A 144,179-nucleotide genomic window follows, 5' to 3' on the forward strand; every position below is an offset into this window, starting at 1 on the left:
AACCATGGAGGCTTGCTGAGGTGTTTCTGATCTTCCTAAAACAACAAAGTCTACTTTGGGGTTTCTGCTTGGCATGGGAGTGTTAAGAACTCCGCCCTCAGCCTCATGCTTGTATGGGTGCTGTGCTACTTAAGCCGTTTACCAGAATTACAGGCCTTACAGATACCAGCTGTCTTTTTCCCCTTAAAACTGGACCAACTTCAGTGAACTTGGTGACTCATCAGGCCAACCTTGGTAACTGGGAAACTGGTAAAAGGAATTATGTGATTTTGAGGCTAGGTCAGGAAATGCCACACAGTTCACATCTGTCTTTGGGAAACCAGACAGTTTCAGTTGGCAGCCAGCACAAGTACCCGGTCTCGTGAGAGTCCCGTCCTGGCCATCTCGTGCCCCTGAGCGTTCAGGTCATTGCAGATGCCACCAGCAGCATCTTGAACATCACGAGGCAACAGGAACATGCACCGTGGTGGGGTCCTGCTCCCAGATTCCTGACCCACAAAACTGGACAATAAAATAGTCTTTCAGCAGCGATGTCCCAACCATGGCGCTGCTGTCTCCAGAGTTCCTCACCAGACTACCAGCGTGCAGAGCTGTCCCCCCCACCAAGCAAAGAAAAGCTGTGCCCACACAGTGACAGAACACAGATGAAGGGCTCCTGCGGAGACGCCAGATGCTCCTCCATAAACTGAAGCCAATAGGACGACAAAGTCCTTGCCATCTTCCCCTTAAGATTCCTTACCGCTGCTGTCCCGTCCCAGGTTTGTCTGTTAACCATATTGATGCCCGTTTTGAGAAAAGCATGGGATAATCACACTCAGATTATTACATTGGCTAAATATAGAGGGACTAGTGTTTTAAGATTTATTTATTTATTATGTATACAGTGTTCTGCCTGCATGTCAGAAGAGGGTACCAGATCTCATTACAGATGGGTGTGAGCCATCATGTGATTGCTGGGGTTTGAACTCAGGACCTCTGGAAGAGCAGTCAGTGCTCTTAACCTCTAAGCCATTTCTCCAGCCTACCGACTGGGTTTCTACAGGTTTTGTAAGTTATGCACCATGATTAGAGCATTCAGAATGTTTTGAGTCACTGAATTCTCTCTAATGAAGCAACTGTTTACTACACAGGGTTTTTATCTTTTAAACATTGTGTTTTTGTTGACACACAGTTCACTTGTGGAAAAAGCATTGGGCACAAAGTGAAGCATTGTGATGAACTTCCATTCTTGCCCAGGGAAAGAGTGACCTAACAAATAGGTCATTTGTACGGAAAGTAATGAATGTTCCAGAAAGTAATGAATGGAAGGAAGCAAAGAAAAGGGGGACAGGCTTCTGGAGATGGAGGGCAGATGTTGGGTGTGGGGGCAGGGCAACTTGCCAACTCAAATTCTGATCAGAGTGACACATGGACAAAGAACTCGGAGGAGAGTGAGGGAGACAGCAAAGCCAGAAACAAGGAAAGAGGTCTGGGGAAGAGAAAATAGCTGCTGTGTGTGTGGCCAATGAGCTATGAATTAAGCCCAGCACAAATCTGTAAACTTACTTGAACCATTCAAGCTTTCTCTTCTTTTGTACAATTTAAAGCACGTGGTTACAAAGTTCTCTGGCGTGAACTTTGGACACAACAGTGTTGTGATGTGCTGTCAAAGGGGCTAGACATGCCTGGGAAAGCAAGGAATCCAGGCCCTCGCTGCATGCTGCATGTGTCTGGAGAAAAGCAATGACCTAGAGAGGGACAAGTGATGGGGTGTCTCTCCAGAGCCTTTGAGGGACAAGTTCGGGGTGGGCCGGGGGCAGGGGTGGGGGGGTTGTCATGCAGGGACATTGCAGAACCCATGACTTTTCCTAAGCGTAGCAGCCTGTTGTGTGTCAGAAGGTCTTGGGTGCCAGACCAACATGATTTGACTTGCGCATTGTGAGTAGATCACTCTGGCAGCTGCTCCACAGTATGTTAGGGGTAAGTGTACAAATGGAGGGCGCTAAAGAGGCTGTGGGGTGGTCCAGGTGAGTCCAGGATGGGGTGACAGAGGAAGCACCAGGGAATCTTGTGTTGGATGTATTTTGATGGAAGTATTTGCATGACTTCCTGATGCCCTGGATAAAACATCTGGGAGAATACTCATGAATATCTTGCATATCACCATAGAACCTTCACCTGGCGTTGGATGGAGAAAATGACAGAGCCCCACATTGGAGCACCGGACTGAGCTCCCAAGGTCCTGATGAGGAGCAAAAGGAGGGAGATCATGAGCAAGGAAGTCAGAACCGTGAGGGGTGCGTTCACCCATTGAGACTGTGGTACAGAACTAACGGGAGACCACCAAGTCCAGTTGGAATGGGACTGATGGAACAGGTGACCAAACCGGACTCTCTGAATGTGGCTGACGATGGAGGAGGACTGAGAAACCAAGGACAACGGCGATGGGCTTGGACTCTACAGCATGGACGGGCTCTGTGGGAGCCTTGTCAGTTTGGTTGCTCACCTTCCTGGACTTAGGGGGAGTTGGGAGGACCTTGGACTTAACATAGTGAAGGGAACCCTGATGGCTCTTTGGCCTGGAGAGGGAGGGAGTGGGGGTATGGGTGGAAGGGAGGAGAAGGAAGGGGGAGGAGATGGAACTCTTTAATAAAAAATGAGGAAAAAATTATATCATCTACAAATAAAAAAAAAGTTTGTTGTTTAAAACCCACAAAAAAAAAAAAAAAAAGGGTGGGAGAAATCAAGAGTCAAAGACAACTGCAAGGTGTGGCCTGAAAAGCATCACGGTCTGAGTTGGAGAAGCCACTGGAGGCAGAGAATGGAGCTGCAGCTTTCAGCCAGTCTGCAGAAACCAGAACCGCAGAGACAGGCAGGTCGAGACGGAAGAGTGGTGGACAGAAGACTCATGGGTCAGTGGACCTTTTTAGGAAATGGGGATTATGCTGAATTATGATTATATTGAAGCCCTAGAGACAATTAGGGTCTTGGGGAGATGCAGAAGACGAAAGTTTACTTTGTAGATTTTCAAAAGGCAGTAGATGAAGACAGCCTTCAGAGAAGTCTAGTGTTTCCTATGTTTAAGTGTATTAATGACAGCACCCAATTAAGCATCTAATTGTGTTGAAAATGCAATTGCATATTTACCAATGTTTTTGCTCATCACGAAGTTTCTTTTGTGCTCTTGCAATCAGTTCAGATACGGTTGAGTCTCGTGATGTGAACTGTCTGCCATGTCCTCCTGAGTGCTGTGGAGGCTCGAAGTTTGCGGTGATTGATTTGTTTACACCTCTTCCCAAGGCACAGCCAGATCGAAAGGTGAGTGGCATTCAGAAGGCAAAATACCATTACAGATGTTTCCTGCTGTTTGCGCCTAGTATCTGGAAATTGAAGCCTACCAGAACATAAAAGACAGCTCGCCTGCTTCTAGTAAGTCTTGAAGGGCACCTACTTTTCTTCTACCATCGGGAGCCTTATGCGTGTTACTTAATTCAGTGAAAATAGATAAATATTATTCTCAGGCATTTTTGGTGAAGTGAAGGAAAATTGTTACCTAAATTGGCTGATGAATCTTACTGAAGATTTTAGGGTCAAAGCCTGGGTCTTGGCAGCCCCAGCAAGCTAAACTTGGCCATCCACAAATTACAGAAGTGAATAACAGCAAAAAGCAGAGAAAAGGGGTTTGTTCAGTGTGGACTCATTGGGAAGAGGAAGAACAAATAAAGAGCGACTCCTTCAAGTCCATGTTGGGGTCCTGTCACAAGGTTAAGTTTTAAATAGAAGGCAAGAGTATATATAATAAGCAGTCCATTTATAAATACAGTGTTTATATTGTATTATAAAATATATTGCATTTATATATTATATGGTATTATAAAATATAGTATTTATAACTAAAATTCCAGCGTGGTTCTGAGCCTTCCTTGTCAATACCTCTCCTCCATGGTGGTCTACAAGCTGATCTACATGGTGGTCTACAGTCTGAGACATCTTCCTGGGAGACAAGTTCCCTCTCGGGCTAACACCAGGGCTTCAGCCTTCCCCTCCCACTGGCAAGAGATTCCTGGGGGAAGTTACAATTCCATGTTTCAATGTGGAAGACATTTGACCAAGTTTTTCTAGTAACACAACAAAGAAACTTGACTGGAAAGTCAAGACCCTTTCCAGAGGACACTGGTGGCCACATCGGAGAGGCCGGGTGCGGCCAAGCGGGAACAGGGCTGTTAGAGTCTCAGCTGCTAACACCTAATACCGCTGGTTGGCAGATGCTTGCCATCTCCTAAGCAAATCCTGTCCAGAGGAAAGTGTTGCCTTTGGACACTCCAAGGGATTTACCTACTAATCACAAAGCTGGTAAGTCGGGTGTGCAGGAGAGATATAGATGGCTATTGAGAGAGCTGAAGATGGCCTGAGATAACTTGGCTCTGGTGTTGCAACATTCTAAACCCTCCACAATCATTAAGTTGTAATTAGTTAATCAGCCTTGTAGAAGGATCACCTTGGAGGTACAGCTTTTTCCTGGAAACTTAGGTTCACATGAGCTGGGTGTGGCTAGCCTTATAGGCTATATAGCCTTATAGTCAGAGTTGACCACATTGGGAAAAGGAACAAATACAGAGACCCAGTGACACCCCTGCCCCAGGCCCTCTCCAGGGTCCTGATATGAGGTTTAAATAGAAGACCAGAAGTTTGCATAACTATGCAGACCTGGCTGAGGTGTGGTTCTGCCTGTTGTTGACTTATCATTGTCTAGGCTCCAGCCCCTCACGGAAGGTGTGGGGAAGGCAGTCTGACTCGTTCTCAGAACCGTGTGAAGCATCTTTGGGAGACAGGCTCTCCTCTGGCGCCAATCTTCAGTCAAAACTACCACGTTTCAAATGTAACTTGTGAAAATTCAACAAATGCCTAGGGAAATTCCAAGTTTTAGGACACTTGTTCAGTAGTCTGTTAGCCAATGAGAGGGGTTTAAACATTCCTTTATGATATCTTCATTCCTGAGCCAGATGTGGTGGCACATACCTTTGATCCCAGCACAAGGGAGGCAGAGGCAGGTAGATCTCTGTTAGAGTCTAGCTTGATCTACAAAATGAGTTCTAGGAGAGCCAAGGCTGTTACGTAGAGAAACCTGGTCTCAAAACAAAAACAAAGAAACAAACAAAAATCAACAAAAGAAAAAAATTTAAAAAAAAAACACTTCATTCCAAGCCAGGTATGGTGGCTCATGCCAGAAATCCCAGTACTTGGAGGCAGAGGCAGGTTGATCTCTGTGAGCTTGAGGCCAGCCTGGTCTATATAGTGAGTGCCAGATCAGCCAGGGATTCTCTGTGAGACACTATCTCGAACAAACAAACAAACCAAAAAACAAGCAGAACCAAACAACTTCATTCATATTCCTGAACTCAAGGAATCTTCTGAGCAGTACTGGAATTCTCTATAAAGGGACGAGAGGCACAGACGATGGCTTTGAACCTGCCATACCTGTCACCAGAAAACTCTTTATTGTTCACTCATACTCAATGATTATCTTATTGTAGGATGGATTTTTTTTTTCCTCAACATGCTGAAGGATTGTCTTGGTTTTTCATATTGAGATAAAGAGCCTAATCCTTTTTGAGTCCTTTGTTTTCTTAGCCTAGTTTGGTTGCTATTGCTGTAATAAAGACCTTAACCAAAAGCAACCTGGGGAGGGGGGGGGAATTCATTTTAGCTTACAGTTGTAGTCCACCATGAAAGGAAGTCAGGGTTTGTACCACCCATGGTGTCCTGGGCCCTCTCATGTCAATCATTAAATCAAGAAAATGCCATATAGACTTGCGTACAGGCCATTTTGATGGAGGTAACTCCTCAATTGAGATTTCATTTTCCCAGGTGTTCCTAGGTTTGTGTCAAGCAGACAGAACAAAACAAAACACCTCCAAAACAAACAAACAAAAAAACCACAAGCAGATAGCCCAACTAGCAAAATTTTGTTTTATTGTATAATGACTATAAAAAATTAGGTTGTTCTCTTTGCCCTTAGTATTCTGAACCTGCCAAGGGAGTGTGTTCAGATGAATCTTCTTTTCCTCAGGAGGCACTCAGTGGATCCCCACAGTCTGACAATTTGTGTCTTTCAGTTCTGGGAAATTTCCCTGAATTATTTCCATTCATGGCGTCTCCAACGCGTTCTCTTTGTTCTCTCTGTTCTTTTGTCTGCGATGGATCATCTAGTTTTCTCATTTCCTGCCTCCCATCACCTTGTCATCGATTCTATTTTCTGGATGGTTTCTTCAGCTCTATGTTACAATTTCCTGTGGAACATTTCATCCCAGCGTTCAGATGTGCAGTTTCTAAGAACTCTCTGTATTCTCTGAAGGTTCAAAGCCCCTTTGTATTTACATAAGCGCAAAGCCCGTGATGTCTTTCTGCAGAATCCAAGAACGACTTCGGCAGCCTCGCCTTTGCCCCTCTCCCCATCAGCCGTCTCAGGATCCTGCTTGTTTCTGCCTGTCACCTGCAGTGTCTGGAGACCACTGGCTATCTACCCTTACTTCTAAACAGTTCTAAGACGCTCCACTTTGTGGCTGCATCTGGCTATGCATCTTGCAGGGTCCTGTTCTGTGAATCTAGAGTTTCCTAAAGTCTGTCTAGGGCTGAGTTAGTGATGGGCATCAGAAAGAAGCACCTCACATTTCCTGCTACAGAAATGTACAGAATCTCTGTTTTCTTGTCTCTAGACAGAAAAGAGAGTTGGTAGGGCCAGTCGCTGCTCATCTATCGTAGCCAGCTCCACCGACACCAGTTGCTACGGGGATTAGAGGATGGTATTCACATTCTTGTGCCGCAGAACAAAGGAAGACAGACACATAGCAGCTATTAAAGAGAGAGTTGAAGACAGAGTGCGTGTCCCAGGCTGTACACAGGCCCCACTCACTCTCCACCCGCTCTGTCGTCCACTTTTGTAACCTCACCCCTACCCTAGTCCCCGCAGGTGCCTCCAGCTCAGACTCCTGAGCCCTCTAGGGCTTCTGCTGGTAGGTGTAATTGGTCTTGTCACCCTCTGATCTAGGGAGTCAGCTAAATGTGGTCACCAGCTGTGCTTTTATAAAATAAAAGCTTTTAGTTGTTTTAAAATTAATTTTTAAACATTAACTTTACAACCAAAACAATAGGTTTCATTATAACATTGCCATACTTGTATGTCATTGTACTTTGTTCACATTTCATACTTAGAGAGTAAAACGTTTTGTTATTTATAAGACCCCTTTAGAAATTTTAGAAAAACTTCAAGAGGAGCTGTGTGAAGGAAAATGGATATTTGGATCACTTTGCCTACACGCATATCTACACACACATCCCCGGGAATGCATTAATGGTGCAGATAGAAGACTGTGAGCTAGAAAGGATGTGACCCACACAGTATGCCAGAGAGCCTTTAGAAACGCAAATTTAAGCAACAGTCTTTTATTTTTAATTTCTAACTTTTTTCATGAGTTCCTTGTAAATATAGTCTTAGAAAAACTTCAAGAAGAATGTTCCTTTCCAGTTTACTGTATTTGCATAAAAATAAAGTTGAAATTGTCTGCTGCCATAGAATCGCTTTTTATATTCCAAGAATAAAGGAATAGATAGTGTGCATCTTCTCGTGTGCTGCTCTTTTATTCAGAGCTTGGGCTTTAGCAGAGGCAGAGTTAGGACGTTCATCTGGATGCATGAATGTGTTCCATGTTCTATAGTCTTCGTACTGTTTTCTCTTTGCAATTCCTCTATTTGATTTTAAGTGGTTCGGAAAACAAAACAAAACAAAACAACAAAAAACTGAATCAGAGCTGAAGTAATCTCTCTATTCAAAGCACATGCCATCAGCCTGTGATTGTAGGTTTTGTTCATTTGAGCCCAGGTCTGTCTGGACACAAAGCTGCTCAAATATCTGCTGTCAGCACCCGAATTGAGGCTGCGTATTTGAGGTCAGGCCTGTGTGGATGGGTGCCGAGGTAGGCACTGTTTCTCCCCTCAATGCTGCTGCCACCCCGGCATTTTTGATTGCCTTGATAATTACCGCTTTTTTTAACATGAGGCCCAGGGTTGGGTTACCGGAGTCCAGAGTTGAAGTAGGTGGGGTCGGGGATTGCTCTTATGGTTTGTCTTTCTTTTCCAATTCCAGTGCCAAATTACATACCTGGACTGTTCAATCCTTTCATGAAAGCTCTGAGTCAGCAATTATTTTTATTCCCATTTCACAGGCAGCAAAGCTTTCCTCAAATTCTCCTCTTTCTGACTCCAAAATACACTCTCCTGTTCTGTTTGGGGATTCTGGAATGCAGAATTATCCAAGAAGTGTTAAGGAGCACCCGCAGGTTGGCATAGGGTAGAAATAGCCTGAGCCTGAGTTTTGGCTTCAGATTCAACCCTTTAAAGTGTCGCTGGCTATGTTAACATTATAAATTATACACCCACTGTGGACACTGGCCATTCTTGTCACCTGCAGAATGGGAACATAACGAGGAAGAAAACATGTAGAGCAGCTTTAGCTGGCTTCGAATCTGTTAAAGAGAATGTGTACTAGTTTCCCTTTCCTCGTTCTCCCGCCCCCCGGAAGTGACAGAGATGGCTTGAGACTTGAAGTTGCTTTGGGGAAAGGGGGGAGATGGAAGAAAACAGAGCCTAGGATGGGAGACTGGGAGCAAACTCACTCTGTGTGTGTGTCTGTGGGGGTGGTGAGATGTACGGCCTGGCCCCATCTGAATTCCTTGTTCATTGCCTAGAAAGGGCACAGGATGCACTCACCTGAGGTCTACTGTAAGCAGTGCCATGCACGAGTTCTCAGACCCAGCCCCTGGAAGTCCCATTATCTAGTCTTGAGAAGGGCTCTCATGAAGACTGAATAAGACTGAGGCCGCTCTCCACATGTCCTCAAGAGTGCACAGTGGGAGAGAGACCCCACAAGGACAGTGGAGGCACAATGGAGCTGTAAGCTAAGAATTTTCAGGGCCGAGAAACCATAGCAAGGTGCCAGAACCATCTGGAGCCTTCCTTAGAAGGGTCTTGGTCCAGTCAGAATACGCCCACTAAGGCCTAATGCTGTAGCTTGTATAGCACCGGGAAGAAGTGGGGGTGCACAAAGATTGGGGTTCTGGCTGACTCCCCCGAGCACCGTGTCTTCTCATCACCTGTCTGTCAGCTTTGGAGAAAACTTACCTGCAGAGAAAGCTGTAGCAAAGATGCAATGAGCGGCGCTTTCAGCATGGCCTGCCACGTGTAACCTCTGAGGAAATCTATCTTGTCTACTTTTCTGTGCCAGACTGTGGCAGACCAGCAGTTTAAAGCCTCAAAGGCATTCCTCCAATAGAATGAGGGCTTTGCTCCTCCGCAGCTAGTCAAGGCAAGGACAGTACTGAGTGGAACGCGGATTGGGTTTCCAGTCCTGAGGGATGGAGTTTGAGAAGCCCACATTACCCCTCAGGGCTTCATGTTTGAATCTCTCCTCTCTGATTCCCTGCCGATCTTTCTTCGTAGGCCTTTTCGTTTCAGGATAGCCTGCGCTGTAATTGGAGTGACCCAGCCTCACAGCCAGGACCTCACAGGATCACGGGCTTGGAGAAACCGCAGTGATGAGATCTGGACATAATGAAATGTACAAGCTGGGGCTGGCATCAGACGTTCCCAAGAGATCACTGAATCCTGCTCCTCAGATTTGGAAAGGTGCCAATCATACACACACACACAGAGTCAGTGAAGGTGTTTTTTTTTTTTGTTGTTATTGTTTTGGTTTGGTTTTTCGAGACAAGGTTTCCCTGTAGTTTCTAGAGCCTGTCCTGGAACTAGCTCTTGTAGACCAGGCTGGCCTCGAACTCAGAGATCCACCTGCCTCTGCCTCCCGAGTGCTGGGATTAAAGGCGTGCGCCACCACCGCCCGGCAGTGAAGGTGTTTTTGAGTAGCCATGGTACATAAAGAATATTTTCCTCCATAGAGTGCTTTACTTGCTTTAGATTAAAAAGTGAACTAAGGAGTAAGGGGAGAGAAAGGAAGGAAAGTGAGGGAGGAAAAAAAAAGCAAAGAAAAACAGTAAGAAAAATAGATTCTTACTGGCAGCTATTACTCATAATGGGCACTAGATGTCCCCACTGCCATGTTTTGACCTAAAAACCTTGGTCTTTAGTTCTTTCCAAGACTGTTAGAAGCCAGTTTTTAAAGTTGAAGACCAAACGGGAACACAATTCTCGGCTGCTCTGGGCTTCATTTGATCGGACACCCAACTCTAAGCTAATATCCAGCTGGCATTTTGCCTGGACGCGTGGGTGTGAAGCAGGGCCATCCAGGGCAGTGTTGACCGATGACTGGGGCGCAGCAAGGGAAAATGCAGGGGACTCCCAATAGCCGCCTCCCAAGAGAACAGGATTTCGCGTGCTACATATTGAGTTGGGCTGGGTTCCTGCTCACTAGGGCTAAGGCCTTTTGTTTTAAATTTGCAAATGAATTCAAAGAGAAATGGTAGGAGAGAGTGGGCCAAGGAATCAGTTCCTAAGTGTTGTTAGAAAAGGAAAATAAGTTCGTTTCCAGCCTGGCGGTGGTGGCGCACGCCTTTAATCCCAGCACTTGGGAGGCAGAGGCAGGCGGATCTCTGAGTTCGAGGCCAGCCTGGTCTACAAGAGCTAGTTCCAGGACAGGCTCCAAAGCTACAGAGAAACTGTCTCAAAAAACAAAACAGACAAAAAAAAAAGTAGTTAATTTCCTACAAAACCCCAGCTTCTTACCAGAATCCATAAGGCTGGGCTCACCTGGACCAAGGTCTTGTAGCACTTATGGCCTTCCCTGCTCCAGCCTTGCCTCCCTGCCTTCATTCAGGTACTCCCTCCCAACACCTGGCTGGCCCCTTTCAGATTTTAGGTTAAATGTTTCTTCTTCAGAATCTCTTCATGAATTCCTAGTCAAGTATGTTTCCCATTCTTCCATGTCCCCGCCCCAGCGGTGTCAATTCTGGGCCTTACCAGCCTTCCAGATATGCTATGTCTGCTATGTACTGCCTGCCTATTGGCTCCAACACTAGCTTGTACATACGTGTAAGGCAGAAGGACCAGCTCCATTCCATACCTGTGCATATGTGTCTTGTACCATGTTAGACCAGAGGAGGGACCAGAGAGAACTTCAGCAGGTTCAAAACGGTAATAAAAATAATGGTAGGCAGATTCCTATGAGCAAGGAAGCCACCTCTAGTAGTCTCATAAATAACTGTCCGTTAACTAATAAATAATCCAAAGCTTGCAGCCATATTAAAAATGGAGCATATTAATAAATGCAAATTCTTTATACTCCTTAACCTGTAAGAGTGAAATATGTCCTCTGCCTGGAATCTGGTATTTTCAGCCCAGGCAGGCCTTCTTATCAGGGACTGACTGGAAGCAAGTCGCTGAGTATTTGGGACAAGGTGAACTGAAAACCTGCTCACACTGGCACTGGCTGAATGAGGTAGGGAAGGAAAGCATAAACCTGAGCTCTGCTGCTGGTTCCATTGAGAGCCACGTGCTGGTGCAGGACCGAGCTTTGCCCAAGGTGGTTCCAAGCGGAGCTGTTAACTTTTGTATTTTGTGTACTAGACACGGGCACCTTAGCAAGCACTTTCCAGGTATATTGTGGTTTCTTCTCACGAGGACACTGAGTCACCCACTGTTATTGCCTCCAGGTACAGATAAGGAAGCTAGGGCAGAGCCAACACGCAGCGAGATAAAACTGAAACCCCAACTTTGCTGTCGTCCGAGGCCACTGCCACCTCTCCGGAAGCCTTTGGACTGACTGTACCTGTGCTCAACTGGGACAGTTGACTGAGTGGCGAAGACGTGAAGAGCCCCCTCAGTGATCCTCTACAGAACAAAGTTTGAGGCCCACTGGTTCTGGGAAGAGAGGCCTGGATCTCATGGACTCTCCTCAGCCTTAGCAAGGTGTCTGAGCTCCAGGTTGTAGTCAGGGAGACTCTTACCGATGTGTGAGTTATCAACTTCTTGCCTCAAGATGTAGAAAGAAGTATGGATATGGATATACTGTGCAGGACTGGAATCTAAAGGATCTCTCTAGAATCGTCCCACAAGGGACTGGAGGTGTGCTCTTGAGGCAGAGAACTTAACTCGCACGTGAAGGCCTGGAGTCAACCCACAAGATAAACAAAGTTCTACTGCCTAGGATCTCTCCCACTGACATCAAAGGTTTGGGTTATGATTGCTGCATTGGATGTCCCTCAAAGACAAATGTATTAAAGGCACAGGGCCCAGGGTGTGTCTATTAGGAGGAAGGCTTAGGAGATGGGGCCCAGTTAAGCCCCTTAGTTCACTGGGGGAATGCCCCTCGGAGGGACCCAGACTCTTTACTCAGCTCATACTCTGAGTTACTTATGTCCACTGTGATGTACCCTCTCCTCAGAGGTCCAAATCGATGGGGCCACTGGGTCGTAGACTAGAGCCTCCAAGGCAGTAAGCAAAAATAAACCTCATCTCTATGTAAATTATTTGCTTCTTTTTTCGTGTGTGTGTGTCTGGTTTTGTTTTGAGATACGGTCACACCATGTAACCTAGGCCCTTTTAAACTTGCCATCCTCCTGCCTCAGCTTCTAGAGCATTGAATTACAGATGGGAGCTATCATACCCAACCTATCAGAAGACTTTTGTTGCTGTTGTCCATTTGTTTGCTTGAGATAGGTTCTGACATGCTTTCCCAGGCTGTCTGTCCTCGAATGGACTACAAGGCACAGTCCAGCTTTGAGTTTGTGACTGTCCTCCTGCTTTGGCTTCCTCAGTGTGGGGATTATGCACAGGCATTTGACCATTCTGAGTCTCAGTTCCCCCAAATATAAGAGGGATAGAGATGTACACAGAAATCTGTGACTGTCCCAACTCTGTAATGAGTAGTATGAGAAAAAAAGGGGGAGGCGAAGGATGTGGTTAAGCAAGGATGCTTCTTCGTCAGTCTCACACTAATGGCTGTCTGCTATTGGTAAACAGCTGTAATTATTACGTACTGACTAGTTAATGCTGCCAGCACCTTCAGACACGTAGGAGTTATTATGTCTATTTTGTGTATGAGGAGACTCTCCTGGCCGGTCAGAGAGACTGAATGGTCACTGCAGCCCCCTGGCTACTTCTCCTCCTGTGAGGCCAGCTCAGTGCCAGGACACATCTATGGCACTCCATTTTCTTGGACAATGAATTGTTTTCAACTTTTCCCCTGTCCCAAGTCACTTGAGGCTATGTGTTCTGCCCTTCTTCCAACTCTGCTCCAGATGTTGAACTGCTGCCCTGAGGTTCAGTCCATTGTCCAGCACATGAATTTACCCAGTGACTCTGCCCTTCGTGCTTGGCCTTCAGAGTGCAGCAAGATCACCAGGGGAATTGATTTTAAAGCTTCCAAAACAAAGGGTGTTCCTGGGACTGACAGTTCGGCTTGCTGTTGAATTTAAGCGTGACCAGCCAGTTATGGAGGCACATGCCTGTAATCCCAGCTACTTGAACCGAAGCTGATGCAGAGGGATTGTGAATTTGAAGCCAGCAAGGGCCACAAGACTTTGTGTCAAAACAAACAACAAACCCCCAAACAAACGAACCAAAAGCATTCCACGGCAGCCTGACAAGGTAAGATGCCAATCTGGCAGCAAGGTTGGGGTCAAACTTTAGGCCTTTATGTATGTATGAGGCTCTCTCCCCTGCATACTCCTAGGTCTGGCCCCAGCATCTTCTATGTCTTGGGAGATTCATCCATATCACCTACAACTTTGAACTGTAGTCTTTACTGCCCAGTAGCTATGAGACTTTCTAGGGGGTGGCACTTGATTGACTATTCAGAATTCCAAAGTAAAATGCCTGTGGGGGAGGAGGGCGTGGTGGCAGATTTAAGAGCAGAGTGGGATCTAGGGAGGATCTAGTAAGACCAGTACCCCAGCATCGACTTGAGAAGTCGAAGGGGGCTCTCTCACACAAATATGCTCCCCTGCTGTCGGAGGCTCCACGTCTCAGCACTCATGACCCTGGCGTGGTGCATTTTTCTCTGTGGCTTTCGGCCAGCTGATTCCTAAGATGCACACGCACGCACGCACGCACCCAGCTTGGTGTGTTCCTTTCTGTGCAGTGGTGATAACCGTCAGCATGCATGCCTGAGGTAGCTTGTGCTTAATGAGACTAAAGAGATGAGAGAGCCAGTAGCTGCTTTCTCAGGAGGCCTGCTTATCTTCAGTTTAGTTAGTCTTTAACCAGGCTCTCACGATGGCCTCTGCTCTAAAGCGAAGACCTGTTTATTTCCCAACAAGTCCTGTTTGATGACTCCAAGTGAGTCTATTTGCAGATTCCAAAGATTGTTGCTAAGACTTCATTAGGCTTCAGGAATGGCCAGAAGACAGAGATACCTATCTGCCTTTGGCCGTGCACTTTTTCTTGTCTAAAACCAAACATTTATAGTGTGATAAAATACCACCAGTATATAGGTATCAGCTAGATTAAGATACCACTAAACCTCTAATGCAAGGTAAAGGTAGCCATAGAATTATTGTGCTATTGTTTAATAATGCCTCACTCTTGCTGGTCTACAATGTCTCCACTTAGAAAATGTGGGAAGCCAGGCCACTCTCAGAGGTAGCTGTGCATGAAGCTAGGTTTTCAGAGAGCTGGTGTTGTCTGCCATAGACAAAGCTCACTTATAAATGATCTGTCTCGGTTGTCCCTTGAAATGCATCCACCATGGCGAACTGCTGGATAATGACCAACCTGTGGCATCTGTTTTACTGACTACCACTGGCATCTGTCTTACTGACTGCCACCTTCCTTGAGGACACAGCTAGTCCTCCCTATAGCTCTAGCTCTGGGGTTGGCACCCCTTTTCCTGTAAACCCAGCTTGCAGGGAAATCTTACTGTAAATGTGCTCATACACTCATGTAAAAGTGAAACCAGCTAAAGAGTTTGTGTGCTACCTTCCCTGCGATTAATTTCTAGGGACAGTACAAACATAACTCAACCTCTGTAGGATGCTATAAGCCCGAGGGGGGGCATGTGAGTGTGTGTGCATGTGTACATAAATGTGCGTGTTTAGACATGACGTTATACATATGTGATGAATCTCTGTTCCCAGCTGAATACTAGGTACTTCTCAAATTTTAAAGATACATCTAAATTTTCACAAGATATATGCATAGTTTGAATAGTTCCTCCTACCCTGTTGTCCCTTTGCCCCATGGCCAAATATCTTCTCAAATTGACCTTGGCTTATCTTGACTCAGTATCCTTCGGTAAATCCTGCTTGTCTAATTACTTGACTTGCCTTCATGCCCTTTAAAGACCCAAACATACACTATCTGCTTTGGAACACCCATTATTCTGTTGTGGTTCGAGGCTCTAAATTAACCCAAGCAGGCACAAGAGGTTACAAGATTGAATGCAGAGTAGCAGAACAGCACAAAAGAAGGGAAAAGGTGGAGGGGGCTGATCAGTCAGGGCCTCAGAACAGACACGGAGCTAAACTGTGACCCCAAAGAATGCCAGTTGCAACAAGCATTAAAGCACAAAAGTCATAACCATTTGTTGCCAAGCTACAGTTCCAGTTTTCACCAATCAGAATTCAAAGATTAGGGGCTTTCCTTAAGTGTTCATCATTGTCAATCAACATACAATGCAAACTTTTCAGTCGATCCAGTCAGATTCATGTGTTCTTTCTGTTGTGTTCTTTCATGGCGTTTCTAGGGAACTCAAGCTGCCTAACAACCATTTCTATGGTTTAGGGAGAAGGTTGGTCAGCCATTGGAACGTTCTCAGCTCCCCTAGGGTTTGGAAAACTTAATTTCACCCTGTAGGTAGTAGAATGGAGTCTGAAGTCAAAAGGACAGTACTTAGGACAAGGTTTTTTTTTGTCTGTTTTCATCATCCCACCTTCCTGCACATGCCATGAAGGGGAAGGCAGGAGTAGGTCAGAGATCCAGCTGGTGCTTAGTGTGGCTTAGAGGTTTGCATGATAAGAAGGGCTTTAACAAAGGCAAAGGATCAGAGCAAGGAAGCAGAAGGAGTCAAGGCCAGCTGGAGAATGGTGCTTCCTGGAGAAAGCAGGAAGCAGTTCAGACTGAATGAAATGAAGAGTGGGTGTTGCCCATCGAGGAGGGATGGGCACAGAATGGGGGACCTCATGGGAGAGGGTTGAGTGGAATGCCAGGAAGGAAAGGTGAGGTGTTGTAGAGGGGAGCAGAGTGAGGGTGTCTGTTAAAGTTAAGACGAGGCCAAAGATGTCTTGTTTTCAGAAGATAAGAGGATTGCTGTGTGTTTCAACAATCCCCAGACAGGGGAAAGGATGAAAGTGGAAACTGCCTAGTTAGATCATTGTCTCTGTGGGGGAGAGAGCAACACTGCTCTCAGTGGGGGCAGAGGTGAGGGGTGGGGGTGAGGGAGGCTCATGCAGATGGCTGTTTATTATTGTGATAGAGACAGCATGTGAAAGATCAGAGGACTGGAACTGTGGCGGGCGGGTTGGGGTGTCTGGTGATGTAGGAACTTGGAAGTGCTCTTTGATTGCTTCTGCTTCCTCAAAAGATGTGAAGAAGTAAGAAAGATGAGGAGATGCTGAAGCAGTCCTTCAGAGCAGGGAGAATCAGAATGGAAGAAGGAGTGAGGTTGCCAGGGAGCCCCAGGCCACTGAGTTTCACTATCAGGAACTTAAAGTGAGTCCCCACGAACACTGGGACAATTTCCTTACGTCTGAAAACACAGACTCCGGGAATTACATAGCTTTTTTTTCTGTTTATAGTACTTGCACATAGCATTTATAAAACTGGGACTAATCTCTGTGCTGAGTAATAAAACAAATACGAAAAGTCCAAAAATGGACTATTTTATATCCTTTAAATATTATTTTTCAAACTAGATATTGACCACAGGAAATTCTCACGATAAAAATGAAATGGGAAAAAAATCCATTATAATCCCCTTTCCAAAGCCCCCAAAGCACCTTTCAGTGGAACCATTCAGAACTCATAGCCGGGGCTCCATGTCTTTCCTCATCCACCATTGCTTCTGTCTCCTTATGTTCATCTTGTCACACTACACCAAACAGAATGATTGCTAAATAATACTTTAGCGGCACTTCTAAACCTCGTTCCGGTAGGTTTTCTGTCATGTGAGCTTTTGATAGCTTCCTTTTGCTTTGTTTCATCTTCTGGGTCACAGATGACATGTCTCTGCCTCCAGGGAACATTTTCTGACCAGTTCTTGTCTAGAATCAAATTGGTAACAAGCAATATACCAAATTGATTCTGGTAACCAAAAAGTTTGGGGCTTGAAACAGGCCTCAGGAAATGTCATTGGGGGCTTCATCATGTATCTACCAGTTAACCCAATATTCTTTTTTATAAAATACATCATCTTGCTTACTCTTTTGTCAGTGACATATATGTATAATGTATCTCGATCATCTACACCCCAAATTTCCCCTGCTCTCCCCAGTCACTCCCAACACATTTCTCTGTTGTCGTGTACTTTCCTTTGTTCAGATTGAATTTAGTTCAGTATTTCCATATCTGCTGAATTCTTCTTTCATATCTTGTATGACCTTCCTTATTTCATCCAGCTGTTTGTGTCCTCAATCAGAAGCTTATTTTCTTCTTTGATTTCTTTAAACATACTTATAATCCTCCTTTTTGCATTCTTTATCAGGGATTTTGTCTAGCTCACTCTCTAGATGCTATTTTGTAGGATTAGTAATTTTCAGAGGAGTCTTTGTTTTCTGTGTCTCCTGGTACAGTACTGCATTGGTGTTTGTACGCATGTTGATATTTCTGGGCCAGTCTACCTGGCCTCATATTCTTGATGGAGGCTCCTTTGAGAAGGGAATTCTTCTTCTCTTTTCACAACTACAGCAACATCAGCTTTTCCTTTCATATGCAACATTAATAGGAAGAAATGAAGCCCCCCCACCCCAATATCTCAGAGTTTAGTTTTGTTAGTTTGAGTTCCTGGAGTGTGGGCATGTGCCTATTTGAGGATTAATAATTATTACTGTAGGAAGCCAAATTTCTGATTGACATAAATTGCGTCACCCATCACCTATAAAGTCCATGTGTGTGTTGGGTCCTCAAACCCAACCTAGGAATTACAGGAAGATGCAAACTGGTGGGAAAGATAAGTAGCAAGTATCTGGAAGGAATTTCTTTATTATGAATCTGAATAGCATCTGCTCCTAGCCTTTCCGAGTATTTGAGATAACTATACATTCATGTAAGCGATTATTTGCTGAACACATGTCTTCTGCATTCTACTGTACACTTATCTACAGATTTCATTATTTGTTTGTTTATCTTAGTGACGGGGCATGCACTTGTCGTGGAAAGATTGTGACAATCAGAAGACACTTCCAGGTTCATTCTCTTCATTCATTACTTGGGTCCTGAGGATCAAACGTAAGTCATCAGGGTTGGCAGGAAGTTTCTTTACCCCCTGTGCCATCTCGATGTCTCTGATCACTTACTTTGAGAGGGATCATGTCTACTCCTTCCAGGTTGTTTTTGTATCCAGCACCCAGCACAGTTTAAGTGTAGAGCAGACGTCCAATAAACGTTTGTTCAATAACTGTGACACCGAAAAATATAACAGTGGGATGTGAGGCAGTACATGTGTGTGTTTCAGTCTTGCGTTACTACACCCAACAGTCCAAGACTATTTGACAAATAAAAAATGGGAGTTTATTTCTCACAGTCCCAGAAGTACGGGGTGTCTGGTGAGGGTTCATCCCTTTTATAAGGTAAAGCCTTGAATGGTTCTTACTGTGGAGCAGACTGATGTGTTCTTATATGACAGATGCGACAGAAGGACAAAAGCGGCCTAATCTAATTCACACCGTCTCTTTTATAAGGGCTGAGTCCTTATGATTTAATTGTATACCTTAAGTACCTACTTCTTCTTTGTTTTGTTTCGTTGATACAGGACCTTACTCTGTAGCTCTAGCTAGCCTGATACTCAATATGTAGCCCAGGCTGGCCTTAAAGTCAGTGTTATCCTCCTGCTTCAGTCTCTTAAGTGCTTGGATTGCAGGTGTGCAACACAACGCCTGGCTTAAGACCCTATCTCTTATTATTACCACCAGGGAGTTAAGTTTCAACATAAATTTGGGAGAGGACACATTTAAATCATAACGTTGGGTGCAAAGGGAACCCCAAAGTGTCAGTCTTGGTTCAGCTCAAGCTAGACTATAGACCACTGCTGGAGAGGTAAAAGTTCATAGACAATATTCCTTAGGAACCCATGAAATGGGTTTCTGTCTTCCAGAAAGCCCTTCCCATGGCTATGCCTGTGGTTACGGATGAAAGTGATGCTAACCTCTAGCCAATTTCAGTCTCTACGCACGCATACCTGTTAACATTTCTAAGTCTACACTAGCCTCCTGGCCTTTCTCACTGCCTCTTCTACCCTCCCCTCCCATGCTGCTCCAGATCACAGGCATCCCTTCCCCCATCTATTCATGCTCCTTATATCCTGTGTCTTCCACCCCCCACTTCTCTAGTCTTGGCCATGTCCAGTTTGCTGCTTTTCCTCTCTGTTCTAGACTTGTCCAGATGCCTCTGACTGCTCTCTCTCTCTCTCTCTCTCTCTCTCTCTCTCTCTCTCTCTCACCATGGAGTGGCCAGTTCAGTGATTTCTTTGATGCACCCTTACTTACCCATAGGAATAGGATTTGCATTTTTATTTAAAAAATGAAACCTCTTAGCTAGGCACAGGGGTAGTGCTTGCAATCCCAGTGTTTAGGAAGCCAAGGGAGGGGGACCGACAGTTCAAAGATAGCCTGAGCTGCACAGGAAGGCCCCACCTCAAAACTAAAACCTATTTAAAAATAAACTCTTTTTTTTTCCTCCCTAGTCTTCCTCTAAAGAACACAGATCTGGCTGGAAAGGTAAGAAATGCAGCTAGTATTTCTGGGAGGTGGAATTAAAGGTGCAGTGTTAACTGAAAAGCTGTATGTATCTTCCAGTGTTACACAGACCCTCTAATGTCTTCTAACTGAACAGTTTCTCTAGGAAATGTATTGGGTAGGGTTTTCCACTTAGAACAACCGTCTTGCTGTGTGAAGTCAAGAGAGTCCCCAAAGCACATAAGGCCCGAAAGGGTGGCTGGATGAATTCCTTGATGCCACAAGGGGACTTCTGTAGACGTTGATTGCCCGTGACATTAATAGGAGGCCAGAGAAGAAAGAACAGCAGGGCTGGGGCCCAATTGAACATGCCTACTGCAGCAGGAGCTGCATCAGCTGCCTTTGAAGTTACCTTTTCCTTTGCTTCTCTTGCTGTTTAGCTTAATGGCCCCCAGTTTCCACCGTGCTAAAACTTTGATTTATTGACTTATTTTGTTTCGCTAACACTCTCTAGTGTTTGTCTGTGAACTCAGGGCTGATCTACTGAGCTCTCTCTCACCGACTGAAACTCCTAAAGTAGGTGTCTAAAGTCCTGTCAAGGTGTTGAGTCACATGCACAAGCCGAAGAAATAACCTCAATCAAAACATATAGTACAATAACTTCAGGCTCATACAACAGAATGTGAACTCCAAAGCCCCTTAGGGGCCTGAATGGGGACTCATGCGGCAGCAGAACATCTCTAGCTACTAGGACTTTGAGTCTCTCCTAAGTGAACCTGATGGTTGAGGGTCTTGAAATAAAACCAGGATTTAAAATGGAAGCAAGGCCAGGTAGAACACTGGAACTCAGGAGGTGGAGGCAGGGGGTTGAGTTCAAGGCCTGCCTGAACCGCAGCGTGAGTTCAAGGTAATCCTGAACAAACCAGTGTCCTGGTATGGTTTCTATTGCTGTGATGAACACCATCATCAAAAGCAACTTGGGGAGGCAAGTGTTTATTTGACTCATAGGCTACAGTCTATTATTAGGGCCAGGAATTCAGGAAAGAAACTTTATAGTTGTGGGTTTTTTTGTTTGTTTATTTTTTGTTTACTTTGTGGGGACCTGCTACCCAGCTCCCAAAAATACATGGACACTTGTTTTTATTTATGCATATTCTTGGCTTAACTTGCCTTGTTTCTAGCTGGCTTTTCTAACTTAAATTATCCCTGTACTCTTTAATTTTGGCTCGTTTCTGGGCTTCTCCTACTTAGTCTCTCTGCATGACAGTCCTGCCTGTTTATATCTACTGCCTAGCTATTGGCCATTCAGCTCTTTAGTAGACCAATCAGCTGTTTTAGGTAGCCAAAGTAACACAGCTTTACAAATTCAACATAAAAGAATGCAGCACATCTTTGCATCATTAAACAAATATTCTATATCATAAACCAATGTACATCTTAAAATAACATTCCACAGCAAAACTTGGAGGCAGGAACTGGGAGAGGCCCTTCTTCCTAGCTTGCACTTCCTGGCTTGCTCATTTGGATTTCTTATACATCCCAGGACCATGTGACCAGGGATGACATCATCTCCAGTGGGCGGGGCCGTCACCAATCATCAATCAAGAAAACACCCCATAGACGTGTCTACGGGTCACTCTGATGGGAGCATCTACTCAGTTGAGGCTCCCCTTTCCCAAATGACCCTACCTTGTGTCAAGCTGACAAAAAACTAACTAGGACACGAAGTTGTTAGGTCTCAAACCCTGGACAAATGGCTAACTGAGGTACCTATTTAATATATATATCAAAGCAGACCTGGCTGCCAGGTTCTCCCAGCATCCCCTCGTCCCTATCTGTGACACGGTCCTTCTTGAATTACCGGGTGCCAGCGAGAACGGATTACGAAACACACAACGAAACCCACTAGATAGAAAGACATATGTGCAGACCTGAGGAAGTTGGTGCAGGGAGAGAGCGTGGAGCAGGTGTGTCCAGCTTTAAAGGCTGCCTAAGGCATGCGCACAGGGGCTTAGGCATGCATATAAGGACTTATGTAGCTGCATCATATGTAGGTGATGCGATCATGCTGCAGTAGGTCAGGTAGGGCTTGAGGACCCTGGGTGGCTGTGTAAATTGCCTGAACGCTTGTTGGCCCATGCGCTGGAACCCGGAAGTGCCAGCCAAAGCGCTGGGTGATGGTAATCCTAACACTACTGACTGACATACCCTACCCTTTACCCTAAACTTCTCCAGTCCAGGTTACTGGGCTTTCCTGCCCTATATAATCCAATAAATTATAGCCATTTTGGAAACATTAGCCTCTTGGCCCAGGTTACACCTCTTGGTCAAAGGCTCCTCTCCTCTCTCCCCTCCCCCTTCTTTCCACATGGCCCAGCTCAGGGTCATATTCTTTCTGGACTCTCCCAGATGACTCTGCCTCTGGCTGTGTTCTCCTTTTTATCTATAAAAACCCTTCTCCTCTACCATACGTAGTAGCATTCATGTCCTTCCTTTTTTCCCCATTAATCAATGAGACCATTTCTCAAAACACAAAGTAAAAGGACGGCTGAGGATTTAGCTCAGTGTATGAGCTCTTGTTAGCCTGCGTGAGGTCTTGGATCCCTAGTACTGAAAGGAAGAGAAGGAGGGAAGAAAAGACAGTGTAGGAAGGGTCAGACTGAAACTGTAAGTTACTGTGCCTGGTGGCCTGTCACCCAAGAGCACACTGTCCGTCCCCGATTGCTGAGTGCTGGGTGCTTCTCAGCCTGTCTTCTCATGCCTTTATCACCTCTTCACTTTGCTCTCTTACTAGCTGGACCAGCAGCTTTGGCCTTGCCCTTTAGAACCTTGGACATTCATATGTATGGTCCAGTGGCCAGTGGGCACATTTCTCATTTTGATGGCTGGTGAGATAATCTCTATGAAGCCCACTGCAGGCCTTCCTCTTAGGGTGACTCTGTAAGCTGTGAGAATGTGGAGGGAAGCCCTTTAGATAGCAGAAGCCCAAGATAGTGTCCACTACCCATCTCAGCAGTCAGAGGCAAGGCAAAGAACGCAACTCACTTTTAAGTTGATTTCTAATCCCACCCTTTCCAGCATGGGCCACACATCCAGGGAGCTTTCCCCTGTTTGAGTATTTGGCTTAAGTCTTAACTCACTGAGATTTCTTTAGCTTTAAAGCTCTTTTGCAATCCCACCTCTTCCCATTATAGATAAAACCTTCCAAAACAGAAAGCACTGGATGCTTTGCAATGGGCTCAGCAAGGCAAGCGGTGCAGAACTGTGCCCTGCACTGGAGCGAGCCGCAGTGGAAGCAGGCATGAAGGTTACTACGGCTAGGTGAAGCCAAAGCCAACAGGGCGAGCAATGCAAGGATTTAGAAAGCAAACTTTCTGTAGTCTGTTCTTTTTCAGCAGGTAAAACACCATAGCTCAGTGTTTAATTGTCAAATAATCTTCTTCCATGTACCAGCAGCTGTTACGATATCAACTTTAAAAGAATTGTCAGAGTGCACAGCAACTGGAACCCTGGAGGCAGAGGGCTTTGTGGAAACTTGAGCTGGAGGCTGCTGCCTCCTGAGTGCCTTAGCTTGGTCCCCGTGTTCCTCCCTATCCCTGAGATCTCCCTGGCACTGCACTCCAAACACAGAGGCTGACTTTGGGATCAGTCTGGGGCAAATCTTTCTCTTCAGTGCTCTGACTTCTTTGTCTGAACCTTCACCTCCCCAGGGGTTAGTCTACCTGATTTCCTGGTAATTTACAGTCGCTAAGCTAATCTATGTTTAGCTAGTGCAGCAGCCAGGGGCTTCTTAGCTCTCCCTGGGTTTTGCTGCAACTTGTCTGTCACCTATTGTCCCACTGGAGACTGTGAGCACCAGCAGAAAGACAAACTGTGTACCCTCAGTCATCACCAGGACTCCTCCACAGGGCCTGGCAAGGGGTGTAATACAATAAACACATGTGGCAGCAATTCAGGAGCCCAGCAGGAGGAGTTCCCTTTGCTTTCCTGTCCCTGGATGGGGGGGTCTACATCCTGCAAAAGCTTCAAAATCCTGGGAAGGACTTCACTTGGCTCATGATGAGTCTGAGAGCCATCCAGACAAAGATCAACCTTTTAAAGGTCATTGTCTCTCTTTGGGTATATGGCAAAGCCAATCTATTCTCCCCAAATTAATCTGTGCTAAAACCTCTGCTTATACCTCTGAGACCAGGAGATTCTTAATGTAGCGATTAAAAACTCCCCTAATAATAATCCAATAATACCAAGTGGTCAGCTCTTATCATACACATACGAGTATCACTAAACAGCCAGAGCAGGTTGCATTTGTTTATCCAGGCATATACAAACAATAACAACGAAAGAAAAAGAGGTCATTATTTTGAAAGAAAGCAAGGGGGGATACATGGGAGAAGTTGAAGGGAGAAAAGGATGTAATTACATTTTAACTTAAACAACACAAATAATTGAGGCTTAAAAATCAAGGGGAGAAAAACAAGCGAGTTTCAATACCATAACGTCCTTGAGAACTTTAAGCGGAGAGGGTTATGAATGTTCTTGCATTGCTACTTTGGTAAAAGCAAAACAAAACTCAAGTGTGTGTTGTGTGCAAAAAATTCCATCTTTTTCTACCTGTGTGAACTGCTCCCTCTCTGAGGTGTAGGGCCAGGACAGTTTTCTATACTTTTCTTAGGTGTAAAGGAGTCTCTGCCGATCTGACGAACGTTAGTCTAATTCACGAAGGACAAATCCCGGCGGCGAAACAAGGAGAGCCGTCCCAGACCAGGGCAGCAGGTGCGGCAGGCGCTGAAGGTGCGCGCGCAGGTGCAAGCACCGCCCTGGGCGGGGCTAGCGGTGGTGAGGAGCGGGGCGAGGTACAGTGTAGGGCGGGCGCCGTAGAGAAAAGGGGAGGAAAAGGTGAGTGAGAAAGGGAAGAAGGAGGAGCTGGAGCAGGAGGCCGGTGAAGAGGTGGAGTAGGAGTGCTGAGAGCGGGGGTGGGGGGAGATGCAGGGAGGAAGGTGTGTGGGAGGAGCTGAGGGGGAGGAGCGACCCGGCGCGGGGTGGAGTCTGCAAACTTTCAGTTCGAGGGCATTGTGGGAAGTAGCCATGGTCTGAGGCTGGCGCCTCACCTGTCAGCCAGTCTGGCTGCTACGCTCTCCCCTGGCTGTCGCATCCTGGGCGATCTCGGCTGTCGCAACCCGGGCGGCTGCGGCCACCATGGTGAGTACAGGCTGTGCATCTTGGTGGAGCTGGCCGGTGCCGTGCGCGCTCCGGGTGACACCTGCGGCTCCAGGGCCGGACGTGCGGCAGGGAGGGGGCACGCGTCGAGCCTGACTCCGGGTACCTTGGAGTCACACGCGCATCTGGCCCGGCTGCTCCGGACAGTGCCGGTCTCCCCCGTCTGCGAGTTCCACGGACACCGGGCACCGCCGCTTCATTCATTTCATTCTCCTTTGCTAATCGCTTGGTCCGAGCCAGGCGCTGGGGATGTCGCAGGGGACTAGGTGCTTACGTTCTTAAGAGAGGATGCGGAGGGAAGGAGACTGATGGAATGGCGAAATAAAGATAACTTCGCAGAGTGAGAAGCCTCAAGTAACCGGGCTGAGAGGCAACTTTTGAATCGGTGGCCCTTTTTGAGGAGGTGGCATTTGAACTCTCCGAGACTAGAGGACCCTTTTAGGGTGTTGCAGTTGGAGGGTTTAGCAAAGATGAAGAAGAGAAACGAAACCCCGGTTTGTGGCTGGAGAGGTGGGCGGGGTCCCATGGAGCACATCTTCATAAGCGGTTTGGGTTTTGTTTCGCTCGAGTTTTGACAAGAAAACCGACTTTACCCTTTCAATGCTTCATGAATCCTCTGACTGATGGCGTAGGACGGGTGTGTGTGTGTGTGTGTGTGTGTGTGTGTGTGTGTGTGTAGATGAAAGCCAGGAGACCTGCGACACTCAGAAGTAGATGTCCAGCTGTCTGGATGGAAGCAGTACCTGGGGTTCGCGCTGGCTTTCTGCTGGTACAGTTACTGGGAGAGTAGCTTGTCCCACTTCTCCAGATGCTGAACACTTTTCAAATTCTCAGAGGAGTGACCTCCTGCAGGCGCCCTCTTCCCTCACCGCAGGGAGCCGCACTGGGTGAATTCGGAAAGGAGGAGGTGCCTTGGGTACCCGGACAGGGAGCCCAGAGGATGTCAATGAGGTTCTCGTCCTGCTTGTTTTTGTTTGTTGAGGGTTCCTGGTAAATACAGGGTGGTGCGAAGAGGCAGCTGTAAATAATGGAGCAGTTCTCTTGGCTTGCTCAAGTTTCCCAAGGAACAAGGAGACAGTGTGCCCAGGCAGCCAGCTCAATTTGCCTAATGGAGGTGGGATTGGGGCCCCCCCAAGTTTCTATGGAACCCAAAGCTGCTTACTTCGATAGGCAGGAGCAGGGAGCAGGATCTGAGGGAAGGACCCCCGTGTTCTAGGCAGCATCTGGTCAGAGTTTGTTTTTCTTGCCCAGTTACAAATGACCTTCAGAAGTCTGGGACGTTTCTCCAGCCTTCCCCCAGTCCCAGTTGCTGTGCCCTGCCAACCCTCATTCCCCCCTGCCCCCCCTCCATTCACACCCTGGTGGTAAATACTGTCACTAGTTCCTCTAGTAAGCTGTCTCCTCCCCACCATGACTCAGGCCACTCTTGCCAACTCCAAACCAGGTGGTCACACCTTGTCCTCTACCTGCAACTGTGTGAGCTTCCTCTTTATGGGTGTGCTCATTTGTTTGGTGGGATAGTAACTGCTCCTAAATGATATATATGGCAGGCGTTCTTTGTGGCCTGGATATCCAGAGGGGTCCCAAGGTTTTCTTAGAGGCCTGCAAGATCAAACCCAGCCTCATAAGGATTGGTAAGATGTTGTTGTGCCTTTTTAAATTCACATTATTTAAGACTGTAGTGAAGTTTACCTGAGTCCAAGTGATCTGAAATATTTAACAATACAACAAATCAATTGCAGTAGTTGACAGGGGAGTCCAACTGTCTTCTGCTGGGTCAGATTAGAAGGATTTTCCAAACTCTAATATGATGCCGCTCTTTTCACTAATTTCCTTTCTTCTTTTCTCACCCCTCTCTTTATTATTTTTAATTGAATTAGTAAACATCTGAAGTTATTTTTTTTCTGTTTTCTTTCTTTTTTTTCTGTTTTGTTTTCTAATGCAGTAACTATCCATGAATATAACCTATGGAAACAAAAAGACCTCTGGTGTTCTCATTGTCTTGGAGATGCCCTAGGACCATGAACAAGCACACACACAATGCTTTAAGAAACCCCACTCCTGTAGGTATGTGCTCAGCAGCATTTCGCGCCTCCTGCTCTGCTGTCAGGGGCGAGAGAAGAAAAGTGGCTGTTCTACTGCTCACCAGCCCTAGCACACACCCCTTGCTGCTGACAGCAGTGACTCCTAGATCCTATCTCCTGCTGCCTCCTCTAGGTGATACTTTCTTCTAGAAAGTGGTCCGTTCCACTCTGGGCTTCATAGCATGTGTGCAGGGCCTGATTAGTGTCTGTGTGTATCTTCATCAAGCCGTTTGAAGCAACTTGCCTTTGTGTTAGAAATCCCCACTTTGGAAAATAGTGCTAAGTCTATTATGCTTAGGAACACCCCCATAGTTCCTCTGTATTTTTAAGATATTATAATAGGAATTTACTATTGAATACTGGCCGACGAAGGAGGATTTTTAGTTATTGTTGCCTTATTTTTCCTTACAATAGCATGGGGGCAGTTAGAGAGGCAGTTGAGAGGCTTTGCGGAATCCTTTAGTAAGAAAATGGAAGTGGGCCTTGATTATAAAAGTCCTTCTCAAAAGTTCATCTAACTCTGAAAGCTACCAAAGAACATCATAGAGGAATCACCCCTATTGAAGAAACCCAAAAGGAGGTGCCTTTGGAAATGTGAATAATTCTGTTGTAAACCTAGTTCTGGTAATGTTTTGTGCAATATGGAGTGAGATAGATTTATATTAACCAATTCAGAAGTTTCCATGTTTGTAATTTCTTTTCAACTTTTTAAGGCAAGGTTTCACTATTTAATCTTGAGTAACTTGGAATTTGGTATGTTGACCACAGGGCTGGTTTCATAATTGCAGTGATTTTCCCGCCTCTGCCTTCTGAGTTCTGGAATTCCAGGAGTGTGCCACAACGCCTAACTTGTGTTTGTGATTTTAAATACGAGAGAGAACTTGCTGACTGAATTGTGAAGCCATTTCTCTGTCAGACTGGTATTCATTTGAAACAGTGCAAGTGGACCCCTCTCCCAAATCTGATTATTAAAAGACAAAGCAAGCAAGCAAGCAAACAAACAAAAACAAAACAAAACAACAAAAAAAACCCTTACCCCTGTTGGTACAGGTACAAAGACGGAGAAATCAGTCTCCAATCTGTAGGTCTACCCCCCCTCCCACTCTTGCTCCTTGGTGTAGCAATGTTACTGTTTGAGACTTAGGTAAATTGAAATAATTTATAAATTTATAAATTATTATATATATATATATTATATATAATTTATAAATTATAAATTTATAAATAATGAGATGAGATATTTTGGCAGTCTTAAATTCCAGCTCAAGGGAACAGAATCCATCAAAGTAATGAGTTCTTTCCTCCCTGAGGCTTAGTGTGGGCTATTGGCCAGCAGTTAGAGTGGGTGGGGTGGGGGCCTTGGGAGGAGCAGGGAAAATGACCTTTGGTGGGTTCCGGTTGTTCTAAGTTCTCACTTATGGCAAATTCCTCCCATATGTTTCCCAACACTACCACTGAGGTTAGTACTGACCCCTGCCGATGATGCTGACTACTCCTTAGGTCCCATCACTTCTTTTTCCCTTCTGTGCTGAATATTACCATCTGCTTGCAGATTTTGCATGGAGTTTTACTAGTAGAACTGTCCAGAAACATTTGGTACAGTGTGTATTTGCCCCCTTGGGTGGTCAGTGCCTGTTCCTCGGGTTTCTATGAATTATGCCATTATGAGCTAGGGTATAGTAGCAAAAACTACCTCCCTTCTACACACACACACACACACACACACACACTCACAGTCAGATTCCTTTGAGTCCCTAGAGACTCACACTTCTTGAGGTCCTCATGAATCACTTCCTCTGTTTTATCTTCTGGTCACAATAACCAGAGCTTTTACCAGGGATCAGAACTGTACTCTGGTTGCTTTCCACCTTGGTCTGGTCCTTCTTCTAGAGATCAGAACTCTACTCTGGTTGCTTTCCACCTTGTCTGGTCCTTCTTCTAGAGATCAGAACTCTACTCTGGTTGCTTTCCACCTTGGTCTGGTCCTTCTTCTAGAGATCAGAACTCTACTCTGGTTGCTTTCCACCTTGGTCTGGTCCTTCTTCTAGAGATCAGAACTCTACTCTGGTTGCTTTCCACCTTGTCTGGTCCTTCTTCCAGAGATCAGAACTCTACTCTGGTTGCTTTCCACCTTGTCTGGTCCTTCTTCCAGAGATCAGAGCTCTACTCTGGTTGCTCTCCACCTTGGTCTGGTCCTTGTCTCCCCCATAGCATTTTCCTTTCTGTATATCTCATTTTCCTCTGATAATTCTTCCTTATGGAATTCGCCTTCCTTCACGAAACATCCTAGACATTACCCAGAAATCTCTTTTCAAGCTCTAAGATCCTGTGACTTGAGAGAAAGGAGCTTGTAGATGACAAGAAGTGCCCTAGAGTCATGCGAGTGATCTACCCACCTCTCTGGAGAGGCGTATTTAATATACACCTTCTAGTAGCTTGATCAGCTAGGAACCCGAGCAGTGCATGGGAAATGCGCAGATGGTCCCTGCTGGGAATGGAGCGCCTTAGGAAGCTGGCCTGCAAAAAATTGCCCTAAAGCACCCAGTGTGGAAGCTTTCTGACAGGTAGAGCTGGCTTCCAGAATTTCTCTTTCTAAATAGTTGCTAAAACCTGCCTGGGGGAGAAAGATGGTCATTCATTAGTCATTCGGTGTACTCAGGCATGGACTTAAAGTACATTCCGGCCAGAAGAGGGGCATAAGGAAGCCTATATGTTAATGACTTTCCTGGATCTTCTCACGCACGGTTTCTGCAGTGAAAATGACTGGTTTGTGTCAAGGTTCAGTAGACTCGTAAAGGCTATGGGAGAATTCCAAACTGAATATATAAAAGAGGAACCAAGACTGATTTGCAAACTGAGGTGCCTGGTTCCTTTGTGTGCTTATTTACAGAACAGTGGTTCTCAACCTTCCTAATGCTGTGATCGGTGACCCTCCACCCATAAAATTATCCCATTGCTGCTTCCTAACTGTAATTTTGCTGTTGTTATGAATGGCAATGTAAACATCTGATATGTAAGCCCTATGAAAGGGTCATTTGACCCATAGGTTGAGTACCATTATTATAGAAATGAATACCAAGGGCTAACCAACCATGAATCATCCTTGGCACATCGCTTAAATTTGGAACAAAGTGTTTATATTAAAACATACGCATAAGCTGGGCAGTGGTGGCACATGCCTTTAATTCCAGCAGAGGCAGGTGGAACTTCGTGAGTTTGAGGCCAGCCTGGTCTATAAGACCTAGTTCCAGGACAGGCTCCAAACAAACAAACAAACAAACAAAACAAACGCATGAATGAAAATGAGGATATAAGCATTACTAGGTTTGGTTAGGAGAAGGCAGAGGGAGGCATCTGGAGGGGTCCAGAGCAGGGAGAGAATGAAGTACAGTAGACATGACCAGCAGACTGAACCAGGCCCTGAGAGGAGAGAGACTGAGGGAGAGTGGGGAGAGTAAAACAGGGGAAGAGAGGAGTGAAGAGAGGGGACCAAGAGAGGAGAAGAAATTGAGAGAAGAACCAAAGTAACACATGGCATAAATCACTGATTCTATAGGAACCAGAAGCTGGGGGAAGGGAAAGGAAGCTCAGAGGCTGGAGAGGTTTAGGGCAGGGGTGAGGCAAGATGGGCTGAGAGGAGCCAGGAATAACAGGACTCTGTAACTTGCAATGCTGGAAGAGCCTGGCAGCCAGCATCCACTTTGATATTTTAATAGGCACCTCAGTTATTCATTTATCCTACCATAACACCACAGCCAGACTTGCTAGTTGGAGTTTCTGTCCTGCCCAGTTCCCACATCCAGCAAGTCCCAAAGAAAATCACACAGAGGTCTCCATAAGATTATAAACTGATTGGCCCATTAGCTCAGGCTTCTTGCTAACTCTTATAAGTTATATTATGCCATTATTCTTATCTATGTCAGCCACGTGGCTCTGTACCTTTTTCAGTGGGGTAGGTCACATCCTGCTTCTTCCATGGTCTGGGCAGGACTCCTGAGGGAGCTTCCTGCTTCCCAGAATTCTCCTGTTCTCCTTGATCCACCTCTACTTCCTGTCTGGTTGTCCCACCTATACATCCTGCCTGGCTAATGGCCAATCAGCATTTATTTAGAACATGATTGACAGAATACAGACAATTCTTCCGCACCATCCTACATGTCCTTGGGACCCAACAATACATATTTAGGTTCAAGATACAAAATCCACACTGACTTATAAAGTAACAAGACAAAGATTGCTTGTGGCTAGCTACTTCAGGCTAGATTTCCAGGTATCACACGGCTATTGGCTTTTCCTATTGTTTTTTAGATAGGAATATATGAGAGCCAGTGTTGTAAGGCAGTGTTCTAGGGTAGCACGCTTTCTTGGAAAGGCTGGTTGGTAATATTCTAGGTTTTGCAAACCCTAAAGTCACTATCACTCAGCTTTTCTTTTGCCAACTAAGGTAGTTGATAAATGTTGTATACAGTAATAAGCTTGGAGGGAGAGTGGTTTTTGACTTGTATTCATTTTATACCTGCGTGTGTGCACATGTGTACGTTTGCCTGCCTGGCAAGCTCCTGTGTGCAGATGTGGAGGTTAGAGGTTGACCCCAGGTATCTTCCTGTATACCTCTCCTCTTTCTGTTTTGAGACAGTCTCTCACTGAATCTGGAACTTGCCATTTCCACTAGACTGGCTCACCAGTGAGCTCCTGGGAGCATTGAGGTTACAGGTACATGCTGTAGTACTTATCATTTACATGGATGCTGGGGATCTGAGTTCAGGTCCTCGTGCTTATATAACAAGCACTTTACGCACTAAGCCGTCACATCAGCCCCTGGATCCATTCTAAAACAACTTTTTTTTTTTTTTTTTTTTTTTTTTGCTAATACACTCATTTGGATATTGGATAAAATTGCATTGGCTATCAGCTCTATGATAGAGTACACTAGCTACCTAATGTATGGTACCCAGCACAGACCAAAAAACACACAAGGTTTCTTCTTCAAAACATTTTGGGGATTTGAAGACAATGATGGTAGAGAATTACACCTAGTGCCATGCTCTCCAGAACACAGGGCCTTATGCAGTGACCCTAAGTTCACAGATATCATCCCAGATCGAGGCTTCAGAGACTGACTTGAATAGACCAGAAACTCCCTGGCCTTATGGAGTTTAGGCTCTTGGTGTGGTGGTCACTAAGTTCTGCCAAGACTTGACTCAATCATGCAGAAGAGTAATCTATCAGTGTGCTGGGCAGTGAGAGCGTTCTGTAGCTGATCTTGACGTTGCATAGATGGGACATTCTGATGTTTCTGAGATATGCGGTGTGCATGAAGACCCAGCTGTGGTGCTTGAAAGGGAATAGCAATGACTTTGGTGGCTGTTCCCTTCTTGGCTTGAAGGGATCAGGCCATTCCTCCCCCTGTCTTAGCTACCTCTTGACTGTTTCTTGAGCTAGTTATGATTGCATAATGGCATCAGAAGTCATTTCCACTTTGTGGCATTGGGTTTCAGACTGGTGGGTCTCTGCTGAAGCATTGGCATGTCACATCCCTCTGGTGAGCCCTGGTGTGAGATGCCAGGGTTTTACCAGCTCTGCCTTATTTGTTCTGTTGATTGGAAATGGCATAATTAGTTGGCTTGGATACCCTCACATGTGTAAAGAGACTGTAAGGTATGATTATGCATCTCTCATCCCAGCACTCAGGAGGCAGAGTCAGGTGGACCTCTGGGAGTTCGAGGCTAGCCAAAGCTACATAGTGAGACCTAATCTTATAAAATAGAATAAAATAAAAAGGAGACAGATACAGCTAGAGTGGAACTGAAAAGTTCTAGCAGGATATACAAGAAGATGTTTGTTTCTGACAATTGACTCTAGGTGTCTGATGGTTAAAAAAAAGAGCAAAACAAAACAAAATTTTTGAACCTATCTCTTGCATTTTCTCAAAATTTACCATCTTGTTAACTTCTTAGGTTAGCACACGGTACAATAAGTTTTATCGTAGCATCTCCAAACATGTATGTCGGTATATCATGTTGCTATTCATTCTGTTGGGCTCAGCAGCTCCCCTTCTTCCTTCAGTTGGCCTTACTGCTCTCTCACTATGTGGATTCCATCACACTCCCTATTCCCTTCTTCTTAAGATTTCTTCTTCCACTCTGATGATCCCCTTTAGTTTTGTGACAGATAAGCATACATATCTAAATACACACATAATGTTAAATTTAAGTTTTAAATAAGAGTTTAAAGTAATGTTATATTTTCAGAAAAATACTGTAATTTTTTTTCCCTTTCATGGGTCCGGGCATGGAATTGAGATATAAGCAGAAGAGGCTACATAAAATGCATGTGCACACTCATATGTATACATATGTGTATGTATATGCACATGTACACATACATGTTTGTGGACACATACTTCCTATCTGTTATCTATGCATTTGTTGATCTGTTTTGGCTTCTTGGCCAGACTTGCAGGACTCTTGCCTTCTATGTAAGAAGAGAGAGAGAGAGAGAGAGAGAGAGAGAGAGAGAGAGAGAGAGAGAGAGAGAGAGAGAGAGAGCGCACTCAGAGGAGGAGAGGGAAAGTGAATCTTATGCCTTGTTCCATCTTCCTGACTCTGAAGAGACTTTTGGTAATAAGACATATGATATTTCTCATCTTTTCTTAGGAATGACAGAGATGTTTGTCACATCTTCTGGTACTGGCCTCTGTGTTCAGAAGACACCAAACATGCTTAAAGTTTAAGATAGTGTGGTGGTATAAGTTCACAGTCCCAGCACTGGGGAGGATGAGGCAGGAGGATTGCTTGTTAGAAACCAGCCTGAGCTACACAGGGAGACCACACCTTGAAAACAAAACAAAACGAAACAAATAAATTGTTCCAAGGAAAAGTCAAAAAGAAGCTATTGGGCTAGGAAGATGGCTCAGCAGGCAACAGAGTTAGCCATGCGAGTTTGAAGACCTAAGTTTTCATTCACAGAACATACATAAAAAGTCAGGGCAGGGTGGGAGAGCTGTTCCTGTCTCCCACCAGCTGCAACAGCCCTATACCTCTTCTGGGCAATACGAGAGAGCCAGTTCTATTGGCAGAGGAGTTGTGAGCATGGGAGAGCTGTCCCCATTATTCATCTTTTACCTAGTGGCAGAGGAGGGGAAGAGATGTCTGTCTGCCCTTCCCACCCCAATCAATGCAGGAGGCAGGTAGAAGAGCTGGTCCTGAGGCCACAAGAGCCAGAGAACTGTCCCTGCCCTTAACAGCTGCAGCACTCAGGATAATGGCCCCTACTCCACGCCTGAACAACAAAGTAGAGCAGGCCCTGAAGGTGTAGGTGTAACCCACCCTGAGGACATGAAAGCAGAGAACTGGCCTAGTCCCTTGCTCCTCTCTGAGAGGGCTAAACTTGACAGGGCAATGTAGGAGAGAGGTCACCATGGTGGTGAGGAAAAGGGAGAGCTGGCCAGTTGACCAACCCTGCAACTACCCAGTCCCAGAACCAGGCTTATGTGTTGGCCCACCCCAATACCCACCCCATCTGTCATCTGCTGGAGCATGTGAAGGGACTGGTCCTGCAGATCCAAAGCTGTAGGATCTCCATGACACAGGGCAGCAGCAGGATAACCAAGAGGGGTTCCAGTGAGGACCCAGCATCCATAGTGTAGTAGAAACCAGAGGCCTTGAACCAGACCACTGACCCTCTGCAGTGAACACTTGCAAGATGTGTGGATAAAAGAGTTTACTGCATGACCCAGTGTGTCCTGATACACTTTCATAGTGGGATTGATTTTTTTCTTCTCTTTTTTCTTTTTTCCTTCCTTTTTTCCTCTTAAATTGTATTTTATTTTATTTTGTGGGGGAGGTTACAAGGGGGAGGAAGGGCAGATATGAAGAGCCAGGGAAATGACCGGATGGAGATGCATGATGTTGAAGACACAAAGAATAAATAAAAAGAAAGCTTTAAAAAATGCCAGTGCATCACCAATGCAGTCTGTAATTGCAGTGCTCAGGTAGAGACAGGAGAATCCCCAGGAGCTCACAGGCCAATTAGCCTGACATACAACAGAAAACCAGCAGAGACCTGGGTGTCCTCTGACTTCCACTTGCTTCATTGCGCGCGCGCGCGCGCACACACACCCACACACACACACACACACACACACACACACACGAGTGAGGTCACAGATTCAGATTTTTCTCTGAATTACCTTCCTTCAGCTTTCATGTCTGCTGTTTAGCCTGCCCACCTAATTTCCTCTTGCTTTTTGCCTCCACAATCAGCACGGCAAATTTTATTTTGCAGGTGACGCTATGAGAGGTAAATGAAATGATTATCTTTTGTTTTGTTTTGTTTTTTGTTTTTGTTTTTTGAGACAGGGTTTCTCTGTAGCTTTGGAGCCTGTCCTGGAACTAGCTCTTGTAGACCAGGCTGACCTCGAACTCACAGAGATCCGCCTGCCTGGGATTAAAGGCATGCACCACCACCGCCTGGCAAAATGAATATGTTATTAAAGAGTGTCAGGATTCCGTCTGGTGACAAAGCTGCAGTCAGAAAAGCGGTTTCTGTGTGTACACACTTGGCTGTGTGTTCCCTGTGGAACTGACCCTTTGGGCATCTTTTGCGGCCCCATGACACTCCTGCTTGCTCACTTCTAAAGGAAGGTGTGGACACCATGTGGTAGAGAGGGGGACAGGTAGGCAGCCCTGTCCCTCCCTGTGTTTTTTGGTTGCTCTGCTCAAGATTGCCTGAGCATTTGGTGAGATTATCCAGTTCAGTTTGTATAGCGCCTGGCACCAGGGACATATTCCAAAAGTTCAGATAGGGTTGTTGTGAAGAGAAATAGGAAAATATTTGAATGGCTTATAAGAAACTTAGTTGAATAAATAAAGAAAATGTTATCGGCTGCAAAAATGGAGTGGGGTGGAAAGGCGTTATAAGAATATCCCATTTAAAAAAAGAGTAATTCAGAACTCTGTAGATAGAACTGTTTTCTTTCTTTAGTCTCTGTCCTTCTGTCCCTCTGTTCCTTCCCTTCCTCTTCCTTCTCTCTGCCTCCATTCCTATGCTGGGAATTGAATTTAGGGTTTTATACCTGGTAGCCAAGTGCCTTACCCCTGAGCTATGTCCCCAGCTCTCTTTTTACTTTATATGTTGAGACACTGCTCCCTATGTTGCCCAGACAGGCCTTGAACCTTTGATCTGACCGCCTCTGCCTTTTGAGTTATTGGAGTTACTTGTCCTGGCTCAGTTTCTTTACCATGCTGTCACATCCTCAGATCCAAGTGCAGTTTGTGTAAACGCCGACTTTCAAAACCCATTTGATCTCTTGGTTTCAGTACTTTAAGAATGCAGCCACGCATGGTGGCTAATTCCTCTAATCCAATCATTTGAGAGATCAAGGCTGGAGGATTGCCATGCATTCCAGGCCAGCCTGGCTAGGATGTGGAGAGAGACCGTGTCTCTAAACACAAAACATATAATGTTGTCCACATTGAAAAGTCTTTGTAAAAGATAGGGCGAACAGGTACAGTCTGGGATATTGATAATGAGGTGACAGCTTGAATTTTGTGGGTGCTAAACTTTGAGTGGAGGGACGGCTATGCCACTGCCCACCTCATTACATAATTTGTTTGCAACTGAAGAGTCTCTGTCAAGGCATACATTTGTTGATGCCAAGCAGGGTGAAGTAGGAATAAAATTATTATTTTTTCTTTCTTTGTGCCCTGGCCATGCTGCATGAGTGCTCTCCTGAGCCACTTTCTCAGCCCTGGAGATCAAAGCTCTTACATGAACATTGGACATTACTGTGTAGGGTGGTGAGTTTAGCCTATTAAGCATGGTCTTCAGAACAAAGTTTAAAATTTTCATATTAAGAATGATTAAATAAGGAATTAAATAAAAAAATCAATTGGGGGCTAGAGAGATGGTGCAGTTTTTGCAGAGAGCCTGAGTTCAGTTCCAAGTTCCCACACTGGGTAGCTCACAAGCACCGGTAACTCTAGTTCTGTGGGGGATTTTACACATCTGGCCTCTGCAGAAGAGCATCCACATGCACACACCATCTCCCCAACACACACACACACACACACACACACACACACACACACACACACAACTAAAAAAAATGTATCTTTACAAGAAGGAAAGGGCAAATAAGCATTGCTAAGAAATAAAAAAGGGTCTCAAATTATTGGATTTTGTTTTTTGCTTTTTTTTTTCAATTCCAGTTGGTCTAAAAATTGCCCAGAACTTCTGACATGTATGTAGAGTGTCTGCTTGCTCTTTTCTTGAGTGATTTGAAATAGGACAAGCTACAAAGAAGTCTGGCTTTTCGTTGACCTCCAGGGAAAGTCTGATCAGGGCACTAGACATACTCAGGCTTGCGCCCTTTGTCCAGGAGATGTGAGGAGTGGAGAGTGACTGTTCACCACGTGCCAGGGGATTTCCCACTTGTCCGTGTTCCGTTCTCAACTGCTACTGTTGCTAGGATGAGCTCACACGTCTAAAGTCATCTCTAGTTTACCAGAAGCTCATCATGGTGCTCAGGAGAAATTACTCATGCGCTAGGCTAGATGAGTCCAGAGGTGTGAAATTAACCCTAAAGTATGAAGCTCTGTTTAATCATTACCAAGGTTTAGGGAGGAGATGGGAAGTTCAGGCTTTGGGCTGATCCCTGAAGGAGTGGTGATCCTGCCTTCACTTTTTCAGAAAAGAATAAATGCGTGTTAGAGGGTGTCTGCTGTGTGGGTGAATAGGGACACAAAGTGAATAGAATATAAAGAAGAGGAATGCTTATGAAGGAAATGTAAATCCAGAAGAATCCGTATAAGAAGTCGGACATGTACCATGAGCATCTCCAATCCCAGCTCTTTGAAAGGACTGATGAAAGGTGGAGACAAAGAAGCTCACAAGGCAGTTATCTTGGCATGGCAGCAGGAAACAACAAGGAAACCTTACTTCACACCAAGTAGAAGGTGAGAGCCAACACCCAAGGTTGTTGTCTGACCTTGGCATACATGCCGTAACATGCATGCTTACATCACATAAACATACATACATACATACATACCTAATATAATGTGTATAATGTGTGTGAAGCCCTCAGTTCCATCTCTTGTGTTGCAAAACTGCTATCAAGAAAAAGAAACTGAGCCTTCTAAGTATCCATGAATGGAGCAACTTGGGTGCCATCCTAAACTGTGGGTATCTTAAATAATATAAAATAAAGGTATGGTCAGGGTCTTAAAAGTTGTTACAGGTTTGGACTGGTGAGAAATGTATTTCAGACATCAAGGGGCACAGCTGAGCTGGGCAGTAAGCTGTTTTCTAGCATGGTATGTCTTGGGGCCTGCAAGGAAGTTGTGGTGGCTTCCTTGTTGGTGTGGCTAGTCAAAGAATTGTGTTTGGTAAACACTGCTTTCTTTCCCTGAAAAGAACTCCCAAATCTGTAAATGTTTAGGCCTGAAAAAAGTGCAGCCATTTGGATGTTGAGTGAGAGTAGAATTTCAGAAGATCTGACACACGCACACACACACACACACACACACACACACACACACACACACATTTAAATCTGGGAGTCCTCATTTTGTAGGTATGGGATATAATCAATGTGGTAATCCTTGTTGGGTCGAGTACTAAATAGAGTCCTCACCTACAGTGCCACTGCTTTTGATGGTAGAAATTATACAGAGAGTTATATATAGATGAATAACTGTTGATTTGAGGCTCCAAAGGTGTGGTGTTTGCTTTCTGTTTAACTAGGTACGTTGGACAACCACACCTGTAACTCAGACCAATTTGAATTTATCTTTGCCTACAGCCAATTTGAAAGAAAATTCAGGCAAGAAATACTTACTGTGAGGCTTTATGTCAGTCAGTGCAGGCCTATTGAATTCCAAACCATTGAACCTATTAAGCATAATAATAAAATAAAGTGAGATGTTTTGAAGCATCATGGGTCCAATATGAAAACTTCAATTCTTGGGCCTTATATATACATTTGCAAAAGACAGTTGCAAGATGTCACTTTAGGTCTGGGATAAAAACCTTTAGACCTTGAAGTAATGGTACCCCATTACTTCAGGTAGTATGATGTATTTGTAAATTAATATCACAAGTGCATTGTAAATCATGAGAGAAAGCAAATGATGACACAATTAGATTAGCAAGCATCACACAAATAAAACTTAAACTGTTGCAATTTCCTCTGCCATAAATTAGTTCCAGGGTCAAAACATTGATCTTTTAAAGACAATACTAAATCTAGTCAAAGTTACATTAAGACTTAATCCCCCAATGTTTTTCTTTCAATTTTCTGAATTTATTTATTTATTTATTTACCCTCTGTGTGTCTATTTTTATCCTCAGGCTTGGCAGAAAGTGTCTCTACTCAGTAAACCATTTTTCTAGCTTCTGAGTTATTTTTATAACTAGTGAAAATACTTGTATATTATTAATAAGAATTGAGAGACCAGAATAGACCAACTCTGCAGTAATCATTGTGCTTGTAGCGAATATTTGTAATATGAGTGTTTCTATCAAACAGTTACTAACTTAAGAGTTATGTCCTGTTCTAGAGCCCTGGATATAGAAGCAAAAAAATTTAGGACTTTGAGCAAAAGTGACCCAAACCAGGGAGAGAGAACTCAAAGTTCTTTTTTTGTTAACTGTGGAAAACTGACGTATTTTTAACACCCATGGGTGATTGATAAATGACAGCTTTACTTCCAACTACTAAAATTAATTTCTTGGGTGCCAATGACTTTATGGTTTACCCTGCAACTATGCATCGCTAAAATTAGGTTAGTTTGCTGAATTTGAAAGTGGTTATTCAGAGTGTTTGGCAGGGGAGAGAAGTGAGAAAATACTTTCTATGGATGATGGAAGGAATGATCCTTCCCAGCAAAAGGAACCTGATGACATCTGTGGCTTTCTCCCAGAAAACACTTCATGAAATTTGAGTATTTACTGGGTCTGATGAGGGCAGAACAAGACTCTGAAAGGAATCAAATATTGGAATTTGGGTGTGAGGCCTGCTGCACTATCAAGCAATTGGTCCTGGGTTGGCTTTAATGAAATCAAAATAGTCTGAAAATACAGTGGTAGCACACGCCTTCAATCCCAGCATCTGGGAGGTAGAAGTAGATGGATCTTTGTGAGTTCAAGGCCAGCCTGTTCTACAAAGCGAGTTCCAGAACAGCCAGGACTATTACACCAAGAAACCCTGTCTCAAAAAACAAAACAAAACAAAGCAAAACAAAAAAAAAAAAGAAAAGAAAATACTTCCCCATGATGAAAGCTTATGCAAATGATCATTAGTTAATATCACCTTCAAGGAGCCGTAGTTCTCAGGGTTTTGTAAGCTAACCATGAAAAGGCACAATAAGATGAAGTGGTGTACCCGTGTAATACCAGTGCTCAGGAGGTAGGAGGATCACTAATTCTAGGCCAACCTGGGTTGTACAGTGAAACTTTATCTCAATGGGAGAAAAAAAAACCTACTATAATTTCAGGGTTATTTCTCTACAGCAATGGCTATAATTATCTGAAATCTCACATGTATTTCCAGGAAGTCTACAAACACCCCATTTCTTTCAGAGTGCCCTTAATTGTTGGGCATATTTTATAAACCTAAAAGAGTTCAATCTTGGCTCAATAACTCGCCCTTGGGTGGGGGACACTTCTTAAATGCCACCATAGTTTTGCCTTCTCTGTGATACGAGGCCTAGTATGTGGCTCTACCAATTATAACACAGAAGAAAGTACCCAGCATTATACCAGCTACGTGATGGGTCACTTCCTGGTGTAAACTGTCATGTGGAATATGACGTCCCCATTAGTTGTTCCACATGTTTGAGTCTCTGTCGGGAGGAGTCAGAACATTTGAGGGGAGAAATTAGAGTCAGGGTAGCAATAATGGGAGACGATTTCTAACTCATTGGTTGCATCTATCTCCACTCTAGGTGAACAGCTAAATTTCATGATCTGTGAGGACACCTGTGGTGGTTTGAATAAGAATGCTTCCACCATAGGCTCATATATTTGAATGTTTAGTTACTAGAGAGTGGAGCTATTTGAAAGGATTTTAAGGATTAGGAGGCGTGGCCTTGTTAGAGCAGGTGTGCCCTTGTTGAAGGAAGTGTGTCACTGGGGGTGGGCTTTGAGGTTTCCAAAGCACCCATGTCAGGTCCAGTTTCTCTCTCTCTCTTTCTCTCTCTCTCTCTCTCTCTCTCTCTCTCTCTCTCTCTCTCTCTCTCTGCCTGCTGATTAGGGTGTAGCTACTTCTTCAGCGCCATGCCTGCATGCTGCCGTGCCCTCTGCCACCATGTTATCTGCCATGATGGACTGCCATCATAATGGACTAAGCCTCTGAAAATGAAAGCAAGCTCCTAGTTACATGCTTTTTTTGTGTAAGATTACCATGGTCGTGGTGTCTTTTCACAGCGGTAGAGCACTGACTAAGACATCACCTTTCCTCCTGGAGGTGTGTTCATGGATGCTTCCAGCTAAGTCTCCTTTTCTAGCCATAGACACATCTGTCTTCAGGTAGGCTTCAGTAGACTCCTGTGCAGGGCTGCTTGACTGTCATCCCAGCCCTGTCTTCCTGTACTGTGTGGTGGTTTGAATAGGTATAGTGATGTTTTACCATCAGTTTAGTGGCTGCACCTGAGTCTACTGATATTTTAACTATTTTCTGTGGCCCTGCAGCCCAACCGTTAGTGCTCCACTGTTCAGTCTGTGGCCTTTACTTGCTCTGCCACTGCTGCCAAATGTAGTATTTAACTAAGTCTCTATCATTCTATTTACCATGAAAGACTTGGGAATCAGATGTAGTGAAAACCAGCTAGATTAGAGAGGCCAAAAAGCAACCATCTGACCTTCCCTTTTGGCCAGAGAGCCAGTAAGAGAGTATCTCTCCAGCTACCCTGTTGTAGGAGGCCACTTGTTTGTTCCCAGCTACTCAGCCCCAAAATAACCACACAAAACTATATTATTTAAATCACTGCTTGTCCAATAGTTTAAGCATATTTCTAGCTCACTCTTACATCTTAATTTAACTCATTTGTATTCATCTGTATATTGCTATGAGGCTGCGGCTTACCCGGTAAAGTTCTTGTGTCTTTCCTCTTTGGTGGGGCTACATGGCTTCTCTCTGACTCCACCTTCTTTCTCCCAGCATTCAATTTAGTTTTCCCCATCTACCTCTATTCTGCGCTGTGCAGTCCCAAAACTGTTCTTTATTAATCAATGGTATTCACATCATACAACGGGGAATCACTACCCCAAACCAAAAAGACTGCAAATTCTAAGTCTCTCACTATTTCTTCCTGTGTATCTCTTTATCCATCTTCCTGGCTTCCCAATACTCTCTATGGCTAAATCCTATCAACTAATTGCTGACTCCACTCCCTGATCCAAGGGTCATTTTATTAACACATCCCAGGTTTCACAGTGTGATCAAATATCCTGCAACAGTATGGCCCCATAGACTCATGTGTTTGAATGTATGACCCATAGGAGGCATGGCCTTGTTGGAGGAAGCGTGTCACTGTGGAGACAGGCTTTGAGGTCAAGCCACACACAATGGGTCAGTCTTCTTCAGTGGCCTTCAAGATGTAGAACTCTCTGCTCCTTCTCCAACACCATGTCTCCTTCTTGCCATGATGATAATGGAGTAAACCTCAGAAACTGTAAGTCATCCCCAATTAAATGTTTTCCTTTATAAGAGTTGTCATGGTGTCTCCTCACAGCAATAGAAACCCTAACAAAGACACACTATGATTATACCATGGTCCTGTTGATTGGACTATTTCTTGTACAGAAGGTTAATCTCATTACCAGCTTTTTAAAGTTTAGTTGTGAAGTTATGTGAGATTGCCTGTAGTCTTTTGTGACTAGTCTGTGGTACGCTGAGTCTGGGGTTCTATATCTTTATGACCGTCAAACCAAGGCTCGTGTTGGTGACCAGCAGCCCCTTTCACAGCATACAGATGTGAAGACAGCACTAGACTGCTGGCAGGTAATTAGGATGTGGAAAGCCCTCAGGTTACAGGTATGTAGCACGGGAATGTGCCTCTTTCTAACCTTCATTTAGACATGATATGGGACTCTACCCACAACCGTCTGACTGTCCCTTGCAGTATTGGTTGTGGTGCTTATAATGATGGAGGCTACCAATGACTCTTCTCTAAGCAATTATTTTATTTGTTTGTTTGTCTTTATTTTTGTTTTTGTTTTTTTGAGACAGGGTTTCTCAGTGTAGCCCTGACTGTTCTGGAACTCAGTTTGTAAACCAGGCTGGACTCAAAACTCACAAAGATCTTCCTCTGCGTCTGCCTCTCGAGTGCTAGGATTAGAGACATGCACCATCATCGCCTATACTCTGAGATATATATATATATATATATATATATATATATATATATATATATATTATATACACATACACAGAGATCACCTGTCTCTGCCTCCTGAGTGCTGGAACTAAAGGCGTGTGCCACCACCACCACCCTGTTCTAAACAGTGTTTTATATTCATGGACTGGAACCTTGCTTTACTCAAAAAGGATCTCTCCATTCTACTGATTTATTTTTGAGAAATGTGCAAAGTAGTTTTTGTTGGTCTTCAAGTGCACAGGGTTGGATGGAGCACCCATCCACTCTCTGTCATAGAAGCTTGTCATCAAGTGTGCTACATTGCGTTCCTTGCATTCTTCATGAAACCAGTGTGCCCAAGGGTAACAAGGTTCATTCTGATAGCGTTTTGCTGCCTGGAATACAGAGTAATTCATAATGCAGAAGAGTGATTCATAGGCTTGAGTTGTTGCCTGTGGAGTTGAAAGTATTTAGATTTTATAGAAAGTCAGAACTCAACCAACTTCAAGTTTCTTTTAGGGTTCACTTGTTGGGTTAGTTTTACAGATCTAAGCATGCATTCATTATAGAATAGTGCACAGCCCTCAGGAATCTATAGACAGTTCTTAAAGTTAGAAGATGAACTGTTAGTTTGGGAATTCACATTCCAGAGAACCACAACCTCAGTCTGCCTGGAATGATCTCAGTCCTTATGCTTTTCTTGGACTGTTTCCAAAGTCAACCACTGGTGGCTTCTGGAATTAGCACCCCCCAGCTCTTTGTCTCCCAGTGGATGTGTTGCCCAGTCTGTCAGAGTCTGGTCTAAAACACAACAAGCAAGGACTAGTGGCTGTGTCCTCAACATTATAGCAAAACAATATAAGAATTTTCATTTATTCTTAAATGAAATGTTTATTAAAATATTATAAATAATATATAAATAATAATAAATAAATAATATATAAATAAATTTTTTAATAAATGTTTATTAAAAAATGATTAGATTTTTACCTTTACTATCAACCTGAACTCTCCTGTACAGCCTCAGGAGAGTACACACACACAGAGACACACACACACACACACACACACACACACACACGATAGTTTGTGTTTGTCAGGGCAGCATCAGGCATCCTGCTTTGTCATTCTCCATCTGATTCCCTTGGAACAGCGTCTCTCACAGAGCCTGGAACTAGACTGCTAGGCAGCAAGCCCCAGCAATCCTCCTATCTGTGCCCCCCATACTTCAATTATAGATAAACCTGCAGTCAGCTCAGCCCTGCCTTTTTATGTGTATGCTGGGGATTTGAACTCAGGTCTTCACACTTGTGCACCAAGCACAACACTCTTATCTATTGAGCTATCATCCCTACCCCTTTTGATAATCTTTTAATTTGATATAAAACCTTTTTTTAAATTAAAGATAGCTGAGAGTCACTACTTTGCGAGAGGAGACTGTCTGGTAAACAGTGTGTGTTCCCTTGAACGTCTAAACTTATCTCGTACACAGAGCCCCGCGAGAGGGTTTACATTCTAAACTTTGAAGTACATTTGTTTTCCAAGCTTGGTGATGTGCAAGGAGGGAGCAGACCAGCCTGGACACTTTATTTCACTGTTAAGCTATGCACACTGTGAAGTGGATAGGGCAGAGCAGAATGAAAAGCAGAGAACAGGCACCATCTATGATTGACAAGGAAAACAAAGTACAGGGCATGGCGCCCAGCGATGCCTGCTGTGCACTAGAACCTCTTCCTAGCAATTTTTCTCCACATTGCTAAGTGACCTGACTCCTCAGTGTCAGATAAGATCAAGATCTCTCTTACTTGGAGAGGCCAGGCCACTTCCATTTCTTAAAGCCTGTGGTATGTGGAAAAATGAAGTGTCCAGATAAGGCTGTACACATTGTAGAACCTTACGCTTAGCAAGTTGAGACACGAGTCGTGTACAAAACACTGTGAAATTTCCTTTTGCTTTTTTGCACAAATTTTAACTCGATTTATTGAAACATATACATCCGCTGTGCATGCCAGGAACTTGAGCTGGTGATTTCATGCCCACTTACAGATGTGCAGGTGTAAAGAGTATCTCTGGGTTTCAGCACACTGGGACTTTTTTATGAGAGCCAGGACAATGCTTTGGTTCTGAACTCTGGACCTTTGTGCTCCGAGGACCGCTGCCTCTTCCTTCTTACAGTTTTTTGTCTAGAGCAACTACTTCTCAGTCTGTGAATTTGTGTGCCGCCCCATATGTTGATGCTCCTACTGTCTGTATTTTGTGGTCTATAGAGGATATGCCGGATTGTATCACACTGGATTTAGCTCTGTCCTCAAAGTATCTACAGTTGATAAAGTATTCAGAATTGGGGAATCTTCTACCCTTCTGCCTGGCTGCAGTTTTACTGTTTATAGTTGGATAATCTTCTCTCTCAGCTTTAGGTACTGTTGTGGGGCATCCAGCAGAGAAGACTGCTTGGACAATAGAATGTCATTATTAGCCAGCTGGTGACTGCACTGGGATCCTGGACACCCAGTGCAACACTTAGCCTTCCTCAGGGTAGTTTTCAGCACACACACACACACACACACACACACACACACACACACACACACACAAAACATGTTCTGGGTTGACATACTTCATTTAGCAAGAACAGTTAGCCAGAAATGGAACTGCAGAAGCCAAAAAACCAAGGTTAGTACACTTAGAGACTTTCCCAGAACTAAAGATTTGGATGGATTAGGCCTTTGTTTTCATTTTGGCCTGTGGTACATGCAGAGTTTTCTGGCCCAAATGGTACATCCATCATGGGGTCCGTTGTGCTAAGATCTGGGGGCTAGAGATAGAGTTATCTCATTTTTTGTTTCCGCACCAGTGAACCAAAACGTGTAAAGCCTCCCGCTTTAAGGAGGCTTACACTCGTACATATAAATGGGACGTGTTTGGTCAGCTTAACCATAATCCTGCTCATCTGGAGTACATGGTTTCTGAGGGATGTGTAGCACACGACTGATGATTGCTGACCTGGGGATCCTGCTCCTTGCCCCACTCTTTCTGAAGCTCTGTATAGAGAGCATTGCCTCATGCGAGGTGGTGGGAAGGGACTGTGAGGTCATCTCAGGTTTGGTCCTCCGGAGATGTCCGTGAGCTTGTGTAACTCCATAGAAACGATTCTTGATAAACTCTGAACCGTGATGCCTCGCTGTTGTCCGAGGCTGTATGGTATTGTATTGACTCAATCAAATGGGGCAGAAAATAAGAATGTATCACCACGTTAAGGACATCATGCTGAGAACTGCACCATCATATACTCCACCTTTCCACGTCTCATGTCCAAGAGGTCATAAGACAAAAGCCCAAGTCTACATCCCAAATAACTAACTGTTGACACCAAGAATGTCCCCAAATCTACAGTTGCATTTAGATGGAGTGTTAAACTTTCCCGATTCTATTCTCTGTTGAAAAGCAAAGGGCTTAAGTAGCTATTTCTCTGAAAACCATTTATAAAGAACTATAAATTTATAAACTCATAAAACATGTCCCGCATCACCAGTCATTAGGGAAATGCAGGTGCAGCCACCTTCAGAGGGGGTACCATAGGCACTAAGAGGGGTCATCGCATCTAAGCCGAAAATAAGAAATATCGATTAGAGTATGAAGAACTTTAGACTCCTGATGCGCTGTGCGCAGGCTGGTAGAATAGTAAAGCTACTTATGAGGAACGGTGTAGAAGGTCCTTAGAAGTCAAATACAGAATTACCTGCGATGTAGCGTTCCATTTCTGGGTATATGCTCTGACGAATTCAGAGGAGGTCCTGGTAGAGGTAGATCCGTACCTGTATTCACAGCATCATTATTTACCGTAACCAAAAGGTAGGATAGAAGCAACTCAGTTGTAAGAAAAAAGTGGAACATGCATAGCTATGAGGGAGCGGTATTCAACCTTCAAAGGAAGGGCATCCTGATAAATGCTTTAGCATGGGTACCTTGAGATTGCACTAACAGAAACAAACCAGCAACGAAGGACCAGCAGTTTATAATTCTACCTATCTGAGATACATAGAGTAGTCAGCTGGAAAAAGGATGCTGGTTGCCTGGGGCGAGGTGAAGCCAGAGGACTTGTGCATGACTGTTCAATATATGAAATGAATGTGATAATGGAATCACACATCTTTGCTTTTAAGCGAAGAGACAGACTGTGTTTATTGTATAGGAAAGGGAGTAATACTTGCTGTTGCAGGTCAGAGTTTCAGGTTAGCCTGGGCTACATACTGTAGCCCATATCAAAACAAACACAAAATCAAAACAGACTTGCATGAAACATTAAAGAAGCCACACAGCCTTCCAGCAGGCATTGCTGCCAAGATAAAAAGAAACCAGACAGGTTTCAACTGAGAAGGGGTCACTGTCGCCAAAGCTCTCTAACACCTCCTGGAATTTGACAGCAAATACAAAGAGCATGCTGTGGATAAGCACTGGTCACACTCCACGTTCTGCTTCTTTTTAATCTAAACAGCGTGCTATTTTATATCATCTTAGCTGTATAAAACTAGATCCTCCCTTGTAGTAGTTTTTGTTTGGTGACTTGTTCTCTATAGCACAGGCTGACCTAGAATTTGCTATGTAGAGGATGACCTTGAACCCCTGGTCCTCCTGCCTTCCACCTCCTGAGGGCTGGATTGTTGTGTGTACAGCCACAGCCAATTTCCTGGTCCCCCTGCCTCTATCTCTTGTGAGCCAGGATTACAAATGTATCAGAATGCCCCTCTCTTAAGGCTTAGTGATGTTCCCTCCAAGCTATGTGCATACCACATTTTACTTGTTCACTCAGCAGTCAATCAACAACTGAGCTGTCTTTCGGCTACTGTAAGTAATGTTGTTATGAGTATGGGTGTTTAATTGTCCCTGCCGGGCCCTTCCCTGAATTCTTTGGGACACATGCCCAGAAATGGAAAGCAACATATTAGGTGATTATGTATTTGGTTTCTGAGGAACTTCTATACTGTTTCTCACAAGTGGCTTTACCATTCTCCATGTCTGCACACAGTGCACAAGATTTCTAAGTCATTCACTTCATTTGTTAGCAGCGCATTTAAAAAGGTATAGAAATGCATAAAGAGGAAAATAAAGCCACCTGAAATATGCTTGCGAGAACCATTCCAAATGTTACTTGTAATGTTTTTAAATGTTCTAAAAATAAACACAATCAATATCTGATGTTAATGGAGCCCCACAGAGAAACTTTCCCATGCTAATTATTCACACAGGGGCTGGAGAGATGGTTCAGTGGTTAAGAGCATTTGCTGCTCTGCCGGACCCACTTAGTTAAGGTAGCTCAGGCTCTAGGGGATCCAAAACCATCTTCTGGCCTCTTGGTGTACCCCTAAAAACTTAGCATACATTCATATAGACACACACATATAAACAAAAATACAGGTGAAAAACCTTAGTCCTATCTACACATGCATACACACTTATGTATATAAGAACTTATACCCATATGAAGGCATCTTCTCGTAGTGTAAAAAGTATAGGGTAAATCATGCTTTGGGGGTGCACGCCTACAGTCCTAGCACTCAGAAGACCAGGAGCTGGGTGTTGGGGGTGCACATTTATAATCCCAGCCCTCAGGAGGTGGAAGGCAGGAGGACCAGGGGTTCAAGGTCATCCTCTACATAGCAAATTCTAGGTCAGCCTGTGCTATAGAGAACAAGTCACCAAACAAAAACTACTACAGGGGAGGATCTAGATTTTATACAGCTAAGATGATATAAAATAGCACGCTGTTTAGATTAAAAAGAAGCAGAACGTGGAGTGTGACCAGTGCTTATCCACAGCATGCTCTTTGTATTTGCTGTCAAATTCTAGGAGGTGTTAGGGCCCAGAGCTTTTTGAGGCAGTGACCCCTTCTCAGTTGAAACCTGTCTGGTTTCTTTTTATCTTGGCAGCAATGCCTGCTGGAAGGCTGTGTGGCTTCTTTAATGTTTCATGCAAGTCTGTTTTGATTTTGTGCTTGTTTTGAGATGGGCCTCAGTATGTAGCCCAAGCTGGCCTGAAACTTACATAAGTATCCAAATCTAGTCTTTTAAATTCTGTACCCCCTGACAGAGTTGTGGAGTTATTTTTTTCTTTATTAATGTTATTTTTTTTCTTTGAGAATTTCACACAGGTCTACAATGTATCTATCCACTCTCCATTTCTCATCTTAGCTGTCCTCCCTCCCTCCCTCCCTCCCTCCCTCCCTCCCTCCCTCCCTCCCTCCCTCCCTCCCTCCTTTCCTTACTTTTCATTTTTTAATTCCAATTCCAATGTGTACAGTTAGTGCTGTGTATGGGTACAATCTGCTGGTGGACACACCACTGAGTAAAAATGACTATCTCTTGCCGGGCGGTGGTGGCACACGTCTTTAATCCCAGCACTCGGGAGGCAGAGGCAGGCGGATCTCTGTGAGTTCGAGACCAGCCTGGTCTACAAGAGCTAGTTCTAGGACAGCCTCCAAAGCTACAGAGAAACCCTGTCTCGAAAAACCAAAAAAAAAAAAAAAAAATGACTATCTCTTCTCTGTACAGCCTTTGATACTCTAGTTACGGTTAGCCAGAAATTCACTATGTAGCCCTGGCTGGCTTTGTAACAATCTTCCTCCCTTAGGCTCACGAGTGCTGGGATTAAGAGTGTGAGCCACTGTGCCAGGCTCTAATTTTCTAGAGTTTACAGTTTGGATATTCATTCTGCCAGGCTTTCTTTATTTCTCTGTAATTTGGTAAAATCTTTGCTTGGTAAGAGTGCCAACTCTTTTGAATGGCTTTTGATGCTTTCCTAGGCCAACTGGCATTGGAAACGGAGGCTTCTCACATGCTCAGAGCACTGCAGGCACAAAGTATTCAAATTCAACATCAGCGTCACTATAATTTGCAAAATTCCGAGGAAGATAAATAAATTATATATACTACACAGCTAAAATAAAAGCAAAGCCAAACCCCAGCTCCCACAAACTTGAAATTTATCATTGAAAACCAAACAGTTGGAGACCTTTGAGAAATGCCAGCTACTTTCAAAATTCATTTTAAAAATACAAGATGTTAGGTTTTATTCCGAACCACAATGAAGCATTAACGTGTATTGTTAGCATCATTTAGTATGATGTTGGATAAACATGTAGATTTACTGACAGGTTATTTATCCAGAAGGATTAAGTTGGAGACTAAATGTTTTTGTTTTACCATCAGCAGGGCAGCATTGGATGCTATAAACTTAAGTATAAAAATATGAATCTTCAGAAGTACTGAAGCCACACAGTGGTGGCACCTGTAATCCCAGCACTCAGGAGGCAGAGGAAGGAAGTCGGATGTCTGTGAGTTCAAGCCCAGTCTGGCCTACAAAAAGTGAGTTCTGGGACAGCCAGTACTGTGCTTGTTTTGAAAAACAAAACAAAACAAAACAAAACAAAAAGTACTGAAAAGAAGGTTCTTTAGTTAAGATACTTGCCTCTCAAGCAAGAGAAAGAAAGCCTGGATCTCTACAGTCCTTGTAAATGTGGGTGGTCTTATGCATGGAGGTCAACCTACATTTTGAGACTTTGAAGACGAGATAACAAAGCTCCAACACTAATGACTAGGGAGACATGTGATGTCCTGTCATGTGAGCTTTGACTGGAAGATCCTGCCTCAGTGCATAAATGGTGGCAGAGTGATCAAAGAGATTCTCAGCTCCAGCCCCTGATCTCCATGTGTGTGTGCACCCACACACATGTACACGTGATCCTCAGCACCAGTCCCTGGTCTCCGTATGCATGTTCACCCACACACATGCACACCTGAGCCTCAGTGCCAGCCCCAGGTGTCCATGTACACACACACACACACACACACACACACACACACACACACACACACGATCCTCAGCGTCAGCCCCAGGTTTCCATATGCATGTTCACCCACACACATGCACACATGCGCCTCAGCGCCAGCCCAGATGTCCATGTGCGTGTTCACCCACATACATGCACTGATGATCGTCAGTATCAGCCTCCAGGTTTCCATGTGCGTGTGCACACAAACATATACATACACGCACAATCCTACCATACTTTACTCGTGAATTCTGTCTTGCCAGCTCATCTCATGGGCGTGTAGTATGTGTATGAACTTTATGCCTGCTTTCAGCTGCTAGTTATGGTCAGTTCTCCTTTATTGTACAGTTGCCTGCACCGGGCAGTACCGCTTGGAAATTAAGACTTTTCAATAGTATAGGCAACTGTGATGGACATTTGAGTCCAGTTTGCAGATCTTGACTTTACTCCTTCTCTGAAAACTCCCCTTCCTTCCGCTTCATCCAGAAACTCCCACTCTCACCCATGCTCCCATAGCGATGACCCAAGCAGGGCTTCTCACCTGATGTTCTCCTGAGAAGTGAATTAGCAGTTCTTCCTGCTTGTTTGCAGCCCAGGTCTGCAGCCTCCGATTTGGAGGGCTTAGGGTGCTACAGAGTCACTGTGCACAGCTGTTCTGTCGTGATGGAGTTAGGGAGGGATCGGAATGTAAAAGTGGGATCATGGGTTTAGCTATCTTCTCCTCCCCCCCAGCATACTGGGGATGAACCCAAGACATTATGCATGCTAGTCAACCACTCCACTTGAGCTATATCCCTCAGAGTAGCCAATCTAAACTGGGAGATTCACTGTGTCTTTCTTCACCAGTTCTCATATTAACACCCCCCACCCCGTTACTCCCTTCCCCAATAGGCCCAATGATCACTGGTCAACCTGTGGGAAACTGGTGTGGCGTGGATGGTCCAAAATTCTGTTTTTCTTAACTTGAATGAAGCATCCCATCATCTCCCCTTGCTGCTGGACATTCCATTTTCAATGCTCAGGGAAGCTGCTCATTATCACGTTCCCTTTGTACTTGATGCTTCCACCTTTGTGGTTGCTCTGGCTCCTTGGTCTCCTCAGGTTTCCCACAGTGATTTCTAAATTTGGGCATACGAGTGCCTTCCCAAAGGTGATGGGCTGCCATCTTGGGATTCTGAGTGACAGATTTTGAGCACACCATTGTAGTATTGTCAGAATTTCACAATAGCCTGGAATGGAGTATAACAAAGGTTTATTTATTTGGGAATAAACTCACAATAAGCGTAGCGACCTGCTGTCCGCTCTGTGCTCTGGGAAATGGGAACCGGGAACCGAGTCCAACAGAAAAAAAGGGCGGCACATGCTTTTTGTCTGCACTTATACTACATGAGCCCACTCCCAAAGTGGGCCAGTATCTTAAAGGCTATTGGCTGCAGGCGTTCCCACAGCACACCATGCTGACCACCATTCTAGGCGCCACGCTGTGAGAATTAAACCGTTAGCATGAGATGAAACCCAATGAGGAGACACTGAATGGACAGTGGACTCTTAGCATCCGATTCTGTACGCTGTTTCGGTTTGTTGCGCTTCGCTTGCCTTGGACATAAACATCCGTCGGCTGTGTTTGATTTTAGATTGAGCTTCGATTTTCTAAAGAATAGCGTTAGGAACAAAGAGTGACATGGTTGGTTATGGAAGATCTTGGCGTTGGTGTAGGTCAGTGGTTCTCAACCTGTGGGTCACAACCCCCCTCGAGGGTCAAACGGCCTTTTCACAGGGGTCACATATCATCAGATAGCCTGCATATGAGACACTTACATTATCATTCATAGCAGTAGCAGAATTACAGTTATGAAGTAGCAATGAAATAATTTTATCGTGGGGGTCCCCACCATGTCAGGAGCTATATTAAAGAGTCGCAGCATTGAAAACCACCGGTGCAGGTTGTCTTTATTGAGTATCAGTGATTTGTAAGAAAAAATGTTTTTCTTATTGACTGGGGTTGATATAATTACTTGCATCTGGCAACAACACAAGGGGTCACAGAACAAGGTTGGTCTGTGCTATATGCAGCCATTATGAACATTTCTAATGACGAACATGTTCTAATTTAATCACCGGTAAGTAGACTGTAGTAACAGGGATGTCTTCTTATTTTGGCTCCTAAATATAATTGCTTATATAGCTAGAGATGTAGATTTATTTCAGTTTCACATGCAAAAATGTTTGGCTATCCAGAGAATATTCCTGTACCGTACTTACTCTAGCATGATGTTTCTTTTTGTTGTTATTGTTTGATACAGTGTCTCACTATGTAGCACTGGCTGTCCCAGAACTCTGATTGTTCTTACTTAGCCTTCTACTCATCTTTGACTCAATAGCTTCATCTTTTAGGTCTTTGGTGAGAAATTATTGCTTCCGCTGTAGTCCAGACTGGCCTTGAACTGGCCGGCCTCCTGGGTTGGCCTTCTTATTAGCTGAGATTATAGACCAGTACCCCAGGCCGAATTTTCACTTACTATGGCCCTCCTGCTTCTGCCCTTTTGGTGGTAGCGCTACTGATGTGCTCCATGGAGCCTGGATCAGAACTGTTAATGGTGGGATGGAATAGACATTTCAGAAGAATCGGATGCAATGATGCACACTCATGATTCTAGTCCTGTGGATGGATGTAGAGGCCACCTGGCCAGGGTACCTGAGAGACTGTAACAAAGCAGAACAGATGCTCCTACCGGAAATAATGAGTGAGCTGTTGACAATTAATTTCACACTGTGGGTGAACATGTCTGAGAGGAGATGAAGGGCAATTTCTACATAAAATCAGCCTTTGCTGCATTTGAAATTTGTGTGGTTTTTAACGCTGAAACGCTGTTATTTCTTTCGTGCAATGCCACGTACCACCTATTAGTAGAAATTGCAATTATAGTCATGATTTTTAAAAAGATGAAATTCATTACTAGAAAATTTAAAAGGCAAAGACTTTTGATGACTTTTTAAATTTTTATTTATTCTTTTATTTTTAAGACAGCGCTCTGTGTAGCCCTAGCTGCCCTGAAACTGACTCTGTAAACCAACCAGGCTGACCTTGAATTCACAGAGATCTGCCCTCCTCTGGCTACCCAAATGCTGGAATTAAAAGTGTGTGCCACCACTATCCAGCTGCTGTTGATAATTTTTGCAGTGTACATTATTAGAAAACACATTTATTAGTGGTGGCAGTGCATACCTGTGATACCAGCACTCAGGAGGTAGAGGCAGACGGACTTCTGTGTTCAACGACAACCTGGTCTACAACATGAGTTCTAGGACAGCCAGACCTACTCTGAGAAACCATCTAAATAAAGCAAAAAAGAGAAAACAAAAACAAAAATAAATAAAAAACAATCAAACAAAAGAAAACCAAAACCCCAAAGGACATGTATTGGAAAATTGTGTGTGTGTCTGTGTGTGTGTGTGTGTGTGTGTGTGTGTGAACCAATGTGTTTTTGGGGGGTTACTTCTAGGAGTGTGGGTAAAGGGGTGGAAATGACTCATAAAGCAGCTTTACTAAAAACCCACACCAGAACACATGACAGCTCACAAAAGCTAGAAGCCTGAAGCACAATGCACAATCTCAGCTGGCAAATAATACTAATTTTCCCACGCAGTTGAAAGAACTAGTTGAGACCCTTCATTTAAGCACTTTTGTTTAGGTGTTTTCTTGGAAAAGAGTGAGATGTCCACAATCTAATACAGTTTTTTTGTTTTGTTTTGTTTTGTTTTTGTGGGCAGATTGCTCCAGCAAGGTGGGTAAGAAGAAACAGAAGTTCAACTCTTGCCTTTGCGAGGTGGTGTCTGGCAGTGAGCCCCACCTAGACCCTCCATCTAGCTACTTAATTAACTTTTCTTTCCCTTCTGTGTACCTCAGTTCTCACATCTATAAAACATGGACTTCAGAGTGAATGATTTTAGAGGTGTTCGTTTTCTATTCTAAACCTTGCCGGAAGACAATCTTCATATCCTAAAGGATTTTGAGATGTGACGTGGTCAGAGCTCTAAGCCTGTCACCATGACTGTTCTTTCCCGTTGGTTTGTCTTTGGCTCTCCTTTCTTCCCGACTCAGAAAATTAGTCCCCATGCACGAGACTCTTTTTTTTAACTCTCTAGTTTCTTTCTTTATTTACTATGTATATTACATTCTGCCTCCATGTCTGCCTGCCCACCAAAGGAGGGCACCAGATCTCATTACAGATGGCTGTGAACCACCATGCGGTTGCTGGGAATTGAACTCAGGACCTCTGAAAGAGCAGCCAGTGCCCTTAACCACTGAGCCATCTCTCCAGCCCATGCACAAGACTCTTGATACTTACTCTTGGCTGTTCTCTGCCTCTCTTACTCGTGACCAACCAACCAAGTCCCTTTGTTCTACTCCTCACATAGCTTAGAATCCCCACAGTACTCTGCCTGCTGAGAGAAACCATCCTCACTGGCTTCTGCTCCTCCATTTTTAAAAACTTCTTCATTGCCTAAAGTTCAAACCCCTTTCTGACAAGACCCTTTTGGAATCTGCCCATCTTCTCTCCTGCCTGCCATGTACTCTGCCCCATCCTTTGCAGGTGCATGCACTCTCTGTCTCTCCCTGTCTCTTTGTATGCTGTTTCCTCCGCTCATTCTCACGTGGCCTTTCTACCTACCTCCTTTCCACTTGACCAATCTTTTCCTCTCTCAAGTCTTAGATTGACCGTCATTTACTTCTTGATATCCCAGGCTGTGTTTGATATCATCCCCTTCTCACCTAAGTGAAGATTGCAGGACTGTATTACCAGGCCTGGCTGTCATTTACTTCCTTATAAGTTGGCTCAGTTTTCAGACATGGTCACCTTCTCTTCCAATAGCCCCTTGCACTGCTGCCTTGACATACCGTGCTTGGATGTGATTCAGAACATAGAAATGTTTACCTCTTCCCATTAGAATCTTGTCCAGCCTGTTTTTAGTAGTATTCTTATCTCATGGTTTAGTACCCAGGGTATAGCAGACATTCAGTAAATACTTGCTGAATAAATACATGAACGAAAGAAAGACAGAAAGATGATAAAAACTGAAAACACTGGGGTTTTTTTGTAAGAAAAGAAGCCCACTTTCTTTTATTGTTTTCTCCCAACCTCACTTCCATTAGTGTATTATCAGGGTTCTCTAAAGTCACAGAATTTATGGAATGAATCTCTCTCTCTTTATACACATACACACATATATATTCATATATATATATATGTATATGTAGTCCAACAATGGCTGGTTATGAATTGAAAGTCCAAGAATCTAGTAGCTGCTCAGTCCCAAGAGACTTAGTGTCCCAGCTGGTCTGCTGGGATCCTGGAGAAGAAATGGTTGTGCTGACAAGGTGAGGGGAAGCAGGGGAAGAACAGACCCTTTCTTCCTCCATTGTCCTTATATAGGCTTCCAGGGGAAGGTGTGGCCCACACTCAGCTTTCCAGCCTCAAGATCTAGATCAAAGGCGATCCCTCTATTTCTGGGCTATAGTTCATCCCAGATATAATCAAGTTGACAACCAAGAATAACTGTCACAGTTAGTGACAAGGACATCCCTACTGAGAAAGCCTGTTTTGACATCTTAGAATCGCAAAGGAAATGACGACTTCTCAATAACTTTACAGGACTTTGGTAGAGAGGTTTGTGATTTTTTTTCTATTTCAAGCTCCTCATTTGTATGAGAAGAAATAAGGACTATATTAGATGACTTCATATCTTTTTCTGCTAGCAAAAATTTGGTTGTTCGAACTGGAGAGATGACTCAGTGGTTATGGCTGCTCTTCCAAAGGTCCTGAGTTCAATTCCCAGGTACCATATGACAGTTTACAACCATCTATTATTGGGTCTCATGCCCTGTTCTCGCATGCAGGTATACATACAGATAGAGTATTCATCTGTATGTATGAATACATTTAAAAATTGGATAGTCAAGAAATTTTGCATAGTTTCTCCTCTCAACTCTGTCTCTTCTGAGTTGTGTGCAGTGACCGAGACTTGGGATGCTCCGGTGCTCGTGTCAATGTGTCCTCATTTGAAGCTCTCTGCTAATCCCTATAGGCATAGGTCATTTGGCCTCCCCTGCTTGCTTCCACAGTCAACTTAGAAATCTCAGGTATTGAACAGGGTAGGAGGCTTGAGAGCTGCCTTCATGGTATAAAGATGACCATACTTGCTGACTTTAAAGTGGACTAGGCCAGTCTCATTGGTGGTGCCAGTCCGTGTATTTTTGCTTGTGCCTTAGAGAACACTGCATAGATGTTTAGAAAGCGAGCTCTAGGGGTGAAGGTTAGTTTTCGAGTTTTATAGCTAGTTAACTTGAAATAACGTTAACACGCTCAACTTGGTGGGTCCAGATTTCTTCTCAATCAGATTGAGTAATAATACCCATGTCTTTCAGTTTTCAGTCATATTAAATAAGATAATGCATGTGAAATGCTTAACATATACCCTCGACATGTCAATTGTCAAATAGCGTATGTAGGTCTCTGGTGTTAACAAAAGACTTACTTGGCTATAGTTGTTTGCATATATAAGAAATGAAGAAGAGTAATAGTTTTACTATTTGGACAAGAAATAGTGGTCTAAGGCACTACTGAGTGCAAAGAGCCTTGGGCTCAGAGTACATATCGTTCTAACTTTACTGCTTATTCTCTACCATCTAGGGTATGATCGTAAGTTCTCTGGCCCTTAATTTCTTTACTTTTCTTCTTTCCTGATATATATATATATATATATATATATATATATATACACACACACACACACACACACATACATACATACATATATATATATGTATGTATGTGTGTGTATATATATATACACACACACACACACACACACACACACACACACACACACACACACACACATAAATACATATTCCTGTAAATTCCCTTTCTTGTCTTATAGCATTGGTTAGACCTTTTAGCTAAAGCAATAAATAGTGTAAAGTATCAGAGGCAGGGACCATTCTTGCTGTGCTCCCATAGCAAAAGCAAACTGCTAGTTAATGACTGTAGTATAATGCTAGCTGGGCGTTTCCTGCACAGGCTCTTTACCAGATTGAGGACATAACCTTCCATTCTCCATGTGCTGTGCATCCATATGTGTAGGAGTTTTCATGTGTGCTGGATTTGGCCAAATGCTTTTATTTTGTCTATTGATATGATAATGGTTTTTTAGTGGCTTATGTATGTTATGGATGAGTTGATTTAAAAATATTTAGCCAAGCTTGACTTCTTGGAACAAATCTCATTTACTCTTGGGCTGTATAATTCTACTTGTATTAGATTTGATTTGCTAATATTTTCTTGACAGTCTTTACACTCGAGTTCATGAGAGAACGTAAGTCTTAAGATGCAATGGTCTGTCAAATAAGGTGTTTCATCCTTTCTCATAAATGTGGTTTGCATTTTATGAGGCCGGGAAATGAGTGTTAATTCCATTTAAAAATATGTCGCTCTGGTAGATAATAAATATTTGCTAAGTTGAACGGAATCTGTTGATTTTATCCCAGGGATGTGGCTGATTTGCTTTTATGATGGTGACCTATAACAAACTAGAAAATGATATTTTATTTATTTACTTAGTATTTATTTATTTGAGACAGAGTTGCTCTGTATAGCTCTGGTTGTCATGGAACTCCCTCTGTAGATAGGCTGGCCTCAGACTCAGAGATTCGCCGCCTGGATTAAAAGGCATGCACCACCACCACCCGCCGATAATTTTTAAAACAGAGCAAAAGTTCAAAGTGAGAGACAGACTTTGATTAGTCTGGTAGACTGCTGTAGCCAAGAAGCATGAGCTAGGTGATGCAAGCAACAGAAATACTGACGCACGGTCTTGCAGGCTGGAAGTCCAGGATAAGGTATGATCAGGGTTGACTCCTGGAAACCGAGAGAAGCTGCTGCGCCCTTCTCCTGGGTCCTTATGGTTTGCTGACAGCCTTTTGTATCACCACAACTGCCTTTATCTTCACATGACAGTGTGCAAGTATATTTCTGGGTCCAAACTCTTAGGTTTATGAGTCCACCAGTCATACTGGATGGTAGTCCACAATCTTATCAACATGCCTTCATTTTAACTGATTTTTCTCAGCTGCGTCTGTTCCTATAGAAGGTAACATTATTAGGTTCTAGAGTTTAGAACTCTAACATAAATTTTTGGGTGATGGGATCTCATCCACTGGAGGCTTGTTCTGTCTTTTGGTACTCCCTCCTCCCTCCCTGCCTCCCTCTCTCCTTCCCTTCCCCCCTACTTCCCTTCCTACCTCCTTCCCTCCCTCCCATTTTTCATTTCCTTGAAGGCTGAAGATTCTTGCTCTGCTAATACTGTATAGCTTTACTGAAGTAAAAAGAATTTTTATTGTTTTTGAGATAGGGTCTCATACTACTCATGCTGGCCTTGAATTTATGCCTCCACCTCTGAAATATTAGGATCACAGGTGTCTACTACTGTGCCTGACCAGGTCTGTCTGTCTCTCTCTCTCTCTCTCTCTCTCTCTCTCTCTCGATTTTGAAATTTCTCATTTGAGAAAGCACCTACCTGTCCTAACTTTCTTTTTTTCCTCTGTTCCTCCCCTTCAATAAATGTTATTGTGCCATATAGGTGGATGATTAACACTTTCCTGAGAAATTTTCTTCACAGGGAGAACTTTAAAGTTTTACACAATTGACCATCAGGTGATTCTTAGTGGCCAGTCTTTTAATTTGCATATTACTCCTGGCTGACACAACCCAACATATAACCCATGTTTGTGTCATTGCACCCCCGTCCACCCTGCCTTTTATTCTGTTTTCAGTCTTCCTCCTCAAGCTCCATTTGCCTCCTTCACTGAGCATTCTTCTGTTACAAACAGGTAGCTCTGCCACCAGATGGTGTGCAAGGACTGGGAAAGCTTTGAATACGTGAGCCAGTGTGGTCGCCTTTCTTCATCTTACTTCACGGCAAAGGATAATGATGAGATTCTGAGATATGATCTATTCATGTACATTTTTTTCTCTTTTCATTGAAACAGAACCGAGGCTTGAAATATTGAGAGGAAATAATCTAAAAAGTCTTTTGGGTAAATATTACTTGGAGAACCCGGTCCCAGAAACTGACAATAATATGGAGATGTGGAAGCGGGATTCTAGAGCCAACAAAGCACTTCTTCAAATGAGTACCTTTAAAATCATAAAAGCAAAATCTTTTGATCCCATTGAAGCTATTGTTAGGGCAGTGAGAACCTTCAGCTGTCATTAACAAAATGTTTGTATGTATGTGTATATGTGTGTATATGTTACCGTGAGCACTCATGTGCTATGCCTGTGTGTGGAGATCGTACGTATGTGTATATGTGTGCATGTGTTGGCTTGGGTACCCATGTGCTATGCCTGTGTGTAGAGATCAGGGGACAACCTCTGATGTCACTTCTCACCTCCACCTTGTTTGACACAGGTCTCTTGTTCGCCACTATGTAGGTCAACTAGTTGGTTGGCAGACTTCTGGGGGATTCTTTTGTCTGTCCCTCCAGTCTTATGGTAGGGGCACTACATTATATGGGCTATAGTGATGTGAAGTTAGGTCCTCACGTTGGCACAGCAAGTGCTTGACCCTCCGAGCTGTCTTGCCAGCCCCCAGCCATCATTTTATTCAGCGTCTTAAAGTGAAACCCATAGGAAAAAAGCAGCTCAGAGATCATGTTCACACACAATGAGTTTTATTTAGCATGAGCGGTGTCTTTTTTTGTTTTGATTATCATTAGTCCCCAATATTAAAACAATTCTATCATCGTCTAGATATCAGGCTTCTTGAAGACCTGACAGTAGTACTTGGCACACTGTTCTTGGTGACACATGACTAGGGTTCCTGGAGCGGCTGCCTTCTCTGGGTCTTGTGATTTATGCTGACCATTTGTCTTTTCTTCCCCTTGTTTTATGGCACTGAACCTTTGCTCGCATTTGATATGGTCTCTGCCCAACCCATGGTCGGTATTTCAGCATGTGACTTGCTCTCCTGCTTCATAGATGATGACCAGAGGTTGGTGTTGGGGGCTGGCACTCCCGTGAGTGCTTCTTCTGTGTCCCGGTTCCTTCTAACCCACTGCTGGTGGGAGAGAGTAAATGATTCACCATCAACATGGGGTGCAGTGCCAGGAAAGAATCAGCAGGAAAAGTATGAGCTATAATCCAGAAAGGCTGCTTTTAATTGTGAATAAAAGACATGAGAACCCGAGAAACACACCTAAAGAAAATAAAGCAAAAGGGAAGGGCAAAAACCTTGTATGGAACAGGGAGAAGATGAGTTAATACAGAGAAGGCCTTTGATCAACAGGCTAAAGAAAGAAAGGAACTCAGATGGGGGGATCTGCGGGCTTGTACTGTTTCTGGGAAAGCTTACGATTTAAATATTGGAAAGGTGACTCATAAGACGGGGTGGCTGAGGAGACGTGGCAGCGGGTCAGCTAGATAGCCAGTGGTTTGTTCTGGCCCAAAGAATCAGCATTGTGGCTTTCTGGAAGCCTAAGTAATGGGTGCTGGGGTTTCTCTCTCCCTTTTCCAGTGTAAACAATGGAAGTTGAGTTTTCACAGTTCTGCAGGCTGGAGGGTCAAGATTAAAGGTCAAGACCAAAGGGAGGCAGGCTGGGCATCTACTTGCCTTGAGATGATGCTTTATTTCAGCTTCCTCACTTGGCCATCCTCTGTACACGTGTGTTGGAGTGGAGGAGTTAAGCCGAGCATCCGTATGGCGTCTCTTCCTCTGTATAGACACCAGTCACATCCCATCACAGTACTCTGTTGACTTCATTTAAGTCACACTGGGGGCTAGGGCTTCAATATATGGACTTTCTGGGGTACATTCCATCAGAACGTGAAAACCTATTAGTGAAAAACAGTGGGGTAGTGATGTAGTCATGCCGAGAAGGGAAGAAGAGAATATTCTTGTTCACCTCAGGGAATCTACACGAAAGGAACCAACTTCTAGGTGAGTTATCAGATATGGCAAGCATTTTTTGAACTTGCTCTGTGTGTAACTCTGTAGTAAGGGGCTGGCATGTACTGTGTCATCTTACATTCTCAATGTCACTGACTATAGTTTAGAAGACCAAGGGCCAGAAAAGTCAGGAAATTTTCCACATTCGTTTAACTTGAACATGACGGAGTCAAGGTAGGACACAAATTCTGAAACTACTAATTACCAAAATCTCATTGAGTAACCTATCTGCGTGTTTTACCTGCTGCCCCACCCTGAGCAAGGATGTGTCTGTGCCTGTTGATAAATGCCTAGCATGGCCTGACCCCAACTTAAACTGGCCTTTTGATAAGTGCCCGGGCCAACTCTGGTTTAGCCTGTTCATAAATACATAGAATATTTGGACCAAACCAGGAAATGCAGTTGAGTCATGCAAGTTTGCTTGGATGGTACGTAACAAATCTACAAGAACTAAAATACCAAACTGTGGGAAACTGCGTATGTATTGCAAAAGGCAAATGAGTGAGAAGCCTGGCAGATTGTCAATAAGCTTCCACTTTAAAGGTGCATGTGAATGGCACCTGAGAAACTGGTCTGGCGAATCTGATTTGCAACCAAGCATGTCTGTAACATCTCTAATAAGGACAGATGATGTGAAGCTTATCCAAGGACTCTTTTAGGAGAGGATGAGGTGGCTGGAGCCATTTCAGAAATTGCACCATGCTCACGAAGACACATACAAAGATGACTATGTACAGTGATAGATGTGCTGGTCCTCTTGACACACATCCCTTCCACTGGGAGAAAGCTTCCCCGCAGCAAAGAGAGAAAGAAGCCTAAGAGGCACAGCCTGGGAGCATAGTCTCATGGCTTTCAAAGAAGACTGAAGGGCAATGGAATTGCTGTTAAAGGGCATCCTCCTGCGTATGAACTGCGTATGACTTTAAACCCACGAGTGTTAGGTGCCCAGGCCAGTCCTGTGTGCTTCTTTCTGTTGGATCTAGCAGGAAGAGAATGGCCGGATCCTGGCTTTGCAGAAGCTCTCACACTTGCACTCAGAGAAGTGCCACACCAGTTCTGACAAGTGATGGAGAGACCTGCAAAGCACGTGTGTGTTGTGTTCATTGCACCTGGAGTCATCCCAGTAGTAAGCTTATGATGCCCACAAAAGCCTGGGCTTTTATAGGACAGCAGTCTCAGAAAAGAAAGAAAAGAGAAAACCAAAACAAACAGAAAAACCACTACCACCACCACTCAATCCAAACCAAACCAAACCAAACCAAATCAAACCAAACCATAGTGTTCTCCAGTCCTTAGAGAAAACCCAAAGTAATTTTATTTTATTTTTTTCATGGTTTATTTTTTTTATATTTAAAAATTTCCATCTCCTCCCCTCCTCCTCCCCCTTTCCTCCCCTCTCCTCTACCCATACCCCCCCTCCCTCTCCAGGCCAAGGAGCCATCAGGGTTCCCTACTCTATGTTAAGACCAAGGTCCTCCCAACTCCCCCCAGGTCCAGGAAGGTGATCAACCAAGCTGAGAAAGCTCCCACAGAGCCCGTCCATGCAGAAGAATCAAAGCCCAGCGCCATTGTCCTTGGCTTCTCAGTCAGCCCCCACCGTCGGCCACATTCAGAGAGTCCGGTTTGGTTGCATGTTCCATCAGTCCCATTCCAACTGGAGTTGGTGATCTCCCGTTAGTTCTGTCCCACCGTCTCCATGGGTGAATGCACCCCTCACGGTCCTGACTTTCTTTCTCATGTTCTCTCTCCTTCTGCTCCTCATCAGGACCTTGGGAGCTCAGTCCAGTGCTCCAATGTGGAGAGTAATTTTATTTTTAAAAAAGTTTTACAGATATTATTAATATGTGTGTGTGTGTGTGTGTGTGTGAGAGAGAGAGAGAGAGAGAGAGAGAGAGAGAGAGAGAGAGAGAGAACTGTGCTTGTGAATATGGGTGAATATGGGCATGTGTGTGCCATTGCATGTATGTGGAAGTCAGATGATAACTTGGGGAGCTGCTTCTGTCCTTCCACCCTGGTGAGGTGGTATCTCTCCTTCTTCACGATGTGCACTTCAGGATAACGGCCATGTGAGCTTCCCCATGATTGTCCTGCCTCTCCTTCCCTCCTCGTCATAGGAAACTATTTACCTAGTTTCTGGAGATTGGCTTTACCTGTCAAGCCGTGTACTGGACCATAAAGTAATTTTCTCCTGTGAGTATGTATGCAGGCCTCCTTGCCATTTTCTCATACTTAACAGTTCCTTCAGAATTTGAGTTTGTTTTGAGCTAGGAGTCTGGAGTTAGACATCACTCAAGGAGAAATGTGTAAAATGACAGGGAAATGAAGGAATCTGTGATCGGAAAAGATGACCGAAAAGTGAGATCGCTCTCAGGTGAGGCTGTGGGAGGGTCCACAGTGACTTGCTGAAATATACGAGGACGCCCAGCATTAGCAAACCTCCCATCAGTCTTTTCTCCTTACGATTGTATATGGCAGGAGGGAGAAGGCGAGCTATTGGGCAGAGGGTGTAAAGTTTCAGTGGGGAGGGGTCGATTCTGAGATCCAAGGCATGGTATGGTCAATATATTTAATAACAGTGTATTGTATGCTTGAAAATGGCTGAGCAGGTAGGTCTCAAATATTCACACTCACACACACACACAATTTTGGGTGACATTTTAAAATATAGTAATATCACATTTTGCCCTTTATTAACATATTCATAATGAGTACATGCACGTATGCACACACACATGAATTTTCTAACACACACAAAATATTTTTGTCATTTATACTTTAATGTGGAAAAGACTGGTTAGAAACTTTAAACTTCAAGTAAAAAATTTTTGAGGAGTTGTAAAATTGGGACATATATCAAATGTATCCTTAATATGGAAGCTAGTAAAGTAAGGGTTTCTTCACTGTATGAATGGCTGAAGATTAAACTCTAGCAGATAAGAAAAGGAATAGCTCATAATGGGTAGTCTAGGGTAATCAATGTACTTAAGGATTTTCCTTCTAAACGTTTGTGTTTAACATAAGAAAGGGACGGTGACAACCTAGCATGTATGTTGGCTATGGCTTTTCAAATGACTTTTTAAAAATTTATTAATTTTGTTTTTAAAATTTTGATTATTTTTTATTTTGTGTGAATGGTTATATTGCCTGCATGTATGTCTGTGTGCCATGTGTATGCCATATCTCCAACTCTGCTTTTTATTTTTTTGATCCAAGATATAGGCTAGCTCACAGGCATTTCCAAAGTCTACTACAGTAAAATAATTGCCTCCCATTTTATGAGTGAAGAGTTCATATTTTTAATTGAAAAATTTTATATAATGTATTTTGGTCACCAGTAGAGTAATTTCTAGTGAAGTTCCTGCTCTCATTTCCCTGAAGTTTTCTCCAAGAGGCGGTACCTTTCAACAATTCAAGCGTCCTATATTGCCATTTTCCTCCATGTTTCTAAATAGTATCCTTCCATTCAATCAGTTTTCCAGTTTCTCTCGGCTTCCTATTGTGTTAAAGGTACCTCTGAGCATTTCTTTCTCTTCTGGTCACCCCCACCCTACTCGAACACACTCACACATGTACAAGCATGTCAGTGTATACAAGCATGTAGACAAGCTTTCTCTCTCTCTCTCCCTCTCTCTCTCCCTCTCTCTCTCCCTCTCTCTCTCTCCCCTCCCTTTCTTCTTCTTTTTCTATTTTCCTACCTCCCTCCCCCTCTCCTAACCTCAAAACACTTTTAAAACCATGAGATTTTTTTTTTCTTACAATATACTTCCCTTCCCTTTCCTCTAGGTTTATAATTTTTCCCTGACTGCTTAGTTTGGAATCTATTGGAAGTTTTTCTTTATTGTGTCACCAGGCAGGTCTTTTAGATGTCAATTAATCATTTTCCGAACTCTACCAATAAATAAAATAACCCCCAACACACACACACACACACACACACACACACACACACGTGCATACAATGACGCCCCTCCTCCCAACCACTTCCATACACAGTGGCCAGCTGTGTCTCACCATGCTGGCCTTTCCTCTCAATACCTTTTGACTTTGGTCCTGTGTTCTATAGAACACAGCTAACTGCATTTGCTCCTCCATGTCCCAAGGGCCATCTCTCCTCGGGGATTCTAAGGCAATTTCATTTGAAGTTTTCGGATACGCCTATATTATATATTGAACACATTCCCCCTTACTCCTCTCCACCCTTTTTCTCTCTGCCTCCCCCTTTCCTTTGGCTTCCTTTGTTTCCTTAGACAGCTTTATTTGTTTTCTTTTTCACTTTTTCTTCGTATGTTTCGTCTTTATCTGTTCACAAGTCTTCAGTTCTTTCCCTCAACTGACTGATAGTGTGTGTGTGTGTGTGTGTGTGGGTATGTGTGTGTGTGTGTGTGTGTGTTAGGGGGATGCAGACTTCCAGTCTTCCAGTCTGTAGAGTCTAAGGCTGATTCGGACTTCTGATTCTTTTCATGGAAACCTCTTGTCTTCTTGGAATCGTTAGGCTGCTCACTTTGTCTTGGGTGCTCTGGTGTTTCTCGCTGCTGTGCTTTTAAAATTTGTTACACAGCACACTTGGTTGTCTTTGATAATCTGAAATCTCATCTGTTTAGTTCTGGGGAAAGCTTCAAACAATCTCTTGGTGTTCTTATCTCTCTTGTTAAAGTGTAGAACTCTGTTCTTGTTCCCTTAGTACAGGAACTCTATCTTCTTGTAACTCTGAGCACGATGTGAGCATAATAATTGAGTATTTGCCTGCATGTGCTCCCTGTGTGTTTGTCTGTTGCAAGCAGAGGCCAGAAGTGGTGGGCCTCCAGGAACTGGAGTTACAGATGGCTGTGTGCTGCCATATGGGTGCTAGGAATTGAACCTGGGTCCTCTGGAAGAAGAGCAAGTGCTCTTAACCATTGAACCATCTCTCCAGCCACCTTCTGTCTCGTTCTTGTTAGAGGCTTCTACACTGTCTACTGACCATGAAGTGGGCTGCTGGGCTGTTCCTAGGCAGTTCAGAGGGTAGAAGTGGGATCAGTAACACAAGGAATGAAGAGATGGACTCTTTCATAATGCAGAGATATGGGTGGGGGCTCGAAACAGGCTCCTCTCTTATATAATGCAGAGATATGGGTGGGGGCTCGAAACAGGCTCCTCTCTTATATGAGGATTCATGGATTTGCTGCTTCTGACTTCTGTAAACAGAGACTGTTCTTTCCTTTCCCAGCCACCCAGACCCAAATAGTCTAAGAAACTATATTGATTATGATACTGTTTGGCCAATGACTCAGGCATATTTCTAGATAGCTCTTACATCTTGAATTAACCCATTTTTTATTAATCTCTGTATTGCCACAAGGCTGTGGCTTACCCGAAAGGTTCCTGGTCCTTCTCCTTCAGCAGCTACATGGCGTATCTTTTACTCCACCTTCTCTCTCTCTCTCTCTCTCTCTCTCTCTCTCTCTCTGTTCTGATTTCCAACCTGGCTTTACTCTGCTAAGCCATTGGTCCAAACAGCTTTATTCATCAACCAATAAAAGGAACACAGACACAGAAGGGCATCCCACATCAGGCTTCTGTTTAAGTCCAGGAGAGTTGGACTTAAACAGCTATAAATATCTAAGCCTCTAGGGTTTGTCCAGCCTCCTGAGTGGTACTATGACTCCCTAGTAGGCTATAGAACAGTGTTTCAGTTAACAATGGGCAGTGGTGCCCTAAGACTATAATAAAGCTAGAATACTGCTGTTGCCTCATGATGTCATAGCTATGACTACATCATAGTACAGTGTATTACAAGTCTGTGGTAAAGCTGTGCTAGCTAAGAGCTACTCCAAAGGCATGGCCTTCGCTAAATTTCTGTCTTTAAATAATACAGTGGGAATGTATTATGGGGTGTGTGTGTGTGTGTGTGTGTGTGTGTGTATGTATGTGTGTGTATACCTACATATGTACATGTATGTATGTTCTCATTTAGCTATAGTCCCTGGGGATTCTGCTGGTAGTAAATGCCAACCCTCCTACAGGAAGACTTTCAGTCATTCTTTCTCTATTCAGAATGTTGCCTTGTATCTGGCTTTCCCCATTTTGCTAAATATGCCCCACAGGTCACATTTCTGTCTCCTTCCATATTTCAAAGATTGGTTGAAACCTCTGGGCTCCTATTATTTCCCCATCTGTCGCTTACTCTTTAGGGTTTAACACATTTTTAAACTTCCGTTACTGTCATTTTAATAGCATATTGGGAGGAAGAAGCAATAAAAGTCAGTGGTTAATTCAGTGTTTATCCTGAAGTTTCCTTGGGTTTCTTATCGCCGTTATAAGCTCCCAAGGTACAGGATACAATGTCCATCTGTGTGTTTAGTTTCACGCATCATAAGCTCTGGTAAATACTAGTCAAATGAATTAATGATCTGTACTGACAGGCCTTTCAGAAATACAATTGCTTTAGTTATTGATGTGATTATTTCCCTGGAGACTGTCTCTGGTTAATCCTGGAAGGAGGGGTAAGTGCTGACTGCCAGGTAGAGGGTTTTGAACTGGCCCCAGTGACTAAAGGATGGAGTTTTCTCCAGCTGGTTTGTTTATTTAACTTGTCAGTATTAAGAAAAAAGTGGAGCACGTTTTCTAAATCAAAGGAGGGACCCCCCTTTTAGTTCACAAGGGACCTTGGCTATTTGTCCTTATTAGCATTCTCAAAGTGTAGCAATTCAACCTGCTGAGTCCCACCCAACAACTGCTTCCAATACTCGGAGAAAAACCTTCTCAGTATTCTATAGTCCACGAGAGTTAAATATTAACAGTAAATGAAAAATGGCTTTTCTGTTAACGCTTCCTTCGTGACCAGCCTTCTGTTTAAACATTTGTTTTGCTTTTGTACTGCATGAATGCCCGCCCCGATGGACTCGATGCCCTTGTCTGCCCATCCTCCTCCTTCACCACCACTTTGTCTCCTTTGACTCCTTTGTAGAGCCACAGCCATAGCAAGAAGTTCATTTACATCACCAACCAGAACAAACATATGCCACTGGGACGAAGTTTCAATCCTTACCTTACCGTGAGTGATTTTGCTCTGAGCTACACTCTTCTGTTTGGCTGTCTCACTAAAACACGGGGATGGGAACCCACCCATTTTGTTTTGGGTGCTTTACAACCTACTGTACTGTTACTTGCTGTTGCAAAACCGCTGCTTTTGTGAACGTCACACACATTTCCCTACTCCCCCAGCTTCATTTCATCCCTGGAATTCCAAAACATTGCCTTGAAATGGAAAGGAAGATTATTAGGTTTTTCTGCTGCCACTAAGGCAATAATGATGGATTTTGTAGATTCCCCTCCCCGGCCTGAGCTGGTGTCTTCATCCATATGCATGCCCAGCTTATATCTTAGCCCTGTGGTTAAGGGACAGTTAGCCTGGTTAGACAGTTTTCTGTTTTGAATCATGTAATATTTTACAGCCTTTTAAGGTTCATAGCACAGGTGAACATACTATAAAAAGGCATCCTGTAGACACAGCCTCTCTCATTATTAATATCCTATGCCAAATGGCACCTCTGTTACAATTATGAACCTGTATTGATTCTTTATTGCCACGTACATCCACAGTTTATATTAAAGTCCACTTTGGTGTTGGGCATTGTATCAGTTTGTGTAAATATAGAATGATATGTTTCTGCCATAATAATACCATGGCAAGCATTTTCATGACCGCAGCAATCATGTCTGCCTTTCCTGGCCTCCATGCACCGACTTACTCAGTGAGTCACTCAGTACTGCTACAGGCTGCCCTGCATGGGATGCTATGCTGTGGGACAGATAGAACCTCATCACCCAGTGTTAGGTTTTGGATAGAATACTGACTGGTTTTTATTGAACCTGCTAAGATATTTTATTACACATTTTATAATGATAGCATCATATATATGAATTTAGAAAACTCAATGAAGTATGAAGAAGAAAATAACATTTTCTGTGAAATAAAATCTCACTATTCCAAGACAACCGCTATTAATAGTTAGTTTACTTTTCTTCATATAATTTCCTTGCAAGTATAATCCATTTGGGGTATAATATTACATATCCAACTTCATGTTTTTGCAACTTATCATCAGAATTCTTATTTTATTGAAACTGGTTAATGAATATCACCCGAGACCTTATCTATTTTTAGGTAGTAAGGCATTTTCCAGGGTTGAATGTGTTAGTACAGTGAATATCTGATTCTGAACATTTCTCTCCATTTTTGCTTGCTTTTTGCTTTTTTGAGGCAGATTCTCATTATGTAGCCCAGGCTAGCCTGCAGCTGTTGATCCTCCTGTATCTGTGTCTTTAGAGTTGGGATTGCAGGCATACGTCATAGGCAGTTTTGTTTATTTCCATTTAGAGGGAGGTCTTCTAAAAGTAGACTCGCTGGCTTCTTGATACTGCTGAGTCGCTTGTACTGAAGGTCAGGGATTTTCATAGGTGGAAAGAGAAATCACCACACGTACAGAGTTCCAGAAAATGTGACATAGATGGACAATGTAGAAACGATGACACACCCTTCCTAGGACACAAGAAAAGGTTAAACGTCAAGGACTAAGGAAGATGGGGGAAACACACTGGGTTGGGGCGAGTGTGAGGGTGTGGGAGGTGAGGGAATCCTCAGATTAGCCTTCATCTCTCAGCTTTAGGGAGTGAGGATAGATACAGGGACTGTGAAGGCCACGGTGATGAGTTGGAATAACTGAGATGGGAAGTAGAAGGGGAGGTGGTTGCAAGTTCTTTAGGTTAAGAAGGACCTGGAAAGTTTCCAACCACCAGGGGTTCATGAGTTGGCTTATCAGACAGCCATGGCAGTACCAGTCTGGGAAGTTCTTTGTGATTTTCCTCAGGGGTGTCTGGCACCCATAAATAGAAGAAAGATAGGAATGGATGGGCTGACCTGGGCTGGGACTTTGCAGAGTTTCTGTAAAGATAGATCAGAGGAACATGTTCTGAGCATTTGTATTTGTGGCTCCCATCATGAAATACGGCATAGTCCTGAGAATGTGGTGCTCAGGGTGCAGAGGTGCTGGGCGCAGGGGAAGGTCTCTGGTTGTCTGTATCTTGTAAGCTGATTATGGGTCCATTTCATGTCTTGGGGTTAAGAGCTGGTAATGTTGCAAACATTAGGAACCAGAGCTGTTATTAGAAGCCTTTTCTGTACATAATGAACTAGAAATAATATGCCAGCAGTAGTCCAAAGTAATAGAACAGACGGACTGGCGCTAGTCTGGTTTGTGTTTCCGTCAGAGGCCTGGTGGTGCCTTCTCCCTGAATGGTGGTCTATAACAAGGAAAAAAAACCAAATTATCCAAGTTCTGGGTTTTCCCAATGAGGTTATGTCTTACTCTAGTGGATGCTGAAGACAAGGAATGCTTGATCCATCTGACAGTTCATCTCTGCATTCGACAGACCATCTGTGCCCAAACTAGACTCCTCAAAATGGGACCAATAAAGTGGCCTGTCCTGAGAAGAGGGTGACAGTTCTGGGTGGACACAGGGGACAACCCAGACTAAGCTTTTGGGTCAAATGTATAAGACCATAACCCTGCTCGACACACTTTATTGGATTTTAACAGAGCTGGTGTTACTATCTTTCCCTTTTCTTTCCTCTCAGTGGCATTATCTGTGGTGATGGTGGTGGGGTATTAGGCATTGCTTTCTGAAGTCACAAGTTTGTTTTGGGCATCAAGTCCAAGTTTACAAATAATGAAAAAAGAAACACTTTCATTTTTTTTTGCTACTCAAGATAATGCTAATACAAGATTGTATTTGATTAACCTCTTGAAATGAATTAGTCAAATGTGCCCTGAATGACTACACCAATAAATTAGATAAAATTAATTGTAGGAGGCAGTCAGCTTGTGAAGTCACTGCAATCCATGCTGCTAGCTTGCCCAACCTATGAAATTAAATCTGAGGAGGTAACTGGTTCCCCAGCAGAAATCACAGAACTTGCCAGGACCGAATCTTCTAACAATGACTTATCATTGTAGCTATTGAGTGCACTTGAACTGATTCCATTGTATCATTTGAACAGGGAACATATTTTTGTATTTCACATGAATGCGTGTGTGTGTGTGTGTGTGTGTGTGTGTGTGTGTGTGTGTGTGTGCGCGCGCGCGCATGTTCTTTTTATCCTTTCTCTTTAGATTCCTTGACTGGTTTTTCAAGCGCTCTTTGTTCATTGTGCTAGATTATCGATCCATATTAGCATGGACATCTCATTCAGAGATACTTTTTGCAGAAAGGAAAAGGTGGAAAGGAAGCCACCACTCTCACAGAGAACCGAGAACTAATCTGGGTTGGCAGAGTAACATTTAGTCTATGGAGAGTTCCAGCGGACTCTCTAGAGAGAGAATTATGAGACCTGTAAATACACAAGGCGTGGACAGCAGGGTCAGAGTGTTTCTTCTGGAAGGAAATGGCTGAGAAGCTTGCAGCACCATCTTAACTGGCCGAAGAGCTCATTACCTAAGGTTACTGAGGCTGTGTCTTTTTGTGCTCTGGGATGAAGTCAAGAGAAACTTCAGGTGTAGCAGAAGAGATTTAGGTTAGATAGGAAGAAAACAGTATTTCTCATTAGAAATGAAAGCAAACACCCTCTGAATTTGTAGATTTAATCTCTCTAGAAGAAATCTGGCCACTCTTGAACAGTCTCATCTTGTGGTAATCCCAGACTGAGCCTTGTTCTTGAAATCCTGAGTTCTGAGCAATTTTGATTTTTTTTTTTAAATTTCAGAGCCATTCAGTTTTCTATTATTGGGATGGTATTCTAGTTTGATTTCTGTCTCTGAGAAAACACAATGACCAACACCGACTTGGAGGAGGAGTTTATTTCAGTTTACATTTCCAGCTCACAATGCATCACTGAGGGAAGTCAGAGCAGGAATACAGGACAGGAAGCATGGAATGCTGCGTAGCAGCTCGTTCACTGGTTTACATACCCCAGGCCTGTCTAGGAATGGCGTTTCCACAGAAGAGCAGGACCTCCACCATCAGTTATCAATCAAGACACATTCTCTCTGGGCAGTGGTGTGGCACATCTTTAATCCCAGTGCTCTAACAGCAGAGGCAAGAAGATCTCTATATGTTCAAGGCCAGCCTAGACTACAGAACGAGTTCTAGGACAGCCAGGGCTGTTACACAGAGAAACCCTGACTTGAAAAACTAAAGCAAAAGAAAAAAATAAAAAAACCCAAAACAACAGCAACAAAAGACTCTTTCTCACAGACATGGCTGTAGGGCGGTTGAGTTGAAGTTACTCTTCAGATGAGATTTGTTCTTCCCAGTTGGCACTAGATTGTGTCAAGTTGACAATGAAACCATCCAGGATAGGAGGCAAAGTATCCATCTCAGTATGATTGCTAGGAAATAGTCACTGTGTTCTGTTCCTGAATCATTTATACCTGTCTAACAGGAAATAGAATTTAAGGTAATACAGCATTCTTTTCTTCTTCAGAGAATAACTGATTCTCTTTTCCTACCATGTGAGTCCTGGGGATGGAGCTCAGGTGGTCGGGGATAGTGGGAAGTGTGCCATCTAAGTGCGGTGCTCAAGAACATTCCGGGTTTAGGAAGAGCTTTCTTTAAGCAGCTTACTGAGCAGGAGTTTTAAGTTGTTTTCTCGCCCTGTGCTGTCTTTGTGACTGGGAGCTTGTGGTCACTCTTTAAAAAAAAAAAAATCTACATTTGCTTTACTTAACAAAATAAATAAATAAATAAATAAATAAATAAATAAATAAATGGCCATACACTTAGAGGTAGAAGGACAAAATCAACTCCAGTTGTCTGTCTTCCGTAGCTGCCCTCTACCAGCAGCCAAATACACACACACACACACACACACACACACACGCACGCACGCACGCACGCACACGCACACACACAAGCATGCAAACACATACACACAAGCACACACACAAGCATGTAAGCACACACACACAAGCATGCAAACACACACACACAAGCACGCACACACACTGAGAGAGAGAGACAAGACAGAGACACAGAGGCAGAGACAGCAAGACAGAGAGAACGAAGAACATATACACTAATAACAAATAAAATTAATTACAAAAAGAAGCCCCTAAATTCTGTAAGTGAGAGGACCTTCCAAGGAAAGATCCTGGTGTCCCTTCACCTCATGTGTCACCACCTACCGAGCGGTTAGGGTCTGTGCCATGGCATTAAGAGAGAAACCTCTTCGGCAAAAAAGAACAGACTATTTGTTTTTCGTTTCTGTCTTTTTTAGACTGTAGTTATTCTTCGTTTACAGCATGTATCGTTCCACTCACAAAACAATTTATTGAAACAATGCATCTTATTTATATAGATTTATTTTTAGAAATATCGATTCTGTTTCACATGTAGGTGTGTTTTGCCTTCATATAGGTATGTATGTACAACACACGAGTGAGTGTCTGGTGCCCTTAGATTTCAGAAGAGAGCTTTGGATCCCTGGAACTGGAGTTATAGCCGGTTGTGAGCAACCATGGGGTGCTTGGAAACCAAGCCAGGGTCCTCTGCAAGAGCAGCAAGTGTTCCTAATCACTGAGTCCTCTCTCCAGTTCTACATTTTCGTTTAGTTTTTAATTAATAAAAACAACAATGAAATAAATCATAGACATAAGTAAAGATAAGCCTTTAACTCTTCTAATATGATGGGCTGAGAAAATGTGGTTTTCTGTAAAATAAAGAGTGGCTAACTGACCGTTTTTGTAAATAAACTCTATCCTACCTCTAAGCTACCGTACTTAGGTTGTCGTCCCTCATTTAAAGTTCTTTTTTTTTTTTTTCTTCTTTTTGGTTTTTTGAGACAGGGTTTCTCTGTAGTTTTAGCGTCTGTACTGGAACTAGCTTTTGTAGACCATGCTGGTCTCGAACTCACAGAGTTTACAGAGGCCTGCCTCTGCCTCCTGAGTACTGGGATTAAAGGCATACACTACCACCGTACCATTTAAAGTTCTTAAAAGTCGCTAAAATATGAAACTTTATTTCGAATACACATAGCAAAACTGATTTGTAAACAAAATCAAGTTACTTACTGATAGCACTGGTAACACTTCCTGGTAACTTCTTGGCTAACACCCTTAGAAACTGTTACCCATCTATCATGCTGAGGAGGCCTGAGATAGGTAATAGATAGGTGATAATAGGTGGTAGATAGGTAATACCAGTGGCCAGCCAAGAAGCCCCCACAGTGAGCTAAGTCACACTTAGTTCTTTTCCTCTGGCTGTTTATTGCTCTTTCCCCTTGCTTTTTCTTTATTTAATTTCGTTCTTTTAACATTTACAAAATTTTAAAAGTAAAATATAATTACCTCGTCCTTCCTCTGTCCTCTCTCCATTCCTGTGTTTTCATCATTGTGATATGGAGCAGAGGCTGTAACTCTAAAGTAAATCCTTCAGCTGGTCAAAACATGGTTCTTGTTTGTTTTGCTTTTCGAGGAGGAATTTGCTTCAAAGAGTACCACTACTTCCTTTGATATGTTTTGTGTCTTGATGAATTTACAATCCTTCAAAGGTATGAAATTCCTTTCAACATGTTCTTCTGGAACAGAAGTAAGGTGTGTGTGTGGTGTGTTTGTGATGTTCCACCTTTGACTCTCTGGTGGGGACATGTTAAGATGGGCTCATTCTCTGGTGGGTAAATACCTCTCTGTATACATTCCTAGCTCCACCCAGCCCCAGAACACCCTGATCTGTGCAGCGAGTGACTGGGATGACTAAACCCTGGCCTTCTATGCACTGTTGTTCTAGATACATTTCATCTTGCTCTTCAGTCGACAAGGGAAACTTCGGCTGCAGAAATGGTACACCACGCTCCCTGACAAGGAGAGGAAGAAGATTACCCGGGAGATCATCCAGGCTGTTCTCTCTCGTGGACACAGGACGAGCAGCTTCATTGACTGGAAGGAGCTGAAACTTGTTTATAAAAGGTGTGAGTAACTTCACAAGAACCAAACAGCTCATTGTGGCTTTGACTCGTTTCCCTTCTGACTATTTTAGATCGCAATACCCATCTCGGCAATTTCTGAAATCTTTGATGAGGAGAGTCTAAATATTTGCAGCAATGACAGGGCTTGTAAAGATTCCCCATCTGATTAAAACAGCTTCCACATGTTAGGATTGATTCTAAATACTTAAACTGTACGCTGAATTTGCACGCACATGCTCAGTACTGTTTTGTGAGTTACATTCCCGGCATCATTTCAATGACCGTAGATACAGCAACAAAAGAATGAGACAGATTATGTTCATGTTTTCAAGAAGCAAAATTATTTATTAAGCAATCAACATATATTCAGTAACAAATGCTGTGGGAAAGCACAAATGAATGTGCTGGAAGAATAATCAATTCCAATGGGATGCTCATATTAAAACTGTCATATTTGCAGATGGGTGAACTGAGGACACACAGTTTAAGCAATTACTTCCTGGTCACAGTAGTTGAATGGTAATCAGTAGAGCCAGTACTCAAGCCTAGAACTTTCTTCCTTTAAAGCCTATATTTCTTTTGATACATCTGTTTGAAGTGGCAAGACCATACTATCAAGGAAACCTCATTTATAGATGAGAAATCTGAGGCTTGAGAGGTAAAGGAAGCTTTTCAATGAAGACTCAGGTAATGCATGCCTAAGATAGGGCCTGAACATAGTTAGCCTGACCCCATGTCCTCTATTAAACTATGGTTTCCAAAACAGAAAATTCATACTGGAAGTGTTCTCTTATAAAAACGAATGGAAAGAGAGAGGTGACATGTCTGGTCTGAGAGTCAGTAGAATCCACTACTAGGAAGTGCTTTAACAAAGCAGCTTCTATAGGTTCGGAGGTTTGGCATAGAACAAATCACCATGTAAAGCCAGATATGGATGGTAGCATGTGCCCCTGAGAGCGCTGCTGAGGGCTTGTATATTCAAGGGGGTGATTTACAAACTGGAAAGGGGTGTGAGCAAACACCCTAATTATTGCGGACGAAAGGATACCATCCCGCTGATTGTAGCTCTTCCAGGTGAAATTCTGTTGAGAGCCTCTCGTGTGATTAATGAAGTAATTAACTGCTTCGGCATCTTTATGAATTCTGGTTTATATTTGAGGAGTGCACTGCACGCCATGAGCAATGAATGTTATCCTTGGATGGCGAGAATCTCGAGAGAGAGAGCAGGAGGCTGCACACCCATTGGGAAAACCCACTTAAGCTTGCTTATTGTCTCATTCAATTTTGCCTTTCCTTATTTTTTTTTTCTTTTCAAGGTATGCTAGTTTATATTTTTGCTGTGCAATAGAAAATCAGGACAATGAGCTCTTGACACTAGAGATTGTACATCGTTATGTGGAGTTGCTGGACAAGTACTTTGGAAATGTAAGTGTCCTTCCGGCCCTTTAGAGTCTATCCATCTTGGTCTTGCTTCTGCCCATCTCTAGTATTCCTCTTCTCTTTTTCAAGTCTAAACTGTCCATTGCATTGTACCAAGGATGGTGCTGGCCACCTTGGTTCAGAATCACAGGATTCCTCCCTACCTGCATGTCTTAGTAAGTGAATCACTCAAAAGATGCGGGTATATCTTTACCTTCAGATTACAAATGCATCGAAGACCTTGTTTCAGGAAGCTTGAATTTAATTGTGAGTGATTTCTGTCCCTTATTCCTCATTGGTTTTGCCATTTCTTTTCTGGTTTGACGTTTTGTTCCTTCTTTGGCATTGTTTAAAGTTACAATATCATTAGTACACAAGGGAAAACAACAACGACAACCAACATCAACCCAAACAAACAAAAGTCCCCAATCCTTTCACTTCACATCGCTAGTCCACAATCTCATTTGCATTTATTTACATAGCAGATACAGCCATCTCTCACAGCTGCTCCCATCTTCAAAGCCTATTCAGTCCCCACCAGCTTGCAGCAGGGCCCCATCTTACCACTCCAAGGAGGTTGCACAGTAACCATTGAGCCCTCCATACTGCTCTGCACCACTGATGTCTCAAGTCTCTGCCTGCTTTGCCCTCTGTAGAACTGGATCTGTATTTATCCTTTTAGTATCTCCCCCCTTTATGCCATGCCATTGCTTTCTGCTGAGACTTAGCCTGTGTATGTGGAGGCCCTTCCTTGGTTTTCTTTTACCCCTAAGCTCGCCCTCTTCTTCTGATCATCTAAATGCTGTGCCCCTTTTCCCACCTGCCTAGAAAGAATCTGTTCTACTGCTAGGTGATTTCTTTCTTGCTTGCTCTTCTTTGCTTACCTGGTGATGGTCTTCACGATCTTCTCATGACCAAGTACTATGCCTGGCTCTGGCAGACCTGCTCTTTCTGGTGGGTGGACTTTGTTGTCTCAGAACCCTGCAGTGCAAAAAGACAGGGTTCTTTTGCTTTTCTTTGCTTGCTACTAGAGCCTACCTGACCCTTCAGTTTAAACCTAAAGCTCATCTCCTTCTTCTCCCTCTCACTATTATAGTGGAATTACTTGGGATCTTACATCTAGCTTCTTATTTGTCCATTTCTACCCTTAAACTCTTTTTTGCTTTTCTGTTTGGCCTGTTGGTGAGCATCTTTTTAAAAAAGTACAGACCTAGGTGGGCATGACTGCCCATCACTTTCCCTTCTCGATCAGGAAAAACTCCACACCTCCCAGGCTCTAGTTTAAACTTTCAGACAGTGGCAAGCGACCACTCCTCCACCCTTGCTGTGTTAATTCCTCTGTGCACCTGTCATTGTCAGCATTCCAGGTTATGCAATAGCTCAGGGCATAGCATTCCACCTGGTGCAAAAGGTTCCTGAAAGCAAACCCGGCTCTTCCCGGAGGTCAAGACCTCTGGCCTCTCCCACCCCTGCCCCTGTAAATACCTCTGGGTCAGGTTTTTGGCAAATGTTGTAGAGACACCAGTGAAATACACTGCTGTGGGAAAGAAAACAATCAGATCTGGAAAGGGTTCCTCTAGTCATGTTCTCTGCTCCTTGCCTTAGTCAGTGGAAGTATATCAAGTGATGTTGGGAGAAATCTGCCTCCAGAGAGTTGTTTTTATATTGTTTGATTTGTTTTTGTTTTTGTTTTGTTTTGTTTTGTTTTTCAAGACATGGTTTCTCTGTAGCTTTGGAGCCTATCCTGGAACTAGCTCTTGTAGACCAGGCTGTCCTCAAACTCAGAGATCTGCCTGTCTCTGCCTCTGGGGGGCGCTGGGATTAAAGGTGTGCCACCACTGCCTGACTCCAGAAGAGTTTTTAACATTCTTTCTGTGTAACTGAAGGAGGTGACATTTTCATCACTGGTGGTTCTGGCATGCTCCCTTTCCTTTCTGTGTTTTCTTTTTTTTCCTTTTTTTTCAACAGTCTTCACAATAACAAGTATTGGATGGGTTCCTAATTGAATTTTCTCCCCTATTTTCCCTCTTCTTTCCTCTGTAAATAATGTTGTGAGAGGTAACACGTTGCTTGGGAGATTTCAGTTATTGCTAGTATTTAGGAATAATAAGTCGGTGACACCAAGTTCTCTTTCTGCTCCTGCCTTGCTAAATTTATTTCTTTTTCCTAAGTAGTACATATAAAGCAGCATGTTTTAAAACACAGAAATATTTAACTTTCTGCTTTCTTTTATTCTAATGAATTCTGATATTTTTGGGTGTCTTCCTTTGAAATGAACTTTGCATGTGGTCTTTTGCTCTGGATGAGTTTCTTGAAGTCTGAACTTTCATATAACCTATTTTCTCTTCTTTATTTCTGAACTCTAGTTTGACCTGTTCTGTTTCTGTGGATTAAGCCAACCTTGGTCATGTGACTTGAGGCTGAATTTTGATCTCTCTGTGCTTAACTGAAAGTCAATCAGATATATTAGAGAGCATCACTTAAGAGAATCTGGATGACCTCCACCCAAGGAAAATGTAAAGAGCATCAGAATAACTGCCTGTCTAGCATTGGTTCTCCATCCAATTCTGGTACACCTTTAGAAGCTCTATCTTTGTTATGAATCAAAATTTTAATTCACTAAAACATTCAATGACTCTTTCATTAAACTAAGAGCACTCCAGGGCTCCATGCCCAGTAGGTGTTCAATTCTTATTAATTAACAGTGATGACCAAAGGCTTCTAGAACTGATCCTCGTTGTCATCATCTCAGCAATATTTCATTTCTCTTTGGATTTATCTTCCTCTCATGCTAATACCAAAGATTTCTTTGAATCCTGCCCTTAGATGATGCAAGGGGAAACTTACATCTTGAAGATATAGTATTTTGAAGGCAGATATAACTCAAGATCTCCGGTTACTAATTTGAGTGATGTGTCTCATAGTACTTTTCAATTCTGAGGAGATTACCAAGGATTGTGTAGTTAATCTTTCAATCTTCAGTAAGTAGCATTAACCCCAGTTTATAGATGCTAAGAAGAAATGCTATGGGGTCTCCCAGTAGATAAGGAATTTAGACACCTGCCATATTTCCATTCTGCATTGCAGCATGAATTGATTGATGTATTCTGAGTGTGTGGATGCTGCTGTTCTAGGCAGCTTTTGAATTTGACCTAGGGAGTTTTTCTGTTGGAAGAGGAAGAGCATGCAGTATCTTGATCCTGGTGTCTGCTCACACGGTAACCAGACCCAAGATTTCAGACCTACCACCTATCTCCGTTTCACTGATGAGGATACGACACTGGAACCGGTGTTAAAAATATTTGCTTTGTTAGATCACCAGCGACTGTGAGGGTCAAATACAATAAGTAGCAAATATATATAAATTCTTGGTTGCTACTTACATATTGTTTTCCTGTAGCTTTGTGGTAGTTCTTATTATCCAAAACATTTTCTTTGTGTAACTTGAAACTTCTTCTATTTACTTTAGAGTTCAAGGACAGCTGCTTCTTAGACTCTGCCCTAAGGGATTTCGTTGATGAAACGTCAGAAATGTTATCAGCGTAGTGTGTACTGGCTGTGAGAGAAGAGCTTTAAGCCACACTATAGTAACACCAGATATCAGGAAGTGAAAGATAAAGAGAAACCGTCATTTTTCTGCCATTTGTCAGTTGTGTGCCAGAATCTACACACATGGGGGGAATCAAAGGAATGTTTCATGTTTATTAGCATGGCCTGTGAAGGAAGATGCCACATACAACTCGGTGGTCGCTGAGTGTCAAAGGCATAGTTCTTCTATGCTGGGGTGGACCTAAGGTGGAATTTATAAGTATTCAAGAAAGAGCCAATAGAGCTTGACTTTCACCCCAGTTCTGCAGGTTGTCACCCCTTCTTGGGTTTAGACGGAGCTGGGCTGTAGAGTAGCACTTGGGAGTTGTATGAAGTACTCGCTCACTCCCAACAGTATCCATGATTGTGTGTGTCCGATTCTGTACACCTCCTTGCCTTAGTCCCTGAAACTAGGTGCAGTAAGTTGATTGCCCCAGGCCTGTTAAAGGAGCCACAGGTCTGGGGACTTGTGACTGCTCAGAGTAGGCCATGAGCCACTCCTAGTGAATTTGTAGAATGTTTGTTGGGTCTGCTGGACAGTCCTCTGTTGATGCTCTGTCCTAATGAGGCTCCTGTCTGTCTTGGATTTCTAGTCTATACCAGCCTTGAATGCTGAGGTCTCTCTGCTGTCGCTGCTGGCTTCTACCTCTCCTGATCTCTGGTAACTGATTCTTCTGGTCCTTTCATTCTTGTGTGTGGATGTCTAATTTACTGTAATTTCTTTCTGTTTAGTTTTATTGTTTAAAATTAGAAAAATGCATTTTCATACTCTTCTGTACATACAATCTTTTAAACTTAAGCAAATGGATTGCAGTATGCATATTCTTATATAATTTTATTATTCTCCTTACAAGCTTGTTAGAGATTTTTTCCCTACATTTTCCATGTAAAAGTACCCTATTCTTTCCAAATTGTACATAAGAATTTTTATGCCATTGTAGAGATGTATATACATTGTTTTGTTTTGTTTTGTATTTCAAGACAGGGTTTCTCTATAGCTTTAAGCCTGTCCTGGAACTAGCTCTTGTAGACCAGGTTGTCCTTGAACTCACAGATCCTCCTGCCTTTGCCTCCTGAGTGCTGGGATTAAAGATGTGCACCACCACTGCCTGGCTGTGCATACACTGTTTAAACAGTTCCCTTGATTGGACTTTGGGTTGTTCCCAATTATTTTTATAAATGATATATAATAAACATAATGATTGTTGCTTATATATCTTATTGGACATTGATTTTAGTATCATGAGGTTAAGCCCCTTATTGAACTGTTGGGTCCAGAAACTAAAAAAATACTTATTTGTTGTTTGGCATTATGTGCATGATGTGTGTGTGGGTGCACATGCGTGTGTGTGTGTGTGTGTGTGTGTGTGTGTACCATTGCATGCAAGCTGCATTGCACATGTGGAAGTCAGAAGACAACTTTGTGGCATTCCTTTTATCTTTTCATGCTCTCTGTGCATCAAACCCAGGTTGTCAGTATTGTAGGGTGTTCCCAGAGAAGACTGCCAATAGAAAGTCTTTGTTAGCTGACAGCACCAAGCCTTTCTCAGGGTGAGCACAAGAACCATGTCTAGGGTTGACATGCTTCAGTTAGCAAGAACAGCTAGCCAGAAGTGGAATTACAGAAGCTAAAAACCAAGGTTAGTACACCTAGAGACTTTCCTAGAACTGTGTAGTGTGATGGCTTAGGTCTTTGTGCTGAGTTTTATGGCCTGAACGATGCTTTCATCATGGGGTCAGTTATGCTAAGGCCTCGGGGCTATTGAGGTCTAGTGCCTGCTAAAATCAGGCTTCTCTCACAGTGCTTTTACCAACTGATCCATCTTACCAGATGTGAATGCGAGCACTTTTGCATTTAAAATTTGACCACCCAACCAAAAATGGCATACAAGCTTTATAAATTCATTGATAGTGAGGGTACGTACTTATTCGTGCCAGCAATGGATATTTTCTTTTAATTTCCTGGTGAGTATGGATTCAGTTTGCTTTTCTTTGACTCCTTGACATTATACTTGTTCCTAGGCATCTATAACACCCCCTCTTCTTGCTTTCTCTATGCATTGCTCATTATTTTGTTGTTGTTTGGTTGATTTGGTTTGTTGAGCTCTGACTGTCTTGGAACTCACTCTGTAGACCAGGCTGGCCTCAAACTCAGAGAGAGATCCACCTGCCTGTCTCCTGAGTGCTGGGATTAAAGGTGTGTACCTCCATTCCTGGTCTTATTCATCTGTTTTTACATTGTGCTTATCTTAGGTGGGAATTTTCAAGAATTATTTCTGCATTGAGAACTCTGTATGCTTTCGTCAGTAGGAGAATAAAAAAAAAGTGTGTGTGTGTGGGGGGGGGGGGAATTTGGAGGAGCAGTTCAATTCTTACTGGCATGTGCCAGGCAGGGTAAGGGCATGAAAGAACATAGTGAGCTGGTAGCTTGTGTGACTGCGGCAGGTGATAAAGATCAAGTCTGTCTTGACACCTAGACCTCACAAAAAGAGGAATGAGAACAGTATGTTAGCAAAGTGTGAGACTGACTGTGGTCTTGAATGGGCGAAGAGATTACCTAAAAGATCATTGCTGTAAACCCAATAGGAGGGGTTACAGGCCAGAGCAGCTGCAAAGCGGAGGTATGGGAGACTAGTACTCTGTTCAGATGGTAGAACCAATAGGATTGGTAACCAAGGAAACGCATTGGGACCAAGGGAAGAAAAGATGTCTTAGTTAGGGTGGAACATCACCAGCACAGAGGCTGGACGAGAAAAGGGTTTATTCAGCTCACACCTCCACATCACAGTTCATCATTAATGGGAGCCAGGACAGGAACCCAAGCAAGGCAGGCACCTGCAGGCAGGAGCTTTTGCAGAAGTTCTGGAGGGGTGCTTATTGTTCCTCGTAGTTTGCTCAGCCTGCTTTCTTATAGAACCCAGAATCATCAGCCCATCAATCACCAATTAAGGAAATACCCTATAGGCTTGCCTATAGCCTAGTCATATGGAGGTATTTCCTCAATTGAGGATCCTTTCTCTCTGATGACTCTAACTTATGTCTAGTTAACATAAAACTTACCAGTACAAGTGGAATGAGTGTGAGTGTGTGTGTGTGTGTGTGTGTGTGTGTGTGTGTGTGTGTTGGGGGAATAAGTGAGCTCTCACGTGAGTTTGATAAAATAATAAGAAAGAAGCTACTAGTCAAAATAAAGACTAAAGGAAGAAAAAATATGTTTGAGATCATGGTTAAGAGCACTGTCTGCTCTTCCAGAGGACCCAGGTTCAATTTCCGTCATCTACATGGCAGCTAACAACTGTCTCTAACTCCAAGATCTGTTACCCTCCCACAGATACGCATGCAGGCAAAACACCAATGCACATAAAATAGAAATAAATAAATCATTTAAAGAAAAGGATATTTTTGAGATCAATTTCGGACATGGTGATGTGGAACTAAGAACGTCCAAGTAGACAGACATGTGTAGTCAGTGGGTGAAAATATTGGGCAAATGGGGATTGGTCTTGTTTGCTGCACCATTTGCAGGCCAGAGCGGCTATGTATATATATATATATATATATATATATATATATATATTCATTTATTTTGGTGGAGGATTACATGTTTGCTAGTGCATGTGTGTAGAGTTGGGAGTCCAGCTTGTGGGAACAGGTTCTCTCCTTCTACCATGTGGGTCTTGGTGATCAAACTCAAGGTCCAGGACTTGGAAGCAAGTACTTTGATCCTTGAGCTTTGTTCCAGATCAATAAGTACTTACCAACCAAACATAAGTTAGTGGGGAGTAGTAAAACAGAATCATCCAGAAAGTTCGAGAATCATCATCTGAGTCAGAGGAGGCCCACAGTCGTTAGATGGCTTTGCCAACATCAAGGGAGAAACATTTCTAAGAAACAAATTGGCAGGCGTATCAGTTGCTACTGAGGGGAGTTTGAGGGAGAATTGAGGGGCTTTTCGCTAGATGTCTTAAAGAAAACAATTTTGTTTGGGCAGGTAAGGTTTCAGGAGTCAGTTTTCAGTGCGCTGTGGGGTAAGCAGTGAGGAAGTCAACAGAAACAGGACTCCCTGGTTGAAGTGTTTAGATTATGGGGATAGCTTCGCCATTTGCTTCACTTCCACAGTGACACCTGTCAGTTCCTCTCAATCTTTGACCCTGGTTAATGTGCTGTTCCACTAACTAGAGGCCTTCAATATCGTGGGAATATGCTGGCCGCACAGGTGTTTGGACCGGATCCAGACCTACTGACCCGGAAGGTGCAGGGGGCCTGGCCTGCAGGAAGAGTTTTTAGAAGGTTTAACAGGAGAATCTGGAAATTTGCAGCTCACTGGCCTAACAGCCAAGATCTTTAAACATGAGTGCAGGAGAACTGAGGCTCCGAACTTCTACTTAAAAAGCAGCAGGTTTCTCTGTGTGCCTGTGGACGCAGGAGCCTAGAAGCCTCATTCCCCCATGGACTCTCGTATTTTCTCAAAACAGTACATTACTTTCCGATGACTGTGATGAAATACTATGACCAAAAGGAGAATATAAATAAACCCCAATAAGGGGAGTTTATTTGGCTTACAGATCCAGAGGAGGGGTCCATAATGACAGGGAGGTGTGCCAGCAGGTGGTGGGTCGCATCTCAATCTCACACAGGAAGCAGAGATAAAGAGAGTGTATATGGACCGGACGAGGGATGAGGGTATCAACCCTTGAAGCCTGCCCCCAAGACTGGACCCCCCCAAAGGATATACAACCTCCCCAGGCACCAGCAGCTGGTGACTAAGTGTTCAAATACTTGAGCCTATGGGGGCCATTTCTCTTTCAAACCACTACAAATCTTATTTTCTAAAGACATGCTCTGCTTTAATAGGATTTGGTTTTACGTTTTTTAAAGGTGTGGGATTCTCTTTTCCCGTCTTTCTGTCCTTAAAATGCCATGTGGTGTTTTCTGTTTGACTACCACTTGAATGGCAATGTTGGGAGAGTTGGAGACAGTGGCAGACACTTTCCTGATTCTACACCAAATTTATCAAAACGTTTATTTTTTTTTTTCTTACCAGGTCTGTGAGCTGGATATTATCTTTAATTTTGAAAAGGCGTATTTTATCCTTGATGAATTTATAATAGGTGGAGAAATTCAGGAAACATCCAAGAAAACGGCAGTCAAGGCCATTGAAGACTCTGATATGTTGCAGGAGGTGAGGATAGTTTTTATTCCTGGGAAAGATGATGTTGATTCCAGCACTAATTATAATATAGCTACCACTCTGACTACTACACCCGCATGTTGTGCTGGGCCTAGCTTCTACTTTAAACAGTTCTCACATATTAGTTTGCTCAATTCTTTCAGCAGTTCTAACCAGGTCTCAGTCTCTTTCCTTGTGAGTGAACAGAGACGCGGGAGATGAAATGTCCTGCTTGTTTTTGTAGTTAATAAATATGAAATAGAGCTTTGGGCCCTTGCGGTTTAGTCCTGAGTCTTTGCATGTCCTGTCTTGTTGAGCTTCAGGGTCTGAAAATATCTTACCCTCTTAGGGGTATCAAATGCTTGGAGCTATTCTTTGCAAACATAATTTTATGAGATGTATAAAAAGGCTTTCATTAAAATATCTGCTCTGCCCTGGGAAGGAGGCACAGCAGTACGTAGTTATTTCATTTGCTAGGAATATTAGAGCTATGTTATCGAAGATGGCATTTGTCATTTTAATTGAAATTCCCTGCCTCTTGGGAAGGCCCTAGGTCTATGTGCTCTTGTTTGCGTAAATGAATCAGGAGCACTTATGGCTGGATTGCTGAGGTATAAATGGGTCCTGAAACCTGTGTTTGGCGCTGCTCTTGACTCATTGCCTCCTATAATATCCAGGGACTTTTCTTTTTAGAGGCATCCAGATTTGAATCTGACCTAGTAGGTTGATATTACTTACATTAACCCCTTCCAGGACACTGGAAAAGAACACTGTGTTTCACTGACCTTTGCCTTCTAAAATGAGGTAGTTCTGAGCAGTCCTAAACCAGGCATATTTCTGGGTGCTTAGATTCTGTCCCGGCCTCCCAGAATATCAGTGGGCCTTCCTTCCTTCCCTCTCTTTTCCCCCTGTTGCCCCTACTCTCCGCTGTGTGTGTGTTTGTTTTTTTGGACAGAGTCTTACAGTGTAACCCAGGCTGGCTTTAAATTCACTGTTCTTCTGCCTCTACCTCCCAAGTGCTGGGATGACAGGCGTGTACCGCACCTGGCCTCAGTGGGTCTTTTCCATCTTCCTGTTTTCATAACAGCAGGTCAAGAGTCAAGAGGACAATTTCAAGAATTGTAAAGTACCCTTTTAAAATTGGTACTAAAGCCATTCTTCCTGCTATTTGGAAATAAGAGACTGATTAAGTTAATAAGACATTAGGCATGATTTCCCAGCAACTGTCTTGGCAATACTTTGAGCTGATTACTTACTCCTGCCCATGGAGGGACTCCATCCTCAGGTGAGTGGACATGAAGAAAGACAAGGGTGGGTTCCCACAAGCAGCTTTGGGCGCCTGTTAGGTCAATGCATTCATTGCTAGAGGTATTAGCCCCTTGGAGAAATACATTAAACCTCATTGAGTCTTACCTGACTGCTTCCAAATGTCACAAAAAGGGATTTTATGAGGCAGTGAAGAAATCAGTACTTGTAAATAACTTGTAGAAGAACGCTTATTAAAATATGCTGGGGTGGAGAAGCAGGGAGTAGGAAGTGGGGGGTTATTCCTAAGACTCTACTCTATGTCTTTAAGATAGAAGCTTCCTATAGGAGAGGCAGACCTTTCACAGGGACCTTTGGTACTTTGGTAGCTAAAGCTTCCTGAATTGAGGCCAAGACACACCTGAGTTATTTTGAAGTCCCCCGGCTGCAGGAAATAGACTTTAAGAACTTTCAGTGGATCTGTGTTCCTAGTTCCACTTAAATCTTGGAAGCAGGCATTTCAAGAAGTGAGCCCTTTCACAGGAAAGCACTACTTGGTTGGCTCATGTCCCTGATGGCTGAGAAGACAATGTGAACTGGTAGAGTCAGATACCCTGTGTGAAGCCCTGTACCCCAGCGATCAGGCAAGATTGTGGCTGTCCTTAAATGGTCCTTGTTGAATGAACAAAGCCTGCCAAATGCGAGAGTGTTGCTAGTGTCCTTGTGGGCTCCAGTACCCCTTCCAGTGACTTCTGTGAACATTTGGGAGAGCTGTGAAAGAGTCAACTTTGCATGTCTGGTCTGCTTCACAAAGTACAGAATATGTAGGAGAAAATGTTCAAATTTCATAAAGGGGAAAGAATGCCCCTTTATTCCTGACCTGCCGTGAGCCCCACGTTGGGCACCATTTGCCACCCATGTCCGGGTGACAATTACTGGGTCCCGCCCGGCTTCTTCATCCCTGTTTGGAGGGAAGTGTGAGGATTAAGAAAAATAGACAAAAGACAACTGATAGAGTCGGGAGGGCATCTAGTAAATAATGAGTTTGCCTCATATTTTTTCTCATAGGCTTTATATACCCCAGTCCAAAGAGGAAGGGGAAGGCAAGAGACTTCTTTACCATGATACAAGGAACTAACAAAATAATTACATTCTTAGTACCCAAAACATCAAGTAACCACACTCTAGGTCAAAACATCCGGTCAGTGGCCACAACTTAGGTCAAACCTCCTGTCATAGAACCTTGAAGGAGAAAGAACAGGTCTACCTCTCTGACCTTTAGTCAAGTGGACCGGATCCTCCTCTGTGGGTTTCCACACTTAGAGTTCAGCTCTAAGTACACATTTGTAGTTACTAGGGGCCAAGAAAGGCCTTTACGACATTGTCTTCTTTTAGAACAACTGAAAACCATGAAATAGCTCTTAGGACTTTCCCCGACAATTACACCTAATGAAAGTTTCTTGGGCTAGGGGAGAGAAGCAAAAGTTAATTTCACATATTTAATAAGGCCCATAGTCTTAAAGCTCCAGGTGCCCATCTTAATCTGAGCATATCCAGGTTAGATGTTGATAATTCTGACAGTCTAATTGTCTGGGGATGACTTATATGGGAGGGAGTAACAGCAATGTGGGTGATGTCATAAAGTTAGAAGCATAGAGATTGTAGAGTAGAGGTTGTAATTCTCAAGATTACTAGATGAAGAGAATGATCTTTACAGACCATAGCCTGTTAGGAAGGGATGGTCAAATGGTCAAGCCATAGGCAATCTCATCCATGAGGATGCATGAACAACCGTTTGGTGCACCCCAACACTTTTCAATCTTCAGAGCATAAACCAAAACCACAGTGCAGTAGGAAGGGGATGTATATTAGGTACAAAATGCATCTTATCAAGGTGTGAGAGTCTCCAGTTGGGTTCAAAGATATGATCCTAGCTTGACTCTTGTGAAGGCAAGGAAAGACAAAGATTTGAGACTGTGACTGTTTTAAGTCGGTTCCAACCCTTTTAAGTGCAAGTTCAAGAAAGCAACAAATTCTTACATCATTTCTTTATGTCCCTGGAGTGATAGCAGGACTTAGAGAGGGCAGGTTAGGCAATCTCCACGTCACCTCATGCTAATATAGGATGGATAACCAGAACCCAGTGAACCTTTGCGGCTGTGAGGTATTCACTTTATGTCCTTGACTATCTCATGCTTCTTCAAGGCTGCAGAAAGTGTTGGGCAGGGTGTCCATACTGTCCATTCAAATTTGTAACAGTAAGGCATTTTAACTGCAAAGACAGTATAGCCATAGCAATATAATAGTATCAAACAAAGGGAATATGTTATTCTAGATTTTATTTTATCATATTTTAATATTGATAATGTGCTGTCATCTCTTGCTCTAAATAAATTTTAGACTTAATTTGCTTTGAATATTTTTAAATGGGGATAAATTTTACAAAATTCACATAGGCTGGGGGTCAGTGTTGATACCCAAGTCAAGTTAAAAGGTAGTGATGGAATATTTAAGAGGGGATTTGGGCCAGATGTCCTTGCTTATGAGCCTCTTTGGACAAGCTTTAGAGAAAGTGTGGGTGACTAATCATAAATCATTTCAGCAGTGGTACACTGAAATTCTATAGAAACAGGGAACACAGGTAGAAACCCTGATTTCTGATATGAGTATCCTCTAGACCAGTGGTGCTCAACCTTCCTGATGCTGCAACCCTTCAATACAGTTCCTCATGTTGTGATGACCTCCCCCCCCAACCATAAAATTATTCTGTGGCTACTTCATAACTGTAATTTTTCTACGGTTAGGAATTATAATGTAAATACCGGATTTGCTGGATATCTACTCTGCAACCTCCAGGTCGAGTGGCTCTGGACAATCTTATTGGCCATTATCCTTGATCTCTTTGGCCCATGCTGCCAATCTTTCCTGAGATGTTGAATGGTCACACACAGGTTGGGGTGCATAATTAAATGTCAATTGCTAAACAAATTGGGAGTGACTCACAGTGGCTTAAAGTTTTACCTAAGGATAACTTGCTCCCCCCCCCCCCCCCCGCCCTCCATGAGCTCTCTTACTGATGTAACCTGGGTCATTGTTTTTCATAAATGTGTATCTGTTCATTAGGAGGGAGTTTGCAATACCAGTGTGGAATTCTACCTGTCTTATCAAACACTTAAAAGAAAAGATGAGGACAGGAAACTAAAACTTTGGGGCTTAGCAGCAAACTTGGTAACTGAAAGAGGGTCTGGGTGTTTTGGAGAAGGCATGGTGGAAAGCTTTCGGAGTCATAGGATACTTATCCCTTCTGACCAGGCTGTAGGTATGATGAAGAGGTTCCGCACAGCATAGAAAACAATGCATGTGTTACATGTGTATACGTGGGGCTTCTCGAACACATGTGCCCGCATGTGGTCCTCACGGCCATTTAGACAGGAGCTTTAAATCAACAGTGGTGTCTCTGCAGTTGTTTCTTTTGTATCTCTCTTCCCAAACATCCACTTCCATCAAGCTTACCCTTTTCTCAGTGGAAAGTGATGTATGTACAGCCATGTGGACATGTAGATAAATGATATTCAAACTTGTAGCCACTTTTGGTACAATGCAAAGAGTTATGTCTATATATGCTTTTGAATTTTTTTCAACATTGCAAAAGACAAAAATCAACAGAATGAAAAACAAATCATAGTCTGTTAACACTTATGGCTTAAAGGGAAGATTGGTCTAAGTCACTGTTCTCTTTCAGACAATGGAAGAATACATGAACAAGCCCACGTTTTAACTGTGCCGTCTACTTGAAGATTCTGAGTGCTTCGTGTTGGGAATCGACCAGTGAGCAACTCTTTGCATCCAGTCTCCACACAGCTTCTGGCTCCATGCCAAAAATAACTTAAAGGGATTGTTGTTAGCATAATGTATTTATAGTTGCTACATGTCTATATTATACTGTGCATCAGTACTCATTGTGGCTCTAGTTGTTTCAAATAATTGCTGCAGATTGAATAGTTGTTTGCCGTGTTTGTGGCATTTTTTAACGTAACTTCAAATATTAGTTGCAGTATAATAATTTTTGTTGCCATTTGATCAGTCTACCAGTAGACTGACAAGTACTTTGTGATAACACACAATTTTGAATGTAAAGTATATTTATATAACAAATGCCTTTCCTAAATGTTTTTAAAAGGTACATGAATTCAAATTTATGTTACTAGTTCAGATTTCATACATGATGCAGACTTTTTTTAATATGTTCAATACTACTATAATTTCAGCTCAGACACAATTTATATGACTTTAATGTTTTGAATTCGACTTATTTTCTTCAGAATTGGAATAGAACTTTATAAATGATTTTGATGTCTTAGAAGGTGCTAGATTGAGGTTTTTTTTTTACTTTATTTTCAATTGAATATAAGGGAAATTTTAATAAGGTTATGTTTTCTACAAGCTACCTATTTATTATGGTTTCAGGAGATCTGGAGATAGAATATTACAGCATCTCCTTTTATTACCAAAGTACTAACAAAGGAATAGCTAGATCAATAATTGTAATCTCCACTAATATTTTACATCTCATGTTCCAATTAATCCTTGTGATCGGGAGGCTTCTTCAAATAATTTTACTGTAAGCTGAATGTATTAGGTTTCCTTAGGGCATGTATTTTCATTGTGTCCTTTATGGGAGAGGACTCTATTCCTTTTTCCTCTCCCCCTCCCCAGGAAAATATTTTCTGCTGACCACTATTTTTGTGACCGTGTCACCTTCATGCTTCCAAAACAAATGTTCTGCATAGTCTGAGTGTGCTCAGACATGATGTAGGGAGTTGCTGTGTGGCGTTTTTTCACGGCGCCCGTGTCTGGAGTTTCGGGTATGCATTTTCATTGTGAGTGTCAAGGTCTGATGTCATCCATATCAGAGTGCTTAGGACGCTTACGTTTTTCCTAAGACGATAGTGAGCTTGAGTTTGGGTTCTGTGGGAGATCTCGAAAGGGAACGTGATGGTTTGTTGCCTTTGGTTCATCTCACCAGTCATATTTAAGGCATGATGGCAAAACCAGAATGGAAGAACAGTCAAATGGACCCATTCCTCAATATAACCATCTATATAAAGGCAATAATTCAGGTTTTTTTTTTTTTTTTGGTTTTTTGAGACAGGGTTTCTCTGCAGCTTTAGAGCCTGTCCTGGAGCTAGCTCTTGTAGAACAGGCTGGTCTCAAACTCACAGAGATCCACCTGCCTCTGCCTCCCTAGTGCTGGGATTAAAGGCGTGCGCCACCACCGCCCGGCTCAATAATTCAGTTTTCATATGAGGTAATAAGTGGACTTTTAATAGCTGATGTAGCTTCAGATTAATAATATGATTATGGTTGCTAGTTGATGTTTGTCCCTTTTGAACAGCTTTGTTTAGACAGACTTCAGTTTTGTGCACTAACTTAAAAAAATGATAAGAATCTTTGTTTTTCAAACATTTTGTAAAACTGAACTTTCTGTAATTTCAGAGGTTTTCTGGTTCCTTCTCAGTGTTTTTGAATGAAGGTATCATAAAATGTACTGCTTATATTCTGGATAGTAACACTTTTGAAACTGTCCAGCTTGTACAAGGATTCTTCCTGTCGATGTACACATAGAAAGTGATTATATTTATATGACATACTGGGGTAAATTCAAAGGATTTGAGGAACGGCTTACATGAACTTTAGTGAAAAATCATTATTCAATTTCCTTTATTATTACAAAAGTCTAAGAAAAGTACCAAGTGAAAAGAAAAATAATATTGAATTTGTATAAAACTTCCAAATAAAATGTTAAAAATGTTGATAATGAACTTGAGTATGATTTCATGACTATACATGTAATATTCATATGTGTGTGTGTGTATGTGTGTGTGTGTTAACTAATCTTTTAGTTCTTATAATTTTAATTTTAGCTTCTGGTAAAATCCCTTTAGAATTTCTTGCTACCCTTGGCGGTGGTGGCGCATGCCTTTAATCCCAGCACTCAAGAGGCAGGTAGATCTCTGAGTTCAAGGCCAGCCTGGTCTACACAGAGAGTTTCAGAACAGCCAGGGCTATACAGAGAAACCCTGTCTCAAAAAACAAAACAAAACAACCCCTTCCCCCCGACATACACACAAAAACAACTAAAAAGAGAAACAAGAAAATAATTTCTTGCTATTTAGTAATGAGAACCTTACAAGGTGGAGGCTCCTGGGAGTATATTTATTTCTTCCCCCTTCTATTCTTCCAGCATTTCTTTTTTTTTTTTTTTTTTTTTGGTTTTTCGAGACAGGGTTTCCCTGTAGTTTCTAGAGCCTGTCCTGGAACTAGCTCTTGTAGACCAGGCTGGCCTTGAACTCAGAGATCCGCCTGCCTCTGCCTCCCGAGTGCTGGGATTAAAGGCGTGCGCCACCACTGCCTGGCCTTCCAGCATTTCTTTACAGTGTGATAACAGGATTTCTTTACTGGCAGCCGAGGAAGCAATCAGTCTTTCATTAACAAATGTCAAGGCTTTTTTGCGATAAAATCAGTGAATTTTCTCATCCTGAATCTCTTAAAATAATGGTAAGGCTTCCATCAAATACACTGTGCTTCGAATCCCAATAATTCTTCCAAAATGTGTATTATCGAACTATAAAATATCGTTGATGGACTGCATGGACATCGATTGACTTCTCAGAGGTTTCATCAATAAACACATTGGTAAGTGTTCGTGTAGTTTTTCATATGGACCCTGCAGCTTTTGATACAATACATTGAGATGTTCTGGAATATGTAAAGCCAACCAATGACAATTTCCAACAATGGTAAATGGGAGATCATTTCTTTGTTTCATCCCTTGTTTTGATTTGTTACAAACACTTAATAAAACTACCCATAGATGATGTGCCTTGACACTGGACAGCAATAATCTGCCTTGTCACAGGTAAAACCAGAAGCATCTAATAACATCTAGGGCTTTATTAAAGTCACCTTTCTCCTCTCCCCCATCCCTTATTCCCTCTTCTCTCCCCACTCTTCTCTCCTTCCTCACACATTTTCCTCTCCTTCCCTCCCTCTCTTTCACTGACTTAAGGCCTTCTTCCCTCTGCTTCCTCCCCTCTTTCCCTCCCTCTTTTCTCCCTCTCTGTCTTCGTTGGCTTTCTATTGCTGCGATAAAATACCATGACCAAAAGCACCTTGGTGAAGAAAGGGTTTATTTCAGCTTATGATTTATAGACCATCAAGAAGGGAAATCAGGGCAGGAAACTGGAGGCAGGAACTGAAGCAGACCACACAGGATTGCTGCTTACTCATCTTCCTTGCTTTTACCACTTAGAACCACCCGCCCAAGATAGTACCACCCTTAGTGGGCGGGGCCCTCCCACATTAATTATGACTCAAGAAAATGCCACACAGATTTGTACAGAGGTCAATCTGATGGTGGCAATTTCTCACTGGAGGGTCCCTCAAATATAGGCGACTCAAGTTTGTGTCAAGGTGACAAAAAAACTAGCCAGCACAATCACTGTCACTTCCTGTCACAGGACCTCATTGTGTAGCCGAAGTTGGCCTCTAGCTGGTGACCCTCCTGTCCCTGCCACCCAGCTGCTGAGGTTATCGGCATATGACACCACACGTGCCTTAGATTCACGTTCCGATGTATGCTTTGGTATGTAATTCAAGCCTCCAGATAGACGTTAGAAAGTTCTCCACAAATGAATTCACATATTTACTGAATCTTAGGGTCCTCTTGGATGTGGGTCATTGGTCCCTAGCATGTGCACCTCTCTCATCATGGCTGCAGTTCTAGGTGCTCATTTATTGTTTTTGCTTTCTAGCGTGTTTTGGAACTTTGCCAGATAATGTTCAACCGTTTCTTTTGAGAGCATCTCTCTCTTGACTAAGAAAAGTCAGTTAATTTGAGATACATTTATGTCTCCATCATTTTCTTCAATGTAGGGACATTGGGTACTTCCACCACAGTTGAGGGCAGGCCTCATGCTTAGGAGTAGTTAGCCAGCATGAATCAGACTCTATGGTTTTTAGTGGAGTCTTTTTCTTTCTCTCTCTCCCCCCCCTCTCTTTAAAAGAAAGAACATGAATTTGGGTGGGTAGGGAGGAGGAAGATCTGGGAGGCACGGGGGCAAGGAGAAGAGTGTAATAAATACACTGTATGTAATTCTCAAATAATAAATTATTTTAAAAAATAAAGCAGTAGTTAGATCATTTGCATTCGTTAAAATGGAATCAAATAAACTGAGAAGTGAGAGTGTGATAAATTTTCAGTTAATACAGTTTAAATTTGAATGCTTGAAATGTTAAATTTTGGTTAAATAAAATGAAATTCCATAAAGGTCTTAAACTATAAATATTAGTTTTAATTATGCAGGATTAAATACATTTTGGGAGAATTTATCTTCTATAATGAATTAACTTAATGAAATTACATTTTCCATTATTTAGAAGTTGAGCATTTTGAGGGAAAAATGCTCAATGACATTTTGTCTAGTCAATTCTTGAGTCATTGTACGATTAAAGGCTAGGACGAAAATGATGGGGGAATAAATAAACCACAGTCAGTTAATGAGAGAAATTGCTAGAATCAGTTGTACATTCTACTTGGAGCAATAATCCCATGTAATATCAACAAAGAAAACAATTTTAGATTGTTAATTAAAAAATTTACTAAAATTATAGAAGCATAATTTGAAGAAAATGTAAATCTTTTACATATACAACAAACCTAAACACTGTAAATAATAAAGTATAAAATGAGGTGAGTTGGTGATTTCAGGAGATGCTTCCTGCGAGACCCTTGTATTCTAGCTTTCTCACTCTGGGACCCGGTTGGCTTTTTGTCCGCTAGACACAGGCTAGAATTAGAATTATCTGGGAAGAGAAACCTCAATCGAGAAAAACGCCTCCATCAGATGGTCTGTGGGTGAAGTCTGTGAGCTCATTTTCTTGATTGCTAATTGACAGAGAAAAGTGCCACCCCCTGGGGGCATTGCCACTCCTGGGCAGGTGGTGTTGGTGGTTTGAGAAAGTGGGTTGGGCAGGCCATGAAGAAAAGTCAGTAAGCAGTCTTGTTCCGTGACCTCTGCTTCAGTTCTTACTTCTAAGTTCCTGCCTTGAGCTTCCGCACAGACACTATGCTGTTCCTAAGTGGCTCTTGGTCATGGTGTTTTATTACAGCAATAGAAACCAGACAAAGACACACTGTTCCTGTAGTCTGCACTTACAACATTATGAGCAAGAATATGTATGTACTGAAGTTAAGAATTTTTCTGAGGATGCCATCCAAATACCATTAAATATAATTTGAGTTTTTATGAACTGCAATAGGAAATTGGGCTTGAATTTTTATCTCTATTATGGTTCTCAGAAACCAGTCTCTGAAAGCAAAGCAGTAAGCCATAGAACATAGGCCAGGGGGCGTGACTGGTGGAATTGTGATTCCTATTTGTGTTTAGCTAGAGCTTTACAATAGAGCTTGGGGACCTTGATGGTAGTCCTGTCATTGATGGGACTCACGGAGTAGTGGATTATGGGAAGATGACGGGATGACTGAGGTGAGCCAGAGAGACGACTCATTATACACCAGAGGAAAGAAAATGAGAACACTAATGCTCAGACTTTGATGGGGTCACGGTGCTAATCATTTGTTTAATTAACTTTCCTTTAGATCAAAGGCATTACCATAGGAAGGTATTTGATGAGCCTGTTTTCCTGGTGTGTGGTACAAGCTAATGGCTTTTGGGGCATGATTTTCATTCTTTCAACTGATGGGAGTCAAGTATACTGCGTGCACTCTGAATGACGGACACTGTTGCAGGAGTAGAGAAAAGGCTGCTCCTGGAATGCGGACGAGAAGTGAACTGCCAGGTTTGTGTTTGGGAGTTTCGCAGGTGGAACTTCTCACCGTCTTGAGAAGGAAACATGTCTTCCTGGCCCTGGATAACAGTCTGAAAAGGTAGCGTCCAGTGACCGCTTTGGCCACTTAACGAAAGCATCCATTTACTCTTGTTTATAGCTAAGCATGAACGAAAGCTTCACATTTGATTCTGAGCTGAGGAGCCAGGGTAGCATGCGAACAACATGGCTTGGGAAGCGAAGCAAAAAGCTGCAGGTTCATTTATTAGATCACTTCCTGGTGCTCTTGGGTGTGCTGTGGGAATTCATTTCCCACTCTCTTTTGCAAGTGAGGTTATTCATGGGCGTAGTAATGACCAATGGAATGTGGGTCAAAGTGATGTTCTGTCGCAGAACTGATAGGTGGTCATTCATTCTCCGTTTTCACTGTTACAGCTGACGGAAAAGAACCCATGATTCATAGAAAGCAGAGCCTTGTCAAAAGTTTAAAACATGTTAGAAAAGCCAACCAACTGACCAATCTCAAGTGACAGAAGGGGATTTCTAGTGTCTGAAGCCAGTGAACTCCAGCTGTTTATTGTCACACGAGTCTACCCTAAACAATACATGACCCAGTGCTAGGCTGTTACCAAAATAATCATCAAGACTAGGACGTCAAGTGCGCTCTTAGGACATAGACAAACCATAAGACCCTTGGCAGCGAACCCACACGGCTGCTTATCTCGTGATTGCAGAAACAAGCTACTGCCGTGGCTGGAATATCGTGGAGGGGCTTATGTTTTAAACACCCAGCTGGTGGCGCTGTTTGGGATACTGTATATTCTTGAGGAGACAGGTCCTAGCAGGGTTGGCCTTCGAAGCTTAAAGCCTGGTCTTAAATTCGGTTCTGTTTTTTCTGCTTAGCGGGTCATGATTCTGAGGCTCTTATACAACATGCTCAGCTACAGCGGGCCCTTACAAACTCTGCCAGTCTTTCCCTGCCATGATGGGCTGAAACCATGAACCAAATTCTTTCCTTTGTCAAGTTGTTCCTGTCAGGGATTTTGGCAACAGCAATGCAGAAGAAGCTAAGTCAGGTTCTAACATATATACATCAGCTGTATTAACAAAAGCACGGTTATTATGCCATTTGCACATCACAGATGTTTTTATGGAGATAAAAATTTGAGTCCCACAGACACTCTGAGCCTGTAGGCAATTTTGCTTCTCGTTATGTAAAACCTGCTATTTCACCTAAAAATTTGATATAATTAGGTGTAATTGTATAATTTTTGGAAAATTGTAAGTACTGGCAATATTGGGATTTTCAGAATCTGGAGCCTGGGGCCAACACTGCTGTTTCCTACGTTCTCAGCAGTGTACCTGTCCATTTGAGTTTACATGCCGGCCTAGCCCTAGACGCTTCTTGCTCCATCCCTCTTCAGAGATTGCTAGTGAAGTCTTCTCCTCTGCCTTCTGAGAGCCTCCTTGTTCTGTCCTAATACAAGTTACAAATCCTGCTCTCTTCTGCCTAGGGAGTGTATCCCATTTTTCTTGGCTTCTGATTGTTCAATTTATTCCTTTTACTTGGTCCATCTTCTAACCCTAGATTCTTTAAGAAAAATATTTATTCTTTATTTACTCACTGTGTGTCTCCTCTTGTGTATGCCATGGCACGTGCATGGAGATCAGAGGACAACTCGTGGGAGTTGGTTCTCTCCTTCTACCATTTGCATTCTGGGGATCAAAGTTAGGTCATTGGGTTTAGCAGCAAGCACCCTCTTCACTGAGCCATCTCGCCAGCCATTTTATATCCATATTGTTAAATATATCACTTAAATGCCATTGTTGTTATGAAGTTCCTTGGTCCATTCTTCCTGCCTCCTCTAAAGCCCTTTCAACTGTATATCTCCTTCAATACCTTTTGGCAGATACCTAAATATACATCTTATATACTTAACCATATATCTTATATACTGATCTCATAAAAATATTAACAATGATCAAGATGGTTTTGAGTGTGTGTGTGTGTGTGTGTGTGTGTGTAAAAGAGAGGGATAAGAAATGGAGAGAGAGACAGAGTTATTTCTGATCAATGGTCTCTGAGTGTCCAGTAAGTTTCTCTTATCACTCCCAGGCTTGAATACCTTTAAAGAAGCATGACAGGCTCACGAAAGTATCAAAGCAGTGTCTTCATTGTCACAGCAAGTTATCGGAATTGTTCACTTTTGGCCGAAAGGCTTTCTATTGTCTCTTATCTTCAGATATAATTACATTTCCAAAACATGGTAGGAGCCCAAAACTTCAAGGGATTGATTTTGACTCTTATTGGCCAAGATTTTTTTTTTTCTCTTTTGCTAAGAAGCCTACCTTCCGTATCAGACCCTGGCACAGGGAGTGTCAAGAAGGACAGAATGAAAGTCAAGTGTTGCTTGCCCCATGATGCAGGGATTAAACTAAAACTGAATGCAATAGTGATACCTTAAGAATATTTTTTTATTATTTTTGTTTATTTTTATTTTGTGAAAGAAGTAAATGCGTTGATACTAGACTCTAGGCGACCATATTTTCAGGTCAGCTTTAATTCAATACTGTTTATGCAAAGCCATTCATTCATCCACGTGGCAAATCCAGGGTCACCTTTTGTTCTCAAGACGGATGAGACCCTGGTGGCTTCTGATTATATGTGAAAGAACAGACTCTTAAAAATACATAGTTTGTGTCTACCTAAGCAGAGCATTTTTTGTGTTTAGCTCTTCCCATGGATAATGGGTTTAGTACAATTGTTGTAGGGTTAGCATTTTTAAAATGAGCCCCCCTCAACCCACACCTTGTATGATTTTTTTTTTCTGATTTATGGAGTTAGGAAGTGGTGGTGTGCTAATTCTCTTCCTCATCAATCTGCCTTTGCCTTCCGCTACACAAATGTTGGCATTCTCTTGTACCCTGCAGGAGCTGTACAAATGCAAGTGAAAATGAAGCCTGGTGAAGCGCATTTGAAAATGAGAGGAGGATTCCTTTGAGGAAGCGTGAGTGTAGCTCAGAGTGGCAATTGCCATGGGAATGATTGACGGCCAGTTAGACTCGGTGGAGCTAGATCATTGCTTATGAAGGGCAGGAAAAATATTGTATCCCCCCCCTTTCAAATTTATAGCAGTTGAGCAATCGAGGAAATATTGAAAGTAGCAAAAGAGATCAAGTTTCATATTGGCAAATGTAAATATTCCCTGTTGATTTGATCCTTCATTTCATCATCTTTTTGTTGATGGAAATGCAGCAAAATTAAAAATCTAGAGTCAAAAATTAGGATTAGTATCATCACTGGTGTATTAAAGTCACCCTCACAGGATGCTGTTGACAGTGGATGTTGAGAACCTTGGATTTGGTATCCCTTCGGACTTTGCTGTCTGTATCTTTCTCTTTACTGATTCAGAGGTTCATTCTTTTATTGCCATGCCACAGTGTTTAGCTAGCACGTCTACAGCTTCAGTGTCTTCAGAGTCCCCTTAGAGAATACCTGAGACTAAAGGTTGCCGCGGGCACTCTGACACCCAACACTATTCAGACACTGTTGTTTGATAACATGGTATGTGGATGCAAATAACTAGGGAAGGATTGGAGGGAGAGTCTAGGAAGATGCTCTGAAGGTGCAATGCAATAGTTTCACACTTGGCCAGGATTATGTGGGGAGTCAGAATCAACATGACTTGGGTAAAAACAACATTTGAGTTAGTATAATTTAGGGCTTCCCTCCCCCATTATCTCCATGTTTCTAATGGAAGTAGATTTGCACACATGTATATGTTAGTATACCTCATTGACAATTGTACATATGTATGCAAATGGTACTTGTCATTAACAAAATTAAAATGACTGAAAACAAAACTAAAAATAAGAGTCATTATGGGAAGGCAGATAAACATATATTGCCGAAGAAGAGCATGTTGGTGTGAGTGAAAATGATCATACGTGCTGGCTCATAAGTCCTGAGACTCAAACTCAGGTCCTTAAACTGTGGTCCAAGGGCCAAATCCAAGCTGTGGAGTGTTTTTATATGGCTACTTTACAAGGTAAGAGTACTGGGGCTGGAGAGATGGCTCAGAGGTTAAGAGCACTGACTGCTTTTCCAGAGGTCCTGAGTTCAATTCCCAGCAACCACATGGTGGCTCACAACCATCTATAATGAGATCTGATGCCCTCTTCTGGTGTGCAGGAAAATATGCTGTATATAACCAATAAATAAATCTTTAAAAAAAAAAACAAGGTAAGAGTACTCAAAAGGAAGGAGAAGAATGGGGTGCAAAAAGTAGAGGAGGAGGGGATAAAGGAGGAAGAGGAGGAGGAAGAGGAGAAAGAGGAGGAGGAGATAGAGAAGGAGGAGAAGGAGGAAGAGGAGGAGGAAATTCCTACTCTCTGGCTCCTGGCACAGTATATCTTCTGACTCATGATTATACCTAAGAAGGAAAAGTCTCAAAAGTGAATGACACTCATGACATTATGATATACAGTGAGCTTTCTAGGACATTAATAATCGTTTAAAAACTGAGAGTGATCTAAATACCTAGGATAGACAACTGATTGTGTGATGTTCACCATGCAAGAGGTTATTTCTCCATCAATAAGGTGATGCCCAGTGAAGATGCTGGTAAAGCCCTATGTTCTCAATCTGTATCTCACCCAGATTCACAGGCGCACTCAGACTCTAAATGTTTGATGTGGAACTACTCACTTTGCTAATTCATTGACTCGTTAGTGCAAACTGATACTAAAAGACATAGACGTTATTATATATTAGCCATGTGTCACATGTTTGAAAGCTTATCTTGTGTGCTGTTTAAATCAGGCTAACTACACTTATATCCTAAAACAGCTACAATTCTCTGTAGTGAGAGTTTTCTAAATCCTTTAACTCTTTGAAACACAGGGTACAGAATTTCTAGTTAGGGTTTCCCAACTGTCTGTTAAACCTTATGTTATAAAACATAATGATCTTTTGCTTGGAACAAGATGACCTTTATGTGGAAGAGCCTGGCAACTCCTGAGGCCTATGCTCTACTAGAGACATAACAGGGAGATGCCAGCCCACAGTCCACTGGGTGGTCCATTCTAAGGCACTCATTTCTCCTCTCTGAGGAATAATTTCTGTTTCTTGACCTACAGGGTTCTTTCTTCCACATTCTGCATAACATGGTATGGGTGGGGTTGGTTCTTACCTCATACTTGATCCGTAGGTCTTTTTGAAGCTATGTTTTGTGAGTCATTTTTCCTGCATACTGGTACTGCATACCACTTGGTGATTATTATTTTTTTTAATTTGGTTTGGTTTCAGAATATTGGCCAGGAATGAAGTCAGATAGGCATTACAGTTTGTTGATAGGCGCCAGACTGAGTTTACATTGTTGACTCATTGCCTTTTGTAAGTCTATTAAATGAAGAAGAATTTGAGAAGAATCTTTAAACCCAATAATTTCCCCAGGAGGGAAGATAGCTAAGATAGAAGTCACATCCATTCCCTCTGTGGCTCTGAACTCAGCAGTGGTTATCTGTGTCTTTTAAGATAATTCCTACAATTCTTGGTATGGAGGCCTGCCTTTTTGTGATGTCTCCAGCCTCATTGTGGTTTGTTTATCCACCCCCAACACATGCAGGATGCGCTTGGTTGCTTATGCATTTCTGCTTGTTTAAATATTAAACTTGTTTATCTGTCATCTCCACTCAGAGCTCTTGCTTGGTTGCTGAAGTGAAACAGCCACCTATTTCTCCATGGTTACTTTCTTGTTCATGGCCCTGTCTCATTTTCCTTGCAACACTTACACTGTCTGAAATTGCCCTATTGATTTGTTGGCAGATTAAGCTTTGATTTGACGACATCCGCATATATATATATATATATATATATATATATATATATATATATATATATATATATGGATTGGTTGTCTCTGCTTCCACATTTGGTTTTGAGGAGAGACCCTGCACCTTTAACACCCAGGACACGTCTCAGGAGCATCTGTGTCCTTCCATCATTATTCTCCTCAACTTTCCTTTTCTTTTTTTTCCTCTCCACACAGACCTTAAGTGGTTAGTGGATACATTATATTCTGTCCTTCCTGTACAGCAAATAGTCTCAGAAAGGAAGGAATGGTCTTTCTGTATCCACAGCTCACACATGCTGGCATCCCGTAGAGGCCGATTTCTTTTTCTTTTTTCCTGGTTTTACAAGACAGGTTTCTCTGTGTGATAGCCCTGGCTGTCCTGGAACTCACTTTGTAGACCAGGCTGGCCTCTAACTCACAGAGATCCACCGGCCTCTACCTACTGAGTGTTGGGATTAAAGGTGTGCGCCGCCACCACCTGGCGAGGCTGATTTTCTTAATGCATACGTGAATAAATGGGTAAATCCATAGTTGTTCCCAACTAATACTTACTATGCTGGCTTGATTTCCATCTACAGTTTTTTTTTTTAATTCTTTCCTTATACAGAAAGGACAAGCATGAAAACCCCCCAGAAAGTATTTTTTCTTCAAGTTATAAAATTTGTGTTTATCAGACACAGTTTGGTTTGTATTGATACAACTGATCCCTTTTCCTCCACTGTCTCCTCTTCTTCTTCCTTCTCATTTTTGTCTCTTGATCCTCCTTAGTCTTCTCTTTTTTTATATTTATTTATTTATTATGTACACAATATTCTGTCCGTGTGTGTGCCTGCAGGACAGAAGAGGGCACCAGACCCCGTTACAGATGGTTGTGAGCCACCATGTGGTTGCTGGGAATTGAACTCAGGACCTTTGGAAGAACAGGCAATGCTCTTAACCTCTGAGCCATCTCTCCAGCCCCGAATCTTCTCTTTTAATAGAAAGACAAAACCTCTAGAAATTATACGGAGGAAATTAAATCTCCTGACCATTATAGTGCTGAATCCACCTCTTCCTTTTTTATGGAGGGTACATAAAGTGGCCCCAAAAATGGAGTTCTTAAAACAGAATTCATGATTATAGAAGATGAGATCACATTCACGCCAGACACCACACAGAGAAACAGGAGTTAATTAAAACCACAACTGGATAGCGTAGACAGAAGTTAAAAATCAAGTGGCAACTATGTTCAGATGATCAAAGCAGAAAGTCTAGGAAAGATGAAAAGACCACTCATTCATCCATTTGTGTATTCAGATGTGTCCCCTTCAGTAGGTTCTCACTTGGTTGTGTAGGGACTGGGGAAGAATTATACTGCTAGGCAAGACTCAATGACCATTTAACAGAACAACCATTTGGGATAGGAGAGTTCAGGTCAAAGTTAGTCTTCAAGAAATGGCTATAAGATCTTTGTTCTGGCTAATGAGGCAGAGTTAAAAGAAGAAAGACATTGATCATGGATGAGGGTGAGCAGAGGAGGACTAAGCAGCTGCTTTGGGCTACTACCATCTTCAAGGCTGAAATGCCAAAGCTTAGATTCCAGATGATGTGTGGTCTTGTTCTGGAAAGATCTATGCTTAATTTGGCACTGGTGCTCATACCTATGCCTGAATTGCTCTCTCAGGCATACCTCAGGGAAATCACACTATACAGCTGGGTCATGATTGGATGACATCTGAGCTCCCACTATGGGACACCTGCTCTAATAAGAGACCCCGCTTTATAACTCAATAATGGAGAGCAGGCAAATGGTTGACTGGACTAAGGTCCCATGGGCATGAAGAGAAAGAAGTCGGAATTCTTCTTAAACTTTCTGACCTCAGACCCCTGGCGAGCAACCAGTTATTTGTAAATCTCTTGAAGCCAAATATGGCAGATGATTAACTATGAGTGAAAGTTGTTCAGGTATAAATGGTGTTAATTTCATGAGACTGGTTTTCATGTGTGATTTGGAAGCTGAATTTGAGAGCAATTCCAAAGATTCATTGTTCAGATGGATAAATGAGAATATTGGGCACGTAAACACAAGTCAGAGTAGTTATTATATTGGCTTAACTGATTTAAACCACAAAGTTACTATGAATAGGGAGGAAGGTAGGGGGGAAGAAGGAACGAGGAGGGTGCTGCTGTGCTCACCAGAGTGGGCAGTAGGCATTTATTCGATTGTAAAGAAGTTTGGTAATTATTCATTGATCATGGGCCTGGTTTCAATAGGTACTTTTCTTAACATTCAAGTGTTCTGACTTTGTATTCAGTGGGCTGATAAGGAGTTGCTGGATCCAGGGACTGATGAGTTCTACCTGCTGTTGGCATGGTCAGTCCTGTTAAAGGAATTTCACTGCTTCTGTCGACAGAAGTTGGACCCATCCTGTCACTGACATCTACTTGTAGAAACTTCTTAGTCTTGTGGCTTGGCGTGGACCTTACGGTGTGCCTGAAGGACTCTAGGTGCTTGCCATGCTGAGAAAGCATGGAATATGGCAGCAGAGACATACCAGCTCCAGCAGGCACTAGGCCAAGCTCACCTTCCGTTGGAGTCCTGGACAAAACATTTCCCAAGTGGTCTTACATGCTGTGCTGGACAAAGTGAAGCTCATGGGTTATAGCAAGAAGGGAAACAAATACTGCATGTAGACAGAGCCACAGACCCGTCCACGTCACTTAGTCATCCAGTAGCTGTCTGCAAGCCCCGTAGTAGCCAGTGCTTCCAGCAGAAAGCATCTTCAAGTTTCTATGAAGTTACCTGCCGTTGTTATAGCAACCTGAATATCAGAGGGGTTATCAGAACCACTAATAAGCCAATAATATATAATTGTCAGCTATGTGATCTTCAAATTCAGTAGTTTTTAGATAAATGTGAGGCTTGGAGACTTGGAAAAGTTCTTCAATAACAATTCCCTTTTGTTTTTGCTTGTATTCTGTGTGATCATGTTGAATCCTAGTACTTTTTAGATTTCTTTAGTCATAAGAACCTTCTACTACATAAACATCCTCTCCTTGTGGCCTCATCTTACATTTCAAGACAAAGCTGTTGAGACTATACAAGAATGCAGACAGGGGAGAACACGTTATATTTCCAATGAACAAGAAGTTAAGGGCCCTAAACTTATTTGCCTTTTAGTACCTTATATTGGTCACCACCTATTTCAATAGGACAGGAGAGTCAAGAAGAGAAATGGAAAAAGGAAAGGAGGGGGAAGGAGATGAATTCAAAGGGGGTAAGAAAATAAACAGGCGTTGTGCATACATGAGAATATTTATCACATTGATGAGAGTTAAGAACACATACCTGGAAAATGGTGGGAGTCAGGGCATCTCCAGCGCATCTACCATCAACTAACGGGAGATCACCAACTCCAGTTGGAATGGGACTGATGGATCATGAGACCAAACCGGACTCTCTGAATGTGGCCGACGGTGGAGGCTGACTGAGAAGCCAAGGACAATGGCGATGGGCTTTGATTCTTCTGCATGGACGGGCTCTGTGGGAGCCTTCTCAGCTTGGTTGATTACCTTCCTGGACCTGGGGGGAGTTGGGAGGACCTTGGTCTTAACATAGAGTAGGGAACCTACCCTTGGCCTGGAGAGGGAGGGAGGGGGGGTATGGGTAGAGGGGAGGGAAGGGGGAAGAGGAGGGGAGGAGATGAAAATTTTTAAATATAAAAAAATAAACCATATTAAAAAAAAAAGATCGCAGCTGAACTCACCCTCCATTGACTGCTGGACTTAAAGGCTGCAGCCTGTTCAGAGTTATAAATCATGATTCCCACTGCCCCAGAACTGCCACTTCCAGGTTGTCCCAAGCACTGTAAGATCTCATCTGAGGTCATTCTTAGGATTGTATGTCATGATGTTTCCTGCGTTTCTATTTGAATGACTGGTGGGATCATATGTCTACCCTTGCCATTCCAGGGAGAAGGTAGATGAATGTTTCCCTTTAGAACCATGTCAGTGCCAAGGTGATACCATGTACCCTGGACTCCACATGGTCGAGTGGGAACTGTCTGCAGGAAGATTAGAGTACTTTGAAAAAAGAGAGAGTGAACATGGACCTGAAAACAAAAAAAGAATCCAAAGGAACACCCAAGGAAAATTGTGATGATAGACTCCAAACCTTTTATTATAAATGTTTCTGAAAAGTGTCGTGAGTGCCCTGTTTATCTGTACATTGAATTTAACATTGAATTTAGAAAAACAAGCATAGACTGCAGACTACTTTAATTAAAATAGCTTTAAGTAAGATCATGCAATAACCGAATATCTTAACTTACATGCATTTGTATGTATAAGCATGTGCACATGCACTGTGCATATGGAGGCCAAAGGACAACCTTGAGTGTCATCATTAGATACACTGTCCACCTCTTTTAAAGGTCTTTCATTGGCCTGGAGCTCACCAATGATCCTAGGCAGGCTGGCCAGTGACCCTTGGATCCTCTGTTTCCATTTCCCCTGGGTTCAGATTATAATGGTATGCCTTCGTATTTGGCATTATTACGTGGGCTTAGGGGATTGAATCTGGGTCTTCATGCTTGCAAAGCAAGTACTTTACCCACTCAGCTATCTCTCCAGCATACCACGTCTTTATTTTAAAGAAACACACAGAAACAAACACACAGACACACACAGAACCAAACCAAACAACAACAAAACCAGTGAGTGACGTTATGATTAGGTAACAAATTACAAAGTGGTACAACTGGCATGTCCAACCTCATCCTCAGCTTAGTGTTAGAATTAAAGTTTGGTTTCTCATTGCCATAAGGAAGCCTACAATGTGGTCTCTGGCTTTGAATTTTCCCAAGGACTTTGGGTTTTGCCAATTTCTCAGTTTATGTATTTTTTTAATTAATAAAACTGGGAAATACATCTCCTTTCTTCTATATTTTTGAGATAATTGAAATAAGAAAATCTTGGAAGAGCTTGGTTCGTGCCTGGCAATTAGAAAGTGCCCAGCAAATGTCAGCCAAACTCATAAACTCCTTTGTTGGCCCTCGAGCGATTGAGATTGAGTTGGCGCATTGACAAGATCCATGTGACAAGGAAGTAAATGGTCTAGGAGAGTGGTGAGTAGGTTGATGATAAATGTGCTGGGGAGCTGTGCCCAAGAAACAGCTAAGTAAGAGGCTGGATTCTTGGCTCACAGTGGTTGTGAAAATGGATGTGTGCACAGTCCTAGGCTAGCCAAGAATGTACTTAGGTTGGAAGCTGAGACATGAGGAGGAGGAGGAGGAGGAGGAGGACATGAGAACACTGCTGTGACATTCAGGCACTCCAGAGTGGCAGAGGACCGTCCTGTGCAGGGCTGCTCTGGGGACAGTATGGTAGGACTGATCTTCCAGGCACTTGGGCTAAGCCTGTGCAATCCTAAGGAACACACCTTCTATGCTGCTTGTAGTCCTTGAAAAGCCCCTGGTGAGCATTTCTGCTTGGACGGACCTTCCCTTCTGCAAGGGCCCCTTCATGCTGCTGCCCCAGAGCAGGCTCCCCTGTCTTCATGCAAAGCAGCTTGTTTCTTATATGGTAAAAGCCCCATGTGAGCATTTCGACTCTAGTCAGACCTTGCTTTTCTGGCTAGGCCCTTTGCACAGGCCAGAAAGACTACATGGGTATGGAGAGGACCGCAGAGCCATAATCCCACGGTTCTGAGATTTTTCTTGAGCCAGGATCAAACTTGCTTGTACTGTCTGCATTTTAGCACTGACTGTGTTCTCTCTCTTTCCTGGCTTCTTTCTTGTGCGTGTGTTGGTCTTCGGAGAGGATTTGATGACTAGAGGGCTAATGCTAAATCTCGTCTCCATCCGTGTCACCGGGACACTTTGATCACTCAGTGGCTGTACAGTCAGAGTGTCTTTTTCACCAGTTACCGCTGCCCATAGCTCAGGGCTCACTAGGCTCCTGTAGTTTTCCTCCTAGACTAGATATTCCTTGAAGTCAGGGGCTTTCTATTTTATCCCCACAGATGAGTACAGATGTTAGTTCATGGTGACTGGATATTTTCTGAAGGTATGAGTACATGTTCAGGAGAGCTGGCCCATTCCGGAATGAATGACTTTTGCTACTACTAATGATGGAAACACACAAAAATCCCCAAGTGGAGACTAAGAGGCATTTATGCCCGCTTGCCTTGTTTATACAGGGTCTCTTTTATGAAAATTAAAATGTTTACATTTAGTAGCTAACTGTTCATAAAGGATGTAAGATGTCCCTGAGAGGGAATGACGCGGAGAAGTGAGCGTGGCTGACGTTGATGTGTGACTATATGCCTTAGCAGCCTGCTCACGGAGTGTATCTGGCTCCTCACAGTTGCTGTATTTATGGTGTGAACTTGAATTCAAAGAGCTAAATAAAGTGTCAAGAGCTTCGAGCAGTTTTATAGGAGCCAAGACCAGAAGTTTATCTCTTTCTTTTTATCAAGCTATCGTTTCAGCCCATCCTAATTATATTGGCTTCTTGGATCGAATTGTAGCCAGAAGAACAGAGGCAAAGATTGTTTTATTAAAAACATCGTCCTTGCCAGGTGGTGGTGGTGCACGCCTTTAACTTGGGAGGCAGAGGAAGGCGGATCTCTGTGAGTTTGAAGCCAGCCTTCTACAACTACAAGAGTTAGTTCCAGGACAGGCTCCAAAGCTACAGAGAAACCCTATCTCAAAAAACATGCTGGGCAGTGGTGGTGCACGCCTTTAATCCAAGCACTCAGGAGGCAGAGGCAGGCAGATTGCCGTGAGTTCCAGGCCAGCCTGGTCTTTGAGAGCTAGTTCCAGGACAGGCTCCGAAGCTACAGAGAAACCCTGTCTCGAAAAACAAAACAAAAACATAAATAAATAAAAAATAAAAACAACAACAACAACAAAAACATCTTCCTTTAAAGTAGCAAAGGGCCTCTACCTGCAGCTTCTGGGGCAGAGCATCTTCGCAGGGGAGTTTAGTTGCACTTCCCCCCTTTCCCCTTTCTTTGTATTTTCCTCCTTCTGTTCTCTTTCTACTGTTTGTATAAGCTGGAGACTGAAACCCTGGTGAGGGAAGGTAAGAGCATCAGGACCGTAATTTGATCACATAGGAATGTCTGGGTCAAACCGGAAGTCAGTTCCTGTTCCAATGAGCAAAAAAAAAAAAAAAAAAAAAAAAAATTAAAAGCAGTATTAGGGTGCCCATAAGGGGTCTAAAGCTTTGACCAGTTTCAGGAAGACATGGGGATTGTGGTGTTAAGATGTAGTCTGTGCTGTTGTTGTCTGGGTAAGAAGGTCTGAAATCACTGAGTAACTAATCACTGAGTAACTAATGAGCTCATAATAATGAGTGACTAATGAGCTCATAGCTGTCCACACCTGACATTCTCCCGGTGCATGGCTGGGAATGCGTGTAATTAAAGGAGTTGTAATTAGAGCCTCACTCCTGTTAGTAGCATCTGTCTCTTGAGAGGAGGGGATATAATCTACTGACATGCTCAGTACAGTGTCTGGCCCACTACCCACTCAATGGATGCTAGTGGAGGCTGTGTTTTGCCGGTTATTAATTATCACTCTGGCCACTATTTGTTGAATTCTTTTTATGCGCTGGCCTCTGTCATAGCTCGTTTCTATCTCTTTAAAAATGCTCAGTTTTATATTTATTTATGTGTATGGAGGAGTATATGGCCCCTGTGTATTGGTATCCTAGGCAACAGAAGAGGACATTGGATCCGCTGGAGTTGGAGTTATAGGAAAGGGTGCATTCCCTGGTATGGGTGCTAGGAACTGAACTCCTCTGAAAGAGTAGCAAGCGCTCTTCACCACTAAGCCATCTTTCCAGCCTGTGTTGTATCTCAAAGGCATTTAATTTCCATAGTAACATTGTTTATTTAGTTTTATATTTGAAGAAACGGATTCAGTGGGTTTGGAACACATGTCTAGAAAGGGCTAAAGCCATACTGGCCTCAGTAGAATCACCAGTAGGTCACTTGGGGTTGGCTTTGGGAAATACCTAAGAAAGAATTATTGAGTAACTGTCAAGTAGGAAAGACTTCTGTATAAAAGGATTTGGTTCAAATTGCAAAGCAAGCAAAAGTTTATTGGATAGAGTTGGAAATTGAAAAAAAAAATGGAAAAAGAAAGATGTTTCCATTATTTCATTAATCCCACTATAATAAGATTTGAATTATAATTTTAATACTGTTTCTAGGCCAATTCTAGAAAAGCATATTGACAATGATGAGATTTCTTCTAGCATACCACAGAGCCATGCGGATGAGTTTTTTACATTCTTTTTTCTTCCCCAAAGCACCTCAGATGCTTAGAAGATGAGGATCACGGTAAACTTCGGTATCCCTATTTATCTTGCCCGTTTGCCCTGTAGAGAGGTAGAAATTCATGGCTGAGACTGCTTGTGCACTCCCAGATGAGTAATCCGATGGAAACTCCTTTATTCATGTCTAATTGCATGTGCTATCTTTACTGAGGCAAACTTGCAGTTCTCAGCATATAGCATGAAGTAGCCGGCATCCCAAATGCAGGTGTCTCTCTTCTGATTGGCAAGCACGGCCAGAGGCAGTTTGCTCTTTACCTGACAGGCCCAAGACCATACCTTCAAGGTGTGGGCTCAGGGCTGCATCAATTCTCCTACTTTCTGACACAAGGTAGTGGCAGAGCTCTTGAGTATGCCATCATTCGTGAGCCCTCAGCTTTGATGACATTGTGCTGGGTGAACTTGGATGAGCAGGAAGTGGCAAATACTTCCGATGCCTTCAATAACAAAGCTTTGTGTGGGCCAGAGGCCAAGAGAATTTCAACTCCTGATTTCAGTTGCTATGCCAGCCAAGATCCTGTCACGAGCACGGATTCTCAGTCATTCTAGCAGATGGAATTTAGCAGAAAGGATGGTTAAAAGGATGGGGGACTGAGAAAAGCTAGGGGGCAATATAGGTGTGTCACAGCGACAGGGACTGGAGGAAGCAAATCACTCCTCAAGAAGAAAGAAAGGAGGTTGCGATTGTTGGGCTCTGGGATGCAGAACAGTGGTCTTCTAGATACTGGCCTGGGCCTCTGCGGCAATTCAAGCCTTGGAAGAGAGTTGTTAGGCCTCAAAAAGAGGAGAATGAGAGAAAACCTAACCCCAACCACGGGTAAGGGTGCTGGACTGATGGAGGGCCTGGCAAATGAAGGCTCTTTCCAGGCCACAGGGACATCAGTGAATTTACACTGCCATGAGAAATGCATTTGACTTGATGTATTTTAGGGATGGGACAGGGGAGCAAATACAAGCAATAGACTGGAAGAAACTTAGTTGCTGATTGCTGGAGTGGAGAGGTCATGATACTGGGAGTCAAACATACACTGGAAGATGCCAGGCAGCTTTTCAGCCTGATAGAATTAGTTTAAACCTCATTCTGCTCCCAAGTGCTTATTACTGGGTCTGTCGGGGTCAGAGAAAAACTACTACCAGAGTTGTTAGGGTCACGTCAGGGTGGAGCCCCAAGAGAACCTTGACATGCTAACTCATTCCCCTGTCCTCGGGAGACAAGAGTGAAAAGCAAATGGATGAGATTTATTCATTGTGGCCACACTGGGAAGAGGGAAAAGGAACTCAAGTAATGCTCCAAGTTCATCTTTGGGGTCCAGACATGAAGTGCAGGTGTAAATAGAAGGAAGAGTTCTGTGTAAGTAAGCAGTCCTGCTCAAGTTATTGCTGACCCATTGCCTCAACTCTAGAGTCTTCTGCAGAGGTCCGATGAATTGTTTGAATGGAGTGAAATCTCTTTAAGCTCTTCCTCTGGCTACCCCAGGTTTCAATCTTTGGCTTCTCCCACCATGAGATTTCTAGGGAAATCCCAATTACTTGGGGGCCCATTGCTTCAATAGCCAAAGGGAAGACATGGGTCTCTCTAGAATACTTTTGTTCCCTTCAGGACAGTTACATTGTAGCGTCATTCAAGTTTTTTTTTTAAACCTTTGTAGCACAGTTTCCTTGTAATTGAGTTCACAGCCACCATTGCATATTGAAGTGTATGCAGTAAAAATTAAATTTCTCCCCAACACTTAATCTGTCTTCATTTAGGGACTCTCTACACCCAAATCATAATTCTTTGTCACAATAACCACGAACTGCCAGCTAGTCCTGATCTGGAATAATTGTTTATGATTTTGCTCTCACTTTTTAGTCCAGTAGGTAGATGCCAGGAGTTTCCGTTTGTCTAGGGTAAACTTCAGAAACTGCCCCTCCACTGCTGTTGGTAAGAAGTTCTCTACGATTGAGCAGTAGCCCTGACTCCTGTTTATTTTTCATTTGAAACAGAGTCTCACTTAGTTGCTCATGTTGGCCTTGAACTCCTTAGCTCAAGAAAGCCCCCAGTCCTCCTGCCTCAGTCTTCTAAATAGATAAGATTACAGGCCTTCACCACCAGCCCTGACCTGCCTCTTTTTTTTAAAATGCATAATCAGAGTAGAGAGATTCCAAACTGAATAGTTAAAAGATTTGGAGGGAGAACTATCAGGAAGATAAAGAAAATCTTCTCCAAGATGAACCAGGCAGTCTCTATAAGAGGGAAAAGAAAAACAAACAAACAGACAGACAGACAGACAAAGACACCAAGGAATGTCCCTTAAGAATATAAGATGAAGACAAGGAACTGAGAAGATATAGATTTAAACAGCTTTCTCCCCCACCCCACCCCCCCAAAAAGAAAAAGGAATTTATCATAGTGGTCCCGGGCACTTTTTAAAAAACTGCAATTCTAATTCCTGTATTCAGAGCTTTATCACTCCAGGAAAGAAAGGATTTATTTCTCATTTTTAAAGCCCATCCAAATATTTGCTTTACTCTTACTCAGTATTTGTTGGGCACTCCCCCCCACCCCCCGCATTCTAATTTGTTCTCCTTAGAAGACTTACATGTTAGAAGTGCCCTTGGCTGATGTGATGTTTCATAGGTCAGGCCCTCTTCTCATCCTAACTAGGAGAACTGGGCTGTTTCCTGTTGGCAATCAGGCCTGTGCACTTGGAGGGTAATGATGCTTTGAGGTCTAATTTGGGTCAGGACTAATATCAAACTGGGCAGGCCTAATGAGGACACCGCTGGGTACATATATAGATATGTTAAGAGCATCTGAAAGATATAAGCAGCTTGTCTTAACCCATCTCAGTATCTGAAATGATCCATGAGATTTACACAATTAGGAGGGACAATCCTTGATGCATGATGATTCGATTTGTGTGTGTTTTCTTAACTTGTTCCAAAGCAGAATCCATTGAGAGGATGCCACGTTTTCAAAAGGGTCCCTTCTCCTAGGTTAGCAGCACATGGCACTGGCGACTGTGTTCTGATGTTGAGCAGGAGCCACAGCTCCCAGCTATGTGATCAAGAGAGCCAGCAATCAGCACCCTACTGGATGCAGCTGTTAGACATGCTAATACATGTTCAACTCCTGATCTCCTCGACCGTGATGGGTTTCCTGGGATATAAACCCCATCATGAACTGAGACACACCTGCAGTTCCAGAATGACTGTAACTGAAGCCCAGCCATGCCAAGACACTTAGGAGTAAACCTACTGAGCAGGGTATCACAATGGGCTTTTGTGTAAAAGAAGATAAAGCAAAGAGTAAAGGTCAGTCAGGTGTATATTTCTCTCAAGATGCACAAAAGAAATTACAAGTAGTTGCGCTAGTCAAGGCTTTGCGTTCTTGTCACAAAATACCTGACAACAGTTTCAAAGAGGAAAGTTTTATTCGACTCAGCTTCAGTGCATGGTCACCTGACTCCCTTGTTTCTGGTGATGCTGACGGACATAGAGGAGGATGTGAGTGAGCTTGTGCTAATCCTGAGAGTCTCCAGAGAAAAACCAGTTCTGCCATTTTGAGCCAAATTTGAAGCAAGCTTTATTAACATACTAAACACCGACCAAGACGGAGTTTGGTCAAGACCCCTCCCTGGACTTGAAGTTGAGTGGCTCAGAGACAAATGCTGTAGAACTATTTACAAACAAACCTTTATTGTCACTGTGTTTTCCCATGAGGCTTTGTTGTTATTTCCCAAGAACTACAACTCCTAGCATCCCAGGAAGTCACCTGGTACTTGGACAGGTGGGGATTACAGGTTAATAGGGTATTGCACGTGGAGGAGAAAACTAATCAACCTGTGGTAACAAGGAAGCCAGTGTAGGGGAAATAATATGTACTTTCAAGGATTCACATTCCCCAGTTACCGCCTTCCTCTAGCTAGGAATTATCTCCTGAAGTTTCTAGAAACTGGGGACCAAACTTTAAACAATAGACCTGTGGAAGACATTTTATATGAAACTAGATCAGTTCAGAACAGTTGTCATTAAATGTTTTATCTGTATCATCTATCATTTACCTATATCATCTATCTATCTATCTATCTATCTATCTATCTATCTATGCATCTATCTTTACTTCTGAGTAAAAGAAAAGCAAAAAATTATAGACTGGAAAAAGTTTATCACTCTCAACATATATAATATATCTACATTTCTATATATTTAGTTATATATAATTATTTATAATAATATATATAAATATACTAGAATATATTTATATATGGGAGAGAGAAGCAAAGGAGTGATAAATATTCATAAGCAATAAAGAGTTAAGCAGTGATTGTTGGATACTGGAAAGGCTAGATTTATGACTTGAACAGAGATTTCAAAGGAGGACCAAGAAGTTGATACATCAGTGATAACTTTGATCTACTTATCAGCTATCTAGTCTCCTTGCAAAGAAGAGAATATAGATAGGATTGATCATATGGCTTAAGTAGTTAAGCAAAGGTATCACACAGATGGGGCAAATACCTGGGTGGGGGTTATGTTGTAGCGCAAACCTTTCCAGGGACAAATTTGTTTGACTGTTTACATGGGACGGTCAGAGCATTGTCAGATGTTCCTGAACTACTTTAGTACATCTGAGCCTCTGTATGATAATATCAAAGTAAACACTGGACAGGCCCTATGCATGACTTGATCTGGAATGAGTCAGGCAGTGGTGGTGCATGCCTTTCATCCCAGCCCTCGGGTGGCAAAGGCAGGCAGATCTCTGTGAGTTCAAGGCCAGCTTGGTCTACAGAGCTAGTGCCAGGACAGGCTCCAAAGCTACAGAGAAAGAAAAAAGAAGGAAGGAAGAAGAGAGAGAGAGAGAGAGAGAGAGAGGGAGAGAGAGAGAGAGAGAGAGGGAGGGAGAGAGAGCGAGAGAGAGAGAGAGGAGAGAGAGAGAGAGGGAAAGGGAGTGAAGGGAGAAGGGAAACAGGGAGATGAGAGAGGGAGATAGCGGGATTGTAAGTAGGGAATTAGATAGAGAGGAGGATATAGATTGAGAGAGAGAGGATAGAGATAATATCTATAAGAGCGATAGCGGAATTAGTCTGGGACCTCAAAGGGAGTGGGCCTGAGTCAGGACCTCTGTGGGTCTGGGCATTGGTCTGGGACATCAAAGGGAATAGGCAGGAACTTGAAACCTCTAATGGTCCAAGTGTGAGTCTGGGACTTCTGAGAGGGTAAGCCTGAGCCAGGTATTCTGCAGTTCTAGGTGCACCCAAGCCTAGGAACTTTGAGACAGTAGACCAGAGCCAGAGACCTTTACAGGACCAACTCCAAGACAGGGACCTCTGGAGGAGGATATCCAGACCAGGATTTACAGAGACAGGTCAAAGCCAGTAACCTAGGCCAAAATAGGCCCGAGACAGCAAACTCCAAGGAGCACTGTGCTATCTCCAGGGACACGGGGTAACCAATGGTGTAACTAGAACTGTGGCACTGACTGTACCAAGAGGAACAACCATCTGAGCTTAGGATTCACTGGCACCTAGAAGATTAATCAACAGAATCTCAGACAGCCCCAACCATACCTATTAGAGGAAAAGATGAGTAGAAAAGGTAAAAACATACACAACACCATGAAGAGCAACATGAAACCAGTAAAACCTAAAGACCCTACAACAACAAGACTTGAACAACCAAATATAGATGAAGCAGAAGAAAATGACCTAAAAAAATAACTTCAGGAGAATGTATGTTTGAAACTCTTAAAGAGGAAATGAAAAATTCCCTCAAAGAAAGGAAGGAAAAGACAAACAAAAAATTTGAAGACATCAGCAAATCCCTTAAAGAAAACTAAGATTTCATATAATGGGAAGGGGAAAAAAAGAAAAAGAAAACAACAACAACAACAACAACAACAACAAAAAGCAGCAATCAAACATATGAAAGAAACTATTCAAGACTTGAAAACTGAAATAGAGACAATAAAGAAAACACAAACCGAAGGAATTATAGAAACAGAAATCATGAGAAAATGATCAGGAACCACAAACATAAGCATGAACAGCAGAATACAAGAAATGGAAAAGAAAATCCCAAACGCTGAAGATACAATAGAGGAAATAGACTTATCAGTTAAAGAAAGCATTAAATCTAACAAAGCTTAACCCAAAATATCCAGGAAATATGGGACACCATGAAAAGGCCAAATATAAGAATAATAGGTATACAAGAAGGAGAAGTTCAACTCAAAAGCACAGAAAATATATTTAACAAAATCATAGAAGAAAACTAAACCAACTAAAGAAAGTTTGAAGACAAAAGAATTTTACAGAACACCAAATGGACTGGATCCAAAAAAAAAGTCCTCTTGCCACATAATAATCAAAACACTAAACATACAGAGTAAAGAAAGAATATTAAGAGCTGCAAGGGAAAAAAGACAAGTAACATATAAAGGTAGACTTATAAGAATTACACCTGACTTCTCATTGGAGACAAAGAAAGCCAGAAGGTTATGGTCAAGCGTTATTCAGACATTAAGAGACCACAGATGCCAGCCCAGACTACTATACCCAGCAAAACTGTCAATCACTATAGAAGGACAAAACAAGATATTTCATGACAAAATTAGATTTAACCAATATCTAGCCACAAACCCAGCCTTACACAAAATACTATAAGGAAAACTCCAACCCAAGGAAGTTGGCTACATCAACAACCACACAGACAATTGATGGTCTCATAGCAGCAAATCTCAAAGAAGGGAAAAATGCACAAATTAACATCACTAACAATGAAAACTAAATTAACAGGAGATAGCAATCATTGGTTACTAATATTTCTTAATATAAATGGACTCAACTCACCTATAAAAAGGCATAGGTTATCAGTTTGGATACAAAACAGAATCCATTCTTCTTCTACATACAAGAAACACCTCTCAACCTCAAAGACAGACATCATCTCAGAGTAAAGGGCTGGGAAAAAATATTCTCTACAAATACAAAAAAATTCAAATAACCCAATGTACATTATCAGATTATCATAGTTTAAAACTAGAAGTCAACAGCAATACTAATTCCAGAAAACCCACAAACACATAGAAATTAAACAAAGCTCACCTGAATCATTAATGGGTCAAGGAAGAAATAAAGGGAGAAATTAAAGACTTCCTAAAATTCAATGAAAATGACCACACAACATACCCAAATTTATGTGACACAATGAAAGCAGTGTTAAGAGAAAAGTTCATAGCACTAAAAGCCTACATAAAAAAGCTGGAAAAATCCCACACTAGTGAATTAACAGAACATTTGAAATCTTCAGAACAAAAAGAAGCAAGAGACTGAGACAGCAGGAAATAATCAAATTGAGAGCTGAGATCAAAATAGAAACAAGAAAACAATACAAAGAATCAATAAGACAAAAAGTTGATTCTTCAAGAAAATCAACAAAATAGATAAACCTTTACCCAAACTAACCAAAAGCAGAGAGAGAATATCCAAATTAACAAAATCAGAAATGAAAATGGGGACATAACAACAGACAAGGAGGAAATATAGAGAATCATCACATCATATTTTGAAAACATGTATTCCACATAATTGGAAAACTTAAAGGAAAAAGTCAACTTTTCGGATAAATACCACTTACCAAAATTAAATCAAGATCAGATAAACAAATTAAACAGACCTATAACTGCTGAAGAAATAGAAACAGTCAACATAAGTCTCCCAATCAAAAAAGCCCAGGACCAGATGGCTTCAGCTCAGAATTCTACAAGATGCTCAAAGAAGAAATAATACCAATGGTCCTCAAATTATTCCATATAATAGAAACAGAAGGAATATTGCCAAACTCTTTTTATGAGGTTACAGTTACCCTGTTACCCAAACCACAGAAAGAAATTACTAAGAAAGAGAATTACAAACCAATCTCACTCATGAACATTGATGCAAAAATACTAAATAAAATTCTGGAAAATTGAATCCAAGAACAAATCAGAAGCATCATCCATCATGATCAAGTTAGCTTTATCCCAGAGATGCAGGGACAGTTCAACATATGAATATCTGTCAACGTAATCCACCATATAAACAAGCTGAAAAATAAAAACCACATGATCATCTCATTAGATGCCGAAAAAGCATTCGACAAAATACAACATTCCTTCATGATAAAGGTCTTGAAGAGAGCAGGGATACAAAGAACATACCTAAACATAATAAAGGCAATGTATAGCAAGTCAACAGCAAACATCAAACTAAATGGAAACTCCCATTGATTCCACTGAAATCAGGAACAAGACAAGGTTGTCCACTTTTTCCATATCTATTCAATATAGTTCTTGAGGTCTTAGCTAGAGCAATAAGACACCAAAAGAAGGTCAAGGGGATACAAATAAGAAAAGAAGAATTCAAACTCTCACTGTTTACTGGTTATATGATAGTTTACATAAGTGATCCCAAAAATTCTACCAAGGAACTTCTACAACTCATAAACACTTTCAGTAATGTAGCAGGATACAAGATTAACTCAAAAAAATCAGTAGCCCTCCTGTACACAGATGGTAAAAGGGCTGGGAAAGAAATCAGAGAAACAACACCCTTCATAATAGCAACAAATAACATAAAATATCTTGGAGTAACTATAACCAAACAAGTGGAAGACTTGTATGACAAGAATTTTAAACATTTGAAGAAAGAAATTGAAGAAGACACCAGAAACTGGAAAGATCTCCCATGCTCTTAGGTAGGCAGAATTAACCCAGTAAAAATGGCAATCTTACCAAAAGCATTCTACAGATTCAATGCAATGGCCATCAAAATCAAAAGAGAAGGGTACTCAATTTCATATAGAAAAGCAAAAAACCCAGGATAGCCAAAACAATCCTATACAATAAAAAAAACTTCTGGAGGCATCACAATTCCTGACTTCAAACTCTACTACAGAGCTACAGTACTGAAAACAGCCAGATACTGGCATAAGAACAGACAGGAGGACTAATGGGACTGAATCAAATACCCAGATATTAATCCACATACCTTTGAACACCGGATTTTTGACAAAGAAGCAAAAAATATCAAATTGAAAAAAGAAAGCATATTTAACAAATGGTGCTTTCATTACTGGATATCAACATGTAGAAGAATGAAAATAGACCCATATCTACCACCATGCACAAAACTCAAGTCCCAAGGATCAAAGACCTCAACATAAAGCCAGCCACACTGAACCTTATAGAAGAGAAAGTGGGAAATACACTTGAACACATTGGCACTGGAGAGCACTTTCTAAATATAGTCCCAGGAGTACAGACACTGAGAGAAACAATAAATGGGACCTCCTGAAATTGAAAAGCTTCTGTAAAGCAAAGGACATGGTCAACAAGACAAAACGACAGCCTGCAGAAGGGGAAAAGACCTTCACTAACCCCACATCAGACAGAGGTCTGATCCCCAAAATATATAAAGAACTCAAGAAATTGGTTACCAAAAGAACACATAATCCAATAAAAAAATGGAGTACAGACCTAAACAGAGAACTCTCAATAGAGGAATCTAAAATTGCTGAAAGACACTTAAGGAAATGTTCAACATCCTTAGTCATTAGAGAAATGCAAATCAAAACAACTCTGAGATTCCATCTTATATCTGTAAAAATGGCCAAGATCAAAAATACCGATGACAACTTATGCTGTAGAGGTTATGGGGTAAAGGGAACACTTCTGCATTGCTGGTGGGAATGAAAGCTGGTACAGTCCCTTTGGATGTCAGTGTGGTGATTTCTCGGAAAATTAAGGAAGCAACTTTCCTCAAGATCCAGTAACCACTTTTGGGTATATATCCAAAGGATGCTCAATTGTGCCACAAGGACATGTGCTCAGCTGTGTTCATAGCAGCATTGTTTGTCGTAGTCAGAACCTGGAAACAACCTAAATGTCCCCCAACTGAAGAATGGATAGGAAAACGTGGTACATTTACACAACGAAGTATTACACAGCAGAAAAAAAAAATGACATCTTGAATTTTGCAGGAAAATGGATGGAGCTAGAAAACATTATTTTGAGTGAGGTAACCCAGACAAAGAAAGACAATTATCACATGTACTCACTCATAAGTGTTTTTTAAATATAAAGCCAATAAAACCAGCCTACAAACCACTATCCCAGAGAACTTAGACAACAATGAGGACACTAAGAGAGACTTACATAGACCTAATTTACACGTGAAGTAGAAAGTAGAAAAAGATCTCCTGAGTAAATTGTGAGCATGGGGACCATGGGAGAGGGTTGAAGGGGAGGGGAAAGACAGGGAGGGAAGCAGAGAAAAATGTAGAGCTCAATAAAAATCAATAAAAGAATAAGAAGAAAGAAAGAAATCCTGGAATGAAAGAGAGATGAGAATGGGCATTGTTAGCCCGGGATTGATGGAGGTGACGTGGACATAGATGAAAGATTAAGCCAGCCTCCCCAGAAGCAGATTGCCTTTAATCAGTTAAGGGTACCAGTCTCCCAGGGAGAGTAAAGACTGGACTCATGATGCAGCAAGGCTGGGGCTTTTATAGTGAGGGAAACTTTTGGTATGGAAAATTCCATCTGGAGGTCAGTTCCCCTGCAGTGTCAAAGTGGCAAGACTCCAGTAAAGGCCAGTGTTCTGATCCTCTTACCTGAAGCCTCCTGGGTCTTCAAGGTCCTCAGATGTGACGAGTCAAGTCAGCTCTCCTGCCTGGACTTTCCCAGTCTTCCTGAGGCCTTTAGGTCATGAAGCCTTCAGTCATGACTGCGGCGTGGAATGAATGTTGCTGTGCCCCCAAATGTGTGTGTTGAAACCCTGCCCCTGGTGTGTGGATATTTGGAGAGGAGCTCGCAAGGGATGGTTGCATCAGGTAGGTTCTGCGCTTTGCATCAATGGAATGTCGTCTTCAATGTCTTCACAAGAAAAACAGAGGTCAAGTGTGGTGACCTGTGCTGTAACCCCAGCATTTAGGGGAAGGAGAGAATGGGATCAAGAATGTAAGGTCATCCTCTACTGCACAGAGTTTGAGCCTAGCCTCTGCTACCTGGGACTCCTTCAAAATTAAATAACAAATAAACAAATAAATATGATAAAAGAAGAAAAGAGTTAGGAGGTTAGAACATTTGATTGCGGCTCTCTCGCTCTTACGTGGGAAGAGATAGATGTTCGACACCCAAAGAGGGCATTCACTGACCCTTTGACGCTAAATTTTTCTCAGCTTCAGAACTGCTGGATACAAGCAAGCCTTAATAAACCTACCTAGTGTATGATCCATATGCTACAGCAGCTCGGAGAGACTTTAAGTCAAAAAATAACGTGAGACACACCATGAAAGGATGGGAAAGCCCTCAACGTTTTCCAGGGGAGGAACTTCCTAACAAAGACACAATGTATTGCTTGACAGGAAGAAAGACTTTTCTGCTTCTGGTTTTCCAGTTAACTCCACAGTGAAATCGACATTTCACAGCTTAAACTTTGAATTGTAATCGTCTTTGCCAGGCGGGGGAGGAGGAAGCAGTTCTGACCCACACAGCTCTCAGGAGGGCATTTGGGTCGTTCTGCCAGGCCATTACCCCCTCCTCCTCCTCCTCGGAAAGGAAGGAGGCTTTGACGTCAGAGGGATGAGTCATCTCTCCTCCCAGCACCTCCAGGCTGGACTTGCAGGCTCTTTCTAGCAGTGTGTTAGTCATTCACACACAAAAAAAGCATATTGCCGAAGCAGAAGGGAAATGCTTGGATGAGCAGGTGATTAAATTTCTATTTTCATGGCTGAGGACCCACTGACTTGCTCACAAAAGCAGCCTCATTCAGTATTAGGCCCCCTAAGGGCACCCGGTAAATACTTTCCACTGGATGGCTGAAGGATCTGCTGGGCCTTTGTAAATCTCGGTGCTGAAACTGATTTTCCAAAATGATTATGTGGCTGGTAGAGACAGCTTTGTGTCCATTTACACCTCCGTGCTGCCGTGGAACGTCACCTCAGATTGATCTGATTTACATAGGTTAGTCACGTCACCAGGTCCCACCATCAAGGACGTTTTCTGAAAGGAAATAAGTAGGGACCTTTATCTGCAGGGACTCAGGCCATGGGAGGAAAGTTGAACTATGATGTAAGAATTATTCCCCTTGCTCCTTCAGGAAGATGTCATCACGTCTGTCAGTCTCTGCTGAGAACTTGCTAGGAAAAAAAGAATAAAAATATCTCTCTACCTGTCATCCACAGAGGGGAGCAAGCACAGTGAAGAGAAAGGAGGACTAATTAGACTTAGATCCTTCCAGCGGAGGCTGTTTTCATTGTGCTTTGTTATTGCTGACTGACAGGGACTCTGAGCTCCATCCCGGGCATGGGCGGTTTATTTAACCACTGCAGCCTGGCCCAGTCCTTCATCTCTCCTCCCTCTGTCTTGCAGGTTTTACATCTCATGTACATGAGATAACTCTTACATTTATTTATCTCTAGCCCTGGGCACAGCCTCACATAGACGAGTTTTGTGCTTTATGTCTTTACTGATGGTCTAACATATTCAAACCAAACCTCATCATCATCCCTGAAAATAAAAAAACGAAAACAAAATAAAATTAAAGAAGTCAAAACTTGTTCCTCTTTTAGAAGGAACCACTGCTTGCAGCTATACTATCCTAAAAGTCTAAGATTAATTCTGCATTCCTCTGGTCTTGTTCTCTCAAATTCATTAGGAAGTTTTAAATTCTGGATCTGTTACCTTCTCTAGGCCCACCGCAAACACACTGCTAAAAACCATGGCTGTTTCTCATGGATCTGACCTGTCTTCTGTCACATCTAGCTCCAACGATGTATGTTTCCAAACACGAATTCAGGTAAAGGTGGGGCCCAGGGCAGCCTGGCCACACATACGGGGCCCAGATGCACAGCTGCATGGCAGGCTTTGATGGCGACCAGCTAAGAAGTCGACCTAAGTCTCTCAGTTTACTGGCAGGCAGCACTGGGTTCCAGAAAAAGCCATAAGCTGACACCACCCAGGAAGGGCCAGCTGCTAAGGGGAGGTACCTGGCATTCCAATCATTAGATAAGATTAGATAAGATCAACAGGTGTCCTTGAGCCCAGGACTCACCTATTCCCCTTTTGCCAAGATACCCCTAGACAAATGTCAGTCAATCAGAGTCTTGAAGCTTAGAAATCCCCTCACTATGACAAAAACTCTATCCTGACTGGGCTTGTCACTCTCTGCCCTCAATAGAGAATCCAAACTCTGCTTAAATAAAGGTTCTTTGCTTTTACATTTGGGATTTGGTCTCTATGGTGGTCTTTTAGGGGGTCCCCATTGTTAAGTTGGGAGTGTAACCCCAAGCCTGAGAGTTGTATTGGTCTGGACTCCAAATCCCAGCATGCCAGGTCCTGACCCCTGGGGGTGAGGGTCAAGAACACTCCCACAGGGTATTTAAGTGAGCTCTCAAAGGAGGAAATCACGGTCTCTTTCTTCTCCTTCCTGTGGTGGTTGTATTAGTGGCCTTCAGGTTCCCCCTCAGGGCCACCCAAGAGCACAGGAATCCCATTAAACCTGAATATTTCTTAATTTGGCTTGTTGTGATTTGACTTGATTGGGATTTTTGTGTCCGCAGAGAGCTTGCGTTAGGAAAAATTCCTAACACCTGTGATCTGGTCATAACAGTAAAATTCTGGAAATATAAATCAGACCCTTTATAGCTTAAAGAAAAGGTTCCTGGCTGCCCAGTATTTCACTTTGACATCAGACCCTTTATGAGTCTGGTCTATCCAATCTCACATTCCTGTTGTGGTTGTTAGCTTATTGTCAATTTAACATAGCCTGAAATCCACTGGGAAGAGTCTCAGTGAGGGATTGTCTATGTTGGGTTGGTTTGTGGGAAGGCTTATTTATTGATGTGGAAAGACCCAGCCGACTATGGGTGGCGCCATTCCCTAGGCAGGGTCCTGGATTGCAGTGAGCTGAGCACAAGCTACCAAATGGGAACATACACACTCATTTTCTGTGACTAACTGCTTCAGGCTTCTGCCTCCATGACTTTTCTCAGATGATAGACTATAACCTGGAAGCTAAAATAAACCCTCTCTGCCCCAGATTGATTTACAAAAGAAAAATCAGAGAATTTTATCACAGCAATAGAAATGGAAGTAGAAAACTTGTTCTTGCTTAGGTTTCTCTCAGTTCCTCCACTATGTATGGCCATCTCATGCTGCCCAATAATCTGTCTGGCTTTGCAGTTGCCATTCTCTCTGATGGAAGTCATTACCTTCCTCTTTTCTGTGGATCTATCTGTAACAATCTGTTCTGTCTCTTTAAGAGACAAGCCACGCCTACTCCCCTCCCCTCCCCCCGCTGAGGCAGGCAGATCTTCTTTCCTACTTACAACCTGAGTCCCTTAGCTTTCCATCTCCCTCTTGGAGAGGCAGCTTCTCTCTCTCTCTCTCTCTCTCTCTCTCTCTCTCTCTCTCTCTCTCTCTCTCCTCTCTCTCTTCTCCCTCCCCTTCCATAACCCACTCAATAAATATCCAACCTCACTCTGCATGACGTGCCTATTCATGTCTCTGTCTCTTGCCCACCATGTGTTTCCCTGCTCTGGACCAGCCGCCTTCAGAGACCTGCAGTGTGGTCTCATGGTGTGCCCATCTGTCTGTCTCTCCTGATGGCCTGCTGCAGCCACTCAGGGAACTGAGCCAGTCCCTGCGTAGGACTGGCTGCTCTGGGGACCCACTGCTTGCCGCCACATGGCCTGATGCCACCACTTGGGGGACTGCAGTGTTTCTGCCACTGCAGCCACCGGGGATCTGGCTGCATTTTTAATTAATCCATTATACTACCTGTCTTTTTTCCATCTTTGGATGTCATCTCTAAAGTCTCTCCCTTGGGAAGCCCTTTCTGGATGCCCTTCTGTAAAGGAGCAATTCTTCTCCTCTCTCCCATCCCTATGTATCACACCACTATTTAATTCCTTTGTAGAACTAGTGGCATGCTGAAATTATCCAGATTCCTCATTTTCTTGTGTATTGCTTTTCTGTCATCTCCTTGCCTTGTTCTAAGTAAGTTCTATGTGAGCAAGGGCTTTCTGTTTCAAAAGGAGTACTTACCATGAAGGCATAGCCTTAATTCAAAGCCCAACATTGGGACTTTCTAGGTATGTGACCCTGGGGAATTTTCTTAATCTCTCTGTTCTCTCCTAGCTCATGAAGTGGTCAAGAAAAGATCACTCTCATGGGGCATCCCCAGCACAAAGACCCATCCTTAGTAAGCAGGACTGGCTGCCATGTTGTTAACAGCAGTGACTGCTGAAGGTGTTGAAAACTCATGCATGGGTTGCATTTATTTAAAGATTACTTCTGCTGTTTTAGAAGAGGTTTTGGAATGTGCCTGGGAAGGGCCTCTCACTGGGGGGCTGATGCAGCAGGGGTGCCATCTTTGGAAGTTGGCACAAATGAGATGCAGCTGTGGAGAGAAATAGAGAATCTGGAATGGAAAGTCATAACAATAGAAGCCAGAGTTTATCTTGTATTTATTTTGTGTGTATACCTAGGCTCATTTCCTATTTTTTCTGTCAAAATTGTTGATAGGTTTCATGGCAAGTCGTATCAAGAAAAAACTCCTTATGGTCAGTCCTTACACCAGGCTTCCTCATCCCAAGGAACTGCTTGAGGTCAGGCCCTAAAGGGAACATCTTTATCTTCTACTCATTTACCTTCTGGGTACCCGTAAGTCCTCAGCTCTCTGTGCAAATGTGATTCATTCCCTTGGAGGCGCCTCGTGTGACTCTACAGAATGTTCCAGATGTTCATGTCTCTAGAACACATCATCTTCCTGGTCTTCCCTTGATGTATAATGACTTAGCATTACGTGATTCAGTCAGATGGCAAGTTTGGTGGAATCAGGCTCTACCCTGTAATTTTTACTGTCGCAAGGTGAGAGACCTGCAGAAAGCCTCCCCATTGGGCAGGCAGTAAGAAACACCCAATGAAGTAGATGTCAGCTCATCAACAGAACACAATGTCTAAACCCAACTTCGGCTCTCCTCCAGAAGTGGAAACCACAGGAGAATTTGATTTGAATTAAAAGTTTGTCCTCCTTTTATTTCCATCCCATCTAAAATTAACTTGAAGTAATGATGCTAGACAAAGTTTTTCTTCAGCTCTAAATGGCCATGTGTACTGAAAGTCCTAGGTCATGAGAGGCTGAATCAGGACTGTTGTGAATTTGAGATCAGCCTGGGCTACAGAGTGAGTCCTAGGGCGGCCTGAACTGAATTAGAGCCAGATTTTTTAAAAGTTATATTTAAATCAAAGAGAAATTAAAGTTTAAACTGTAGGAAATTGTTAAGTTTAAGTAAAATCAAGATACTTTTAAATTTTTTGTCAATTAAGAATATCTAGGGGAAAAACGACCTCTTATTTTTTTGCAGCTGAGCAGATGTATTCCCATGGCATCATGAGACTCCTGTAGAGACAACACTGCTCGAAGGAAGACTTCATTCTCCTCAAAAATTTAAATTACAGTTCAAAGAATTTCTGCAGACACCATCAACCCTACAAATGAAAAAAAAAAGCCAGAGTAATTGACATTATTTCTTAAGAGTTTGGCTCACCAACACAAAAATTCAAACCATGGAAATTCAAAGAAAAGGGAACATTGAGAAACAGTATTTTCATGATCACTTGATGGGGTGCTCATTCAGCACCTTCTCATTTTCATAAAAGTAAACATGACTTCACCGCAGCATGAACCATGCTCATGGTTGACAACTCTTGATTATTTCTGGCCACTTCCTCCCACCCCCAACCAGAGCTTATTAGGAAAGTAGCTGGGAACCTGATGCAATTCAGTGAGAAAATAATCCCACTCAGATGATAAAATCTTTAGGGATGACAAAGGAGAAAGATAACCAAACGAAGATATCGTTTTACCCACTGAAATGGTGGCTTCTGAGAAGCAGGAATGCTTCCAAGGGAAGAGGTCAGAGCTTGGGACAGGAGCTATGAAAGTTCATAAAAGAAACCACGACAGGTTTGAAATCTAAGACAAATCACAAGATATTTGTCAAGCCTGCTTGTGGAGAAAGCTATTTCAGACATAATGTAATGCCAAGTTTCTTGTCTGGAATTTGAGGACCTTTCCCTTGCTTTTGACAAATTAATATTCAAGCAGGGATATGGTTTGTTTGCACAAGGGAATGTGAAAGGTATATTTACCATTTGGCATTAGATGTCAGAGTCCTAAACTGAAATTACATTATTGATGAAGTTATTAGAAGGTTTCAATATGAATTGGAGCATCAAAGAAAAGTTTACATAAAAAATATCTCTTCTGAATCAGTGTTCAACCTAGGAAGTATGACTTGTATGACAGAAGCAAAGTGGAAGAGAATAATAATAATAAAAGTGAGCAAAAAAATGAGGACATTCCAAACAGGAGAGGAATCTAATCACCTAGTCATCTTTTTCCTCTTATAAGTTCTCTTTGTCATTCTTTTCATTTAATTTAAATGTAAATTTACACAGCAATTCAGGAACTTGACTCATCCAACAGCAATTCATATCTGTTATGAATCTACTTTGGTTAACTTTGCTAAAAGTTTCCCTAGGGAAGTGTCCAAGTTCTATTCGGTTTTTAGAATGTTTTTGATAAAGAGGTCTACAAGGTAGTCTCATTTTTTTAAAAAACAAATCGTATGTTTTAAGGATTGTTCCTCAGTTATTAATCTTTATATTCGTTTTCTCTGCTTTCCCCCACTGATTAAATTAACTAGTCTTTTTTATTATGTTGCTCTTTGATAAAGTTCAACATCTTGTCTCAGTGCTTAGATTGATATTCTTTTACTGTCTCCCTGATAACCTTCTGCTTTTATATTTGCTATATCTCTCCTTTTATGGTATTTCAGTTCATTTTATTTTTGTTGTTTAACTTTTGTGGTTGGGCATTTATCTTCTTTTCTTATTCTTTCCTTCTTTTAAACTTTCTTTTTATTTATTCTTTGAGTTTTTCATGTCATGCATCTCAATCCCATTCATTTCCTGTATACTCCCTCTGCCCTTGCAACAACCCCCAACAGAAAAAAAAAATGAGAGGAAAAAGAAAAGAAAAGTCGGGGTTGGGGAGCAGATCTAGTCTTGGAAACTGTAGTGTGACATAGTGAGTCATAGTAAACCCTTTTATCCATATATCTTTACTTGTAAGTGTTCACTGCAGAGAGTCAGTGGTCTGGTTCAAGGCCTCTGGCTTCTACTACACTATTGATGCTGGGCCCTTACTGGAACCCCTCTTGGATATCCCGTTGTTGCCCTGTGTCATGGAGATCCTACACCTTTGGGTCTGCAGGACCGGTCCCTTCACATGCTCCAGCAGATCACAGATGAGGTGGGTGTTGGTGTGGGCCAACACATTAGCCTGGTTCTGGGACTGGGTAGTTTCAGTGTTGGTCAACCTGCCAGCTCTCCCTTGTCCTCACCACCAGGGTGAGCTCTTCTGCATAATCTTGGTAGTTTTCCCTTTGCACTGATGAGCAGGGGGTGGGACCAGTTCTCTGCTTTCAGGTCCTTAGGGCCAGCTCTACTGTGTTGCCTAGGCACCTACCTCATTAACAGTTCATGAGATCCATCCTTTTGATTGTGGCATCGGGTCTTCTATACTTTACTGTCTTATGCTGGGAGTGATGTGCTAACATTACATATTACTTTCTCTCCAAGAATACATGCTCATAAGCATTTGTTTTTCATTTTGTATTATTACTGTTTAGCATTGAAAATTGTCCTTCACCACATTTATTAGCTCAAATTCCCTTTAGTCTGACATCAAAATCTCAGTTGTCATTTTGTTATAATTTTCGTTTTCTGTTCTACCTTCATTTTAAACTTTTCTGAATCATGTTCATTTTGGTATTTCTGTGTACAGCATAAAACCAGGTATTTCAAACTTAACTGGACATTTTTATCTTTAATAGGTAACACAAGCTCATTTGTGTTTATTGATGCAGCTGTTATGTTTTGTTTAATGCTTTAAAATTATTTTATAGGCACTATGAGAGATATAATGTCAATACTTTTTATATGATGTGCTTTCTTTGCTCTTAAAATATTTTTATTTTCATATTTTTGAAAATTTGTATTTTTCTATTTTCTTACCTACTCTTTTACTATCTAATTTTTGAGTTTTAGGTCATATTCTTTTTTCTTTTTCTTTTCTTTCTTTCTTTCTTTCTTTCTTTCTTTTTTTCTTTTTTCTTTTTTTTTTTTGGTTTCTTGAGACAGGGTTTCTCTGGATCTTTGGAGTCTATCCTGGAACTAGCTCTTGTAGACCACGTTGACCTCGAACTCGCAGAGATCTGCCTGCCTCTGCCTCCCAAGTGCTGGAATTAAAAGCATGCACCGCCACCGCCTGGCTTTCATGTCATATTATTTAATGCTATTAACAATCAATGAGTTTGAGCTTCCTTTCTATCAGTCTCTCCCCACTCCCTTGTTTTGATTGCAGATCACATGTCTAATTATATTCTTCCATCCTGTTCTGACCTTATTCTTAATTGGACTAAATATTTTAAGCATTCACCATGAATTCTTTTTGCATTGTTTCTCTAATTTTCTCTCAGTTGGGTTAGGTTCATCTTCTAACAAGAAGCACACACTTATACAATACGATACAATACAATACAATACAATACAATACAACACAACAGACCCCAAATTCTTTACACTTAAAACTTCTGCATCTTTACATCTTCAATACATTAAAGTCAGCTTGGCTGGATATAAAATATTTTCATACTTCAGTCCTGTGAAAATGGTAAGCATGAATGTGTTCCCAGGTAGCTGTCAACTAAAGAAATTGATGTAGGTTGGGAGGTTGTCAAAAAGTCCTGGCTGAATATTTAGCTCCAGTTTGAGTCATGTTAACTACTTGTTCACTATTAATTTTTTGTTGTTTATGAACCAGGTGTTGTGTTTACATACCACTCACATAACTCGTTTCTGTTAAGAATTGCCTTTTATGATGAACAAATTGAAGCTTTTAAAAATGATATGTATCACGAGTCATATGATGAACTCTAGTTTGGAATTTATCTAAACCTACACATATTTGCCCTAAGGTCTAATTGGGTGACAGCTGAGATCACAGACTATAGTGTCAGACATGCTGGGCTCAAATATTGTCTCCAGCGTTTACTAGCATCTTTTTGTTGGGAAAGTCTCTCACTATCTCTGTGCTTCTACTACTCTCCCTGTTAAACGGACCACTTTCTTTCATATCACTGCTCTTTCTGATGTATTCATGCACGGATAGGAGAACCCTTTTTCTGTATTGTCTAATTCCTATATTTTACCTAGAACTCAGCTTGAGGGCAACATTTTGTGAAATTTTCTTCAGCCACCAAGCATCCTTCTTTCTTTAGCCTTTTAGGGTGACATTCAGAATGAAATCTGGTCACATCTTTTCCATACATCCTGTCACAATTATTTTCCAATTGCTACTGCATCACAGCTTCTAGACAGAATGACATTGTAGTAAGAAAGGGCACTCTCATGGGAGATATTCTAAGATTCGATACTGGTGTTAATATTTCTAATTGCTTTTCTGTGAGTAAACTACATAACTCTACCTTTTCTTTTTTTTAAAGTGAAATTTATGCCCTAGCAATGCTGAAGCATGCATGGGCAGCCCATATATGGCAGTTCTGTTGAACTTGTCCATATTGGATTTCATGGTCTAAGTCGATGAGGACAACTGGACAGCTTTCTTCCTCAAGAGTACACCGGATCTCATTACAGATGGTTGTGAGCCACCAAGTGGTTGCTGGGAATTGAACTCAAGAGCTTTGGAAGAGCGGTGCTCTTAACTGCTGAGCCATCTCTCCAGCCCCCTAACTTTTCTTTACTCCTCTGTAAAATGGAGATTTTAATGATTTACCCCCCTGATAAAACTCATCTGTCATGATAAAATGAGATAATCCTTTTAGTAAGTTCTGCTCTGCTTAGTAAGTGCTCTCAATATTTTAGATATTACTATTGTCAGTAATTGAACCAATGACTCTCAGGTATGAATGTGATGGTCAATTTTGCTTGCCATCTTCATGGCACTGAGAGTCACCTAGGAGACACCCCCCTGAGCCCATCTTGGGTGGCGTTTCCAGAGAGGTTTAAGTAAGGTTGGAAAACACATCCTGAGTGTGATTAGTACCACTTCATGGACTGGAGTTTTAGACTGAAAAGAAAAAAGACAAGACAAAACAAAACAGGCAACAGTAAAGTACCAACGTTCCTCTCTCTTTGCTTACGGACAAAGTGACCATTATGGACACCAAGTGACCATCTGCCTTACACTTAGGTTGCAGTGCTTCCCCCATGATGCTCTGTACCCTGAAACTTTGAGCTTTTGTAAAACAAACCATTTTCCATTAAGTTGTTTCCTACTGATGTTTGGTCACGGTAATGAGGAGAGTAACTCATTATCATGAGTTTTTATTTATTTTCCTAATCGTTAACTGAGGTCAGAAGTCTAAAACAGGAAGTAGAACGGCTTGCTACTCTGTTCAACATTCCCCTAAAGATGAGCATATAGAAGAGGAGTCTGTATGGAGACAGCTAAAAGTCTAAATAAAGGTGATGAAGCAGTATCAAGACTGCTTCAGAGTTTAGGAAGAAAGTAAAGGGGAAGCTCAATTTGATGATGAAGAAACGATTTGTCTGGCTGGAGGAAACACTTGAAATAGCATGGGAATTCTGTATATTAGATGCCACATAGTCTCTTTAGGGCACAGTGATACATACCTATAATCCAGCAATCAGGAGGCATGAACAGAAGCACCATGGATCGTAGGGAGTGAAATACTGACCCCAAATGACTCAAGCTACCTTTAGAAGCATTGGATTAGATTGTATAGAGTTTTACTTTTAAAAGACTAAGAAGAAAAAGTCAGGATATATTTAGTTTTTTTAAGATTTCACTTCAAAAGCCAGATGACATCTATTTTATTTTTCCACTAAAGACAACATACCTATCTTGATGGATTTTCCCTTTCTTTTATGCCAGACCAGACAGGGTCATCTTCAAGGTTGTCAAGTTGTCTAGCACATTGAAAGGGCGCATCCTACCATGTGTGAGAATGAGTGAGGCCTTGGGTTGAAACCCCAGCAACTGCAGCTTTAAGAAAAGGAGCAAAATCTTATCCTTACCTTTAATACTCCATGGCATTTAAAAAGTTTTGTTTCCTTAGGAAGATTTCAGTGGTGGGGTGAAAGTGACAATCACACAATATCCTTCTTTAATGATCTTTCTGCAATGGAGGTCGCAGAGTTGAATGGAATTAATTTGGCTAACACATTTAAGTTTAAAAGGAACAGTGGCACCTTCGCCAGCCAGCACGGATTCTGACAGGCAGAAACTCGAATCCTGCCAATTTCATGCAGAAGTGTGGCTCAGGCAGCGGTAGTTTTGGCTGAAAAGTAGCTCTCAAGGGTGCTGGCTCCTGAGATGATAGATAGATAGATAGATAGATAGATAGATAGATAGATAGATAGAAAGACAGACACTAGTATTCCTGGACTTCCAGGGGAACAAATTCCTTGAGACCTTCAGCTTCTCCTCGATCTGACTCGGGGACCCACTAACAATATGTACTAAAAGCACATTCTGGTTTAAAAGATGTAGGCTTCCCTGGGACTTAGCAGAGTTGAAGAAGGTTAAGTTGAAAGGTCAAAGTTACAGCTTCCTGTTGTGGATGCAGCCCTGTGTCCCATGATTTTCCCTTTTCCACCTTCACTTTCTATTTTATTTGGGCTTAAGAACAATAGCTTTGCGTTGGTGACATATGCTCTGAAGGAAATGTGTGTTGATGTCATCAAACACCTAAAGGTGTCAGTAGCAGGCAGTAGATGGACCACACTTAAATCAGTAAAGATACAACTTCAGATTGAGACAGGCAGCTACCATTGATTGACTCTTCATCTTTTTTTTTAAAGATTTATTTATTTATTATATATATAATATTCTGCCTGCATGTATCCCTGTGGGCCAGAAGAGGGCACCAGATCTCATTGTAGATGGTTATGAGCTATACCATGTGGTTGCATGGAATTGAACTCAGGACCTCTGGAAGAGCAGTCAGTGCTCTTATCCTCTGAGCCATCTTGCTAGTGCTGACTCATCATCTTTTTATACTCATGTGCTACTTGAGTTGAGGACTTAACCTTCTCAAGAGCATCTACTACATAGGTAAGCACTTGGTGAAGTAATTTAAGCACTCAATATTAGTTATTATAGGTGGACTTTTCTGTCTAGACCTCCCATCAGTTCTCTCCTGCCAGTCGCTCCCCAAATAACCACGCAGAGATGTAATATTTATTATAAATGCTTAGCCGATAGCTTAAGCTTGTTTTTTCGCTAACGTAAACTAGCCCATTTCTATTAATCTATGTGCTGCCCCAAGACTTGTTTACCTCATGTAGGTACTTCTCATCCAGCTGGTTCTGCATCTCATGGTGTCTCCTCAGACGTTGCCCTTCTTCTTCCCAGCGTCCTCTGTTTCTGGCTGTCTTGCCTAGACCTCCTGTCTAGCTAATGGCTGTTTTAATTTTCATTAAGCCAATCCAAGTAACAAATCTGCACAGGATATAAAGGATTATTCCATAGCAAGTTATTATCAATATCTTCTCTACTTCTTCTTTTTCTCATCTAGATTCCAGGCTTCTTGGTTTTGAGTTAAACTGGTTAGATTGATAGGAAGGGCAAAGGAAAGAAAAGGCCACAAAGACTTTACAGGGAAGGGAAGAGCATAAGACGTGTGTTCCGAACACATCTGAGAGTGGGCTCAGACCACCGTTAGGTTTGGAAGTTGAGACGGAGCAGATGGGCTATGGGCTATTGTAGTAAGGAGAGAATATGCTGGAGATGAAATGTGAAGAGGTTGATTGCTCATAGGTAGACACTTGGGATTGATGAGACATTTAGTACAAATGTCAAGCTAGTGAACACAGGGACGGGGAAAATAATCTTTTACTTATTTATAGAAATTAGTAAAGAAACGACTCTGATATGAGTTTGATAGTTTTTTTTCCAGGATATATATTTTCTTATTTATTTCTCTCAAATAAAATATGTACTTACTTTTACTCTATGTGTATGAATGTTTTGCTGGCATATATGTCTGTGGACCATGTGTGTGCCTGGTGCTCATGGAGGCCAAAAGAGGGCATCAAATTCCCTGGGACTGGAGTTAAGAGAGGGGTGTGAGCTGCTATGGAGGTGCTGGGATTAGAACTCCCGTCCTTTGGAAAGGCAGGTAGTGCTTATAAGCACTGAGCCATCTCTCCAGCCACTACTCTTATTTTTTTTTAATTTTGTGATTATAATATAGTTAAACATTTCTACCATCCCCTTCTCCCCTTCAAACCCTCCCATCAACTCCTTCTTGCTCTCCTTCAGATCTGTGGGCCTCTCTTTTCATTAATTGTTACTGTGTGCACACATCTTTTAGGAGCATATAATTTCATTATTTTTGTTCACCAGTATTTGAGACATTTTAATCTAAATGTCTGAATTTGTGCTTTTGTTTAGAGGACATTTATGTTATAATTTTGGAATCAATATTGTTGTTTGGGGGGGGGGGTTTCCTCAAAGAATTTGACCCTGGTCTGAAGATGTGTCGAATTGCTTTTTACCATAAACACTGCAAAGTTAATAAAACTACGCTTCCTGGAACTTAGGAGCTCTGATTATTCAGTGCTGCACTCCTTGCTTATCAGTTCATTGATTAGGAATTAAAATGTTCCCTCTGAAAGAGCTTTGTGGAGCCAGGCTGTGGTGGCGCACACCCTTAATGCGAGCTCTGGGGAGACAGAGGCAGGTGGATCTCTGACTCTGAGGCCAGCCTGGTCTACAGAGGGGGTTTTAGGACAACCAGAGAAACCCTGTCTCAGAAAATCATAATAAATAAATAAATAAATAAATAAATAAATAAATAAATAAATAAAATTTAAATAAATTGTTGCGTGCAGGGTGTTGTTCTTTTAAAAATGCTATAAAGTCCCAGGTGGCAGCTGTAGGCAGGCAGTGGACTCTGAAAGCAGCTAGTCCCAAGGCAGAGACTCTCAGGTCCCCAGTGGTTCGCCCAAGATCCCTGGGGCGGTTCACAGCTTGTGGCAGGTTTGGACGTGCAGTGCGGCAGGTAAATGGCACATAGACACAGTAGGCAGGCGTAGAACTGGACATTTATTACTTAGAGAAGAGAGAGAGAGAGGGGGGAAGGGGGAGAGGGGGAGAGGGGGAGAGGAGGAGAGAGGGAGAGAGAGGGAAAGAGGGAGAGAGAGAGAGAGGGAGAGAGGGAGAGAGGGAGAGAGAGGGAGAGAGGGAGAGAGAGGGAGAGGAGGGAGAAGAGAAAGGAGACAGAGAGAGGGTCAGAGAGACAGAGACACACATGCACATGCCAAGGGACAGGGAAAGAGAGATTCAAGATGGCAGTGAGGGGGGGGAGGGTCGTTGGGAGTGGGCGTGGCTTGCCCCCTTAAAGGGCCAGAAGAATAGCACAGGGTACTTCTATTATCAACTCCAGCTACATTTTTCCAGGTCTGGGGAGGAAAAATTCAAAAAAGAGTGAATGAAAACTAAGCACTGGTAGAAAATATACATTTCACTTTAAAAATAATAAAAATATTTATAATGCAACTGTCAGTTTCTGGACAGGGGAAAAATTATGTCTGCTAAAAATTGAATCCTCATCACATTTGGGTGAAAAAAAAATCTTTTCCACTACCAATGTCAATTTGAAGTTTTAATTAGTCATGTGTACTTCTAAAAATGAAGAAAAATGTTTTTATACTCTTAGGTGGGTTTACTTCTTCTGATGTTCAGTATTGTTTCCTAGATCTTTGTGTTCCCATTTCATCTCATTTTCCTTTACTCTCAAGGTGAATCTGCAGGTTAGGGAATCATTCAGTTCCATCTGACAACTTCTTTATTGACTTTTGAAACATATTTTTTTGGGAGAGTTAAATATTTTGTACTGACATAAAATCATCAATTTATTGCTTAGAACGTGTATTCTCTCACCTATTGTAGAATATTATTTTAAGTTGTGTTACTTATGTTTATGCTCTGGAACATTTCTTTAATGATGCAGAGATCTGTTTGATTAAATAAAATTCTCCATCAGTATGGAAGTTGAGTCAGCAACTAGCTGACTAGAAGCTGGGAGGAGCCAGGTGAAGGGAAAGGGTTCTTAAGGGGGGCAAGGAGACTTGGGAGGAGGTGAACTAGGTGAGCTGCTTGCTATTCAGCCTCTTTGGGGAGCAGAGTTCTACCTCAGGGTTTGAATCTTGAGTTCTTTGGAGGGACAGAGATTTAGATAAAATCCTTTTGTAGCTTTGAAAGAGTCAGCGCCTGAGGGAACAGAATTTCCTCAGGCTGTGGCTCTTGCTGCCAAACCGCTGCTGGTAGGGGCAGAGATGCAGTTGCTGACTAGGATAACTTTAGTTTAAAAGGCAGCAACGATGCAGAAAGCATACGTTGCTCGCCCCTGCTGCTGCTAGTGAGAACTCATTTGATTTGGGGCCTTTTTTGCAACACATTTTTGGCCTTGTTTTGTGTTTGTATTTTTGTTGTTACTGTTTTGTCTTTTGAGACAGGTTTCTCTGTGTAGCCCTGACTGTCCCTCAACTCACTCTGTCGACCGGGTTGGCCTAGGATTCAGAGATCTTCCTGTCTCCGCCTCCCTAGAGCTGGGTGGGATTAAAGGTGAGGGCCACAACCGCTGTTGTTGTCCTGTGTCAAGGAAATCCTGCTGTTTTGGATCTGTAGATCCGTCTCCTTCACCTGCTCCAGCAGTTCACAGATGCAGCGTATGTCATGGTAGGCCACCTCATAGGCCTGGTTCTGGGTCTGAGTGGTAGCTGGGTTTCTCAGCCGGCCGGCTTTCCCTCATTGCGATTACCTGGGCAAGCTCTCTAGCAGGTGCTTCAGCTAGCTCACCCAATGCGGCGTGCAACAAAGAGCAGGGCCAGTTCTTCTGCCCCCATGTCCTCAGGCTGGGGTCACCCACACTCAGATCACTAGGACTAGTTCAACTGTTCTGCCCAGGCAAGGTGCAAAGCCCCCTCTCCTGATTGCTGTAGGAGGTATACAAGGAGAACAGGCCCTGCACCCTGCCTGGGCAGCACACTAGAGCTGACCCTTTTGTTGCAGGTGCAGATGAGCCAGCCCTGAGTGTGTCAGAATAGAAGAGCTGACTGCCTCCCCCCTCCCCACAGTGTTTTCTTTTTATCACAGCAACAGAAAGCAAATTAGAACTGACCTGGTTTCAAGAAGTCAAACAAAAACAAGCACTTGAATATAGGGAGAACATACCTTTTATGGTGAAGGAGAATAAACGCTATGGATTTTTTTCCTTTGAGGGAATTTTGCAGTTTCTGGTAAAATTTAAAACACACATACTCATAAGAAGTAATTTTACTTCTAGAAATATGTATGTGCTTATAAATGCAGAAAATAAAAGCAATCATTAATTCAGCTGTGGCTTCTATACAGTGAGTGCTTCAGGCTGGATTCATGTTCTATATATTTTTTTATTATTATACCACTCAAACACCAGGACATTCTTCAAGGAGTTCTGAAAGGCAGAAAGAAGACAGTGTATATAACCCAAAGTGTAAGATTAGTGACATCAGTTTCTATCATGAATACATCTTGTTTTTATGACACTATGTGTTACATAAGAAAAAAACATTATGAATAACCCAAATCACAAACAACAAATGCATTAAAATCTGTTTGATTATTAACTATGGATTGAATACAATAACCCATACCTAAGAAAACACATTCAAATGTTAGATGACTTACTATTTCATAAGGATGAGGAAAGGCAATATTTTGAACAAACGGAGACATGTTATATCAATTGCTAAGTCATCTGGTGCAGATAACAGTTGCTATAGCAATCCAGAGAAGGAATCCCAGTACAGTACGTGTTAGCTTCTGTCAGGCAGATCCATCTCTATGATTCCTGCTGCCCTGAATTTCTCCAATTTCTATATCTAATGTTGCCCGGGTGGCTCAGTAATACAGCTATAGCTGTTGATCCGTCTGCTCTACAATCGAGGCATCCATTTCTTCTGGCTCAGGTTTAAGTCCCTATTGTTCCTTTCAAATTACGACCAACACCTAAAGTAACTGCAGACTACAGACACGGGAGAGAAATGTGGGGCTTTTACCTGTCAGGTTTGCTGGTCCTGCTTCTGGAAACACCCCTCATCAATAAGTTTCCTTTGTAATCTACGCAGGGCACTATGGCACACTGTTCAAAGCAGACTCCGAGTTAGACTTTTATGCCAGCAGCCCCACTACTGAGCTGTGTGACAATGACAGTCTATTGCCACTCATGTTTTCATCTCATTCTCCCTAATATAGAGACATTAATACCTTCCTCATGTACTTTCAAATGAGTCAATCTATAATAAGATTGTTTAGAACAGTGGCCGGCACAAATAAAAGCTTTAAGGTATAGCTGTTGAAGAAGTTTTAGTTACTGGGTTATTTCCGGGGTTTCCTTCCTCATCATGAAACTGTGTATTTCCTCAGGGATGCTGGTTGTACTCTGTTCTGGATAACCCCGACAGATGATTTGGCAGATTAAATCACACGTGATCCTCTGGCACTTTCTTTGTTGTTGGCTTCAGGTTCCAGTGTTTCACTCAGACTTGGGCAATACAGCTGCGGTTTCATGCATTCAGCTGGGCAAATGTGGAAGGTAAATGAAGTTAAACTGAGAAGAACAAGAGATTCCAATAAGTTTCCATGGAAACAAAAAACAACAGAGACAGCTAAACCTGTTTTCTGAGACTATTGGAGCAGCTAATAAGAGTAGCTTGATAATGATGAGTTTCATTGTCAACTAAGTAGTTAAACAACGTGTGTGTGTGTGTGTGTGTGTGTGTGTGTGTGTGTGTGATGGGATCTATATAGCTAGGCTTGCTATTAACTCAGCCTCAAACTTGAGAGCCCCCTGCTCTCCTCCCAAGTGCTGGAGCTGCAGGCATCTGCCACTAGGTCTAATTTGAAAAGGATACAATGAGGACTCAGACATTTGTCATGCTTCCTTTTCTGGGTTGTCATGGAGACATGAAAAGGGCCATGAATGACAAAATGATTAAACAGTAGAAGGAGAAAGTAAGTTTGAGAGGAACACAAGAGAGTTTCCGAATTGTCTCTGTGGTTGATATGGTATGAATGTCCCCATCAGAACTCACATTGAAATTAAAACCTCACTGTGACTTATCCAAAGGTCACAAGGACAGAACCTTTATGAATGGGTTTATCCATTCATTGATTAATGGACAGGGAAGTTAATACATCATTTCAAGAGTGACTCTGCAATAAAATGGAGTTTGGCTCTGTCCCTCACATGTGCCCACCTTACCTAATGTGCTGGTTGACTCTCCCCTTGGAGACCATGCAGAGAATACCTACCAACAAGAAACTGTGTGCCCCATTTGGCTTCTCAGTCTTGGTCTTGCCAACAGTGTAAGAAAAAAAAACTTCTTTTATAAGTTGCCCCATCTTAGGTTTTCTGTTCTATTTAGAAGCACAAAGTAAACCCAGACAATGGTCTCCCTTTGCCTTAAAAGAGACGTTCATTCAGCACCATGGTGTTTGGATGAACTGAATATAGAGAAATGAAGGCTATCCTCCCTCTCAATGACAATCTGATATTTTATTGACTAAAATTTGTAAACGTTTTCTAGACCCTGAGGTGGCACATTTTATGATGTTGCCTGTTGCATAGTTACTGTGACTACTGCTTTCAAATTGTTAATTCAGCTTCTTTTAAACATGTATTGATTTTCATTCCCCTTAAAGAGAAAACATAGATCATCTCTTTGGGTTTACATGTTTTCTATAATTTTAGTAGGCACCATGCTTAATACTTAATATCAGAAAAAGCCAGAAGGCCATTTGGACTTTTGAAAGCGAAAATCTTCACTGTAAGATTTGATCAGAAGTCATGGGATTCAGACATGCATTTCATGCCGGAAGATAATGATCTTACTGTTGACATGTCTTTACTAACTTTGCTTCTCTGTTTCAGACAAACTATAAGTCAGGTTGCCTGGACGCGATGCCAAAGCACATCATCCTCTGACTCATTTCCTTTGCTCCTGACTCATGGTTCTTTGTTCATGTGGATCTGCGTAAGAAGAGCTCTCAAGATAAACTCCAAGTGCCCTGTGTTCTTTTGTAAGGCAGTAGGGATCGCTAGTAATGCTACCATTGTCTCTCAGATATGTGCTGCCTTTTACGGGCATCATTGTGAGAAGCCACTGAATACCACTCACTGGGCTCAAGCCTTTCTTCTTTTCCATTCTCCCAAGCTCACTGTCTTCCTGTCTCCAGGATGACTGCAAATGAACTTTGTTTCTTGGAACCAACTGGAAGATCCTCTATGTGGGAGCTGGTAAAACCGAGTCAGCTCTCTCCTCCCGTTCAAAGCTCCCTTTCCGCTTGCTACCTGCTTGTTACCTCACCCACTTCTGAGATTCATTTTGCAGTTCCAGCCTTGCTTTCCTTTGTTCTCACATCCTGATATCTCTCTGTCAGCCGGATTAGTTGCTGAGGTAGGCTGATAGATTCCTCAAGGAACATGGCAGCCCAAACTGCAAACAAAGACCAGATGTCTCAGGAGTAGCCTTCTTGGACTCGCTTTTATAATCAGAATGTATAAAAGGCATTATCTTGATACATATGGACAAACTTTATTACCCCGTCTCAACCCAACTTCCTCTATTTGAGAAAAAAACCTTAGAGGAAATTGGGTTGAAAGGCCAGGGAACAATAAAAACTAGGAAAGAATTTTATACAACTGGGGACCTTAAAACAAGCCAGCTCTCGGGGCTGGGGAGAAGACTCACTGAGTAAAACCTGTTGGTGAGCTTGAGGATCCAAGTTCAGATCCTTAGTTAGCACCTACGTGAAGGCTGGTGAGGCAGTATGCACTTGTCACTTCTCTGGTGGCAGCTTGGTGACGGTGGAGAGGATGTACAGAGACAGGCAGATCCTGGTTGCTCGGAGGCCAGCCAGTGTAGCCCAAATATAAGCTAAAAAACCAAGTGTAGCTCAAAAGCTAAAGTGGAGACCAATAACAAAAGGCATCTGAAGGTGACCTCTGACCTCCCACTTACAGGCACAACAGATATATTTAAAAATAAGAAAGAACCCAGCTCTAAATTGGGATATATTCTCTAATAGTGATTACACTTGTTTTCATTGAACAGTGGACGTCCCTTCGCTAGAATGAATCGTGATTTTTAAGAAGTAATCCCAGAGAAAAGATAGAGCCTTAGGTTCAAGACAGTATCCATCTTGGCTTGTCCCAAGAGTCAACACAAAATCAGTTTGAAGGACTGATGGCGTTGTTTAGTGAGCACTTAAAATCCTAGAGTCAGAAGTATAGCAGGGGAAGATGATTTACATACTTGGCCTTGAGCATATTTTGCTAACATAGCTGCTTTTTGACACCGTTTTAATATATAGTGACGTGTCAATAGAAAAACCATGCTGAGAACATGCTGGAAAAGAAAGATAAGACTATGAAGCAAAGAAGACATTCATAGAGGTGAGAGACATAGCCTACCAACACAGGAAATGGATCTCTATCCCACCTCAATCCTGGCCCAAGGGTTGCTCTGCAGAAACTTATTTAACTGTGCCTTAAATGATGATGATGTGGGTACAGAAGGCCATCAAATGCCAGCATCAGACACTGGGGACATAAAGAAGGCAGTGAAAAAGTGTGTTTTCTCTCTCTCAGAATTGCACCCAGAAGATTCTCCATCAAAGAGAAGGACTGGTGGTCCAGGTGTATGCTGTGTTATGACCTTGGCAGGGAAGTCCTGCATCTTGCTGTGAAGATGCTGTTGCCTTTGTAAAATAAGTGGTTTTCCCCCTATGATGACTCAGAACAATCTTTCTGCTTCTCCTCATTGATCCTAATACTGATGAAATCTAGTATTTTTTTTTCTAAATCCCAGAGGCCAGATCACAGGGTTCTTCAAACTGAGACATAAATGAAAGTTAGATGCATTACCTGGTTGCTAACAAAAAAGTGGGTGTGAGAGCTCTCTGTAGTTCATACGATTCACAAGAAATAAATGCAAAGGGCTCACAGAACAGCATCAATGCAATCAATTGTGCCTTCTCGTGGTAATTACAAGACCCTAATCTTATTTGGATTGGCTCGGTCAATGAAAGTTCTGTTTCTATGGCAAACCATTTTAGTTAAATGCATGAGCCAATAACTAGAACGCGTGAGCATCTTTCAGCTTCAGGGATTATACTTTTAATTTAGTAATATTCTTTGGAACATGTTACATTCTAATAAGTACCCAGGGTCTTAAAGTGCTGGTGCAGAGTTATGACAAGTGACGACTACCCTGATGGTAGTGTCTGGAAGCCTGAGGAAAGAAATTGTTGGAAACTGTTATTATCACGCCATGCGTGATCTGACTCAGATAGA

The 144,179-nt window shown here is 42.5% G+C and overlaps 1 protein-coding gene across 4 annotated transcripts; it reads left to right on the plus strand.

Moving 5' to 3' along the window:
* Positions 1–24,885: 24,885 nt before the first annotated feature.
* On the plus strand, positions 24,886–93,494 carry Ap1s3 (adaptor related protein complex 1 subunit sigma 3). Of its 4 annotated transcripts, none has more exons than XR_005286616.1 (6): positions 24,886–25,013; positions 76,073–76,251; positions 77,567–77,675; positions 86,302–86,439; positions 87,515–87,712; positions 91,415–93,494. XR_005286616.1 is itself a non-coding variant. In XM_038340382.1 (5 exons), exons 1-5 carry the CDS (start codon positions 69,309–69,311, stop codon positions 91,448–91,450), a joined length of 498 nt encoding a protein of 165 aa, XP_038196310.1. In that variant the 5' UTR covers positions 69,295–69,308; the 3' UTR covers positions 91,451–93,494. The 4 variants fall into 4 exon arrangements, 1 of the variants encoding a protein (XP_038196310.1); XR_005286614.1 differs by lacking the exon at positions 24,886–25,013 and adding an exon at positions 69,295–69,344; XR_005286615.1 differs by lacking the exon at positions 24,886–25,013 and adding an exon at positions 69,295–69,344 and having other exon boundaries at positions 87,518–87,712.
* Positions 93,495–144,179: the final 50,685 nt, after the last annotated feature.

This window comes from Arvicola amphibius, chromosome 8 (genome assembly GCF_903992535.2).
Source record: "Arvicola amphibius chromosome 8, mArvAmp1.2, whole genome shotgun sequence".
NCBI classification, from domain to species: Eukaryota; Metazoa; Chordata; class Mammalia; order Rodentia; family Cricetidae; genus Arvicola; species Arvicola amphibius.

Excerpts from the sequence above, each read along its gene's own strand:
- Ap1s3 (XM_038340382.1), top strand. The coding sequence starts at position 69,309 with ATGCCACTGGGACGAAGTTTCAATCCTTACCTTACC. Across the intron at positions 69,345-76,072 it reads GTTTCAATCCTTACCTTACC|ATACATTTCATCTTGCTCTT; the intron begins GTGAGTGATTTT and ends CTGTTGTTCTAG. Across the intron at positions 76,252-77,566 it reads CTGAAACTTGTTTATAAAAG|GTATGCTAGTTTATATTTTT; the intron begins GTGTGAGTAACT and ends TTTCTTTTCAAG.